The following is a 144,179-nucleotide window of genomic DNA, read 5'->3' as shown; positions in this document are numbered from 1 at the left end:
ACAAGAATAGACTGTCGAGTTTCACATGAAAGTTCTCTTTTTCTGGCCATTTTGAGAGTTTCATAGAACAAACAAATGTGATGTTCCAGATTCTCAACTAGCCCAAAGGAAGGTCAATTTTATAGCTTCTCAAATCAGCCAAACTGTTTTCAGCTGGGCTAACATACTTGTGCAAGGGTTTTCTAAACATCCATTAGCCTTCTTACACAGTCAGCAAACACAATGTACCATTAAAACACTGGAGTGGTGGTTGTTGGAAATGGGCCTCTATACACCTATGTAGATACTGCAATAAAAACAAGACATTTGCAGCTAGAATAGTCATTTACCACATTAACAATGTATAGAGTGTATTTCTGATTCATTTAATGTTAGCTTCATTGAAAAAAAATGTGCTCTTCTTTCAAAAATAATGAAATTTCTAAATGACCCCAAACTTTTAAACGGTAGTGTACATGCCTACTAGAGGCGGACACTTGGACATAGTAGACTGCATCTGGGTGTCAGCCTCCAGTAGACGCACGCACCCCAAAATGATGCGCGTTAGAGTGCATGTTTGCTCTGTCGGAATCATTATAGTCTATGGCCTCATCAGCGCATATGCCCAAATCCCGTTTTTTTTTTTCAGTGGGTTCGGACGTAAGCCCCGTGGGGGACACTGAACAGGTGCCTGAATGCAATGTTAAAATACCCCAAGTCATTGTATCACCAAGAAGTTGGAAACTGCCATCAAACGAAAAAGAAAATACACTATATGCAAAGCCCTTATTAGTCGAGCAAAACATAAAGGCATTCCTTGATGTGTCTTGATGGATATATAAGAATGTTTTACTTCCTTATTGTTGGCAAGGCATAACTGGCTCAGTAAGAAACATAGAAACCAAAGGATACAAACATTTTGGTAAGTTTACCAACACATTTAATAAATATTAAAGCACCACTCCAGCGGTTTTTTTTATTGCACTGCTGGAGTGGTGCTTTAAATGTAAGTCCCCTGCCTAATACTCACCTGCTGCCGCCTTCATTCTTTTCCAGCGTCGATCCCATTGGTCTCCAGTGCAAAGTGACCTGCTCACAGCTCCAGTGTTTCATGGAGCTGTACGGAGGTCACTTTACAATACATCTCTATGACAGCCTTGTTCTGACTCTCATAGACTTGCATTGAGAGCTTGTGACGTAACTTCTGACTTCCAGCCACTTTGAAGTTATGGGCACAAGATGGCACCGGAGCAGCGTCAGTAAAAGGTGAAGCCGCCGGATAGAGAGTATAATCAAAAAAATATAACCACTGTTGTCTTCTGCCTTTTCCAGTTCAGCTTCGGTGCTCTCCTACATCAACTTACCACAGTTGTGACCAGCCGGCTCGCACACTGTCTTCTGTGTGGACTGGAAGTAATTTTCTCAATGTTAGTCTATGAGACACAGAACAAGGCTCTCATAAGGTTACATTAAGAAAGGCTAATGGTCCACTGTATGACCCAGGAAGTCAGAGCTGCAGCCACATGATGCAGGAGAGCACTGAAAGCGGCAGAAGACAGAGTCCAGTAAGGATTTTAGTGCACACACTATACACATTACTGATGGCTAATGGAGGGGGCAATGACTAAGAAACGCTGGAGTGGACATTTAAGTTCCTTTTTTATCCCTGGGTGAGTAGAACTGAAAACAATAATCGGAACTAGGCAGAACTAAGAAAAATGAGGGAATTTCAGGAGAGAAATACCTGCAGACTGGCTCTCATTCATACTGCTCTTGGTTTGGAAACTGAATCGAGTGAAAAGTTCTCTCTAAATGTAATTTTAAAAAGCTGTGGGGATTTTTTTTTCAACATCAGGCTCTGTATTAAATAAAACCTGTCTGTGATGATAATGAGACTGCAGAAATCTTCTGTAAAGAACAGCCGTGATTCTCTAAATTTTTGTTTTTTGTTCTTTTTTAGGATAGTGATATAGAAGCCTACAATTTAAAAAAAGAAAAAAAAAAGTCAAATACATTTTATATGAAAACATGCTTTAAGCAATAGGTGATTTTCTGCTCACACATTCTCTTTAAAGCGCACCGATCAGCAGGATTGTGCTCCGTAAACTACATACACTGTCAGGTGGGCGCCGTTACACTGATTAAAATGATACCTTGGTTGATTAAATCCATCCTGTGGTTCTTGTGTAATATTTACTTTCAGTTTGGAGATAATGATATGCTCGTGCTTCGGGGCGGCCTGTGGGGGGTGCTCTGCTTACATATTCATCTGTATGCTCTTATGACAGCTCACTGTGCCTTCACTGACCTGCCTCCTATTTTACATAATGCATCTAGTAGTGCAGGGCTAGGTATAATAGGAGGCAGGTCCGTGAAGGCACAGTGAGCTGTCATAAGAGCATACAGATGAATATGTAAGCAGAGCACCAGATAGAGCACCCCCCACAGGCCACCCCAGAGCATGAGCATATCATTATCTCCAAACTGAAAGTAAAGATTACACAAGAACCACAGCACGGATTTCATCAACCAAGGTATCATATTAATTAGTGTAACGTCACCCACCTGACAGTGTATGTAGTTTACTGAGCACAATCCTGCTGACAGGTGCGCTTTAAAAATGGGTTAAATACTTTGTAACAATCCCTGAGCTCTCCTGATTCTGTGCTGCCTTGCTCAATTGCAGAGATCTTTGCATTTGGAGTACAGTATGTAAGATCTCTTCTTCTAGTGCAACCGGGCATTTCTTCAGAGTCTTCTCTGGGGGTGTAACACTTTACCCCTCCCTCCCAGACGCTGTCAATCACTACTTGACTGTCTGATTGCTAGATCAGCTGCCGGGCTGTGATTGATATCATGCCTTCTCCGCTGCTTGCTAAATACTAACAGCAAAAACTGAGGAAACGCCCAGGTGCACTACAAGCTGAGATTTCACATACTGCGCTATAAAATATACATGTTATATACATATATATACATAAACATATATATGTTAAGATCTCTGCAATGGAGCGACACAGCACAAAACGGAAAAAAGCGGCAGAAGCAGGAGAGCTCAGGGATTTTTATGATGTATTTAACTCAGTTTTATGAGAAAGTACCAGGTCCTCTTTAAGACAACTCTTAAAAGACAAAATAAGATTCCCATTCCATAGGATGCATTTCCCTTGTAGTATTGTCAGTAACATCATGTGATCACTGCATTTTGTTTTGCTTAACCCTAGAATGCATGACCATAAAAATCTACTTTTTCACATACCTGGGGCCTTTTAGGCCCGGGTGCAAATAACATGGAATAACTTAAACAAAAATGACAAACAACTATATACCTGAGGAATACCTAGTTTCAAAATTCTAACTAAAGTAATCTTGCAGAAAATAGAAAACAATTAACAGGGCGGGCCTGCGAGGCCCCAGGTATGCATTCTAGGGTTAAATGAGCCAAATCTTGGACAGCTGTCTGTGCCATGGTTTGCGGCACTTATTACTTTTCTCTCCTGTGAGCAAATTCTTACATCTTGACATGTGCCATGTTGGGTTATAATCGGGATTTGTTTCCTATTATATAACTGGGTGCTACATATGTTTTGAAGATAAAAGTTGTTGGCAAGTAAACTAAAGTATGATTGGCTGCGGTAGTTTGGACCTGGGCCCCCACCTGCATGTTGGTCAGATGTATGGGCCCTTGTAGCATTCTAGATCCTATACAGACATATATGTTGGCTACCGATGTAATGTCCCCCGTCCTGGCCCCTTCCAGTAATAATGTCCCCCAGCCTGGGGAAATTGGGTCTTATGTTGACATTTTCCCCCGTCCTGGCCCCTTTCTCTCCATGAGTAGTGTCTTCTGTAGCCAGCACAGGAGCTGGATGACGTCCCTGGCATGCCGACTTCTACTGCCGATCTCTGATTGGCTGACAGTATGTATGGCTGCGCAGGGAGCTGGAGAGTCTCTACATCACATCTCTCCTGACTGTGTGTCTGAGGACAGTGAGGTGACATTGGCGTGAGCAGACCGCTCCTGCACCCTCTGTGAGCGCGCTTCTTAGGCCACGGCCCCACTATCAGTATTTTTCTCAGGAGTGGGAGACAAAACCAGGAGTGGGTGATAAAATGCAGAATTGGTGACTTGTTTCTATTATACCTTTTCTCTGATTGTTCCTCACCTGGTTTTGGCTCCCACTCCTGAGAAAAATACTGACCGGATACTGATAGTGGGGCCGTGGAAGTACGCCCATTGCCGTAAAATCACGAGGGCAGGGTCCCCTCCCCCTCTGTACCAGGCTGTCATTTTCTTCCTTGTAATTTATCTTTGTATTTTATACGTAAACCCTTCTCACATATACAGCGTGCTGGAGGCAATGGTGCTCTATAAATAATAATTCCCAGGCTCTGCAGCAATATACAGAGACCCGGTCAGCACATCGCAGGAACATTGCGGAGTCACTGCAGGGAGAACAGGTGACTAGTTACCGGCGGCACTAGGACCGCGCGAGAGATACACTAGCCTTTGTTCCTATTGGGCTCCTGGATATACAATTGACCAATCCACAGTGAGGTACCTCATATCGAGGCGTGAGACGCAGGCGTGCTCCCATTGGCTATAGCCAGATGCAGGTGATGTGTTTCCGCTTCCTGTCCCTGGCTGCCGGAAACGACAGTCAGCAGCTGCACAGGAGCAGGTACGGTGCGGCTTGTGGTTACGTGTTATCCACGAGAAGCCCGGCGTAGCAGCCGCTTGGTCCTGTGCACATTGGCTTCATGCTGCCTGCAGTGTTCTCAGTCTTATCACAGAGCTGCGGGGTTGGAGTTGCGCTAGTGACGCGCTCCAGTGCCGGCAGACACCTGTTATGTAGTAGGTTACATGGGAGTGATTAGGCAGTGACTGGACTAGTGGTCTCCGGACTACAGATCCCAGCATTCCAGGCAGCCTCAGTAGCCAGTACTGGAGCATGTGCTGGGCGGTGCAGGGCCGAGTGCGGCTCGTGGGGCGGCTGCTGGATGATCCCACCAGTCTGCGAGTGACGGCGCCGATCAATGTTCTGATATATTGCCGGGACTTTCTTGTCTTGCTGAGATCTCTGCTTGCGGTCAGTGAGTTCCAGTCCTGGTTGTGCAGATCCCACACAGGTGCCTGGAAGGACTGGTGCGCCAGAGCTGGGCTTACTCCATTCATAAACCCCATTAGTATAGAAATGTATTACGAATGCTGCCGGCCAGAAGGGGTTTTCCATAAATGGCATTTCCATTTCCGCAGCATAGATGAGAACTGTCTGATTGCTAAGGGCCCTTCCGCTCATCAGCGCAGGGGTCCCTCCGCTCATCAGCACGGGAAGCCCCTCCAATCATTAGTCCATGAAAAATCGTAGGTGGCAGTCACGGTTTTCTTAAAAAAAACTTTATTTCATGTCCTTTAAAACATTGCAGCAGTGTGATCATGTGGATGCTGGACGGGCGACGGCCGTTTCGCGCTAGCTGCGCGTCCTGTGCAATGCCATCTTTTTCTATTTTTCATGGACTATGCTATTTGCACTTTTTTCATGGTGAGCACCCAAGTTCCCAGAGCCATAGTGTGGTCCACCTGTCCAAAGTAGGCTTAAGTGTGTCAGCGTGAAGTGTTTTCTGGTGCCAGCTTTTTGCCTTTTCTCCTCCAGTCATCGTATTCCCTTCAATCATTAGCACCGGGGTTGTCTTCCTCTTCAGCCTCCGTTGAGTGAAGTTTCATGGTCACATCTACACCCTTCATGACCCTGAAGCCACAGCTGAACACATGGGTGGCTGTTTCTGTTAGATCTCACAGACCTTGGAAGGTGCAGGGCTTGTGACCGCCATAGACGTCACTATAACTCTGGCACCAGGGTATTAATCTGGCATTCAGTGATTCTACCAATCCTGTACTTATCGATATTGTGCTAAAACATAATGTACAAGGGTCCCACCCTCATACTTTTACCATGACTGTGCAACCATCCAGATGTCTCCTCCCCAGCTCTCATTGTGACATTTCACTAGTGATTTACTGTTTTTGTTCTATTGCAGGTTTACAGCTGTAATGTGACACGAGCCCACCATGGCAGACCTGAGGAAGCCACACACAGATCCTGATAGGTAACTTCAGATAGTTTGTAAACTGTGTGGTGGTTGTTGCAGCTTCATTAGGTCTAATCTGGGTAAATCAGGGTCACCTCTGTATGTAATTTATATATGTACACGATGCATCAGAGGACTGTGATTAATGAATACATGAACTCCAATATTGCTGTAGACATTAAAAACATAATACAGTGTTTTTTGATCAAAGAGAACCAAAGCCATTCAACCATGTCAAGGTGACCTTTTAATATGGAAGGTCCCTAACCACGATAGGTCTTACATCTCCATGTGCCAAACCAGCCTCATGTGAATGGGAAGTGAAAGGAATCCAGGCATAGACCGCAACTAAAATCTTGTCAGGGAAGGATGTTTGGATAAGTGTGCTGAACCCTGGAGGGGGCCTCACCCCGTGATATGTACTACAAAAAAGAAAAAATATTGCCTGCTCACCTTTTAGTATCGAATTAATGTACATGTGCACAAATATGCTGTGTGGCCAATATACTAACATATACTTACACGATGCGTCAGCACACTGAGATTAATGCATACATAAACTTCAGTATTGCTGTAAGCGTTACAATCTGTATGTAGTATGACTGCTGTGGTTATGGACACAGACACCCTCATTCATCTGTGTTTTTGCCAGAATTATAGTGTAAAACACTTTGATAAGTCTCAAAAATTAGCGCAGCACAAAGTTGCACAATTGTTATTTTTTTTTTACTTTTGGCGTTTCCAGTACAATTTCCACAAAATGGGCGGAATGGGAGCACGATGCCTTTGATAGTCTTAATTCATGATGAGCTGTGGTGTCCTGTACCCCAGACATCTTACTTCAGTCACTGACTGGAGTGAGATCTGTGGCCAGGGGTACGCTTCTTTTCAGGCATGCTGGATTCATTAAGAGGCGTGCACCTATTGATAAATTCAGGAGTGTCTAACTCCAACGCACCCCCCTCATCCAGAGCGGCGGCGTTCACATCAGTCTGGATGAATTGGGGCCAGAATTCTAAGGTGTAGCTTCATATTCTAACTAAAGAATTGGCGGAATTGCTTTTTTGTTTTCTCACTATTTTACCCCCAATTGTTTTGTTTTCTCATTAATTTATTACATTTTAATGGTGATATGAATGGTGTGACAATTCTACAAAGACCCTACTGGGGCTACTTAACCCTTTAAAAGCTTAAATCACAGCACATTTTTTTGATCTCTTCATTGCTATGATACCAAGTTTGAAAACTTCCATCTTACCAACTCTTCCTTTTGTCTAGATTTATCTGCATTTATCCTGCTTACATCAATAGTAAGAAGACTATTGCTGAAGGAAGGAGGATACCAGTTGAAAAGGTCTGTACCTGCAGGGAACCATATATTAACTATAGATCTGTCCACTTAGGTTATATATGATTGTATATAATGTAGTGTAATCAGGTGACAGAGGTTGTAAAATCTCCTACTGTACTATTGGTGGACTTCACAGCAGATTTGCTGCATATGAGCTCCACGTGAATTTATCCTTAAGGTGCCTTGTGGTCATTCTTAGGGTAAGACATTTGCTCTTGAACTGTCTTTCTATCTATGCTCAAAATCATCCATCAATTTCTTCCTGATCGTGGGAACTGTTAACCATTTAGATGCTGCTGTCAGTCTGTGTAGCTGCATTTAAATGAAGCAGTTTCCAGTGCATGTGTGCACACAGTGTAACTTTGCAGCTTTGGGGTCCTGGGTTCAAATCGCACTAAGGACAACATGAAGGAGTTTGTATGTTCTCCCCATGTTTACATATGTTTCCTCTAGCTTCTCCGGTTTCCTCCCATACTCCATAGTGACTAGGTATTTAGATTGTGAGCCCCAATGTAAAGTGCTATGGAATACGATGGGGCTATATAAGTAAACATAATTAATTCATATCAAATTTAAGCCCCCCTTCTCCCTGTTCAAAGTAAAGGGGGAGGGGGGGACCTATTTGGTATCACTGCGTGGATAAGTCTGGTTTATGGAAACACAACATTGATTAACCCCTATGTTACACACTGTAACTCCAGAATTGTATTTTTGCAATGAAAAATGTCAACTCACCACTCAAAGCCCTCACTTGGCTCAAACAACAGAAAAATAAAAGCATTACAGGTGACCATAAAATGGTTACACAAAGTAAAAACATTATTTTTATACAAACTTGTAATTTTTTTCTATCTCTTCAATAGAAAAAAATGATGCAAGTTTGGTAACATTGTAATCCTACTGACTTGGAAAATCATGTCTACGGGTCATTTTTACTGCCGAATTGCATTTTTTTTTTTCAGTTTCATCTCGCTCAAAAAATTTTTCACCTGCTTTTCAGTAAATTATGTGACAAAATGAATGGTGTCATTCAATTCTGCAGCTTGTCCCCCCAGAAACAAGGTTTATACTTCTGTCAACAGGAAAGTAAAAAAGGAATGGTTCTTGGAAGAAGGAATGGAAAAAAAATAGGTGCAAAACTCCTTGGTTATTAAAGGTTTAATAAACAGCTTAATTTTTTTCCTTTTTGTTTTTTTTTTTTGTTTGTTTTGTTTTAGGCTGTACAGAACCCAACATGTGTGGAAATTGCAGAAATCTGTCGCGCCAACAAGTTAAATGTCGTTGTTGAGGTGATATGCGATTTTGTGGTGGTTAGGGTTTTTTTGTCTGTTTCAAGAGGAATTTTTCTTATCCAAATTTTCTTTTCTATATAGGGGGATAAGATGTACACACGCGAATGGAATCGGGACGCGCAGTACAGGGGCCGCGTGCGTGTGCAGCTGAGGAACGAGGATGGCTCGCCCTGCGTGGAGAAACTGCAGTCAAGTAATTCTGGCTTAGATTTTCATGCTAGTTCTGTGTTCTCCAAGTTTTCATTTACATGCAGTATAACCAGAGTAATTTCATTGCTAGAAGTGATGATCTCCTCGGGTCCAGATGCTGGAACCTCTTATTTGCTGATATTGCTGTGGGCTGCTGGTGTTTCTATATCACTGCAGGGAACATGCACTTTGCATCACTCAATGGATGACATAATCTGTAAGCCCCCTATTACCTATAATATGACATATGATCAGCTGCTATCTAAAGGGTGATGTAACTTATTGACTGAACTAATTTCTCCTTCCCCCATGACGGCACCACGGAGAGAGGGGGATCTGCCCTTCAAGGACAGGAAACCTACAGATAAAAGGGCGGTGCCTCTCTCCCGCATCAGTTGGTTTCCTGTCCTTGACGGGATCCTACAGTTCCAGAGGAGGCATACCTGCGGGGTGCCTGAAGATGGACGTCGTGGGATGCCGGGCCCGGCCAGTCCGATACAGGCAGCGGGGGACCCCCTGCCACGGCTGGTGTGGTGTCCTGATGCGCCACCGCTGGGGTCAGTGGGCCTTTAAGGTGTGCGGAGGGCGGTCCAGAGGAAGAGGACAGGGCCTGTCGAGGTCCGCCGAGGTGCTGTGCTTTACCCTCTTGGTTTCGGCAGGTGGGAGCACGGCGGCGTTCTTTTAGAAAAAAAGCAACTTCCGGGTCTCGCGCGCCGGGCGCCCAAGGATCGCCTGACGCCGCAAGGCATGACTTGGTAAACCAGTCTGCGCAAGCGCAGGCATCCTCCCGCAGGTGCGGGGGAGGAGGGGGCGCCGGTACACCACAGGCACTATGGGAGGGAGGAGCTGCTTATCTCCCAGTGCCTTAAAAGACAGAGGAGGAAGCCAGGAGCTGCTTATCAAAGCTCTGGTGCACTGTCAGTAAAAAAAAAAAAAAAAGAAAAGGAAAAATTAATTGTATATATTTGCAAATTAATTATACGCTATAGGGGGAAAAAAAAGAAAAGTATGAGTGAACAAGAGCTGCCTGAGGAGCATGAGCTGCATCCTCAGTCGCCACCACCACCGCCAACCCAACGAAAGAAGATGCTGGAAGAAACGGGGCACCAGGGTAACAGTAGAAGCGGGCGCTCCGGCAGATCGTCGCAGCGCAGCAAGGACTCCACCTCAGCATCCTCCAGGAGGACTCTGTCTACAAAGATGGCTCCACCTCCTGAACCTATACCCGCTCTTCCGTCTGGTTGGTATGTGAGCTTCATGAAAGTTCACCTTGTAACTAGGGGCCCTCGCTCTCTCTCTCTTTTTGTCTCTTATAGGGAAAAAAGAGCACAGGGAAAACAAAGAATAGGACCTGTGCACTATGCACGGAAGCCTTACCCACTATTTGGGATAAGAGACTGTGCAGCTCCTGCATTGAGCAAACTATATGCGAGGGAACCCCAAGATTTGCCTCTGAACTTAGAGACCTAATTAAATCGCAGGTCGAAAACACCATTAAATCTTTTCAGGGGGGTAAAAGGTTAAGGAAAACTAAAAACATATCCCCCGAGTCCGGATCTAGCAGTTCTGAGGATGGCGGAGACTCAGACACTTCCACCTCTTCCTCCTCTACAGATAGGAAAGCAGCTCCATCCTCCTCTATCGAGTAAACAGCATTATTAAGGCAGTCAGGTCTACCATGGGGTTAGCAGATCCCCGGCCCAAAAAATCTATCCAAGACGTAATGTTCAGTGTTCTAGAGCAAAAAAAGAGGAGCTCTTTTCCACTAAATGAACATGTTCACTCTCTGATCAAGAAAGAGTCGAAAAGACCGGTGAGGAAGGGCTTCCTTTCCCATAACCGAAAGTACCCGTTTGAGGATCCTGCATGTTCCTTTTGGGAAAAAGCGCCAAACCTGGATGTCGCCATAGCTAAAGCCTCAAAGAAATACTCCCTCCCATTTGAGGACATGGGCGTCTTAACAGACGCCATGGATAAAAAGGCAGACACCTTCCTAAAGGGTTCCTGGGAAGCCGCTGGGGGGGGGGGTAAAACCTGCAGTAGCTACCACATGTACGGCCAGATCATTAATGGTTTGGCTGGATCAGCTTGAAACACAACTGAGGCAGAAAACATCTAGAGGCACAATTCTTGAAACTATCCCGATAATGAAAGGGGCAGCGGCCTTCCTAGCTGACGCTTCGGCGGATTCCGTCAGATTAGGTGCTAGAGCGGCAGGGCTCGCTAACGTGCTAGACGAGCCCTCTGGCTCAAATGTTGGCCCGGGGATCTACAGACTAAATCTAGATTGTGCTCCATCCCCTGTAAGGGCGAGTTTCTATTTGGGCCCGCCCTTGATGACATCTTGGATAAAGCAGGGGACAATAAGAAGCGGTTCCCTATCCTGTCTAACACTGCTTACAGGAAACCTTTTCGGAGTAAGAGGTTTATCCGTAGAAAACCCCCTAAAGAGCAGGATAGGTGGGAAGACAGGAAAAGGAAGACAGGAAAAGGAAGACCAAAGGGTTCCTATTTAATAGACCCTCCAATGACAGCAGAAAGCCCCCCCAATGAAGATTTGCCCCGGGTGGGGGGAAGGCTATCAGGCTTTCTCCCAGCCTGGGAGCTAATATCCAACAGCTCATGGATTCTGAGCCTAATACAATCGGGCCTGAAACTCCAGTTCCTCAAATTCCCTCAGCAAAACTTTGTCATGACCCCCGAAAGGTCCTCAAACGAGGAGCAACTGGCCTTGGAGCAGGAAATACGGGGACTGGTAGGGAAGGCAGTCCTTCAGGAGGTCCTGGGGGGGGGGGGGGATGGGCTTCTATTCTCCATTATTCCTGAGAAAAAAAAAACAGATGGGGACGTACAGGACGATTGTGAATCTATAAAAAAGCTGAACAAACTTTTGAAGGTGGAAGCCTTCAAGATGGAAACAATAAAATCGTCAGTAGAAATGTTGTTTCCCGATTTGTTTCATGGCTGTCCTGGATTTAAAAGACGCTTATCACGTCCCGATACACAAAGACTACCGGAAATTCCTCAGAGTAGCAGTTCCTATGGGTGCAGTGGTCAAACACTATCAATATACGGCCCTCCCATTTGGCATCGCCATAGCCCCAAAGGTCTGGTCGTCCCATACCTAGACGACTTCCTGGTAATAGGCAGCTTCTTCCTAGACTGCAAATCCCATCTGGAAAAGGTCATGGATTCCTTGACTTGCTTAGGATGGCTTTTGAATCTGGAAAAGTCCAAAACTGAACCATGCCATTTACAGGAATACCTAGGCATCATGCTGGATTCAAAAAGACAGGAGTGTCGTCTCCCCTCAGAGAAAATCCACAAAATCATAGGCCAGATATCACGGGCAAAGTCCCACCCGTCCATGTCCCTTCGGAAAGCCATGTCCCTTCTAGGCTCCCTGACAGCATGTTTTCCGGCCGTCCAATGAGCTCAAATACATACCAGGACCCTGCAGTGGGAAATCCTAGAGGCAGAAAAATCCCTAAAAGGGCATTTAGAAGGGCAGTTAACGCTATCTGCAGTAACCACACTTTCCCTAGAGTGGTGGGGGAACATAAACAATCTAGCCCGGGGGATTCCTTGGACAATCCCGACACCGCAAATCCTGACCACAGATGCAAGTCCCGGGGGCTGGGGGGCTCACCTCAACAACCTGGTAGCTCAGGGGGTCTGGACAGAATGCCTAAAGCTAGTTTCATCAAACATGAAGGAGCTCCTAGCAGTAGAGCGGGCACTCCGGGAGTTCGTGCACACACTACAAGGACACCACGTGAGGGTCTATTCAGACAACAGAGTAGTAGTGGCGTACATAAACCACCAGGGGGGGTACAAGGTCCCATTCTCTAATGCAGGTGGCAAAGGTCATCTTTCGCTTAGCCGAGAGAAACTTACAATCCCTATCAGCCCTACACATAAAAGGGATAGAAAATCGCACCGCAGACTTTGAGTCGGACACAGCTAAAGCAAGGCGAATGGGAGTTAAGTCAGTCAGTCTTCCGGGAGATTGTACAAATGTGGGGTCGTCCCTCCATAGATCTGTTCGCCAATAATCGGAACAAGAAAACACACTCTTTTTGCTCCCTAGACCCCAAAGGGAGCCCCGTAGCCGTGGATGCCTTCACGATCCCGTGGAGTTACCCTCTAGCTTACGCTTTTCCTCCGACCGCTCTGATTCCAGCTGTTCTGAGGAAAATCAGGGAAGAGAAACTGAGGGTAATTTTGATAGCCCCCTTTTGGCCAAAGAGGGCATGGTTTTCATGGCTGAGGAGGTTGTCAATCTCCGATCCATGGGTTCTTCCGGAGCTTCCGGACCTTCTTTCTCAGGGACCTGTTCTCCATCCTCGGGCTTCAAGCTTACACTTGACAGCCTGGAATGTGAGAGGGCTCTTCTGAAGGACAAAGGTTTCTCCCCAAATCTTATCACAACACTTCTTCAAAGTAGAAAACCAGTGACCACCAAACTGTACGGGAAAACCTGGAAGAAATTCCTTTCAGTCTCAGGTTCCAGGTTGGGTAGGGAGGTTCCATTGACAGCTATCCTGGAATTCTTACAGAGGGGTTTGGAGCAGGGCCTGGCCACAAGTACCTTAAAAGTTCAAGTTGCGGACCTGGAAGCACTCTACAATTTTGACCTAGCTAGGGATAGATGGGTATCTAGGTTTATTAAAGCATCAGCTAGATCCTGACCCATCCCATCCCGAAATACTACACCCTGGGATTTATACTTGGTCCTTTCAGCTTTAACGGAGGCCCCCTTTGAACCTCTGTCGGAAACATCCCTAAAAATTCTGTCCTTCAAAACATCACTCTTGGTAGCTCTCACATCCGCACGTAGAGTTAGTGATATTCAGGCCCTATCGGCAGGCCCCCCTTCACTCAAATCTTGGAGGATAGGGTTACTCTGAAAACCGACCCTGCCTATCTACCAATAGTTGCGTCAAGATTTCACCAGGTCCCAGAAAATCACCCTCCCTTCTTTCTGCCCTAACCCTAGGAACACGAAAGAGAAGGTCTTGCATACACTAGACGTCAGAAGGTGCCTAATCCGATGCTTAGAGGCGACACAAGAGTGTAGGATAGGTCTATCTTTGTTTGCTTTCAGGGCCCTCGTAAGGGGAAGAAAGCTTCTAAGGGCACGCTGGCTAGATGGATAAGGGAGGCCATCACCCTATCGTACTCCTCATGTGGGGAAGCTGCCCCGGAGAAACTGAAGGCCCACTCAACAAGAGCGGTGGCAGCCTCCTGGGCGGAGAAGGCCGGTGCCACGATAGAGCAGATATGTAGAGCGGCAACCTGGTCTTCTCCCTCTACCTTCTTCAATCACTACCGGCTAGACTTTTCTTCTTCGGACCTTACTTTCAAGAGAAGGGTTCTGGAAGCTGTGGTCCCCCCCCCTAATGAGTCACTTCTCTGTAATTCTCTCTGTGGTGCCATCATGGGGGAAGGAGAAAGACCTAGTTACTTACCGGTAACGGGATTTCTCAGAGCCCATGACTGCATCGGTACATTCCCTCCCTTCACGTGTGGGTGCGCACACTTATTAGTTACTTGTTGTAGGCATGTGGTGTCTCTGACGAGGTCTTAATTTGTAAAATTTTGTGTTACTAACCTGGTGGTCCTCTCATGCTCTGTAAACAACTGATGCGGGAGAGAGGCACCGCCCTTTTATCTGTAGGTTTTCGGTCCTTGAAGGGCGGATCCCCCCTCTCCATGGTGCCGTCATGGGTTCTGAGAAATCCCGTTACCGGTAAGTAACTACGTCTTTTGACCTTAATGACCAGGCCAAATTTTAAAATCCTGGTCAGTGTCACTTTGAGGTAATACCTCTGGAACGCTTTAACAGAACCCAGTGATTCTGAGATTGTTTGTTTTTTCGTAATATAGTGTATTTAATGTTAGTAATAACATTTGGTTTGTCAGGGAAATATTTGTCAGGAAAATGTTCGTCCATATTTGCCAGACATAGATGTTCACCCCCCTCCCTTATTCTCCTTCTACTCAGCACAAAAGCCCCAATTAGCACAAGTCGAGAGGGAGGCCTTACACAAACAATGCCAGCCAAGAACTGTACAAGCTAACTAAAATGCAAATGTATGTCCTCTTAACACAGACCTGAGATAGATTGACACCTTCTCCCAGGCCAGAGTTGGGAGGAAAGAGGAAATGATTCATTAAGTTCAAAGGCGCTCAAAAACAATTCCCGGCCACCAGCCATAGCCAGGTCGACTCCGAAATGAAATATGAAATATTGTGAATTCCATACGTCCGACAGTAACGGGACCCATATGTTTAGTGACCAAATCAGGCCAGGAATGTATTTGTAGTTTTCCAGGGCTGTAAGCAAAATCAGGGAGCTGTAGCACAAAAACACTAGAATAGCAGACTGCAGCTATGCGATGTGTGGTCTCTAACTGAAGATAAAATTATAATAGAAAATATGATATCACTTTTGGGCTTCTGGGATCAACGCGCAATGATTTATCCCAAAAAACATGTTTTTAATACAAATCTGAAGGGTGGAGCCCAGCCTCTGTGATGTCATCACAGGGGGGGGTCTCTCCCTTCAGCATAAAATAGTTTGAGGCTAAAGCAGTGTTCTTTGCCAGGGAGTATATGTCTATCGTAGCGGAGGACCCTGTTCGATAACCGTAAATGGAGCGTCTCCCCTCCACCTATACTGAGTAGTCGCAGCGAACTTTATAGTGTTTCACCTTTTTATCCTGTTTATTTTATGTAAATGCTGATATAATTTTAATGTCCCCTTTGTAACATCCTTGTATATATTTTTTCTTAAACATTGCCTCCCTTTTGGATTAAATATAAAATTTAATAGTTCTGTTTCTTTTGTTCTGTAATCGTTCCCTTCCCCGAAGCAATATACGCTACCAAAACGCAAGGCGTCCGGCCAGGCCTGGATTATATTCCAAACTCGGCCAGTGGTGGCAGCGAATAAGAATAATTGGACTATCGTGAAGCTGACAGTGACCATACGGAGGGTGTAAACACTGATTCCAGGATTTGGAATCCAGTGCTGTGACGTCCATACGCTCACTGGTCGCTTACTGATACCTACGCAGCGAGTAGTCTGGATCGCGTGCTCGCGACTCCGGACGAAATACGGACAGTGTGACGGCACGGTGAGATATCGCGTGATCTCCCCGGTGTCATCCCTGTGTTGATATGACTTTCATTTATTTATGAAAATATAAAAAATTGGACACAAAATGTGAAAATTTTGCAATTTTCAAACTTTTTATTTTTATGCGCTTAAGTCAGAGAGGGGCTTTAACTGGTGCTCTGCTTATGTAATCCTATGTCTGCCTTCTGACAGGTCACTGTGCTTTTAGTGACCTGCATACTATTTTAAATACTGCTTGTGTAATTGTGTTCCAAACCTGAAATTTATGTGCACCAAAATGGCTCCCTGCGCACTCGCAGTAGCATCTCTTGGTTGCCGCAAGTGCGGCCGGCGGTGCCATATTGTTGCAGGCAATTTCTTTTTCCTCCAGCAAAATGGCGCCCGCGCTTGTCCAGTAGCATCTATCCCTTACCAATGAAAGAAATTTGCCTGCAGCAATATAGCACCGCTGGCCGCGCTTTCACAGTAGCATATTTCGGCAACCAAGAGATGTTACTGCACATGCGGGGGCCATTTTGGTACATATAAATTTCATGTGTGGCACACAAATTACACAGGCAGTATTTAAAACAGTAGGCAGGACACTGAAGGCACAGTGACCTGTCAGAAGGCAGAGATAGGCATACATAATGAGAGCACCAGCTTCAGCCCCTCCCTAAAGCCCGCCCCTGAGCACGAGCATTTCGTTATGGTCGACATAAAGATAAAGATTATAAAAGAACCATGCAACAGATTTAATCAACAAAGGTATCATTTTACTCATTTAGTGTAACAGCACCCTCCTAACATTGTATGTAGTTTACTAAGCACAATCCTGCTGACAGGTGCGCTTTAAAGTTGAAGAGTTTAGATCTAGTCAATGATATGTCAGCAGTTTACATGCCTGAGAAAGATTGCTCAAGATGCCCAAAGCTATATATTTTCCCCCAAAAGACCCAGTATCTCCTGGGCTCTGGTTCTAGTTTCACCCCAAATACTCTATCCATAAGATCCAATACTCTCTACCAAAAGGCTTTTATGGAAACACACTCCCACATAATGTGCATTAAATGACCATTCTCACTACCACTCCAAGAGCAATTTGCGTTTGGGCGACCACCTATTTTGAAAAGTAAGCTGGAAGCTCTGTACACCCTGTGGACAACATATATTTGTGATTCACAAGGAGATAACTTTGGGATTAGTTCAAGGATCACTTCATTGTTCCAAAAAATATCTCGCAGCTCTGATTACCGTTTTAGAGGTGCTGCGATTTTTAGTTTTGTATTAATAATTATTTATATAATCAACTATTTTTAATAAAAAATTAAACTCAATGTTTTAAGTGTTTTATTACATTTTTTTTTCAGCCACTGGGGGCTGCCATTTGCATTTGCTAGTGTGTCACGACAGTGACACACCTCAAATTTGTCAGTCCCTGGGCATAAGAGACTGCTGTCGCCGTCCGACCGCATCTCTTGTATTGTGGCTTCCTCATGATGTGACCTCAGTACGCCGTCTGGGCTGTCCAGGTCACAACTGTGGGAGAAGGCGGCCATTTTGTTGTAGCCCGCAGCTATGTTGCGACCTCCATTTTCCTGTCACCACCCACGGTACTCGGTGTGTGCAGTGACAGCGGGAGCCGGGGTGAGGTGAGTATCATTGGCGGTAATCACTAGCCTGGAATTAGTAGTACATTACCAGGCGGCTCATCACCAATGTGACCGCAGTGTTTAGAACAAAGCAGAGTAATTATCACCCTGCTGTGCCTTGATCACTGATACAGCTCTGCTATGGCACTGTAACGCCTCTAAAGGAGGTATACACTGCCATAGCTGAACTGCGTGTGTAATGCCATCATACGTGATACGCCCCAAAACAGTGGTGGACTATATGGACTACTATGGGGTGCATTATCCTATATGAATATAGGTGGAGAGGAGCAGTTCATAGGAGGCAGTAGCGGCGCTGGGGCTAACACATGTGTCTGCTATTAAAGATGAAAATGCACTGCTCCCCACGGCCATAATCCTGCCACCTCTATAAACTGAAGCCAGCACCAAGAGGTGGATGGGACTATGGCGTGGGGAGCAGTGCATATTCTTTTATTTTTTTTTTTTAATAGCTGGCACAGTGTTAGCCGCAGCGGCTGGGCGATCACGTGTGTCTGCTATTAAGCATAATGAATATTCGCTGCTCCCCAAGCCCATAGTCCCGGGTGTGGGAAGCTGTGTATATTCTGGTAGCTCACAAAAGAGGACACTGCGCTGCGAGAGAGCGCGGGAAGGTGAGCAGAATCGTTTTGGTTTTTTTGTGCGTGTGCGCCATGATGGGGGGCATATATACCAGGATAAGGGTCATATATATCTGGATGGGGATCATATGTACCAGAATAAGGGTCATATATATCCGGATGGGGATCATATGTACCAGGATAAGGGTCATGTATACCAGGATGGGGATCTCATGTACCAGGATAAGGGTCATGTATACCAGGATGGGGATCTCATGTACCAGGATAAGGGTCATGTATACCAGGATGGGGATCTCATGTACCAGGATAAGGGTCATGTATACCAGGATGGGGATCATATGTACCAGGATAAGGGTCATGTATACCAGGATGGGGATCATATGTACCAGGATAAGGGTCATGTATACCAGGATGGGGATCATATGTACCAGGATAAGGGTCATGTATACCAGGATGGGGATCTCATGTACCAGGATAAGGGTCATGTATACCAGGATGGGGATCTCATGTACCAGGATAAGGGTCATGTATACCAGGATGGGGATCTCATGTACCAGGCTAAGGGTCATGTATACCAGGATGGGGATCTCATGTACCAGGATAAGGGTCATGTATACCAGGATGGGGATCTCATGTACCAGGATAAGGGTCATGTATACCAGGATGGGGATCTCATGTACCAGGATAAGGGTCATGTATACCAGGATGGGGATCTCATGTACCAGGATAAGGGTCATGTATACCAGGATGGGGATCTCATGTACCAGGATAAGGGTCATGTATACCAGGATGGGGATCATATGTACCAGGATAAGGGTCATGTATACCAGGATGGTGGCCATATATACCAGGATAAGGGTCATGTATACCAGGATGGGGATCATATGTACCAGGATAAGGGTAGTATCCGCAAAATACTATATCTGTCGATTTATTATTTTTTTTTGGTCATTAAATCATTGAATACGTTTTGCATTCTGTTTTTCTCTTATTATTGAATTTAATGGAGTAAGAAAGCAAATGACCCGTATTCAGCCCCCAAACCCCAACTTCTTTGAGTGACTTTAAAGTTGTTTTCTAGGTTGTAGACAATTTCTGCCGTCACTACTTGTGACTGCCGATTACCAAATCGTGACTGTGCAATCTGCGCACTCAGCATCTTCCTGTATTCCCAGCACAAGTGGGTGGTGACGTGACCACAAGTATGTGACTTGCCTACTTGCAGTCATTTGCCGACTAGATTGTTATCCGCTTCTCTCACTGTTCTATACAGTGATGGCAGAATTTTGTCTATATAATGTATGTGTGTCCATCAAGTTCAACCTATAGCCTAAGATGTTGATCCAGGGGAAGGTAATCAGACTCGAGTGCCCATAACCTGTAATATTATTATATTTTTCAAGAAAGGCATCCAGACCCTTCTTGAACTTTTGTAGTGAAACAACCATTACAACATCCTGCAGCAGAGAGTTCCATAGTCTCACTGCTCTTACAGTAAAGAATCTGCATCTGTGATTATGATTAAACCTTCTTTCCTCTAGATGTAGAGGATGCTCCCTTGTCGTCATTGCAGGTCTAGGTGTAAAAAGATCATTATACAGATCTTTGTACTGTCCCCTCATATATTTGTGCGTTGTAATAAAATCGCCCCTAAGCCTTTGCTTTTCCAAACTGAGTGGCCTCATTATTGTATGTATATTTTGGCAGCACAATACAAGGTTTGTGTTGATTATTATTAGGCTTTCTGCTAATCAAAACCCAGGATCACTGAAGGAACCTGAGTGAATAGACATTTATTCGGGAGAATTCTCTTTTTTATATTTTCTTGTGGCTGTGAATTGATACAAACCTTTTTTTTCCCTCTTAGGGAAGGCGGTGATGCTTCGTGTGGCAGAAGATATCCCCAAACTAAAGACTAGGACACAGAAAACTGGAGGTGGGGACCAAACTGTCCAGGTGGGAGAAGGAGGAAAGAAAAGTAAGAAAAAGAAGAAGTGATGAAGATGAACCAGAAATTTGGTTGATCGGGCAGGTTACCAATCAGAATGAATGCATGAAGCATCTCCAGGCTCCCTCAGTAAATGACTTCTAGAAATGTCGTGACTCCAAACACCATACTGAAAGGTGAACAGTCCTTGCTGGATGCGTCCAAACACAAGGGAAGAATTTGTTTCTCAATGTTGTTACTTCAATTATTATCAATAAGAACTTGGATATTTCTATTTTTTTGTTTTGATTAGGTATTGTTGGTTTCGTTTTTATTTTAACCTATTAAAGCTCCAGCATCTAACGACTCAATATTCTGATCTGCTTTTTATTGCCTGCTCAGTGTCGGACAATACAAGGTTAGAATTAAACACTCATTTGTTTTAATAAGCTACACTAAAAATATGAATTCCTAATTTTTTTTCTTCTGATTTTGTCCATTTTAATTTATGGAAATCAACCCCTTCCTGACAAGATGTAATAGTACTACTTATTCAGTAAGGAGTGCCTACAAATGGACATGCTGTTACATCTTGGTGATCGCAGGAACTGGGCCCGGCCCAATCACAATGGGAGCTCGGGATACTTGACAGCTAAAGTCCAGCAGAAACAGCCAGCATCACCCCTGATTGCAATTCAGTAATTAAGAGAATATCAATATACACTGCTCAAAAAAATAAAGGGAACACTCAAATAACACATCCTAGATCTGAATGAATGAAATATTCTCATTGAATACTTTGTTCTGTACAAAGTTGAATGTGCTGACAACAAAATCACACAAAAATCATCAATGGAAATCAAATTTATTAACCAATGGAGGCCTGGATTTGGAGTCACCCCCAAAATTAAAGTGGAAAAACACACTACAGGCTGATGCAACTTTGATGTAATGTCCTTAAAACAAGTCAAAATGAGACTCAGTATTGTGTGTGGCCTCCACGTGCCTGTATGATCTCCCTACAACGCCTGGGCATGCTCCTGATGAGGTTGCGGATGGTCTCCTGTGGGATCTCCTCCCAGACCTGGACTAAAGCATCCGCCAACTCCTGGACAGTCTGTGGTGCAACGTGTCATTGGTGGATGGAGCGAGACATGATGTCCCAGATGTGCTCAATCGGATTCAGGTCTGGGGAACGGGCGGGCCAGTCCATAGCTTCAATGCCTTCATCTTGCAGGAACTGCTGACACACTCCAGCCACATGAGGTCTGGCATTATCCTGCATTAGGAGGAACCCCGGGCCAACCGCACAAGCATATGGTCTCACAAGGGGTCTGAGGATCTCATCTTGGTACCTAATGGCAGTCAGGCTACCTCTGGCGAGCACATGGAGGGCTGTGCGGCCCTCCAAAGAAATGCCACCCCACACCATTACTGACCCACTGCCAAACCAGTCATGCTGAAGGATATTGCAGGCAACAGATCGCTCTCCATAGCGTCTCCAGACTCTGTCATGTCTGTCACATGTGCTCAGTGTGAACCTGCTTTCATCTGTGAAGAGCACAGGACGCCAGTGGCGACTTTGCCAATCCTGGTGTTCTGTGGCAAATGCCAAGCGTCCTGCACGGTGTTGGGCTGTGAGCACAACCCCCATCTGTGGACGTCGGGCCCTCATACCACCCTCATGGAGTCTGTTTCTAACAGTTTGTGCAGACACACGCACATTTGTGTCCTGCTAGAGGTCATTTTGCAGGGCTCTAGCAGTGCTCCTCTTTGCACAAAGGCGGAGGTAGCGGTCCTGCTGCTGGGTTGTTGCCCTCCTACGGCCCCCCCACGTCTCCTGGTGTACTGGCCTGTCTCCTGGTTGCGCCTCCAGCCTCTGGACACTACGCTGACAGACACAGCAAACCTTCTTGCCACAGCTCGCATTGATGTGCCATCCTGGATGAGCTGCACTACCTGAGCAACTTCTGTGGGTTGTAGCGTCCGTCTCATGCTATCACGAGTGTGAAAGCACAACCAACATTCAAAAGTGACCACAACATCAGACAGAAAGCATTGGTACTGAGATGTGGTCTGTGGTCCCCACCTGCAGAACCACTCCTTTATTGAGGGTGTCTTGATAACTGCCAATAATTTCCATCTATTGTCTATTCCATTTGCACAACAGCATGTGAAATTGATTGTCAATCAGTGTTGCTTCCTAAGTGGACAGTTTGATTTCACAGAAGTTTGATTTACTTGGAGTTATATTCTGTTTAAGTGTTCCCTTTATTTTTTTGAGCAGTGTATATCGTCACAGTATTTAATCCCTAAAGTGAATACTGTTTAAAAAGATACACAATTGTTAGTACCCTTCTGCTAAAGTAATAAAAACACTGGTCACTGAAATAACTTGACGTTGAGAAAAGTAATTTTCTATTTAAATTTACTGAATATAAACTAATAAAATCTATCTGGAAAAGATTGAAAACAATTTGACTATAGGAACCTTAAACTAAACTGTGTCATGTAGTTAGCATCACCGGTGTCTACAAACTTGCAATCAGTTAGTCTGCCTATTTAGAGGGTGAAAAGTAGTCATTGTGCTTTTTGCTATCATGGTGTGTACCACACTGAACATGGATTAAAGAAACCACACTTTCCACTGCTTTCAAGAGATTACCTTTAAAATGTTTATCCATCATTTTCTTTTTAAAGGCTATAAAACCTTCTCTAAACAGCGGGATGTTCCTGTTACTACAGTTGCACATATTATTCTGAAGGTTTTAGAGCTATGGCTCAGTAGCCAGCTTCCCTGGATGTGGCCGCAAGAGGAAAATGGATGACAAGTTGAAGGAACGGATAATACGAATGGGAACAGAAGAGCCCATTACGACTTCCAAATAAATAAAAGGTGACTCAAGAACCAGGTACATCATGACAATGAATGGTTATGTCTGCTGCACGCATTTTGCAGATTTGGATGGACAACCCAACATAAATGCTCATCGTAGATCCAAAATGTTATATTACCTTAAAATGGTACCAATTGCAGCTTCAACTCATCCTGGAAAAAAACAAGTCTTTGACTACGCAAAAGAACCTGAGTTGTTTCAACAATACTGATAGCTCAAAGGCTCTGGCAAAGGAACATGCTCCAAACCCAAAATGGAGTAACTTGTGGGGGCTTTTGATGTTCTGCCTCCCTAGGAGCTCTGCAAATGGTGGCTGCAAACTATTCCAGGAATATCTGTGCTCGAAAACTCAAATAGTGCTTCTTCTTTCTGAGCCTTACTTTTGGCCAAACGGAAGTGTTTGACCACATCCGAGATATCGCTTTAAAACATAAGCCACATTTTTGTGCCAATTCTCCTGTAAACCCTTGTGTAAGTGAAAAATTATGGCTAAAGCAACATTTTGGTGGAAAACTGAATGTTTTAGTTTTGCTTCCCAATAAACTTTTAAGAAGCACTTGTAGGTATTGCAGCGTTTGGGAGAAATTGGTTAACAAATGTGGTCCATTTTCATCTATTACCCCTTGCGAAAATAAACCTGGGTCTCCCCATTCACTGTGTATTGTCTTATCCGTTCAACTCCTATTCACTTCAGTAAAAGCTGCAGTTCGCAACAATGGCCACTGGGAGTACGCCATAAATATCTGAGTTGGGACAACCTCCTTAAAGGAGTTAAAGGGAATCTGCCACGTCATAAAATCCTGTATTTCCTCCCAGGAGCTGCTGGCTTTGTACATGGAGCGGCTTCAGTCATCACACTATACAGTGCCAGGGAGCGATTACAGCTGCAGCCTATAGTGAGCGGTGACCCCTACAGCTAAAAGCCAGCAGCTCCTGCAAGGAAAAAAATATTTTGAAATTGAGCATGAAATAATACTCTGCTCTAACCGTGATTTATAGGGAAGCAGAGACCTCAGAAAATGCTTTTTGCTGAAAGTGTGAATACCGGAAGAAAATTTACTTCTTTTCGGTCAGTTAAGGCACTGGCATCAAGGGAAAAAAAAAACATTTCATACACAATTGGGACGTGTCTTACAATCTGCTCAGATTACTAATTGCTTCTCTTTGCACTCTACATTATTTATATATGCCATCAATTATTTGTAAGTAGCAGTAACGTCACGTGAGGATTTGCTCAGACTAGAATTTCCTGTTTACTTGTATTATTGGAAGTGTTCACACTATGCACAGCTGTATTTTCAGACAATCCTTAGCTTCTTCCCCTACAAATAACACTTGATACTCCAAAAGGGAAAACTTTTTTTTATTTTTAAAGTCAATGAAAGTTTGCATTAGTTCATTTAGATCGGAAGAATAATTATGGAGTGAAAAACAATCAGGCTGTTAACAGCCGCGTCCTACGCGTAGGTTCACACAAATATATTTTCATTCCTTATAAAAACAGACACAAACCAATGTTATTCACTGGGGCAGTGCAGAGGAGCAATTTTTTTTTATTTTCACTGACAATCTGCGGGTGAAAAATAAAGAAATCACAGCATGTGCTAGTTTCTTCGGTATCATATGAGACTCATCCATTCAAGCCTATGGGTGTGCAATAAATAAAAAAAATTGGATGCCATACAGAGCCACAGTATAGCATTTTTTTTTTTAAAGGATACATTGCAATTCTTTAACGTAGGAAATGAAATAATCTTGTAAAACAATAACTGCTGGAAAAAAAAATGTATTGCATCTAGATTTCACAGTGATGAAAAAAAAAAATCATCCAAATTTTTTGGATGACGCTCTGATGACACAGACTTGCTGCGGCTCTCCTGACCTGACAGCTTCATCTATTTCTATAAGGCTGTCACACTTGGGTCGCGAGACTCGCAGCCAGCCCGTGCATTAGTGGTATATGGAGGAGCCCTTAGGGTTCGCTCACACTGGCGAGTAACCAGCGTGTAACTCGGACGAGTGTTATCTGATGATTCATTGGAAAGCACTTGCTTCAATGTTATACTATGGAGCAGTGCCGACTAGCGTTTATTTTCTCATGCAGAGTCGGCATAAGAAAAATAAAAAATAAAATGCATGCTCCGGTTGGCAGCGTATATCGGATGGCATGCACTCATACTAATGGGTGTGTGCTATGTCATCCGAGTACAGTCCGATACAAGCAGACTCCTAGAATGGAGAAATTAAGTTCTCCATCTTCTCCGCACCTGTGATCCGGTTCTCGCATACGAGACAATCGGATAACAGTAAAATGACACGCTTGCAGCAGAGATTGAGCCGAGGGTCATATGCACAGAACATCCGATTCTCTCGCATGAGAAAATCTTCGGATGCTATACACTAGTCTGAGCGTACTCCGAGTGATTGGATGAAGGGCAAGTGCAAATTTGATAAGATTCATTGCAGAAATGTTTGCAGCTGAAAATCCATTTCTATATTCCTGCTGTGAATGGATTATTACATGCTCTATTCAAATGTGTTAATCAAATCTGACACCCCCAAAAGTGTGTATAGTCACTCATAAAATTCACATTTCCAATGCCTTCCTGACAGAATTAGACTGACCTGTACAATTACTTGGCATCAGATCTCTCATGTTACCATTGGAAAAGTTTCCAATGTCACTGGGATCTATTCACACTACATGGACTTAAATATTGGAATTGAATGTAAGACCCGAATTCACTGATTAAGAGATGTGTCCTATTACCACAGGTGTATATAATCCAGCCCCCATCCATGAAGTCTGCCCTTACTAACATTGTGAAATAACGGATCATTCATATTACAGGGCCATGCTAAAATTCAGTGATGCCACCATTGTAACAAGTCAGTTTGTGAAATTTATTGATTGATGGAGTGGTACATACAAGTGGCTTTTGTATTGCTGTGCATTATGTTCATGCTTTTTGGCATTTTTAAAGCACTTTTTCAGGTGCGTTCTAGACGAAATCCACCTGGAAAAAAGAAAGTCATCTGCAGTTCACACGTTGCATTTTCACTGCTTTTTATGCAAATTAAAAGCTGATTTTTACAGTATCAGAAAAAGCTATGAGATTTCAGAAATCTCATGCATACGCTTTTTTATCCTGACTGAATTGGAAAACTGCAGCATGTCACTTAATTCAGCGTGTTTTTTCAACCGTGGAAAGCAATGACTAAGTGCAAAAATACGTTGCCATCAGATTTCCAGCATTTTTACAAAAAAAAAAACGTAGGTACAGCAGGATGTGAAACCAATTTATTTTTGTGATTTTTTTCAAAGTTTAAACCATAATGTCTTGTTATGGATGTTATTAGTACAGTTCAATGAAATTAGTGATGTGTGGGAAATTGAACAATACCTAACCAACTCAATGCAGTGCCAATGTTAGGTTCACTATGCCCAACCAATTCTACTCCCCAAGCTGGTTTTACATTTGCAATTGTGTATTTTTTCATGAACTCATATGAACATTTTTGTTCAGAATAGTCACTATTTTTTCAGACAAACTTTTTCCACTAAATAATTTGATCAAATTGCTCTTTTTTCCTAAAATGTTTTATGGTTACACATGTTTTGCATTGGTGGCCTAACGCATATTGCTCACGCTTGCATGCTGAAAGCAAAGTTGAACTTTGGGATCCTGAAAAACGTAGCAAGAAAAGCAGCAAAAAAGCCAGCAAAACTTGCTTTTTTGTCTGCAGCTTTTTTATTGCCAAGAGATCAGGCTTTGACTACAGAAAAAAAACAACATGTTAACATAGCCTAATTAGGAACCACAGCTACGAAGCGGCAGACCATAAAATTATAGTATTATAATAAAGGATCCAGCTCAACGGATATAAAATCTTCGTCTGTATCGGTAAGGTTTTAAAAGCATCTTTACATCCAGAACTTAGTCCATTAGTGAAAACACCAACGTGTTTCTGGAGCACACAGCACCTTTGCCATCACATTGGCATTTTCGCTGATAGACTAAGTTCTGGATGTAAAGATGCTTTTATATCGTTACCAATAAAGACAGATTTTATATCCATGGAGCATCATAGCCTGGGGAAGAAATCAGATTGATTTTGAAATGCATAGCTGTCTTTTAATAAGTGTTCATTGTTTTTCTTCATCTTCTCATCCTTGTCTGGTCTTCACATAGTACATATAAAAGTCACCAACATTCTGCTGACTTAGTGATTGTAGAGCGCCAAACCTCCTCTGTCATTATCAGCACAAAAACACAGTTTCATGACATGGGTTTCCATATCTGAGCAGCTCCATACACACCTTACATCACCAGGGCAAAAATATTAAATGTGGGATGGAGTGGTGTATAACACGGGGCCACTGGACTCGAGCAGTGAAAACGTGTTCTGTCGGGTGACTAATCACACTCTCCATCCGGAAGTCTGATTGACAAGTCTGCATTTGGTGAATTTCAGGAGAATGTTACCAACTGATTGGTCCATCTATAATGTTTGGTGGATAACGGGTGATATGGGCTTGGTTCTTTTAGGGGTCAGCCTAGACGCCTTAATGCCAGTTAAGGAAATCTTAATGCTTCAGCATACCATGTTGGATAGTTGACTGCGTCTAACTTTTTGAGGGAAGGCAATTTTCTGTTCCCCATGATTGCAATTCAGTGCACAAAGCAAGCTCTACTGTATAAAGACATGATTAGATACAATCTATATAAAGATATGTAGACAAGCATTTGCGTGTCTGTGACTAGAAAAACCTACATGTATGACACACAAACTAGATTACTATAAAATGTAACATTTATTAATCAATAGAAAAAAAACGAGGAAAAAGCCCCTGGCGAAACGCGCGTCAGATTTGGTCACTCGGGTCAGTATCAGCTCTGTCATTTCATACATGTTCTATTGTTGTATACCATATCACTTGTTTATGCTGCATTATTATATATTCACCTTTGTGATCATCTTAACCAGCACTATGCACCTTACTGTATTTTCTACTTAAACACATGCAGTATATCCATGCTGTGGTTGGTATTTATGAATTGATCTTTTTGTATGCGAACTTTGTGATAGCTGCTGCTTACCCTTGTGACCTTCTTATTGTGTTACCTTTCCCTATTTTATCTCTCTGATGTGTCTTTTTTTTATTATATCTATTGATTAATAAATGTTACATTTTATAGTAATCTAGTTTGTGTGTCATACATGTAGGTTTTTTTTTTGTATAAAGACATAGTTGGGCAAGTTTGGTGTGGAAGAACTTAACTGGCAGTGTTTAGCCATGGCAACCATCGTTCACCTTTGGGATGAACTAGAATGCAGATTGCGAGCCAGGTCTCTCATCCGACATTAGTGCTGGACACCACAAATGTTTTTCTGGATGAATGGGTAACAATTCCAACAGACACTCAAAAATTTTGCAGAAGATTTGAAACTGTTATAGCTGCAAAAAAAAAGGGAAAACCTGTCCGATGCCATATTAATGCTTATAGATGTAGGTGTAATGTGTAGGCGTCAAATAATTAATACTTTTCTCTATAGTGCAACTTCCTGACTTGCTTTAGGATGGCTCTGCAGCTGAAGCAGTAAGCCATCAATGTGCACATCTCAATTATCAGCCACTAGTAATAATCCAGACTCATGATGACAGGAATAACAAATACAACCATTAGATAAGGGTGTTCAGTATGGCGACTGTTTATTCAGGTCCATTCAATGCGGGACAATACAATACATTAAAAGCCTTTCCCACACTGACTCATTTCTGAAGCTTTGGACACTTGATGACTTAAATAAAAACGCCGACCTCCTCTACAGACAACAGCAAAATAGTACAGCAATGTCAACATATTCTTGTCTTCATATCAAAAAAACAGGTTTTCAAGGCAACAATATTAATGCTCCTCAGCACCAGCGAGGTCTGGAACACAGAACACCCCATATGTGGTCAGCCATGTGCGCCAGACCCCTGGGCAGAGGAGAAGTACAAATGAGACCATTATCCCCAAATAATACCGAGGTGTTTAGAAGGGACTGAATCCATCCATATCTCTGGGATTAGGTGCTCTTCTTTTCATCACCCAGCAAATTCACTGTGGCCCGTTTAGCTAGAAGAAAAAAAGTGTTAGTCCATGCTGTATATTTTGTAAAGCAAGACATTTCTCCTATAGAGGAGTAAGAGTTTATCATGCAATGGTGTAAGGGGCACGAGACTGTCTACATTAGTAAGGCTCAACTGACACCATGCTGCACAATCAGCAGAAGAGCAGCGAACAAAAATACCTTCTTTGCCAAAGGTGTCTGCAGTCTCTGAAGCCTTGTCTTTAATGTCCTTCACCAGGCGGTCCATCTGTACCTCATGTTTCAGGAAGAAGGGGCGGATGATTTTCTTGTACAGCAGCTCAGCACCATTGGATGGGCTGGGAGCCATACACCACAAGAGGAATCCACACTGCAATACAGAAAGGAAATATTACATACTGAAGCCAGACTGGCACTCTGCCTCTTCTTGTAATGGGTTCATCATGCTGATCCTTGGGATGCATCATACCCACAGGGAACTTCTGCGTCCCTTGTAATGTGGCGGTCTGCATGCCATGTGCTGTTTGGCAATGACAGCGCTCTAAGAAGACAAGCCACAGGGACCATAACCTACATTACCCATTCTGTCTATATATACGAGACAACCTGTAAATACACAATACATCTAGGGGACAAATAGCAAAAAGCTATCATGTCCGCCTTATCCACCCGTGAGCAAGCTGTGAAAAACATGCATCTGGGTGTTTCACCTCCACAGGGTCTGTATGGGCACTTATGTTTAGCTCTTTGCATTACTGACTGCAGTGGTGATACGCAGAGCTGCTGAGATCGGTGATTTAGATAGCACAAGCCACTGGGCTCAGTGACTGGCAGTAGAGGTGATGTGAGCAGTCAACCTGACGTCTCTGCTGCAGCCGAAGCACAAATCACCGGAGCGGCTGAGCTCCGTGCGCGCTCCACATCACCGGAGCGGCTGAGCTCCGTGCGCGCTCCACATCACCGGGGCGGCTGAGCTCCGTGCGCGCTCCACATCACCGGGGCGGCTGAGCTCCGTGCGCGCTCCACATCACCGGGGCGGCTGAGCTCCGTGCGCGCTCCACATCACCGGGGCGGCTGAGCTCCGTGCGCGCTCCACATCACCGGGGCGGCTGAGCTCCGTGCGCGCTCCACATCACCGGGGCGGCTGAGCTCCGTGCGCGCTCCACATCACCGGGGCGGCTGAGCTCCGTGCGCGCTCCACATCACCGGGGCGGCTGAGCTCCGTGCGCGCTCCACATCACCAGGGCGGCTGAGCTCCGTGCGCGCTCCACATCACCAGGGCGGCTGAGCTCCGTGCGCGCTCCACATCACCGGGGCGGCTGAGCTCCGTGCGCGCTCCACATCACCGGGGCGGCTGAGCTCCGTGCGCGCTCCACATCACCAGGGCGGCTGAGCTCCGTGCGCGCTCCACATCACCAGGGCGGCTGAGCTCCGTGCGCGCTCCACATCACCAGGGCGGCTGAGCTCCGTGCGCGCTCCACATCACCAGGGCGCTGAGCTCCGTGCGCGCTCCACATCACCAGGGCGGCTGAGCTCCGTGCGCGCTCCACATCACCAGGGCGGGCTGAGCTCCGTGCGCGCTCCACATCACCAGGGCGGCTGAGCTCCGTGCGCGCTCCACATCACCAGGGCGGCTGAGCTCCGTGCGCGCTCCACATCACCAGGGCGGCTGAGCTCCGTGCGCGCTCCACATCACCAGGGCGGCTGAGCTCCGTGCGCGCTCCACATCACCAGGGCGGCTGAGCTCCGTGCGCGCTCCACATCACCAGGGCGGCTGAGCTCCGTGCGCGCTCCACATCACCAGGGCGGCTGAGCTCCGTGCGCGCTCCACATCACCAGGGCGGCTGAGCTCCGTGCGCGCTCCACATCACCAGGGCGGCTGAGCTCCGTGCGCGCTCCACATCACCAGGGCGGCTGAGCTCCGTGCGCGCTCCACATCACCAGGGCGGCTGAGCTCCGTGCGCGCTCCACATCACCAGGGCGGCTGAGCTCCGTGCGCGCTCCACATCACCAGGGCGGCTGAGCTCCGTGCGCGCTCCACATCACCAGGGCGGCTGAGCTCCGTGCGCGCTCCACATCACCAGGGCGGCTGAGCTCCGTGCGCGCTCCACATCACCAGGCGGCTGAGCTCCGTGCGCGCTCCACATCACCAGGGCGGCTGAGCTCCGTGCGCGCTCCACATCACCAGGCGGCTGAGCTCCGTGCGCGCTCCACATCACCAGGGCGGCTGAGCTCCGTGCGCGCTCCACATCACCAGGGCGGCTGAGCTCCGTGCGCGCTCCACATCACCAGGGCGGCTGAGCTCCGTGCGCGCTCCACATCACCAGGGCGGCTGAGCTCCGTGCGCGCTCCACATCACCAGGGCGGCTGAGCTCCAGATGCGCGCTCCACATCACCAGGGCGGCTGAGCTCCGTGCGCGCTCCACATCACCAGGGCGGCTGAGCTCCGTGCGCGCTCCACATCACCAGGGCGGCTGAGCTCCGTGCGCGCTCCACATCACCAGGGCGGCTGAGCTCCGTGCGCGCTCCACATCACCAGGGCGGCTGAGCTCCGTGCGCGCTCCACATCACCAGGGCGGCTGAGCTCCGTGCGCGCTCCACATCACCAGGGCGGCTGAGCTCCGTGCGCGCTCCACATCACCAGGGCGGCTGAGCTCCGTGCGCGCTCCACATCACCAGGGCGGCTGAGCTCCGTGCGCGCTCCACATCACCAGGGCGGCTGAGCTCCGTGCGCGCTCCACATCACCAGGGCGGCTGAGCTCCGTGCGCGCTCCACATCACCAGGGCGGCTGAGCTCCGTGCGCGCTCCACATCACCAGGGCGGCTGAGCTCCGTGCGCGCTCCACATCACCAGGGCGGCTGAGCTCCGTGCGCGCTCCACATCACCAGGGCGGCTGAGCTCCGTGCGCGCTCCACATCACCAGGGCGGCTGAGCTCCGTGCGCGCTCCACATCACCAGGCGGCTGAGCTCCGTGCGCGCTCCACATCACCAGGGCGGCTGAGCTCCGTGCGCGCTCCACATCACCAGGGCGGCTGAGCTCCGTGCGCGCTCCACATCACCAGGGCGCTGAGCTCCGTGCGCGCTCCACATCACCAGGGCGGCTGAGCTCCAGTGCGCGCTCCACATCACCAGGGCGGCTGAGCTCAGTGCGCGCTCCACATCACCAGGGCGGCTGAGCTCAGTGCGCGCTCCACATCACCAGGGCGGCTGAGCTCCGTGCGCGCTCCACATCACCAGGGAGGCTGAGCTCCGTGCGCGCTCCACATCACCAGGGAGGCTGAGCTCCGTGCGCGCTCCACATCACCAGGGAGGCTGAGCTCCGTGCGCGCTCCACATCACCAGGGAGGCTGAGCTCCGTGCGCGCTCCACATCACCAGGGAGGCTGAGCTCCGTGCGCGCTCCACATCACCAGGGAGGCTGAGCTCCGTGCGCGCTCCACATCACCAGGGAGGCTGAGCTCCGTGCGCGCTCCACATCACCAGGGAGGCTGAGCTCAGTGCGCGCATCCACATCACCAGGGCGGCTGAGCTCAGTGCGCGCTCCACATCACCAGGGCGGCTGAGCTCAGTGCGCGCTCCACATCACCAGGGCGGCTGAGCTCAGTGCGCGCTCCACATCACCAGGGCGGCTGAGCTCAGTGCGCGCTCCACATCACCAGGGAGGCTGAGCTCCGTGCGCGCTCCACATCACCAGGGAGGCTGAGCTCCGTGCGCGCTCCACATCACCAGGGAGGCTGAGCTCCGTGCGCGCTCCACATCACCAGGGAGGCTGAGCTCCGTGCGCGCTCCACATCACCAGGGAGGCTGAGCTCCGTGCGCGCTCCACATCACCAGGGAGGCTGAGCTCCGTGCGCGCTCCACATCACCAGGGAGGCTGAGCTCCGTGCGCGCTCCACATCACCAGGGAGGCTGAGCTCCGTGCGCGCTCCACATCACCAGGGAGGCTGAGCTCCGTGCGCGCTCCACATCACCAGGGAGGCTGAGCTCCGTGCGCGCTCCACATCACCAGGGAGGCTGAGCTCCGTGCGCGCTCCACATCACCAGGGAGGCTGAGCTCCGTGCGCGCTCCACATCACCAGGGAGGCTGAGCTCCGTGCGCGCTCCACATCACCAGGGAGGCTGAGCTCCGTGCGCGCTCCACATCACCAGGGCGGCTGAGCTCCGTGCGCGCTCCACATCACCAGGGCGGCTGAGCTCCGTGCGCGCTCCACATCACCAGGGCGGCTGAGCTCAGTGCGCGCTCCACATCACCAGGGCGGCTGAGCTCAGTGCGCGCTCCACATCACCAGGGAGGCTGAGCTCCGTGCGCGCTCCACCTCACCAGGGAGGCTGAGCTCCGTGCGCGCTCCACATCACCAGGGAGGCTGAGCTCCGTGCGCGCTCCACATCACCAGGGAGGCTGAGCTCCGTGCGCGCTCCACATCACCAGGGCGGCTGAGCTCCGTGCGCGCTCCACATCACCAGAGCGGCTGAGCTCAGTGCGCGCTCCACATCACCAGAGCGGCTGAGCTCAGTGCGCGCTCCACATCACCAGAGCGGCTGAGCTCAGTGCGCACTCTACATCACCAGGGCCGCTGAGCTCAGTGATTAGCTACAAGCTGTCGAACTGACATCACCAGTGCAGCCAAAACAGAGGAGCAGCGGTCATTGGACACACGGAGGGTGGGCAGAGTATTATCGTATTTTGTGATTTTTACATGAAAGCTATCATTTGCAGAACACTTTGGCACATTCCCTCTAAAGAAAAATATCACTAGAGTATTTAGGAGTGCATATAAAAAAAATTGGAAAAGTTAAAGAGGCATTGCAGCATTTTTTTTTCTTAGCAGATATACTTACTGATCATTCATAATTCTATCCTTCAGTTATTTCTATACATCCCCCTTCATTGTAAGAAGTTGGGTCATGTGATCTGAAGTCTAACAACCAGTCCAGTAAATGCGCTAATTTGAAGGCAGGGATGTATAGGATACAGGGAGAGACTCTGCTGTATATACACACATCACATGGGATACAGCCAGACTCTGTGGAAATATTTCTCACAGGATATGGAAAAAATGTATACATCAGTTGACAGCAGCACTAGGTCACTGATCTATCAATTGCTGCTGTTAGAAAGGAGCAAGGGCAATATGATGATAATAATAATAATAATAATAATAATAATATTGGATCATAGGTAAATAAATTGAACCATATAAGAAGGGTGAAGAAAGAATCAAGACGGCAGGTAACCCAAATGTGCCACTGAAACAGGTGTACACAAGACAAGCACGAAACCCTCTAATTAATCTTTCAGAAGTATGCTTCACTATAATACATTAAAATACACTGCTCAAAAAAATAAAGGGAACACTTAAACAGAATATAACTCCAAGTAAATCAAACTTCTGTGAAATGAAACTGTCCACTTAGGAAGCAACACTGATTGACAATCAATTTCACATGCTGTTGTGCAAATGGAATAGACAATAGATGGAAATTATTGGCAATTATTAAGACACCCTCAATAAAGGAGTGGTTCTGTAGGTGGGGACCACAGACCACATCTCAGTACCAATGCTTTCTGAGATGTGGTCTGTACCAATGCTTTCAGTACCAATGCTTTCTTAGCATGAGAAGGACTCTACAACCCACAGAAGTTGCTCAGGTAGTGCAGCTCATCCAGGATGGCACATCAATGCGAGCTGTGGCATGAAGGTTTGCTGTGTCTCTCAACGTAGTGTCCAGAGGCTGGAGGCGCTACCAGGAGACAGGCCAGTACACCAAGAGATGTGGAGGGGGCCGTAGGAGGGCAACAACCCAGCAGCAGGACAGTTACCTCCTCCTTTGTACAAGGAGGAACAGGAGGAGCACTGCCAGAGCCCTGCAAAATGACCTCCAGCAGGCCACAAATGTGCATGTGTCTGCACAAACGGTTAGAAACCGACTCCATGAGGGTGGTACGAGGGCCAGACGTCCACAGATGGGGGTTGTGCTCACAGCTTAACACCGTGCAGGACGCTTGGCAGTTGCCACAGAACACCAGGATTGGCAAAGTCGCCACTGGCGCCCTGTGATCATCACAGATGAAAGCAGGTTCACACTGAGCACATGTGACAGACGTGACAGAGTCTGGAGACACCGTGGAGAGCGATCTGCTGCCTGCAACATCCTTCAGCATGACTGGTTTGGCAGTGGGTCAGTAATGGTGTGGGGTGGCATTTCTTTGGAGGGCTGCACAGCCCTCCATCTGCTCACCAGAGGTAGCCTGACTGCCATTAGGTACCGAGATGAGATAGTCAGACCCCTTGTGAGACCATATGCTGGTGCGGTTGGCCCTGGGTTCCTCCTAATGCAGACAATGCCAGACCTCATGTGGCTGGAGTGTGTCAGCAGTTCCTGCAAGATGAAGGCATTGAAGCTATGGACTGGCCCGCCTGTTCCCCAGACCTGAATCCGATTGAGCACATCTGGGATATCATGTCTCGCTCCATCAAACAACGTCACGTTGCACCACAGACTGTCCAGGAGTTGGCGGATGCTTTAGTCCAGGTCTGGGAGGAGATCCCACAGGAGACCATCCGCAACCTCATAAGGAGCATGCCCAGGCGTTGTAGGGAGGTCATACAGGCCCGTGGAGGCCACACACAATACTGAGCCTCATTTTTACTTGTTTTAAGGACATTACATCAAAGTTGGATCAGCCTGTAGTGTGTTTTTCCACTTTAATTTTGGGGGGGTGACTCCAAATCCAGGCCTCCATTGGTTAATAAATTTAATTTCCATTGATGATTTTTGTGTGATTTTGTTGTCAGCACATTGAACTTTGTACAGAGCAAAGTATTCAATGAGAATATTTCATTCATTCAGATCTAGGATGTGTTATTTGAGTGTTCCCTTTATTGTTTTGAGCAGTGTATATAGAATATATACATTTCTTTACACATATATACATACACACTGGAGTGCTGCAGAACTGATTTAATGAGCCATTCGCAGTTTCACTGTACCGTCCGTGTGTACTTACACGTGCATGGCTTAATCTTTGAGACAAGCATATGCTACTGGCAGGATCAACCAGGTAGCCCACCAACACGACTGGACCGCGCGGTTAAAAAGATAACACCTATTAAGTTATCTCTTGACCAGAATATAGTACCAAAAGGGAGAGATTTGTATCCAGAATATAATCTGTATTTGTAGTTAGCACACATTTCCAAAAGAGTAGCCAGAGAAAGAGCTCTTAATGAAAATATACATTTATTATTCTATAAGTAGAAGAACCATAAAAAGTTACATTACATTAAGGCTGTGTGCTCACGATGCGTTTTTTAAGAGTTTCCGCAGCGGCAAAAACGCTGCAGAAACGCTTAAAAAACGCATGGTAGAAGGCCTGCCATGTTCCCCAATGATAATCCGCATGTGCTGTGCACATGCTGTTGAAATTTCCACTGCGGATTATCATTGCGGAAAAAAACGCAGCACTACCAATTATTTTGCGGAAGTGCTGCGTTTTCGCCGCCATTGACTTGCATTAGAACGCATGGATTACGCATCACTGGATATGTAGATGCGCATTCCATGCGTTCCAATGTGCGGATGGTACCCGGGTCTGGAGGAGAGGAGACTCTCCTCCGGACCCGGGTACCATAGAAACTGTAAAAAAAAAAAAAAAAAAAAAAGAATAAAATAAAAAGTAAATATGATACTTACCTTCTGACGTCCCCCGATGCGCTCGTTCCTCCCATGCCGGCAAATCGCAATGGACTGAAGGACCTGCGCTGACGTCATAGTCATGTGACTGGTCAAGCGATGCGGACGTCGGCAGGTTCTTCAGTGCAGTGTACCGCGATCTGCCGGCAGTCAGCACCGAGTGAAGCAAGACTCCGGGGGCCATCGGAAGGCAAGTATAGATTTATTTTTTATTTTTTTACATTCTCCCGGGTCACACTATATAAATCTATGCCGGTTGCATGGATTTATATAGTGTGACCAAGTTGTCAAGCACTTTCCAAGTGATGCTAAAATCGCTTGGAAATCGCTTGACAACCCGCATGCGGAAATGCATGTGAAGAACGCTTCACATCTGCTTGTCCCTGGCAGGAAAAACGCATGTACAATCCGCATGTACAATACGCATGTACAATCCGCATGTACAATCCGCATGCGTTTTTTTCTGCCAGGGAGATGCAGAAACGCTGAGGAAAAATCTGGAGCATTTCCGCATCGTGGGCACATAGCCTAATGGTGGCTAGTGTGAGAAGCACGACCAGGTTAGGCGGATGAAAAAAAACAAGTGGAGGAGACCATATCCCCCATGGAAGAAACACTGCAACATTCGCAAATGAGTATATATAACACCACCAGTATTTATCTAAAAAAAGATTGCGAGAAGAGTGGTAATCTGATAATCAGATATTATCTCATTCAGGTCACTTTGGCCATATACTATAGTATGGTCAGGCTATAATATCATTTATATAGGGTGAACCTAAGTTTATAGCAGAGCCTGCAAGTAAGCAGGCACATATATTCTGCTGATCAATGTCTGCAACTAGGTCCATTTAAGTAGCCAGGATGGAAACCATTCAAAGCGAGCAATCAGTGAAAAGTTATCATATGGTGCATGTTCGATGCATGTCCCAAAACCACATAGCGCGATTTATGAACAGCACTAGAGTTATCAGCTCCCTCCTGGCAGAGCCTGCACACCGCATACAACATGTCTCAAGGTAAAATGTTATTGTCATATTTATGACATTAAGAGCTCTTTCTCTGGCTACTCTTTTGGAAATGTGTGCTAACTACAAATACAGATGATATTCTGGATACAAATCTCTCCCTTTTGGTACTATACCAGGTTAAAAAGAGTCTTTTAACTCATTTTATTTCCACAGCTCCTGAGTATTCTTTTTGTTCCACTATACGGCCTTTTTTTATCTAGTGCTCACAGGATAATAATGCAGAGTAGCCTAAAGACACACCCCAGAGGATCCTGTGAGTAGCACCCCCTTCATTAAGACCATAAAAATAAACACTAAATAAACAGGCCCAAATCCTTGGAAACATTTGGCGGATTTTATAAAAATAAACAAAAAAAACACACTTGAATAAAACTGAATAGTAAGGGGAGCAGGAGGAATAAAATAAGAGCAGAAAATTGCAACTTTTGACCTGGTAACAAGTCTTCCAAGTACTCTGTTTTATGTAAAAACACCATCAGTGTGTGAAGAGTGTGGGGGGTTCTGATGGCAGCTACAATTCCCCTTCAGTATGGGCGACAACTGGTCTAGCTGCTTTGTTCAGAGAACTAGAATTTCATAAGGAGAATATGGACTTATCGTACATCCTAGACACACACTGGTTACATTTTCGAGATCTTGGGAATGGGCCGAACGCCTTCCAGGGTCTCGATCCATTCTAGCAACCCAGAATAGGGAGATATGTTGAATGGCTAGTAGAAGCCAGATAGCAAATCTGCGTTTGGTCTCCACACATAGCAGGGCCAGTTCCATTGGCGCCAAAACTGCCTCATTAACGACAGTCTATTAAGGACTTATGAACCATCTTAGGTTTTGGAGTTTTTAGCTGCTAGATGCGAGGGGAGGGGAGGAGAGTGACCCCAAGGGGATAAGTGCACGTGTAACGCTGTTGGTCTTTTTTTTCTGCCAAGGGAGGTCGCGCCGTGCAGTGTGTTGGAAGAAACAGGAAATAGCTGGCCCCCACACCTCCCATGTGGTTGCCAGCATCCAACGGCCGAACGTCAAGCCTTTCATCTGACTGATAATTGAATTATATTCTGCATACCTTGTACTACCACATCTAACCATTGTATATGTATAACCATCGTGTATATAGTGTATTGTCTAGTGTGCCCTTAAGGCGATTAAATATATACTTTAACCATGGGCAACTCTTATCTCGATCCACCAACCCACATGTCCATGATTTCGGTTTAACTTCTATGCTACCAGCGCTGGTTTCTGGCCCAATATAATCCAGTTAACGGACCGGGCTTATATCTAACGAGGAACTGGTGGCAGTCCTACCAGGCTGACAAAGTTTCACTGGTGCTAGTGAAAGTGGCTTCTCAGCCTGTCTGGGTTGTGAGCTAGTGCGGTGCCACGTCAGCAACTGCGTGGGCCACATCTTCTCACTCCCTGTGCCTCCCTGGTCCTGTGTGGACAGGGGGTGTCTGTGTCAAACTGTGCCAAGCTGACCTTATGTGTCCCCAGGTGGTGCGAAACGTCACGTTAGTGCAAGTGAGAACATACCACATGATACCGCTGACGTAATACTGACGTCAGGCGGGGTGGTGAGGTCCGGGTTCGTCACAGAATGTATATGGGGTCCTCCTAACATGGGCCAGAACAGATAGTTGTTCTTTATAAATGGCTCCTGTTCTCGTCCAATCATGCCATTTTTTTTTTATTACAAGGTAATTTGACTGAATGGCCGCCATGTAAATGTACGGTGCCTGGTTGCTCGCGGTTTCCTCTGGCAGGATCAGCTTTATGCCGGGGTTGCAGCCGGACAAGGGTTAATCAGCTCATCAATCTGGGAAGGAGGCATTCTGTTTGAGACAACCATTTCAATATTTTTTTTCCTTTATTTAACAGAAAAACTAAACCTTTAAAAAACGAAGAATCACTGCAGAATATGAGGTATGTAAATAATGAGACAAACTGATCTAAAGCAAGACTGGTTTCTGAGCCATGAGGGCACACCCAGCTGCTGGCTCACTAGGTTTACAATACATACATACATATTTACTGAAGGCTATGGGTGTGAGTGCCGTTTGTGGTCACAAAAGATTCCTGATGGAGCCACAAGTCCATATTTTAATAAAGTTACATTATCAAAATCTCAGGAGAAAAACGAGAAGCTCAATGCAGTCTCAGGGGTATGTAAAAAACTACACATAATGATATATTTACTGTATGAAAACAACTCTGTGTGGAAGGTAAATGGGCGGTAGTATTGGTGAGCCTGCCTTAGTCTCCACTGTAGACAGAAGTGGGGGAAAAAAGGTTTCTGCTGTGGGAGAGATAAAATCAGAAAAAAACTGTATGCACTCAATCATTCCAATTACACCACAGTACTCAGTAACGTCACATATAAGTTTTTCTTCTATTCTAAAATTGCCATTGTAATTTATCCAAAATAGCAAAAAATAAAAAAGGTTTAAACTACTTAAAACAAATCAGGCCCTAGAGTCATCTCTTAAATAAAGAACAGAACTGTGGTGGCACAGCTCAGATTCAGCAATGCATTTATTTGTATAAAAGGCAAAAAGGGAGACCTTGTAACTAGTCATGTCAAAAAATGCTATAAGCCTGCAGATATGGGGTTAATCTGCAGGTTGCTAGTGTTCTGAAGCAGTGTAGCTGCCGCACTGAAAGCCCGGCTACCAGGAGGAAATTAACTTTATTCCTCCTGGCAGCCTCCAGCTTTCAGTCAGGGGCGCGGCTGCAGCCATCACGCAGTACATAGCGAGTGGTGGCTGTGATCACACCCCGGCACTGACTGACTGCTGACTCAGCAGTGCATCAGTATAGAGTTAGGTGTCAGTCACTGCCAGAGTGTGATCACAATCACCACTCACCATGTACTGAGCAGTTACTGGACCGCGCCTTCATGACTAAACAATAAAGTTAATTTCCTCCTGGCAGCCTGGCTCTCAGTACGGCGGCTGAACACCATTAGAACACTATTAACCTGCTGAATAACCTCATATCAGGTTCCTTTTAAATATCTGATCTAAATTTACATTACATTTACTGTGTGAAACAAAAAAAATAAAATTATAAAACATAATATTACATTAACCCACCTTGATCATATAATAGAAGGGAAACCAGGACAGGAAGATATCAGAGAAAAACTCAATGATGCTGAATATTCCATACACCACCCAGTATGTCAGCCACTGGGTGTCATCATCCTTGCTGGGACTTTCAATTGCTTTGATTCTAGAGGGAAAATACAAGCCGTGGTTACAGGAGACATCTACAGATAATGCTGGCAGCTTACAGAGCCATGTACGGTAAGAAAAGATTTCACTCTGTGTCAGGATTATTACACTTCTATTGTTCCCAGAAATAACACCTACCATTTACCATTCTGCAGCTTTTGATACATTTTGCAAAATACCAAAAAGGAGAGGATTTCAGTTCTGCCTTCTTTCTAAATGTGAGGAGAAAATTACTTATGCATTTTTATATGCTCCGGTATACGGTGTGCACCCCATAAGTGAAAATAGCAAAATGGGAGCCAATCAGCCACTAGATCTATTTTCTGGAACCAGGTTATATTTCCTGTAGCTCCAATGTAGTCTTTCTAAAGATTATTCCCATCTTCCTGGAAGGAGAATGGCTGGATACTGTTTGTAAAAACAACATTCTAATTTATTTAATAAAAGGTCACAGATTGTCAAAAAATGTTGCAGATTGCCAAAACTATTTTTAATGTCACATTAAGTATTTACAAGCTCTTCTCTACAGAGCTTGTAAGCACTGCACTGAGGCTCTTCCGGTTGCATTCTTAAAGGGAACTTGGTACCATGTTATAGAGCAGGGGGAGCTGAGCAGACTGATATAAAGCTTAGTGAGAAAGGATTCAATAAAACATGTGATTTAATCCTCTGCTATTTCTGTGATTTTCGGTCAGGTCGGCGGTCCTATCAGCATTCTTGTATAAGAGTGGGTACAGAGAAAGCGATCAGTCACTGACAGGACTGCCCACCTGACCGAAAATATCAAAAATAGAGGATTAAATTACAGGTTTTACCCGATTTTTTTCTCACTAAACTTTATATCAGTCTGCTCGGCTCCTCTGCTCTATAACATGGCGTCAGCAGATTAGACTGCATTTTCATAGTAAGAGGTTCCCTTTAACTACTTTTCCCAGACATTCATTGCTACTGCATTCCTCCTATGCTGCAGAGCTACCTAACATAGAAACAATATAAGTGCACAGTTCAGGCCAGCAACGCAGCAATGCTGCTGGTCCAAACTGTCAAACAGGAGCCATTCAGAAGCCAAGAAAAATATATTTTGTCCTACGCGCTCTCTTTTCATTAGGGTGGCCAAGAGAAGTCACATGATCCATTTCAGGTCAGCTGTATATGCAAACTGCCTCTTTGGAGAGGAAGAGAACATGAATAGCGCCACCTATTGGAAGTAGCAATCCTAAAAGTCAATGTCGACCCTTTAACGAGCCTTGCCATATGACTTAGGATAAAAGCCAAGCCAGAATCTGGTTTGGCTTTTATCCTAAGTCATATGGCAAGGCTCATTAAAGGGTAGATAGTGACTTTTAGGATCCAGTAGGTGGTGCTAGAGTTCTAGTACTCTTCCTCTCTAAAAGAGGCTATTTGCATATTTGATTTCCCAGAGGAGTATGCATGCCATTACCCACTAGGAGAGACCTTACCCCTTAGATCAGCTGTATGACATAGAAATTCAGGAGGGTGAAAAAGCCAATGATTGTTCACCTTTTATCCAGCATGAAGAGCAACACTTCCTGCTAACATTTATACTTTTTTGTTTAATGCTGCCATATGGTGATGTAAATTAGATCAGATGTGTAATTCACATTGCTGTCAAAGGTATTTCTATTCCTTGTATATTGTAATACATAAATAAAATTGAATGTGATTTAACAACAATTAAATATATATCACATGGCAGCATTTTATATCAACCCTTATGAAATCTGAAGTGCAAGTTAGATGTCCGGGTATGTAAATGGCCAGCAGGAGCTTGAAATGTACACTACGACAGCAAAATTACTAGCAGATTCTCCTGCAGCCTGATCAGACTCCAAAGCAGCTGCACATCAGCAAATTTTGCTCCAAAAATGATTTTTCCCCCACACTGCCGGCCATGGTGGTCGCCATCTGGAGCCCTGAGATGTCAGGTAATATCAGGTTTTAACACCAGAAAAGTTTAGATGCTAAAACCTACTTTGATTATATCTTCTGTCCAAATGTGTAATGTTTTCAGAAATAAAGTTATCCATCATATAAATTACAGCAATTTCTAACATACTGAAAACACGCCATCTATTAATAAAAGCACTTCACCTGTGGGGACCCCTTTATGTTCTTATGTATCTAACCGGATAATCCTAGGTGACATTTACAGGTTCAGACCGTTGGGTTTTTAACTTTAATGGATATTAAATTTGATGACATTAATAGTCATGTGATCAAAGCAGTAGTCTGTGCGCTGTACAGGGGTGTAGTGTCCTCAATGGCAGATCAAACAGCACTTGGGCTATTAGAACAAATTGTTACCACAGTTAATGAAATTGAGATTAGCAGCTAGCATTGCCCCAGGCGAACACTTCCAGCCATAAAAAGGATGAATATGGTATGCTCTGGAGCAACACCATGTCTTGTATTACAATGCACCCAGATATAGAAGATAAAACCGTTGTGATTGAAGCCCTCATTCACAATTTAGCATTCTATGCCGAAACAATGCAAAAACAGAATTTAAAAAGGGACAGTGTAGTTTGAGAAATCCATCTTATATAATAGGGCATTCTGAGGCAACAGAAAGGAGCCTCTCGTTTCGGAGTCTCCTCCACCAATAAGCTGTAGTGAAGAGAGGCTACAAATGTCCATCGCACAGGAGGACCCGGCCAGTCCGCACTTCAGGAAAACGGATAGTTTCCTAATAAATTCCTCTGCAGATTACAGCAGCAGGGCTCCCATCACCTTCTTTTAGGGGGGTGCTTCTAATGAATACAGATTGCCCAAAGAGAACAATCCTTAACCCTTTCACTGCCAATAACGTATCCAAAGAGTCATCTATGGTTTATTATTTTATGGTGACTATGTGAACATATGGGTGTGTAGTATAGATATAGGATTAGGTAATAAATGGCAAGAAAGAATTCTGCATTTCTTAGACATTTATTTTTTGGGGGAATTTATTTGCTTGGGTCAGGATTTTAGCTGCAAATATTAGTTTGTATGCATTTCTTGCAAACTCTCATGCAATTTTGCATCATAATTTAAAAGCGCCAATGAGTGTTAACGTTTCATTCAGACAGCGATAACGTCAATGTGTCTGAGGTCCATGTGCACAGCAGACAGCACATTGATATTCAAGAGATTCTCTATTCTTATTATATTAACGACCTATTCTTGGGATAGGACATTAGTAACAGATTGGTGGGGTCCAACAATCTGCTCCCCCAGCGATCAGCTATCATTAGTTCTAGCAAAACATGGACAAAGACAGCTCCGCTCAAAGTGCCCACACTCACTGCAGCAAAAGAAACCTACTTATCTCGCATATCTTCTGTGTCCCACAATCCTAAACAGCTATTCAACACGTTCAATTCTCTCCTATGTCAACCAGCATCTTCTCCCTCTCCTCTCACCTCAGCTGAAGACTGATAACATCAGAGAAATCTTAGGCCTACAGTCCCCACAACCCCTCCCCATACCTACTCAGCCCTCCTCTTCCAAAACCAGCTTCTCCACCAATTTGGAAGATCAACTTTTGTCTCTACTCTCCAGATCATATCTGACCACCTGTGCACTTGACCCAATCCTGTCCCACCTCATCCCAAACCTCACCAGAGTCTTCATCCCATCCCAGTCTTCAAACATGCCTTGATCACACCCATCCTCTGTATCCAGCCATCACTTCTCCCCTATGCCTCAAAACTACTGGAACAAGTTCATCTTGAACTGCCCTCCCACCTCTCCTGCTACCTCTTTAACCGCTTACAATCTGACTTCCAACCGCATCATTCCACTGAAACTGCCCTGACCAAAGTCACCAATGAACTATTAATTGCCAAATCCAAGCAACACTACTCTGTCCTTCTCCTCCTGGAGCAGTCCTCTTCCTTCGACACAGTGGACCATTCCCTCATCTCTTAGCATCATAGACTTGGCCTGTTCTTAGATCTCTACATAGCTAACAGACTGGACATTCAGCATCTCCCACTCACACACCACGTCCTTCTCCTCCTCATCTCACCCCCTAACAGTTGGTGTCCCCAAGGTTCAGTTCTCGGACCCATGCTATTCTCCATCTACACCTTCGGCCTAGGACAGCTCATAAGAGTTCCATGGCTTTCAGTATCATCTCTATGCTGGTGACAAAGATCTACATGTTTGTCCGCTATTTCATCCTTGTTCCCTGCTAAGATTTCTAAAATTTAACATGGACAAAACAGAAATCTTCATCTCCCCCACCCCCCCCCCCAATCTTACTCAACCCACATCCGTGATCCATGGACCAGCTGTGGTTTTACAGACCCGAATTCAGCCGCCTCATACGCATATATACGAGGCTGTCAAGACTCAATACCAGTCCATGAATGCCGGTCACATGGATGTGTAAATCTGGCCGGACCATAATGAGAACAAGCACGCGGAACCAAAAACGTCTGCAATTTGTGAACATGACTGCTTGGATTTCAACAACGGTTGTCTGTGCCTGGAATAAAGCACTCGGTGGCATTTAGTCCTAACAGTAAAGGTTTCAATAAAGGGAGTTATATCCCATCAGTATATCTGAAAAGTTACAGTATCAAATGGAGCATTTCACCATTGGTTTTCTCTCATTAGGAATTCAATGTTTAAAGAACCCGCGCTTTCCTCCATATTAACACTTATACTTATCCCCTGTGCTTGTGCCGTTCCCACGGTGTCAGCACTCGCTCTCCCCGAGGCTCCCGTGCTGTTGTTGTGACACGTGACCCTGGCGCCCAATCAGCGCTGGAGTCTCTGTCTTCGCCTCCTGTCGAATTGAACACGAAGAGCAAGTCAGATCAGCCACAGCCTGGACTTCCTCTTCATGTTCGATTTGTCCGAAGGCAGAGACCAGGGCTGTGGAGTCGGTAAGCCAAACCTCCGACTCCTCAATTTCCACGACTCCTACTCCATAGCACGGCCTCACTACTGAGCGTGTACATAAAGTGCAGCACAGATTCATCTCAACTAAAAGCCCAGACCCTTAGATCAGGAACAGAACAGACATTTATAGGACATTTCATAACTTTCCTAAATTCTTATGAAAACATTTACAGCACATTCTGCATTGTACTACTGTACCCAATTTATTTTAGATTTTAGGAGTTGCAGTCGATCCATTTTATACAGACTCCAACTCCATGACTTAGACCCCACAGCCCTGGCAGAGACAGTGATGCCAGTGCTGATGTGACACGTGACTCCGGCACCCAAACAATCGCACGAGTGATTCGGGAACGCGAGTGCTGGAACGGCACCAGCACGGGAGGAGATTATAGGCTTTTTAATTTATCAGGGCCAACCATTTAGATCAAGAAGGGGTTGTCAGAGTAGTGGACAGCCCCTTTAATTCAGAGACCCTCTGAAACTCTATAGGCTTTATTGTGGCTCTATACAAAACTAAGTTGAAATGTGCTTGTATGCATAAGATCATACAATATACATGACAGAGGTTGAAAAACTGGTTTAGGAACTACAAAAGTTATAGTCACCTCAAGAGAAAAGGAAAATCTACACCTTTAAACCCTGATTATCTTATGGCAGGTCTGTCCTCCAATTAGAGAGTTGACCATGATGTAACAATGCAGGAGGCAGATGTTCACGGCAGCATATACAGTGAAGGAAATTATTTGATCCCTTGCTGTGTTCGTAAGTTTGCCCACTGACAAAGACATGAACAGTCTATAAATTTAAGGGTAGGTGAATGTTAACATTGAGTGAGAATATCCCCAAAAAAATAAATAAATAAATATCATGAAAATCACATTGTATAAATTAGATAATTTTTTTTGCATTTTGCAGTGAGAAATAAGGATTCTATCCCTCTGGCAAACAACACTTAATACTTGGTGGCAAAACCCTTGTTGACAAGCACAGCAGGCAGACGTTTTTTTTTGTAGTTGATGATGAGGTTTGCGCACATGTCAGGAGGAATTTTGGTCCACTCCTCTTTGCAGATAATCTATAAATAATTTAGATTTTGAGGCCGTCGCTTGGCAACTCGGAGCTTCAACTCCCTCCATAAGTTTTCTATGGTATTAAGGTCTGGAGACTGGCTAGGCCACTCCATGACCTTAATGTGCTTCTTTTAGAGGCACTCCTTTGTTGCCTTGGCTGTATGTTTTGGGTCATTGTCTTGCTGGAAGACCCAGCCACAACCAATTTATAAATGTCCTGGCGGAGGGAAGAAGGTTGTCACTCAGGATTTTACAGTACATGGCTCCATCCATTCTCCCACTGATGCGGTGAAGTAGTCCTGTGCCCTTAGCAGAGAAACACACTCAAAACATAATGTTTCCACCTCCATGCTTGACAGTGGGGATGGTGTTCTTTGGGTTATAGACAGCATTTCTCTTCCTCCAAACAGCTCAATTTTTGTCTCATCTGACCACAGCACCTTCTCCCAATAACTCACAGAATCATCCAGGTGTTCATTGGCAAACTTCAGACGGGCCTGCACATGTGCCTTCTTGAGCAGGGGGACCTTGCAGGCACTGCAGGATTTTAAACCTTTAAGGCGTAATGTGTTACCAATGGTTTTCTTGGTGACTGTGGTCCCAGCTGCCTTGAGATCATTAACAAGTTCCCCCCGTGTAGTTTTAGGCTTATTTCTCACCTTCCTCATGATCAAGGATACCCTACGAGGTGAGATTTTGCATGGTGCCCCAGATCGATGTCGATTGACAGTCATTTTGTATTTCTTCCATTTTCTTACTATTGCACTAACAGTTGTCTCCTTCTCACCCAGCGTCTTAATTATGGTTTTGTAGCCCATTCCAGCTTTGTGCAGGTCTATAATCTTGGCCCTGACATCCTTAGAAAGCTCTTTGGTCTTGCTCATGTTGTAGAGGTTAGAGTCGGACTGATTAATTGAGTCTGTGGACAGGAGTCTTTTATACTGGTAACTACGTAAGACAGCTGTCTTAAATGCAGGTAAATAGTTGATTAGGAGCGTCTAATTGGTCTGTAGGAGCCAGAACTCAATGGTTTGTAGGGGATCAAATACTTATTTCACACTGCAAAATGCAAATAAATTTATCTAATTTATACAATGTGATTTTCTTGATTTTTTGGGGGGATATTCTCTCTTTCAATGTTAAAATTAGCCTACCCTTAAAATTATAGACTGTTCATGTCTTTGTCAGTGGGCAAACTTACAAAAACAGCAAGGGATCAAATAATTATTTCCTTCATTGTATGTCAGGACTATGGGGGAAGCTCAGTGACTCACATGCACACTCAATGTACACAGATCACGGGGCAATTACTACTTTAGTGAGTGTGGAGTGTTAAAAAAAAAAAAAAGAACTGCCCACAATATGACTCAGAAAACAGCCAGCCTGGAATAACGTGTTGAACTAGGCTGTATTTTCTGCAGATTACAAAACATGACTGGCGGCAGTATTTCATAACTTACTTCCCTGTAAGTCATTAAAATTCTGTTTTTTCTGTAACACCAATCTCACGAAGGAACATCAGCCGCATATAATGAATTAAAAAAAAAACACTGAAACCTACAAAATGTTAGATATGGCATTTACAATTTGAATAGGTATCCATAACCCATGATGTTTTCCACATTTTTTCACATCACCCCCACAAAACAAAATGTATTTTATTGGGATTTTATGTGATATACCAACACAAAGTAGCAAGTATTTGTGAAATGTAGAGGAAATGATACATGGTTTTCTAATTATTTAAAAAATATAAATCTGAAAATTGTGACATGCATTTGTATTCAGCCCCCTGTAGTTGAATAAGCCTAAATAAAATCCTGAGTGATCAATTGCCTCCAGAAGTCACATAATTAGTAAATTGAGTACACCTGTGTGTAATTTATTCTCAGTATAACTTCAGCTATTCTGTGAAGGCCTCAGAGGTTGGTTTGAGAACATTAGGGATCAAACAGCATCATGCAAACCAATGAACACACCAGACAGGCCAGGGATAAAGTTGTGGAGATGAGTAAAGCAGGGTTAGGTTATAAAAAAAAAATAAAAATAGCCCAAGTTTTGAACATCTCATGGGGAGGCACTGTTCAATCCATCATCCAAAATGGAAGGAGTATGGCACAACTGTAAACCTACCAAGACATGGCTGTCCACCTAAACAGACATCCCAAGCAAGGAGAGCACTAGAAGCAGCCAAGAGGCCCACAGTCACTCTGGAGGAGCTACTGAGATCCACAGCGCAGGAGGGAGAATCTGTCCACAGGACAACTATTAGTCATATACTCCACAAATCTGGCCTTTATGTAAGAGTGGCAAAAAGAAAATAATTTTTGAAAACAAGCCATAAGAACTCCTATTTGCAGTTTGCAAAAAGCCATATAGGGGGAAGCAGCTAAAATGTGTAAGATGGTGCTCTGGTCAAATAAGACCAAAGTAGTACTTTTGGGGCTAAATGAAAAACACTGTGGTGGATAACTAACACTGCAGATCACCCTGAAAACACCATCAAACATGGTGGTGGCAGCATCATGCTATGGGGATGCTATTCTTCAGCACGGACAGAGAGCTGGTCAGAGTTGATAGGAAGATGGATGGAGCTAAATATAGGGCAATCCTGGAGGTAAACGTGTTAGAGGCTGCAAAAGACTTGAGACTGGAACGTAGGTTCAGCTTTTAAAAGGACAATGACCCTAAACCTACAGCCGGAGCTACAATGGAAGGTTTAGATCAAAGCTTATTCATGTGTGTGAACAGTCCAGTCACAGTCCAGACCTAAATCCTACTGAGAATCTGTAGTAAGACTTCACAGACGTCTACATCCTAGGTCACTGAGTTAGAGCGAGTCTGCAAATAAAAATGAGCAAAAATGTCATCTATAGATATGCAAAGCTGGGAGAGACAGACTCCAAACAACTTGCAGCAGTACCTGCAGTGAAAGTTGGTGCTACAAAGTACTGACTCAGGGGGGCTGAATACAAATGCACAAAACAATTGTCAGATTTATATTTTTAAAATATTTGGAAAACCATATATTATTTCCTTTACACTTCACAAATACTTGCTATATAGTGTTAGTGTATCACATAAAATCCATTTAAGTCTGTGGGTGTAATGTGAAAAAAAGTTCACGGGGTATGAATACTTTTTCGAGGCACTGTATTTCACTATTACTAGCTACATGCAGGAAAGACCTGTTACTTCTTTGTTCCAAGTCTTTATATAGTGTACATGAAGTGGCATAGAAATACTGAGGGCTTTTACAGTTTGTGGCCAATTATACATAGAAATCAAAGAAAACGGAAATTGCAAAAAAAAATAAATAATGTCCTCATTTCAGGAAGTGACAGATCTTATGCCAGAGTCCTGAGGTCAGTAACGGCAGATCATCTCTATGTATTAGTATGCCAGCAGACTCTGAAGGCAGCATCTATCTACACTATAGAGCAGGGATGTCACACTCAGATACACGGGGGAAAAAAAAGCTTGGACAAAGTTAAAGGCCAACTTGATATTTATTAAAAATAATGTCTACAATTGATGAAGTTTTTCCTTGTCAAACATAACAATGAACCTTTTCATATGGAAACAAACTTAAAGGGGTTGTCCACGAACAAAGTACATTTTAATTACCGTATATACTGGAGTATAAGCAGACCCGAATATAAGCCAAGGTACCTAATTTTACCACAAAAAACTGGAAAACTTATTGACTCAAGTATAAGCCAAGGGTGGGAAATGCAGCAGCTACTGGTAAATTTCCTCAATCCTGGGATGCATGGCACCCCTCATCCCCAATCCTGGGATGCATGGCACCCCTCATCCCCAATCCTGGGATGCATGGCACCCCTCATCCCCAATCCTGGGATGCATGGCACCCCTCATCCCCAATCCTGGGATGCATGGCACCCCTCATCCCCAATCCTGGGATGCATGGCACCCCTCATCCCCAATCCCATGGGAGTGGAGAAGGGTGAATATTCATTGGCTTTTAGCAGCGGGCACATGTGGTAGCTGAGGCGGCAGCTACTGCGTGTGCCCCGCTCCTCCGCCACAACCCCCCCACTATACACCACCGGACTATGTATATACTTGAGTACATACCCTAGTATAAGCCGAGGGAGGCTTTTTCAGCCTAAAAAATGGGCTGAAAAAGTTGGCTTATACTCAAGTATATACGGTAATAGATCATAGAATAAAATATTGGAATAATATAATATCTTATGTAAGAGGGGATTTACCAAAGTACCCTACGTTATTTATATGCACTATTATTTTTACTTATTTACTTACAGCAAGGTATATGTTCATTTTGTTTGTCTTGGGTTTTGTCTGTTTAATGACTAGTGTGAACATGCTCCTATTTTGCATGCATACCAACTGATATTCCAGTTAATTTTTTTGGTTATGTAAGAGCAGTAATAAGCATATGGCCTAATTTAAAGAAATAAAAAACAGGATAAAAAAAGATAATAAAGTATGATACTTCCACAGTACCCTCCACATACACACAGTATAATGACCCTATTGTACGCCCCACAGTGCTCCATACAGTATAATGTGTCCCAACACAGTGCTCCATACAGAATAATGGGCACCACATAGTGCTCCATACAGAATAGTGGCCCCATATAGTGCTCTGTACAATATAATGGCCCCACAGTGCTTCATACAGTATAGTCAATGACAAGCCTACAACCTGCAGTAACCATCGCTCCACCATACCGCTGAATGACCAGCCCAACCCTCACCTACTGTACCCTCACCCATCCCTTGTAGGTTGTTAGCCCTCACGGGTAGGGTCCTCTCTCCTCCTGTACCAGTTGCCGTTGCATTTTTGTAATTGTTTTTGCTATATATACACACACACCCTTTTTCACATGTAAAGCGCCATGGAATAAATGGTGCTATAATAATAAATAACAATGGTAATAATATAGTGGCCCCACACAGCACCTCCATACAGTATAATGGGCCCCACACAGCACCTCCATACAGTATAATGGGCCCCACACAGCACCTCCATACAGTATAATGGGCCCCACACAGAGCTCCATACAGTATAATGGGCCCCACACAGAGCTCCATACAGTATAATGGGCCCCACACAGAGCTCCATACAGTATAATGGGCCCCACACAGAGCTCCATACAGTATAATGGGCCCCACACAGAGCTCCATACAGTATAATGGGCCCCACACAGAGCTCCATACAGTATAATGGCCCCCACATAGCGCTCCATACAGTATAATGGCCCCCACATAGTGCTCCATACAGTATAGTGACCCCATATAGTGCTCCATACAGCGGAGCGTCATCATGCCGGCTGCGCTGAGACATCAGACGCAGAGGGAATGAATCCAGGTTGTTGATACAGTTGAAAGTGCAATAGCCGGGCAGGCGACTAGTCAGGCATCACGGGCCAGATACACTCACCCTGCAGGCCAGAGTTTGACATATGTGTTTTAAAAGAACTCATTATGACAGCGGCATTATTAGCGATATGGAAACATACATAAATAAGTGTTCAGTTCACGTAGTGTATCGGACAAACTGCTTTTTATGCACATCAAAGGAATTTTTTATTTATTTTTTTTTTTTTTTAGGGGCCTCTTTTGACCATGTAGTTTACACAGTGTCTGGGGTGACCGATCCCTTTAACGCTGCCATACACCATAGATAGCGGTTGGCTGATACCTATACCTTCTGCCCTCCCCACACATATGACTGCTTGGCTTGTTCGAGTGCATGTATTCTTAGGAAGAGGATAAGTTGCTGCCAGATACATCTGGCGGATGCTTATCTCCCTCAAGATCAAAAGGATTGGCCATTTTGAAATCCAATATTCATACATTTATTACCCATCCTCTCTAGGGAGACAACTGCAGGGAAAGGCAGGTGATGCCCCTCTGCTCTGTTGAATAATGGAGGATTCGTAAGAAGGGTAAAGGACAGGACTGGACAAAACATGGGCCACAGCCATCATGTTAGGGGTTGACTCTTAATGAACTTATTCAACATGGGTAAAAATAAAAATTCAGTGCAATAGATAATAAACCTGGCTTTTCCAATCAAATACACTACACAGCTCTCCTTCATTAGCTGTGTCTAAATCTGAGAAGCTCTATAGTATAAAGGGGTTTTCACATGAACAAAAGTTAATTTTAGTCAATATATCTTGGAATAATAATTTCCACAATTGGATGTGTTTAAATAAAATGTTCCTGTGCTGAGATAATCTTATACATGTGCCCCTGCTGTGTACTGTGTAATGGCTGTGTCTGACCGTGCAGGAACACGGTCTGATCATACCACATCTCCTGGGCAGGGGAGGAAGCAAAAGAGTATACAGACATTACAGCAGGGGATCGCAGCTGATTCTGTGAAGTAAAACATTGCTTAAAAACAGGCAGTGAAATGTGTTGATTCACAAAAAGAATCAGCTGTGATCCCGTGCTGTAATGTCTGTATACTCACAATATCTCCACCTTAAGGGTGTGGCTGGAGGAGTTAAATATCCAGCTACTGAGGTTTTTTTTGGGTTGTCTGTTTGGAGACCAGTAAGTGTCCTGTGTAGAACTTCAGGGAGAGCTGAAGTTTGTGATAACCTGAGCGGCGAACCCTGCATGCATAAGGACTGTGCTTTACTTTATCTTTACTTTTACCGTTATGCCAGCAAGGCCGTGTTTTTGTTGTTGAACCTGCAGTGCTTTATGCCATATTAAATAAACCTGCAGACGAAAAACATTCCTGTGTCTACCTCTGGAAGCAGCCGAGTGAGTCAATCTACCACACTCTACTGACAAACAGACAATACATTTAATGGATCTTCTCACGAGTCTGTTTTTTTTGCAGTCTGCACAAAAAAGAAAAAAATAAGAATTTGAAGACCAAATTTGCCTGAACAGCACATAGACGCCATCTGTGGTGCATACATGTACTGTCCATGATTCTCTGACTGGAAGGGTACTAGAAGAAGCAACATTGTTTTACTTTTGACAAATAAAACCCCAATCACAAACATGTGGAAAAGGCCAAATGTGGAGAGCTGTGTCAGGTGCCACAATAGGAACAGCTGAGACCTAGCAATAATCACATATAATGTACCAAATGCTTGGATAAATAACCAAGTCCACATTGCTCTGTACACAGCACTATCTGGACTTTGTCTGTCCAAAATCTCTAATCTAGACAATATTGAAGTAATGAACACCTTTTATTACATCCATTCATACAATTACAGTACATTTACTCACATATGTATAAAAAAAAAAAAAAATAAAACTGTACGTCAGCAAGTGCAATAAAATCCAGTACAGGAGATGGAAACTAAAAATGTGAAACACAAGGAAGGATGCGGGTTGTAAAAAAGTAGTTTAAAGCAAATCGAATATATCGTGTGACAAAAGCAGAAGTTGAGCAGACAATAGAAGGACCTCGGTACAATCCCGTACCTGCCCCGACAGATGGAGGATTAAATGACAGAACAGACTCAGCATTGTGCCGTATGCAAACACTCGGCCTCAGGACACCGACATTCCTGCCTCCAAAACCACACATCGGGCAGATACAAAGAGCAGACTTATAGCTAGGGAAATAGCTGCTACAATTATTTATATTTTTTTGTATTGCTCTTAAAAGGGACCATGTCAGCAGGTTTTTGCTATGTAATCTAAACAGCAGCATCAAAGTAGGGACAGAGACCCTGATTCCTGCGGTGTATCACTTAGTTACTGACAGCAGCAGTTATGATAGTCACAGTTTTCTCTGCAGATCTAGCAGACCTCAGTTGTTGAGCATTGTAGAACCCCGTCCACACCACAGCTATCTATGTACATTGTATAGTGACAAAGCTGCCAATCAGTGGTGTGAGCGTGGTTAGACTAGCACCCATACAGCTAGTTCTCCTGTAGCGATAGTCTCCTGCTGATAAAACACTGATTGTATTGAAATAGCAGAACACAGCCCAGTATGTGACACATCGCTGCCATCAGGGTCTATGCTCTTACATTATGCTGCTCTCAGATTATATAGCAAAAACCTGCTGATAGACTCCTTTTAAGGACAGCCGTTCATGAGAATGAAATACCCGATTACATGCTGCATCCTTGAGGGCTTTGCTAGTTTTATGGGAAGTACAGACAGAAGGTGTGCCTGTGCCTCTGTTTCTGTAATCCTAATAAAGGCTGGTATTCCTATTTCAGTATGTAAAAGTTTACTGAACATAAATAAAAAAAGAAGTGACAATCTACATTGGATGACGTAGGAAGCTACGAGCAGGATAGTAGAGAAAGCCTGTATACTGTACACAGATAGCATTCGTACTCTTATGTGACCTCAAGAAATTACACAACCTGAGATTCAGGTTCTGTTTCTCAATCTCCTGCCCACTAATGTAGTCTGTCTGAATTCCTTGTGCTATTTGATACGTCTGAATGTTACAATGTGTCAGCTCTTTCTGCCATGTTGTATATCACAAAACTTCTTAGCTGTAAAAATGTATGTAATAATTAAAAGATGACAATGGAAACACAAACGTCACCCCCATATAATAATATATATTGATGTACAGTCATGGCCAAAAGTATTGAGAATGAGACAAATAGTAATTTTTCCAAAGTTTACTGCTTCATTTTTTGTAATGGCAATTTGCATATACTCCTGAATGTCAAAGAGTGATCAGCTTAACAGCAATTACTGTACTTGCAAAGTCAATATTTGCCCAGAAAATGAACTTTAACCCCCAAAACACATTTCAACATCATTGCAGTCCTGCCTTAAAAGGAGCAGCTAACATCGTTTTAGTGATTGATCCATTAACACTGGTGTGGGTGTTGATGAGGACAGGGCTGGCGATCATTCAGTCATGATTAAGTAAGAATGACATCACTGGACACTTTAAAAGGAGGCTGGTTCTTGGTATCATTGTTTCTCTTCAGTTAACCATGGTTATCTCTAAAGAAACACGTGCAGCCATCATTGCACTGCACAAAAATGGCCTAACAGGGAAGAGTATCGCAGCTACAAAGATTGCACCTCAGTCAACAATCTATCGCATCATCAAGAACTTCAAGGAGAGAGCTTCCATTGTTGTCAAAAAGGCTCCAGGGCGCCCAAGAAAGACGAGCAAGCGCCAGGACCGTATCTTAAAACTGTTTCAGCTGCGGGATCGGACTACCAGCAGTGCTGAGCTTGCTCAGGAATGGCAGCAGGCTGGTGTGAGTGCTTCTGCATGCACTGTGAGGAGGAGACTCTTTGAGCAAGGGCTGGTTTCAAGGAGGGCAGCAAAGAAGCCATTTCTCTCCAGAAAAAACATCAGGGACCGACTGATATTCTGCAAAAGGTACAGGGAGTGGACTGCTGAGGACTGGGGCAAAGTCATTTTCTCTGATGAATCCCCTTTTCAATTGTTTGGGACATCTGGAAAACAGCTTATTCGGAGAAGAAGAGGTGAGCGCTACCACCAGTCTTGTCTCATGCCAACTGTAAAGCATCCTGAAACCATTCATGTGTGGGGTTGCTTCTCAGCCAAGGGAATCGGCTCACTCACAGTCTTGCCTAAAAACACAGCCATGAATAAAGAATGGTACCAGAATGTCCTCCAAGAGCAACTTCTCCCAACCGTCCAAGAGCAGTTTGGCGCCCAACAATGCCTTTTCCAGCATGATGGAGCACCTTGCCATAAAGCAAATGTGATAACTAAATGGCTCATGGAACAAAACATAGAGATTTTGGGTCCATGGCCTGGAAACTCCCCAGATCTTAATCCCATTGAGAACTTGTGGTCAATCATCAAGAGACGAATGGACAAACAAAAACCAACAAATTCTGGCAAAATGCAAGCATTGATTATGCAAGAATGGACTGCTATCAGTCAGGATTTGGTCCAAAAGTTGATTTAGAGCATGCCAGGGAGAATTGCAGAGGTCTTGAAGAAGAAGGGGCAACACTGCAAATATTGACTTGCTGCATTAACTCATTCTAACTGTCAATATAACCTATTGGTACTCATAATATGATTGCAATTATATTTCTGTATGTGATATAAACATCAGACAAACACTAATAAAAACCAGAGGCCAGCAGATCATGTGAAAATATAATTTTGGTGTCATTCTCAAAACTTTTGGCCATGACTGTAGAATGGTGTTGAAAACGTAAACTAAGAAAACGCTCAATGATTTGCATTACATGCAGATAACCTAGTTATGACACATACTAACAGACACTTACGAGATGTAGGCTGGATAGGCAAATCCAATCAAGTTGCAAAGCAGAGACGCCCCATAACCGAACACCAAGTACACTGCCAAGATGCCAATGATTGCTGTTCGGGAAATCAGAAAACAAATGAAGCATTAATATCAGCGGATATACAGAGTCTGTGCAGAACAAAGGCTTTCTATCACATATTCGGCAAGAAAAATTATCATTTACTCAACTTTTCCATTCCTTGTGGTGCCTCGATGTGTGTGAGAGCTGCATGAAATCACTTCAATCTGGAAAGTTTATGGTATTCTCTCAATGCTTCTGATTAACACCAGGGCACAACCCAAAGGCTAGGAAACTTTTCTGTACTGCGACATTCAATGCTACAGACATATGGAAGCTTTACTGTGAAAACTCTGTTCCGCTGCTTACCTGCTGCAAGGAACCGGATCATCTTCCAGGGTGTTTGGCTGCAGCTTCCTATAGTGCACGTCAATGCTCCCGCTGCCAAGTCTGCCTCCTTCTCTCCCTCCTACACATGCAAATGGCACACATTCCCATACAGCTTCAGCTGTCGCTGTGCGATTACTACATGGCCACTCTCATTTTACACAAGCAGCAGGATTTTATACCAGGACTGATCAGTATACATTAAAAAGGGAGCAGCATCGTATAGCACAAGCGAAAAGAACACCACTTACATAAAAGCTATACAGCTTCCAGGAAGCGTTACTTCTAAAGAAGTTCATTTTAGGAGTTTCACAATACCAACAAAACTAGGAGTATACAGGAAAGCGGCCTAGCCTATGAAGCCAATGGGGAAATTTAATTATGTAATCAACCCCATCTCCAATATATCCCTAGACACAAAAATGGTCATCCATGGGGGTAACAACTGACTATTCCAGATCTACTTAAAAAAGAAAAAGAAAAAAAGGAGAGATTGCATATTGCATCTTCAGGGCTGATGCACATGATGCTACATGGCAGCGCATGGCCTATGGCCATAGTGTATGGCTGTACAGGCTTCATCCAGCGCCATGTATTTGGAGATTTTCTCCTTTGCCTCTAGTGCAGAATGTCAGTACTTTATCCTCAGTCGCATAGCTGGATGGAGAATCATTTGGATATGATGCAATAAAGTTGACATGTCCCGTCATTTTTATCTATCCAAAGGGGTTGTCAGTCTGAAAAAAATATTTGTCCTGATAAAGCCAAGCCAATAATTTGTAGCTTCTTACTGGAGGGCTCTGACCACTATAAAAGTATCGGGCTGACCAATGTCCCAATCCTGCTACTAGTATAGCTGAACCAATATACTTAGAGATGTAGCCTGTAGAAAACCTCTGCCCATGCGAGATCACAATGATTATATAACAAAGAAGTAAAAATTGCAAGATGATCTAACTGAACATAGGTGGATAATGACAGAGCCACAAGGGTGCTTTAACATTGTGATCTTGCCACGTTCAGATGTCCCGTTGGAGCTTGTACCCGAACCCCGCGAAAAACAGGTTCCGGCGTATGTGTAGGCGGGGCCACTGACTCAGGGTGCTCCGATGTGCAGCATTTTCAGGCGTATATAACTACTAGAGGCGGACACTCAGACACAGTCTACTACTACCCCAGTGGAAGCCTCACAAGGCTAGAGAGTGTGAACAGCAGGCATGTTGCCTATATGCTATACTCGCACAACCTGACATTCAAGTTCTGTTTCTCCATCGCCTTCCCTCTAATATAGTGTCTGCCTGTTATGTGGGATGTGATGTCGTCTCCAGCTAATGGAGGCGTATGCAGCAGTCTACATGTTTATGAGTGGGAGAAGGGAAGAAATAAAATGTATGAGGTGCAACGTTTATTTCTACATTAGGCTGTGTGCCCACGTAGCGTTTTTCAAGCGTTTATGCTGCGGAATTTCCGCAGCGGAAACGCTTGTAAAACGCTAGGTAATCCGCACCCCATGGTCCCCAAAGGGATTCCGCATGTTCTATGCACATGCTGCGGATTTTTCCGCAGCGTTTATGCTGCGTACAAAAATCCGCAGCATGTCATTTAATTTTGCGGAAGTGCAGCGGAACTCCCGCCATTGACTTGCATTGAGACGCACAGAAACCGCGACTGTACATTTTTACAAGCGGCTTCTATGCGTCTCTATGTGCGGATGGTACCCAGTTCTGGAGGAGAGGAGACTCTCATCCAGACCTGGGTACCATTGTACCTGTAAAAAAAGAATAAAATAACAAATAAAGTTTATACTCACCTGTCCGGCGGCTTCTCTCTGAATGCCAGCAGCGCTGAAGGACCTTCGGTGACGTCACAGTCATGTGACCGCAAGCCCTTCACCGCTCTGTCTCGCGATATGCCGGCAGCCGGGAACCAGACAGGAAGCAGCGCTGCAGCCACGCCGGGGCCTCGGGGGTGAGTATAGCTTTATTTGTTTTCATTTTTACGGTTCACACTGTATAAATCCATGCTGTTTGCATGGATTTATATAGTGTGACCTAGTTGTCAAGCACTTTCCAAGTGATGCTATCGCCTGGAAAGTGCTTGTCAATCTGCATGCGGAAACGCATGTGAACCCGCATGTGGATCCGCATGTATTCTGCAGGAAAAACGCATGAACAATCTGCATGCGTTTTTTTCTGCCAGGGAGATGCAGAAATGCTGCAGAAATTTTCTGCTTCATTTCTGCATCGTGGGCACATAGCCTCAAACAGATGTTCACAGCAGCGTGAGGTCTGAATAGGGCTGTGTGCACACAAACATCTTTAAACTCAGATGAATCTGCAGAGTTTTTCTAGCAGAAGACTCTTCAGGAAACACTAGCGTTTGGGGGTTTTTTTCCCCTGAAAGTTCTGGCTGCCGTGAGTCGATTTTACGGTCATTATGTGGCAATGTTTTGTTTTTTTTACTCCACTGAATAATGAAGAAATCGCTATTTAAGCAGAAAAAATGATGAAGTGCTTCAAAAAATGTCCGGGCGTCTTTTGAGCTCTCTCATTGACTTGTTATGTAAAGTATATAGCGTCTTCAAGGCTGATAATATCAGAAGAATGCCAGGTCACTTCTTTTGGCGTTTTTACAAATTTTGAATGTTAAAATAGGTGTGAAAGCCTGAACATATCCACAGGTTACATTTTTTTTGTGTACAAGAGAAATAGTTTGTTTGTTTTTTTAAAGAAAAGGCCCATTGTTCATCAATTTGCTAAATTTGATTCTCATCAATTTTTGATCACTTTTCCATTTATTTATTTTTTTTTTTAACCATCATAGGCTTTTTTATTTCTTAGATGCAAAGAAAAAAAAACCCAAGCTTTTGTTACTGTGTGCTGTCCATTTCTAGATTTTTGAACATTGTGGAAATTTTGAATGGTTTTTCTCTGTTTTTTTGGTGCTTGGGAATTTAACATTTATGCTTTTAGTTTGTGAATACTGGTATTTCTTCATAAATTGTTTCTATGTCTTTGGCACTTCCTTATAAAGCTACAGTTAGGCCCATATATATTTGGACAGAGACAACATTTTTCTAATTTTGGTTCTAGACATTACCACAATGAATTTTAAACAAAACAATTCAGATGCAGTTGAAGTTCAGACTTTCAGCTTTCATTTGAGGGTATCCACATTAAAATTGGATGAAGGGTTTAGGAGTTTCAGCTCCTTAACATGTGCCACCCTGTTTTTAAAGGGACCAAAAGTAATTGGACAATTGACTCCAAGACCATTTCATGGACAGGTGTGGGCAATCCCTTCGTTATGTCATTCTCAATTAAGCAAATAAAAGGCCTGGAATTGATTTGAGGTGTGGTGCTTGCATTTGGAAGGTTTTGGTGTGAAGTAAACATGCGGTCAAAGGAGCTCTCCATGCAGGTGAAACAAGCCATCCTTAAGCTGCAAAAACAGAAAAAAAGCATCCGAAAAATTGCTACAATATTAGGAGTGGCAAAATCTACAGTTTTGTACATCCTGAGAAAGAAAGAAAGCACTGGTGAACTCATCAATGCAAAAAGACCTGGGCGCCCACGGAAGACAACAGTGGTGGATGATCGCAGAATAATCTCCATGGTGAAGAGAAACCCCTTCACAACAGCCAACCAAGTGAAAAACACTCTCCAGGAGGTAGGCGTATCAATATCCAAATCTACCATAAAGAGAAGACTGCATGAAAGTAAATACAGAGGGTTCACTGCACGGTGCAAGTCTCTCATAAGCATCAAGAATAAAAAGGCTAGACTGGACTTTGTTAAAAAAACATCTAAAAAGCCAGCACAGTTCTGGAAGAACATTCTTTGGACAGATGAAACCAAGATCAACCTCTACCAGAATGATGGAAAGAGAAAAGTATGGCGAAGGTATGGTACAGCTCATGATCCAAAGCATACCACATCATCTGTAAAACACGGCGGAGGCAGTGTGATGGCTTGGGCATGCATGGCTGCCAGTGGCACTGGGTCACTAGTGTTTATTGATGATGTGACACAGGACAGAAGCAGCCGAATGAATTCTGATGTATTCAGAGCCATACTGTGTGCTCAGATCCAGCCAAATGCAGCCAAACTGATTGGTCGTCGTTTCATACTGCCGATGGACAGTGACCCAAAACATAAAGCCAAAGCAACCCAGGAGTTTATTAAAGCAAAGAAGTGGAATATTCTTGAATGGCCAAGTCAGTCACCTGATCTCAACCCAATTGAGCATGCATTTCACTTGTTAAAGACTAAACTTCAGACAGAAAGGCCCACAAACAGCAACTGAAAACCACCGCAGTGAAGGCCTGGCAGAGCATCAAAAAGGAGGAAACACAGCGTCTGGTGATGTCCATGAGTTAAAGACTTCAGGCAGTCATTGCCAACAAAGGGTTTTCAACCAAGTACTAAAAATGAACATTTTATTTACAATTATTTAATCTGTCCAATTACTTTTGGTCCCTTTAAAAACAGGGTGGCTCATGTTAAGGAGCTGAAACTCCTAAACCCTTCATCCAATTTTAATGTGGATACCCTCAAATGAAAGCTGAAAGTCTGAACTTCAACTGCATCTGAATTGTTTTGTTTAACCCCTTAAGCCCCGCGGGTGGTTTGCACGTTAATGACCGGGCCAATTTTTACAATTCTGACCACTGTCACTTTATGAGGTAATTACTCTCGAACGCTTCAACGGATCCCCCTGATTCTGAGATTGTTTTTTCGTGACATATTGTACTTCATGATTGTGGAAAAATTTCTTCGATATCACTTGCGTTTATTTGTGAAAAAAACGGAAATTTGGCGAAAATTTTGAAAATTTTGCAATTTTCAAAATTTGAATTTTTAAGCCCTGAAATCAGAGCGATATGTCACACAAAAGAGTTAATAAATAACATTTCCCACATGTCTACTTTACATCAGCACAATTTTGGAACCAAAATTTTTTTTTGTTAGGGAGCTATAAGGGTTAAAAGTTGACCAGCGATTTCTCATTTTTCCAACAAAATTTACAAAACCATTTTTTTAGGGACCACATCACATTTGAAGTCACTTTGAGAGGTCTTTATGACAGAAAATACCCAAAAGTGACACCATTCTAAAAACTGCACCCCTCAAGGTGCTCAAAACCACATTCAAGAACTTTATTAACCCTTAAGGTGCTTCACAGGAATTTTTTGAATGTGGAAGAAAAAAATTAACATTTAACTTTTTTCACAAAAATGTTAATTTAGACCCAATTTTTTTTATTTTCACAGGGGTAACAAGAAAAAATGGACCCCAAAATTTGTTGTGCAATTTCCCCTGGGCACGCAGATACCCAATATTTGGGGAAAAAATACTGTTTGGGCGCACGGCAGGGCTCGGAAGGGAAGGAGCGCTATTTGACTTTTTGATTGTAAAATTTGCTTGAATAATTAGCGGACGCCATGTTGTGTTTGGAGAGCCCATGTGTGCCCAAACTTTGGAGCTCCCCCACAAGTGACCCCATTTTGGAAACTAGACCCCCCAAGGCACCTTTCTAGATGCATAGTGAGCACTTGGAACCCCCAGGTGCTTCACAAATTGATTCGTAACAATGAAAAAGTGAAAAAAAAAAACACTTTTTCATTTTTATGAATCAATTTGTGAAGCACCTGAGTGTTCCAAGTGCTCACAATGCATCTAGATAGGTGCCTTGGGGGGTCTAGTTTCCAAAATGGGGTCACTTGTGGGGGAGCTCCAATGTTTGGGCACACAGCGGCTCTCCAAACGCAACATGGTGTCGCTAACAATTTGAGCCGATTTTCCGTTAAATTTGTTAGAGGACACCATGTTGCATTTAGAGAGTCCCTGTGTGCCCAAACATTGGAGCTCCCCCACAAGTGACCCCATTTTGGAAACTAGACCCCCCAAGGCACCTATCTAGATGCATAGTGAGCACTTGGAACCCCCAGGTGCTTCACAAATTGATTCGTAACAATGAAAAAGTGAAAAAAAAAACACTTTTTCATTTGTATGAATCAATTTGTGAAGCACCTGAGGGTTCCAAGTGCTCACTATGCATCTAGATAGGTGCCTTGGGTGGTCTAGTTTCCAAAATGGGGTCACTTGTGGGGGAGCTCCAATATTTGGGCACACAGCGGCTCTCTAAATGCAACATGGTGTCCGCTAACAAATTTAACGCAAAATTGGCTCAAATTGTTAGCGACACCATGTTGCGTTTGGAGAGCTGCTGTGTGCCCAAACATTGGAGCTCCCCCACAAGTGACCCCATTTTGGAAACTAGACCCCCCAAGGCACCTATCTAGATGCATAGTGAGCACTTGGAACCCCCAGGTGCTTCACAAATTGATTCGTAACAATGAAAAAGTGAAAAAAAAAAACACTTTTTCATTTTTATGAATCAATTTGTGAAGCACCTGAGTGTTCCAAGTGCTCACAATGCATCTAGATAGGTGCCTTGGGGGGTCTAGTTTCCAAAATGGGGTCACTTGTGGGGGAGCTCCAATGTTTGGGCACACAGCGGCTCTCCAAACGCAACATGGTGTCGCTAACAATTTGAGCCGATTTTCCGTTAAATTTGTTAGAGGACACCATGTTGCATTTAGAGAGTCCCTGTGTGCCCAAACATTGGAGCTCCCCCACAAGTGACCCCATTTTGGAAACTAGACCCCCCAAGGCACCTATCTAGATGCATAGTGAGCACTTGGAACCCCCAGGTGCTTCACAAATTGATTCGTAACAATGAAAAAGTGAAAAAAAAAACACTTTTTCATTTGTATGAATCAATTTGTGAAGCACCTGAGGGTTCCAAGTGCTCACTATGCATCTAGATAGGTGCCTTGGGTGGTCTAGTTTCCAAAATGGGGTCACTTGTGGGGGAGCTCCAATATTTGGGCACACAGCGGCTCTCTAAATGCAACATGGTGTCCGCTAACAAATTTAACGCAAAATTGGCTCAAATTGTTAGCGACACCATGTTGCGTTTGGAGAGCTGCTGTGTGCCCAAACATTGGAGCTCCCCCACAAGTGACCCCATTTTGGAAACTAGACCCCCCAAGGCACCTATCTAGATGCATAGTGAGCACTTGGAACCCCCAGGTGCTTCACAAATTGATTCGTAACAATGAAAAAGTGAAAAAAAAAACACTTTTTCATTTTTATGAATCAATTTGTGAAGCACCTGGGGGTTCCAAGTGCTCACTATGCATCTAGATAGGTGCCTTGGGGGGTCTAGTTTCCAAAATGGGGTCACTTGTGGAGGAGCTCCAATGTTTGGGCACACAAGGACTCTCCAAATGCAACATGATATCCGCTAACAATTTGAGCCGACAATTTGTTAGCGGATATCATGTTGCATTTGGAGAGTCCCTGTGTGCTCAAACATTGGAGCTCCCCCACAAGTGACCCCATTTTGGAAACTAGACCCCCCAAGGCACCTATCTAGATTCATAGTGAGCACTTGGAACCCCAGGTGCTTCACAAATTGATTCATAAAAATGAAAAAGTGTTTTTTTTTTCACTTTTTCATTTTTACGAATCAATTTGTGAAGCACCTGGGGGTTCCAAGTGCTCACTATGCATCTAGAAAGGTGCCTTGGGGGGTCTAGTTTCCAAAATGGGGTCACTTGTGGGGGAGCTCCAAAGTTTGGGCACAGAGGGGCTCTCCAAACGCAATGTGGTGTCCGCTAACAATTTGAGCCGATTTTCCATTCAATTTGTTAGCGGATACCATGTTGCATTTAGAGAGTCCCTGTGTGCCCAAACATTGGAGCTCCCCCACAAGTGACCCCATTTTGGAAACTAGACCCCCCAAGGCACCTATCTAGATTCATAGTGAGCACTTGGAACCCCAGGTGCTTCACAAATTGATTCATAAAAATGAAAAAGTGTTTTATTTTCACTTTTTCATTTTTACGAATCAATTTGTGAAGCACCTGGGGGTTCTAAGTGCTCACTATGCATCTAGATAGGTGCCTTGGGGGGTCTAGTTTCCAAAATGGGGTCACTTGTGGGGGAGCTCCAATGTTTGGACACACAGGGGCTCTCCAAACGCAACATGGCGTCCGCTAACAATTTGAGCCGATTTTCCATTCAATTTGTTAGCGGACACCATGTCGCGTTTGGAGAGCCCGTGATGTGCCTAAACAGTGGAGCTCCCCCACAAGTGTCCCCATTTTGGAAACTATACCCCTCAAAGATTTTATTAAGGTGTATAGTGAACATTTTGAACCCAGAGGTACGGCACATTATTTGTTTACATTAGGTCATCATATTGAATAAGTTTTCATTATTCTTGAGCGCAAGTGCTCGCTACTTGAGTTTGCATCGGGTACTCAGGTATGCACCATGTACAGCGTGTGCTCGAGTGACATGCTCGAGTCCCTGCTCCGCATGTTTCACGGTTATTAGACATCCAAAAAAAAACATGCGGGGATCGCTCGTGCATGGCAGGCAATCCCCGTAAAGTTTTTTGGCCGCGAAGCATATGGGGCAGAGACTCGAGCATGTCACTCAAATACCCACGATACTAAATGCATACCAGAGCACCCGATGCAAACTCAAGTAGCGAGCACTTGCTCTCAACACTAGTCGCCATATCGTCATCTTTTTTTCTTACTTTTGAAAAAAATCCCAACCCCAGCCCTAACCCTAGCACAACCCTAGCCCCAGCACAACCCTAGCCCCAGCACAACCCTAGCCCCAGCACAACCCTAGCCCCAGCACAACCCTAGCCCCAAACCCAGCCCTAACCCTAGCCCAATCCTAACTCAAGAGTTTATTTTTGACGCCGTTCCTTGTGCGGTATAAGTGATTAGACGACTTTATTCTTCGGGTCGGTGTGATTACAGCAATGCCAGAATCATATGGGGTTTTTATGACTGACAGCTGTCACACACTAAAAGACGCATTTTTTGTAAAATCTAGTTTTTGCATCGCCATATTTTGAGAGCTATAATTTTTCCAAATTTTGGCAGACAGTCATGTGACGGCTCGTTTTTTGCGGGATGACTTGACGTTGTTATTGGTGCCATTTTCAGGCACGTGACATTTTTTGATCGCTTTCTATTCCGATTTTTGGGAGGCAGAATAAACAAAAACCAACAATTCAGGAATTGTTTTTTTTTTTTTTTTTTATTCTGTTCCGCGTGTGGTAAAATTGATGAGGCAGCTTTACTCTTCGGGTCAGTACGTTTACAGCGGTACCACATTTGTATAATTTTTCTATGTTTTGGCGCTTATACACAATAAAAGCTATTTTATAGAAAAAAATATTTTTTAGTATCGCTTTATTCTGAGAGCTATAACTTTTTTATTTTTCGGCTGATGGAGCTATATGGCGGCTTGTTTTTTGCGGGACGAGATGACGTTTTCAGCGGTATCATTTTTATTTATATGCGTCTTTTTGATCGCGTGTTATTCCACTTTTTGTTTGGCGGTATGGTGATAAAGCATTGTTTTTTGCTTGGTTTTTTTTTTTTTTTTTTTACCGTGTTCACTGAAGGGGTTAACTAGTGGGACAGTTTTATAGGTCAGGTTGTTCCGGACGCGGCGATACCAAATATGTGTACTTTTATTGTTTTTTTTTTATTTTTTTTATAATAATATTTATTGATGGGTACATTATATTTTTATTTTTGGTGTATTATTTTTTTTATTTTTTTATAATATTTTTGCACATTTTTTTTTTTTTTTTTTTTCCACTTTCACACAGTTTATACACTTTATTACTTTGTCCCACTCTGGGACTTTCACTTTTTTTTTTCTGATCGCCTGCATGGCACAGGAATGGAGCACCATCCCTATGCCATGAAGGCTGTCAGAAGTGCACAGTGTGAAGATTGCTTGGAGATGCACTGCGCATGTCCAAGCAATCTTCCTGCTCTCTGGTGACCCGGATGTTGTCATGACGACATCGGGTCGTCATGGCAACACCCGGGAAGCCTTTGCAGACTGCGCTGGAAGCCGGAAGAGGAGGTGAGTATCGGCGATCACCTCCCCTTGCCCCCGCAATGCCGCGATCGACTTCGATCGACTTCGATCGCAGCATCGCGGGGGTTAATGTGCTGGGAGCGGTGCGTGACCGCTCCCTGCACATAGTACCGGGTGTCAGCTGTGACAATCAGCTGACACCCGGCGGCGATCGCGCCCGCACAGCCTGTGTGCGCGCGCGATCGCCATGACGTACTAATACGGGTCTGGCTCTTAAGTCCCAGGGCACAGACGCGTATTAGTACGTCAGATGTTATTAAGGGGTTAAAATTCATTGTGGTAATGTCTAGAACCAAAATTAGAAAAATGTTGTCTCTGTCCAAATATATATGGACCTAACTGTAATTTCTATATAATGGGTACACATTATGTCTATGAAATTCACAGATAACATGTATGAGAAATAGGGATGTTTTAATAAGATTTATAAGCTGTTTAGTGCAGGGAGTAGTTTACAATCTAGGAGTATATATGGGTGCGAATCTATAATTGCCCTTCTGGCATTACTATGCCCTGTGCTACCTGATCAGGCACCAGCCAGCACATGGATGTATGGGTGTGAGGAGATATTGAAATACAATTAAAGAGAAATCCTCTGCCCACTTTCATCATCCTCCTGACTCGGCCCATATCATTGGCGCTGCTGGGTTACAACACAGTAGAGAAGAAAATATTAGTAAAATGTTGTGTCCTCATTTTCTCTACTGTGATTTGTTACTCAAATCAGGCGCTGTGCAGGGTTTAATGTCAAGGGTTAACCATGACGAATAGGAGAGCAGATTAGCCATTTACTTCCTCCATGTGGGAGCCTGTACAAAGAGGCTTTTGAAGTCATACAGCAGCCTTGTAGTGCAACTCCTCAGTCACACTTGCATATTGGTTAGTAAGTGATTGCCAAAACCAAGAGAGGAACAGAAACGCTGTGAAAAATAGCTATAAAAGGTAAAGGTTTCTGTGCGTTTTGGACTCAATCTGGTTTTGGCTTACAAAATCTGATGCAACACGCAGCGCTATACATGTGTGTCAAACTCAAACAGATGGACAAAATTAAAAACTTGGACAAAGTCGCAAGCCAACCAGTATACAGAATAATGGGCCCCACACAGAATAATGGGCCCCACACAGTCCCCCCACGCAGAATAATGGGCCCCAAACAGTCCGCCCACGCAGAATAAAGGGCCCCACACAGTCCGCCCACGCAGAATAAAGGGCCCCACACAGTCCGCCCACGCAGAATAATGGGCCCCACACAGTCCGCCCACGCAGAATAATGGGCCCCACACAGTCCCCCCACGCAGAATAATGGGCCCCACACAGTCCCCCCACGCAGAATAATGGGCCCCACACAGTCCCCCACACAGAATAATGGGCCCCACATCGGGGTGATGGTTCTGGTATTGTGGACCAAACAAAACCACCCTGTGGGCCAGATTTGGCATGTATGAAGTAAAGGGACAGGAACAGCCCACACCAGAACCTCTGTAGAGAAAGAAGGGGATCACCATGGTCTCCACGAAGATGAGGATACAACATGGTCACTTTTATCAGTTTTTAGGCAGGGAAAGTGTAACTGCGTTTTTCAGAAATTACCGGTCAGGGAGAAATCCACTGGTGACCAGCTTTAGGACCCCACCACACATGTCAGGTAGCCGGACACTGGGATTGTGATACTGGAGGAACAGGTTATAGAGTAGTACTCTGATGAGAACATTTCTGGGGAACTTTTTTCTCCACTGATGCTTAGTGATGGATTAGTTGAAAACTAATGGAAAAATGGATGTGTTCAGTTTTTCATCCATTTTTCTTGGATTCCCATAGACTTGATTGGCCGAGTCTGCGCTGAGGACAACTGGACATGTGATGAGTTTAACAGGGTGGACACATGGACCTGTTAGGAAAATGGATATATGAATGCCACATCATCCAGCCAGGCTGCAGCCCAGTCGGGTGTATACATCTCATTGTGCGAGCACCGCTCTAGTTTATTGACAGGTCTCTCCTATGTGTATTAGGCTGGTGTGGGGAGAAGTTGGCTGGGACGGCACTGGATTAGTCTCGTCTCTCCCTATAGTCACCTGCAGGATCATCAATGTTTTGGCGTTTCAGAGAAGAATATACCCTGCTGTGACGGTGCTGCCAGGTTCTGATTCAGGGGGGTGAGGGGTTACACCAAGAAATCATCTAGAAGACGGATCCCCTGCCCAGCATCGCACTTCCAACTGTATTGGCATCCTGGATCATTCCCCCTCTGCATCTGATGTCTCAGCGCAGCGGACGTGATGACATCATTACAACGCGCCTGCTGTACTGAGGTGTGCAGAGGATCAGACACCATGAAGAGACCGGAGCAGCAGGGGAACTGGGAGAGGTTGTTTTTTTAATGTGGGGCCTATTATACTGTACGGAGGACTATGTGAGGCCTATTATTCTGTATGGATCTTTATGTGAGGCCTGTATACTGCATGAAGCACTATGTGGGCCCATTATACTTAATGGAGCACTATGTGGGGCCATCATATTGTATGGAAGGCAATGCAGAGTCCTATTATACTGTGTGTGGAGGGTACTGGGGAGGAATTCACTGTGGGGGTGTCTTACTGTGCTTGGGGGGGGAACTTGTTAGCATCATACTTTATTATTCAAGGTTGTTTATCCTTTGTTATTACATATTTAAATTAGGCCATTTAGCCATATGCTTTTTACTGCTCTTACAGAACATATTATTCCAATATTTTATTCTAAGATCTATTAATTAAAATGTCCTTTGTTCGTGGGACAGTCTGTTTGTTTCCACATGAAAAGATTCATTGGTATACTTGATAATGAAAAAACGTCCTCAATTGTAGACATTATTTTAATAAATATTAAGGTTGGCCCGCGACTTTGTCCAAGCTTTTAATTTTGGCCCAATGTGTATTTCAAAGAAAAAAGTTAGCTCACCCAGTCGGAGACCGCATGCAAGGATCAGTGGTGCCATGTGGAAGTAAATCAATTAGAAGTATCCAGCGCAGGCGTATCCGATAAAAAAAACAACTTTTATTCATCCATATAAAATCCAAGAGGCCAGAAGCATAGAAAAATCACAACAAGCAAATGAATTTCGGAAAGTAATCCTTAATCATTGCAATGATACAATTATTAAGGATTACTATCCGAAACGCGTTTGCTGCTGAAATGAACCCCTCCTGTCTGTCATGGTTGTGATTTTTCTATGCTTCAAGCCTCTTGGATTTTATATGAATTAATAAAAGTTTTTTTATTGAATACTTCTGCGCTGGATATATCTCCTAATTGATTTATTTCTGTGTATTTCAGTTTGACATCCCTGATATGGAGGCTTGGATTTAAAAAGGGCAAGACAAAAATTAAAAACAAAAAAATAAATCTATAAACGTTTTGCAGGAAATTGCTATTTTTCAGCGGCTGCCACACAGCACTGTGTATGTTTGAAGGAGCCACCATACTTCGTACATCACGCCATGGAGAGCGTTGGCTGTGAAAAGTCACTTTGAAGGGGCCCATTCATTGCCTGGCGAGAGCGCTGCCATATGTCAGCTGCCAGCCGACGACCACATGGATCATAGCAGGTGTTACACTGCTACTCCCTCCCACTGTACAGTCAGATAGAGGCAGCAGCACCTGGCAGGTAGAGATCAGCCGCCCATACAGTCACCTGTACACCACCTATAATGCTGGCTCTTATCACTGGGACGGATGGCAGACATGACACATCAGATAGGACAGCAGTCTGTGATCGTACCTGTAACATCAGACATTTTCCTACAAATGTCTCACACCCATGGGTGCAGGATCCCACACAGTTTGCCAAGCACTCCTTGTGTTGTCAGCATTTGTCGCACAATGGTCGTGCCTCCTGCGATAACACAAATGTCTCATCACACAGGACTGACCACTGAACTGCGACATTTCCCTCCAGACCCGGGAGCCCCGTGTACAAAGGCGGTGACAGCAGAGAGCAGCAGCGCTCCCCCAGCACCAGGCTGCCTGCCCTGCTCCTTTGTATGCGGCGCTCACACATGGGGCGGCAGATGCCAGCGGGGCACGGCTCACCCAGGGCTATGTAGCGCCGGTTCACCCCGGTCTTTGCCTCGATCTTCTCCAGCAGGTCGGTGCACACATTCTTGTGGCTGAGGAACTTCTCGAAGCCGTCCTTCAGTGCTGTAGGCATGCCGAGTCCGGGCCGTGCGATGGCTGATGTGTGACACCCGCAGCAGAGCTCGGCCTGAAGATGGAGGAGGGAGGAGCCGCGGGCGGAGCTCAGCACGGACATCATTTCTCGTCAGCATTTAGGCCAAGTCCTGGAGACAGGAGCCGTCAGCTGGCAGCCCGCCCTGCTCTGCCCTCCCCTGCCTGCTGCGCCCTGCTCTGCCCTCCCCTGCCTGCTGCGCCCTGCTCTCCCCGCACTGCAGCCACACCCAGGGCTCACTGCAGGCGGCCATTGTGTGCGGGACTGGTCTCTGCACTGTAGTACCAGGAGCAGCCAATCAGATGATGGCTTACTTATCTAAGACAGGTTCAAATGATAATAGCAAGGACATGATTGGTGGACAGGGCAATGAATGCTGATGTGTTCATTGTAAATAGAGAGCCCTGAGGAGAGCCCTTCATGACTTTTTTTAGCTTGTCCTTCAGAGAGCTACATCATATTATTATTATTATTATTATTATTAACCCTTTAAGAATCATGACTTTTTGCAGTTCTGACATTTCTTTTTTTTCTTTCTTATCGACATTTAACGTTTGGCTTTAACAATTTGATACTTGACTTTTATGGACACAATGACACCAAATATGTTTTTCTTTTCATGTTTTCACATCTTTATAGTAGAATGTGAAAAAGGTGGGTGATTTAATATTTTATGTTTTTATTTATTTTTTTTATATTCTTTTAAAACTATTTTTGCTTTATTTTTTAGTCTCTAGGGGACTTGAATCTGTGATCACTTTATCACTTATAGCATAATACTAGTATATTGCAGTATCTACAGTAGCTGTGGTCTCCTATGAAGCACAGCTCCTAGCTAAGCTTCACAGGAGGACTAAGATGGCAGTCACGGGGGCATTCAGCAGCCCCCAGCTTCCATAATAACCCATTGGCTCCCCACGATCGTGTCACCATGCACTGGAATCATGGCATATAAATGCCACTGTGTTTGATAGCAGCAGCATATGAATGGTTAACTGCGGTATTTAAATGGTTAACCGCAGTGATCGCTGCACGCTCTAGTTACCATATCTGCCGTGAATGAAGCAGGCTTAGCTCCTGCTCCATAAAACCCACAGCGGCCTATGATGAAAATGTACATAAACGCCTATTTTTTAAGTATTCGTATCTTTTATTGACACCATTTTGTGCACATATATTGATTCAATTTTATGGACTATTTCTGGGAGGGATTAAAAAAATGAAATTCTTCAAATTTTTATTTTTTAGTGTGTTCACCAAGTGCCATTTTAACTTTATTCATGGGCAGTACCATGATGGCAATACCAAAAGTTATATAGTTATTTATGTTTTGCTACTTTCGTCTCATAAAATCACATAAAATAACTTTTTCGTGTTGCAGTATGCTGGGGGCCATAACTTTTTTGTTGTTGACATATCTGAGGTGTGTGAGGGCTTGTTTTTTGCATGGCGAGCTGTCGCTTTTTATTGGTGACGTTTGGGGTACATCTTTCTGTGAGGTGACTATCGGACCAAAGTAGGGCATGCTATGGTTTTTTTTGTATACTGACCAATGGTCATTGTGGAAAACCATGCTTCTCTTGTGGATAGTTCATCTATATGAGATCAGTTGTGATCTGAGCTCAGCCTCTGCACGAGCGCAAGCACGGAGAAATGTACAGGTGCATCTCATTAAATTAGAATATCATCAAAAAGTTAATTTATTTCAATTCTTCAATACAAAAAGTGAAACTCATATATTATATAGAGTCATTACAAACAGAGTGATCTATTTCAAGTGTTTATTTCAGTTAATGTTGATGATTTTGGCTTGCAGCCAATGAAAACAAAAGTCATTATCTCACTAAATTAAAATAATTAACAAAAAACACCTGAAAAGGCTTCCTAAGCGTTTAAAAAGGTCCCTTAGGCTAAGTTCACACGATGCGTATTTCATGCGTTTCCGCGGCGTTTTTGCAGTTGCGTAAACGCCGCGGAAACGCATGAAAAACGCATGGTAGAAGGGAAGCAATGTTCCCCAATGGAAATCCGCATGTGCTGTGCCCATGATGCGGATTTTTCCGCAGCGTCAACGCTGCGGTCAAAAATCCGCAGCATGTCAATTAATTTTGCGGAAACGCGGTGATTTCGCCGCCATTGACTTGCATTAGAACGCGCCAATTCCGCAAGACAGCATTTGTACTTGCGTTATTGGCGCGTTCTAATATGCGGATGGTACCCGAGTGTGGAGGAGAGGAGAGTCTCATCCACACCCAGGTACCATTAAAAAAGCTGTAAAAAAAAGAATAAAATAAAAAATAAATGTATTCTTACCATCTGTCGGCCCGCGCAGCGCTCCCGCTTGGTTCCCGGCACTTGCAGTGAGTTGTAGGACCTGCGGTGACGTCAGAGTCATGTGACGGGTCACGTGACGCTGACGTCGGCAGGTCTTTCAATTCAAAGTTGCCGGCAGCCGGGAACTTTGTAAAGCAGGACAGCGCGGGCCATCAGAGGTAAGTATATACACTCTCTCGGGTCACACTATATAAATCCATGCTGTTTGCATGGATTTATATAGTGTGACCTAGTTGTCAAGCACTTTCCAGGTGATGCTAAAATCGCCTGGAAAGCGCTTGTCAATCTGCATGCGGAAACGCATGTCAATCTGCATGTGGATCCGCATGTATTCTGCAGGAAAAACGCATGCACAATCTGCATGCGTTTTTTCTGCCAGGGAGATGCAGAAATTTTCTGCTTCATTTCTGCATCGTGTGCACATACCCTTAGTCTGTTTCAGTAGACTCCAGAATCATGGGAAAGACTGCTGACTTGACAAAAGGCAGTCATTGACACACTCCACAAGGACCCAGCGTTCCAATTTTCATTTGGAAATCAAGGTCCCCGAGTCTGGAGGAAGAGTGGAGAGGCCACAATCCAAGCTGCTTGAGGTCTAGTGTGAAGTTTCCACAATCAGTGATGGTTTGGGAGCCATGTCATCTGCTGGTGTAGGTCCACTGTGTTTTATCAAAACCAAAGTCAGCGCAGCCGTCTACCAGGACATTTTGGAGCACTTCATGCTTCCCTCTGCCGACAAGCTTTTTGGAGATGGGAATTTCATTCTCCAGCAGGACTTGGCACCTGTCCACACTGCCAAAAGTACCAATACCTGGTTTAAAAACAACAGTATCGCTGTGCTTGATTGGCCAGCAAACTCACCTGACCTTAACCCCATAGAGAATCAAACCTGGGCTTCCATAACACCTCAGCAGTGCCACAGGCTGATCACCTCCATGCCACGCCGCATTAATGCAGTAATTGATGCAAATGGAGGCCCGACCAAGTATTGAGTGCATTTACTGAACATACATTTCGGATGTTAAAAACATTTTTCAAGCTGTTGTTATAAAGTATTCTAATTTACTGAGATAGTGATTTTTGTGTTTTCATTGGCTGTAAGCCATAATCATCAACATTAACAGAAATAAACACTTGAAATAGATCACTCTGTTTGTAATGACTCTATATAATATGAGTTTCACTTTTTGTACTGAAAAACTGAAATTAATTAACTTTTTGATGATATTCTAATTTAGTGAGATGCACCTGTATGTGTATGTGCTCAGTGCGAAGTCTATGAACACATACACTGCTCTGTGCGCTCTCATGCAGGAGTGACCGGTGTAGGTCTCAGAACCTGGACCCCAACTGTCTGCAGGGTGTTTTAGCATATTAAAGGGAACCTGTCATGTCCCCAAATGCTATTTTCATACAGGTATAGAGGCAATCTGGAGGTTAATAGCGTTACACTACTGTCCATCTGCCTTAGTGAAAGCTCAGCTACCTGAGCAAAATTATCTTTATACACACTCATACAGAGACTGTTGATAATTGGGTCACTACGCCAACTGGACTCCAAAACCGAAAATGAGCAGGGATTTCAAGACTGGACATTTTCATAGTGACAGGTTATCTTTAAATTATTAAAAGTACCGTAATATGAAGTACAAGATACATTACCTTTATTACAACTTGGAGAGTAGTTTTTTAATAGAAGAGGCATTACAGATATACAAGTGTTCCCTGCATATCTGATTTTACTCAGGAAGCCTGTGTAGAATAATCTCTGCTTATAAGAACACTTTGAAGTCATATTGTTTGCACTGTGTGCAAATGTTGACTTCTGCATAATGCCAATATCCGCATCTGTGTGCCTTTGTTCACCGGTTCCATAGACCAGACTTCTAGTGTTACCTCTATCAGTTGTCTTGGCTGCTGACCTACATACAGCTCTGCTCATTCTAAAGCACATGTTCTTCATGTCATAACATTTTGCACTTTATTGTTTGAAATTTCTTTTCAATGATTTTGACATAGTTGTCCCTTTAAAGGGGCAGTCTAGTGATAAATAGAGCATCCAGTTGGAGTTATTTATAAGTAATTGCTTTGCAAGTGCAAAGCATCGGGTTGTCAGCAATTTGTAAATTCCTGGACTGTGTAAAAATAGAGCGCTGTTTCCAACCGTTTGCTGAAGACATTAGATGCATCTGTGATTTTTGTATAACGCTAGAGCAGCAGCCCCCAACCTTTCATACTTTGAGAGCCACATTCAACTCTGAGAGAAGGTCGTAAACCACATCCAGGTCCAACCCACGCTGTAGTGATAATCAGAGTACGCCATTTGTAAGGGGTGTGGACTGAACTGTCTCCTTCCTATCCCTGAAGACACCAGTCGCGTTAGTTGAATAGTGACGCTTCTTTTATATATATATAAATGTGTGTCATGTGATATGTTCTTGTGTGATGTATTATGACATAGAGTGTGATAAGTGTTAAAGTGTAATATGCATAATGTATAGTAATGCAGGATGTGATAGAGAATGGTATAACATAAATAGTGTTAGTATAGTGTGTAGTGTAAGGAAGTTCTGCCCAGCGACAGACAGCAGGGTCAGAAGTAGGTAAGTGTTGGGACTAGCCCAAGGATGCGGAACCGCTGAGCGAGTAGAGAAAATCTTGCTAATCAGGACTGTGGACTAAAAGCCGGGTTGTGGCGACGTAGAGACAAAACAGATAAGCTGCAGAGTACTGGAATAGCCTACAGAGGAAGGATACAGTAGTAATGAAAAGGCTTCTTAATGGGAAGGAAACGTGTTTAAGACTGTATAACCGCCATCCCTTGTACATAACTTTTATCAAGTTCAGTAAAGTCCCCATTTTTAAACGGAAGTCTCCCTGTGAAATTCGTGGTCCTGGTCAGCCAAAACCATCAGCTAAAGGTGGCCTGCACGGGCACAAGGCCCATACAACAGTAACACCAACACCCAGCCAGAACCCACTATTTCATGTAGCGCGGCAGGGTGTGACAGGAGAAGACCAGTGTCTCGTCCGCAGCTACTGCCCCACCACGCGCTACACATTATCAGTATTTTCATTAACAGTGAAAGCTTCCCCACAGAAAGCACACTGAGAACTTGTGCCCATATAGGCAGAATAATTGCATCCAGGAGTTCACACTTTACCCTAATTTGGTACTCTTGTATCAAGCACACCCTCCACAATATGACATCCAGTTTCAAGCTCCCTTCTAACAGGATCGTCCGATCTTCAACTTACTATATTTATTTCTCTCCCCCTTCCACCCTTCAGCTATTTGCACATTCGGATCTTTTCTTCTGTTTTGGGCTATTCATAAAATTCACCATCTGGAGACCTTCTTCTTTTCAGAGCTGTTTGCTAGACCAGGTGCTATTGCACCAAGCTGGTAGTCAGCAGCGAGCCACACAGCACTGGTCCACGAGCCACAGGTTGGGGGCCCCTGAGCTAGAGGATCAAATAAATACTAACAGTGTCTTTATATCACTATTCTACAGAACATGTATTCTAAATGTCTATGAAGCGCTGTGGAAATGAATGGTGCTATTTAAGTGAGATAAATAAATAGTATGGCTGCAGAATTACATATGGTTTGTTTGTAGTCTGTGGTGATCCATGTGAGCTCTAGGCATAAAACTATTTACTGTATTTTTCAGATTATAAGACGCACTTTTTCCCCCAAAATTTGAGAGGAAAATGGGGGTGCGTCTTATAATCCGAAGGTAGCTTACCGAACGCGGGGGCAGCTGTGGAGCCCGGTCACAGGAGGCAGGATCGCACTTCAGGAGGCCGGCGGCAGCAGGAGTGGGGCGATGCTGCAGGCCATGGGCTCTCATAAGATGTGGGTGCCAGTGAGCGGAGTCCCCTTTCCCATTGATTTCCCTGCAGTGGGCTTCGAGAAATGGCTGCCGGAAGTGGCTCATGCACAGAATGAGATCTCGGGAGACCAAAGAGAGCTTAAATTGAAAGTCTGAGAAGTACAGCCGTGAAAAAAACATTATCAAAGTATAAAAATGCTAAACTACTGCCTCATTGGTGCTCATCACAAGTAAAGTATGAAGGGACCAGATCAGTTATATGGTTCCACAAAGATTTACTGAGTCACAGATGACAGTCTCCTGTATGCATTGTTGATAAGTGATCTAAAACTGGTAGCTGTTAAGTGAACAGAATTCATTGGCTTTGATCTCCGCTCACCTTTCTCCCAGCACCGCGAGGGACTGAGCCGTGCTAGAATGCGCAACTCAGTGTCTCTGCTCGATGTCAGGCTGAATGCTAGCATCATGCCACCAGCCAGGAGATGGCTTTCACAGGAGTAGTATCTTAATGACAGGCATGGGGGTCTTCAGCAGACCCTTGGTTGTCATGATAACCCATCAGTGCCCTGCGATCACGTCATTGGCACGCTGATGGGAGCGTGGAAGCACTCGAGCCCCACCAACGCATGTAAATCACAGAGATTGATAGCGGGATTCAGCAGGTTAGCAGCCACAGGCAGAGCACCGCTCCACCCACGGCTGTTAAATGCACATGACAGCTGATTAAATCAGCTGCCATCTGCGGAGAAAAATGCGGGCTCAGCGTTGGAGCCTGCATCAAAGTCAGGGACACGACATATGATGTAAATAGACTGTGACAGAGTCACTTGTATGATTTATGAGGGGAGGTATGTGTCGCACAGGTTGCTAGCCTGTGTGAACTGAAACCAATGGACTTTCTGCCAGCATGTTATATGTTGATGGGTTAACTCACTTAAAGGACGTGGTTTCTCAGAATTGCCGGGGCATACCCAGGTGGTAGAACATGATGTGCTAACAGAGCCGCATATAAGGGTGAACCTGAAGCCATACAGGATTCCTGAAGCACGCCGGGAGGTGATCTCGGCCGAGGTAAAGAGGACGTTAGACCTCGGTGTGATAGAGGAGTCAAAGGGTGGATGGTCGAGCCCCATCGTCCCTCGTGCCAAAACCCACCGGAGAGTGGAAGTTTTGTAATGATTACCACCGGCTGAATGAGGTGTCCAAGTGTGACGCGTATCCGATGCCCTGCGTCGATGAACTCATCGAGAGCCTTGGACCGGCGAGGTACATCACCATCTTCTACAATTGTTTGCACACATTTAGGCTAAGTGCCCACGTTGCGGAACTGAAGCATATTTTTTACGCTTCTCCCTGGCGGGAAAATCGCATGCGGATTTTACATGCGGTTTTCCCGCCAGGTAGAAGCGTTTGTGAGGCGTCTTTGCAGCGTCTTTGCATGCATTTCCGCATGCGGGTTATCAAGCACTTCTCCAAGTGATTTAAGCATCACTTGGAAAAGTGCTTGACAACTTGTTCACACTATATAAATCCATGCAACCGGCATGGATTTATATAGTGTGATCAAGTAATAGTTAAAAAAAAAAAAGAATCAGAATGGTAAAAAATAAAAAAATAAAGTTTATACTCACCTACCGATGCATTCTCTGCCCCGTCCGGAGTCTTGAGCGGCTCACGCTGTTGTGTGCAGGACCTGCGGTGACGTCATTGAGTCATGTGATGGGTCACATGACTCAATGACGTGGCAGGTCCTTCAGACAACAGCGCGACGGCTGGAAAACACCGGGAAGACATCAGAAGATAAGTATAAACTTTATTTTTTCTTTTTTTTACAGGTTCTTTGGTACCCAGGTCTGGATGAGAGTCTCCTCTCATCCAGACTTGGGTACCATCCGCACGTTGATTCCGCATGCGGAAACGCAAAATTAATGAACATGCTGCGGATTTTTGACCGCAGCATATACGCTGCGGAAAAATCCGCAGCATGGGTATTGACATTGCGGAATGCCATTGGGGACCATGGGGTACGGATATACATGCGTTTTACAAGCGTTTACGCTGCGGAAATTCTGCAGCATATACGCTTGTAATACGCAACGCAGCCTAATTACAAAAGTTTCTGCAACTAAAACGATCATGTTTTATTTACATAAATGGGCTTGTTTCAGCTGGAGTGCAGGTATACGTCCCAAATATAATAGGAAATAAAAATAATAAAGGCGAAAGCTCTACAAAAGCTTCATAATAACAATAGGAAATAGGTAACCAATGCAGTATTCAGGAAAGACTTTATTGTACAAAACAAATATAAAGCTTGAGTTTTTCCAAAGGTTTGCCAAGAATACATATTTTAGTGGGAGTTTTATATATCAATGAAAAGGTATTTTTGACATTTTTGTATATTTCATAGAATTTCTCTAAAAAAGGATCCAAAACCGATTTGGATTGTTAAAAAATAAAAATATTAGGGTTTCTCACTATGATTATAACATCACTAAAAAGTATCTTATTATTGATATTGTGGGCGTCTCATTCTCTGTAACATGGATTTACAAACAGTTCCTTCTCTTACACCAACCACTGAATGCATGTCAACGCTTTGGCCCTATTGGGCACTTACCCCTTACTGCAAATGCATTAGATGTCACCTCTGGTATCCTCACTTATCTGGTGAATGGCGGTCCACCAGTCCCCCACCACCACACTGCATTCTCCATATATTTTCAGTGGAGATATAACTACACATATACACACCTCCTCATAACATTTTATGGAGAGTGTGGCTGGAAATTTGTGAACAAGGGTCAGATAATAACTGCATGTAGCAACACAGTAAATCAGATATAGAATGTCTATTAGGCAACAAGGCTTACAAATACATCTGGACTGAGGCCTTACCTCCTCCTCATTCTAATTGGAACTGCATTACTACTGCTACTCTTCCCATTAGGCGATCTTTAGAGAAAACCTTAACCCTCACACCCACTACCTCAGCATTAGCTCCTATATCCTCCATCCCCTACTTTTTAGACCCTAACTACTCGGATGTACCGTATTTTTCAGACTATAAGACACACCGGACCATAAGACGCACCTAGGTTTTAGAGTAGGAAAATAGAAAAATAAAATGTAAGCAAAAAATGTGATCATGATGCTCTGTTAAGGGGGAGGGGGTCTGCTGCTGACACTGTTATAGGGGTAATGTCCCCCAATTCTGTTAATATCCCCCATCCTGGTATATATGGCCCCCTCCTTCCTGTTATACGTGCCCCTCATCCCCATCCTGATATGCATGGCACCCCAATCCACCATCCCCGTATGCATGGCCCCCTCATCCATCTTCCTGGTATGTACGGCACCCTTCATCCTGTTATGTATGGCCCCCCTCACACCCATCCTGGTATGTATGGCACCTTTATCCATCTTCCTGGTAGGTATGGCACCTTCATCCCTCTTCCTGGTATGTATGGTACTCTTCATTCCTGTATGTATGGCCCCCCTCATCCCCGTATGTATGGCCCTCTTCATCCTTGTATGTATAGCCCCCCTCATCCTTCATCCCTGTATGTATGGCCCCCTTCATCCCTGTATGTATGGCCCCCCTCATGCCTCATCCCTGTATGTATGGCCCCCTCATGCCTCATCCAAGTATGCATGGTCTCCCTCATCCTTGTATGCATGGCCCCCCTCATCCTTGTATGCATGTCCCCCCTCATCCCGGTATGTATGGCCCCCCTCATTCCGGTATGTATGGCCCCCCTCATCCTTGTATACATGGCCCCCTTCATCCCTGTATGTATGGCCCCCTCATCCTGGTATGCTTGGCACCCCCTGATCCCCGTCACACTGCACAGAAAAAAAATAAACAATCATACTCACCTCCTCTCTCCAGCGCTGTGCTCAGCTCTGTGCCAGAATAGTCACTGCTCCCACACCTATGGGAGTGGTGAATATTCATGGCCTCTAATAGCGGGCACACTGGCAGGAGGAGCCGCGCTGCGGCTACAGCGTGCGCGATATTAGGGAGAATGAATGGTCACTGCTCCCCACGCACGCAGTCCCGTCGCGGGGAGCAGTGACTTTTCCGGCACAGAGCTGGACACAGCGCTGGAGGAGAGAGGAGGTGAGTATGAAAGTTTATTTTTTTTCTGTGCAGCGTGATGGGGATCAGGGGGTGCCATACATACCGGGATGAGGGGGGCCATACATACAGGGATGAAGGGTGCCATACATACCAGGAGCCGCGCTGCGGGCACAGTGTGCCGGTTATTAAGGAAAAATAATATTCCCATGGGCATGGAGAGCAGTGAATATTCATTTTCTTTAGTAGCGGGCACAGTGTAGGCTGCAGCAGGCAGCTGCTGCCTCCGGTGCACCGCTACTCCGCCACTGTTGCTTCCCCCACATCCCCCACCACCCACAGCCACAGTATTTATGTATATCGGACTATAAGGCGCACCCACCACTTTCCTCCAAAATTTTGGAGTAAAAAAGTGCTTCTTATAGTCTGAAAAATACGGTATATAATTTATGGTCATCCCTGCCCAATTATAACATTTCCCAATATTTAACCAATAAAGTCCCCATGATAGACTCCTGGCCAGATGAATCCACATGCCGTCCTTGCAACTCCCTACAACGTAAACCATACCTCCCATATTTTGAGCATTTTAAAACGAATTTCCCTACCCCTAGAGAAAGGACCTGGCTTGATCTACTCTCCAAGTTACCCTTCCCGGTTTCTAGAGGAATTTCAAAAATATACAATCACTTAATGTCCCCCAAGACAATATTCCTTATATCCTGGGAAAGGGAACTAAACATCTCCTTATCTGATTCTAATGTGAAGTCCATTCTGACTAAAGGCCCCGTCACACATAGCGACGCTACAGCGATCCCGACAACGATACGACCTGTCAGGGATCGTTGCTGCGTCGCTATGTGATCGCTGGTGAGCTGTCAAACAGGCAGGCTCACCAGCAATCAGGGGAGCAGCGACATCATGGAAAGAATCTTTCCACTATGTCCTGCTCCTGGTTACCAGCCTGCTGAAGCAGGAGCAGGCTGGTAACCATGATAAACAGCACGTTACTAGGGGCACACGTGCCCCTAGTAACCCGCAGTTTATCATGGTTACCACTCTGCTACAGTGAGCGTGAGGTTACCGCTCACCGTAGCAGAGTGGTAACCATGATAAACAGTGGGTTACTAGGTGCGCGTGTGCCCCTAGTAACCCGATGTTTATCATGGTTACCAGCCTGATCGCTGGTCCCTCTGGTCACACACAGCGATATGTGCTGACCAGCGGGAGGGCAAAGACCAAAAAATGGTCCAGGACATTTTGCAGCGATCAGCGACCTTACAGCAGGGGCCTGGTCGCTGCAAAGTGTCACACATAGCGACATCGCTGGTGAGGTCGCTGTTGCGTCACCAAAACCGTGACTCGGCAGCGATCTTGCTAGCGATCTCGCTATGTGAAACGGGGGCTTAACTCACATGGCTCACTCTAGTGTAACTCACATGGCTTTCCAGATGCATTTATTGCAAGAAAAATCATATAAAATATTGTCCCGCTCGTGCAGAATCTCTGAGTTATTACACCATTTGAGTTTAATAGACTCTAATTTATGCTGGAGATGCAATTACTTCAGAGGTTTGCTCTCACATATTTTCTGCTTCTGTACTACATATAACAATTCTGGAAGGAGGTTGAGCTGATTTTAAGAGAACTAAAACTTATTAAATATACCTTGACCCCTGCAGAAGTCTTACTATCTTACCCTTGTAAAAACTACAATCCTAAAACACATGATCTCTTAGCACTAATCTGATTCCTCTGTGCAAGAAACAAACAATACCCTTAGGGTATGTGCCCACGATGCGCAAATGAAGCGGAAATTTGCGCTTCATTACCGCATGTCCTTTTCCCAGAAAAACGCATGCAGAATTTGGCATGCATTTTTCGCGCGTAATTCGCTCGTTTTGCACATGCGGAATGGCCTTGCATATTCTACTGCATTGTAGATGGCAATTCCGCATGCGTAAACGCACAAAGAATTGACATGCTGTGGAATTTTCCGCACATCAAAAACGCTGCGGAAAATTCCGCAGCATGGGCATTACAATTGCGGAATGCCATAGGGGACCATGGCAGAAGCCTAACATGCGTATTTCATGCGTTTACGCTGCGGAAATTTCCACACAAAATACGCATGAATTACGCATCGTGGGCACATACCCTAACCCACTCTGAATGGATAGAGAAAATTCACACAATACGCCAACTAGAAGAACTATCTAGCTGGGAATCTCATATACTAGATAATGACTTAATTAATATTCCTAAGTATTATGTTGTTACCTGTATTTTAATGACCTTGATTGTATCTACATGTTTAATACTCTGTATAATTTGGTCATTATTATGTAAGGTGTTTTTTGTTCAATAAATAAAGAATTATTTAAAAAAAAAAATAACTGCATGTAGCTGTAGAGTGCCCCCAGCATCAGTCTTACTGGTGGTGGGTCTGTAGTCGCTGGACCTGGAGATGTGATGTCACAATCTACATGGAATTGTGATGTGATCATCTACTCGATGACATCACAATGGGAATAAAAAGTCTATATAAAAACTGAGCGCAGAGCCAGGGCTGTCATTTGTGTGACTTCCTATTGGATACACACAGCTTCAGAAATACAAAGAAAGAAATAGACGCCATCATGAGGATTCATGGATGTCGTCATTTTGGCCATGGGCTTATGGCCAAGACTCTCTTCTCCAGTAAGTCAATTGGCTTCAGTCTTGTGACCCGAATCAATAAATTCTATCGCAGGTGGAGAACACCGATGAGGAATTCCTTCCTGGCCACGAAATCTGCCACCATTACACAGGTCAGGAGCTTCAGGTCGGCTACTATGAAAAGATATAAAGATCACATCATCAGCCAAGACAGTAGTGAGAAGAGCCCCACCTACATAGGTGATACTGACTCCACTTCCAACATTGCAGACAGTGGAGAGGATCGTGCTGATCCAGTATGTGCACAAGGTGCACACAAGAGGCTGCCACAGACAAGACCCCGGGACGGTCTAAAAAGAAAAGCACCAACATCCGAGGACAGTCAGCCCGGGACATTACCACCAGCCAAGAAAATTGCTACAGAAACTGATCTATTTAGAGAAGTAATCCCGGAGCTGGAGACCCCACAAGTGGAGATGCCTGATATCAGGAATAAGGAGGACAAGATGTCTCCAGAGCTCTTATCAAACCTGAGGAGCAAAGGACAGGCAGGCATGCTGGTTGACGACATCATCAGCATGGCCCAAGAGCTGCTGCAGAATCAGTTTGAGGATTTTGATGGCCTGCAGCCCCCCACTGTTCTTATAGTGCCAGGGTACGGCATACTGGGGGATGCCGTACAAATCCACTATGATGAGGAGAGGGTGCACTGGCTGACAACTTGCTTAAAAAATGGCCAAATCTTGGTGGCCGACAGCCTCAGCTCCAGAGATCTTTCTCCATCCATCTGTCAGCATATTAACAACATATACAGTGCAATGGTTGAAGAGCCCCTGAACCATTTGAGTTTTCTCAATGTGGATCAACAGAGGAACCGCTATGACTGTGGCGTATTCGCTATAGCGTTTGCCTACGAGTTTCTGGCAGATGGCGGTGAACCCTCTAATATCCTGCCTGCAAAATGGCAGGCTCAGGGATTTCCCAAAAAGGTCAGAAAGTGACTCCATGTCTATAAACGGCATGTAGATGTAGCGTCAGCGTCTCTGCCTCCTGGCCGACAGAGACGTCAATCCCCTCACCGCCGCGGTCCCGGTCTGGCGTCCTCCGGCTCTCCCACTGCAACCGCCAGGGGTGCGCGCACCGCGCGCAGATGCCTGGGCCCTGTACTTAGGGCACGCGCGCTCTCTCCCTCTTAAAGGGGCCGCACGTGCCGTCCTAATGGCTGGAGGACTGCCCCTTTTATAAGGCACCTCCTCCAAAATGGAGGTGCCTGTGCAATGTTGAAGTTTGTGTGCTAACACTCTCTCCAGCCCTCAGGTCCCAGTGCTATCCGCCAGCCTGTCTTTCAGCATTGCCTGCCAATATGCCATGCCCGCCAGCCTATTAGCCGTGCCTGCCAATCAGCCTGCCAGCCGAGCCTGTCCGTCAGTCAGCTCTGTCCGCCTGCCTACCAGCCGTTCACATCTGTCTGCCCATCTATCGTGCCAGTCCGCTTCGGCTATCAGCCCCGTGGGAGTCGCCTGCTCTCACATGAGGTCGGTCCCAGAGTGGCACCTGGTTCACCTTCCCGGTCCCTCCTTGGTTCACGGAGTCGAATAAGCCGCCGTGCAGCCAGGGTCAGTCTGGGTAGGCACTTAGTTACGCTCCTCTGGTCCCTCCTTGCACCACAGCACAGTGGTTCCACCATCCTGACCCGTAACAGTTTGTACAGGCCATGGAATCTGGTGGCTCCCAGGCTCCTTCATTCTCAGACCTGTACCAAGAGGTCTCCCGCCAGAGATCTCAACAGGATACTATCCTCTCCTATCTGCGGACTGTCAACTCCCGCTTGGACGCGCTGTCCACCCCGACTATGTCCATCTCTAACCAAGCGGAATCCGCTTCGGCGGCACCTCAACCCAGTAGCGTTGTGACACCCGGCTTAGGACCCCTGCTATCTGCTCAACCGCGTTTTGGCGGTGATCCCGCTCTATGTCGGGGCTTCCTCAACCAGTGCACGCTGCACTTGGAGCTCTTGGCCCATCAATGCGCTTCTGACCGGGCTAAAGTGGCATTTATCATGTCCCATCTCACCGGAGAGGCATTGGCATGGCTCAACCCCCTATGGGAGAGAGGGGATCCCCTGGTGTCGAATCTTCAGGCTTTCCTTGCGGCCTTCCGCAGGGTTTTTGATTAACTCGGCCGCACATCCTCGACTGCCTCCTCTCTTCTTCGTCTACGTCAAGGGAGTCTCACTGTGGGCCAGTACACGCTGCGGTTTTGGACACTCGCGTCTGAACTAACCTGGAATAACGAGGCCCTGGTGTCTACCTTTTGGGAGGGCCTTTCTGGACGGATCAAGGACGAACTAGCCGGTCGTGACATACCCTCTTCCCTGGACAACTTGGTGTCTTTGGCCACACGGATCGACCTCCGGTTCCAGGAGGTGATCCGCGAGAAGAATTCTCCTCGCCTTGCACCAACCTTCCAAAGGCCAGTCTCCCTATAGGCCTCTATCTCAGCGTCTACTCCTGAAGCTATGCAGGTAGACCAGGTTAAGATGGGCAAGTCTCGCCAGTAGGTCCGTCGCATTGAGGGCAGTTCAGAACACCTAATCCGCTCTTGTCCAGAGAGACCGGGAAACTCCAGTGCCTAGGATCGCTTGGAGAGGTCATCCTGGGCAAAAATTCTTCCTCTCCATCCCTGACTTTGTCGGTATCGATAACCTACGGGAAGATACACTTCTTTGAGACTCTCCTCCAACAGGCCCTTGTGGAACGGTTTCAGATCCCTACTCAATGTCTTTCTGATCCGTTATCAGTCTCCTCCGTGGATGGGAAGCTTCTGTCTGATTCCATCTTGTTCATAACCGAGCCTGTAGTTCTTCAGGTGGGAATACTACAATGCTACAGTAGGAGAAAATCTCCTTCTATGTGCTGTCTGGCCTCTCTCATCCTTTGCTGCTAGGACTGCCTTGGCTACAGAGACACAAGCCAATCTTGAATTGGAGCTCGGGTGAGGTGCTCCGCTGGGGACAGGAGTGTCATAAGACCTGCTTGGTTCCTATCCATCCTGCTCGACCTCCGTCCACTCCAGCTAACCTACCTGGCTTGCCGGCACCTTACTTGTCACATGCGGATGTCTTCGACAAGAAGGAGGCCGTATGACTGTCCCATCGACCTCATCCCTGGTGCTTCACCTCCTCGTGGTCGAATTTACCCCCTGTCACTGGCTGAGACCGTTGCCATGTCTGAGTACATTGAAGAGAATCTTGCTAGGGGATTTATCCAGAAATCTACCTCTCCGGCTGGAGCAGGATTCTTCTTTGTCAAGAAAAAGGACGGCTCTCTTCACCCATGTATCGACTATAGGGGTCTAAATCAGATTACGGTCAAAAATAAGTATCCCCGGCCTCTCATCTCGGAGTTGTTTGACCGCCTAAAAGGCACAAAGATCTTCACTAAACTCGATCTTTGTGGCGCGTACTAACTGATCCAGATTCGCCAGGGAGACGAGTGGAAGACGGCATTCAACACGCGAGATGGCCACTACGAGTACCGCGTGATGCCCTTCGGACTCTGCAACGCGCCAGCTGTCTTCCAGGAGCTGGTGAACGACATCTTCCGAGATCTCCTATACTCATGCGTGGTAGTGTACCTGGACGATATCTTGGTATTCTCCCCTAATTTGCCTTCTCATCGGAGAGACGTTTGACAGGTATTGCAGAGGCTCAGGAAGAGTCGTCTGTATGCCATGTTCAAGAAATGCGTCTTTGAACAGACTTCTCTTCCAATTCTGGGATACATAATCTCGAAGACCGGACTTAGGATGGATCCCGAAAAAGTGTCTGCTGTCCTAAAATGGCCCCGGCCTGAGGGGCTGAAGGCTATTCAGTGGTTTCTGGGATTCGTGAATTATTACCGCCTCTTCATTCCTCATTTCTCTTCCCGGACTGCTCCCATCTCTGCCCTGACCCGCAAAGGGGCTAATCTCAAGGAATGGACTCCAGAGGCGGAAAGTGCCTTTGTGTCCTTGAAGCAAGCTTTCTCTTCTGCTCCGGTGCTACATCATCCTGACTGTAACAAACAGTTTTTCCTGGAGGTTGATGCCTCTTCCTCAGTGGCCGGAGCAGTACTCACTCAGAAATCCTCGTCCGGGCGAATGGTGACCTGCGGCTTTTTTTCTAAGTTCTTCTCCCCTTTCGAGCGCAATTACTCCATTGAAGATCGGGAGCTGCTTGCAATCAAATTAGCACTGGAGGAGTGGTGGTTCTAACTAGAAGTGGCTCTGCAGTTATCTACACAGACCATAAAAATCTTGCCTACTTGCAGTCTACTCAAAGACTAAATCCTCGTCAGGCCAGATAGTCTCTATTCTTTGCTCACTTCAACTTCACTCTTCATTATCACCCGGCAGACAAGAATATTAAGGCTGACGCACTCTCCCTCTCATTCCTGTCTCCCGATCAAGAGGAGGAGCCTTTACACATCATTGACCCCTCCAGAATAATGACTGTTGCCCCGTTGGATCTGTCTCATCTTCCTCCTGGTAAGACCTTTGGGGCGGCTCCGGATAGGAGGAGGGTCTTACTCTGGGGTCATTCGTCCAAACTGGCTGGACATGCCGGTCAAAGGAAGACGCTTCTGTTAATTTCCCGACATTATTGGTGGCCGACTCTGCACAAGGATGTTGCGGATTTTGTCTTCGCTTGCTCTTCCTGTGCCCGTAATAAGACATCTAGGCAACTTCCGACTGGTCGACTTCTTCCTCTACCCGTGCCTTCTGCTCCCTGGCAACACATCGCTATGGATTTCATCACGGATATTCCTGTATCGGTTGGCTGTACTGTCATATGGGTGGTCGCTGACCGCTTCTCCAAGATGGCTCACTTCATTCCCCTGCCAGGTCTTCCCTCTGCTCCTGTGCTGGCTAAAGACTTCATCCGTCACATCTTCCATTTCCACGGCCTACCTCTTCATATTGTCTCGGATAGAGGAGTTCAGTTTACTTCACGCTTTTGGAGAGCCATGTGCAAGCTGCTGGATGTCGCATTGGATTTCTCTTCGGCCTATCATCCTCAGTCCAATGCCAGGTGGAACGTATCAATCAGGTTCTCACTAGTTTCCTTCGGCACTTTGTCAGCGCTCATCATAGCGATTGGGTAGAACTTCTGCATTGGGCCGAGTTTTCTTACAACAACCATGTGAGTGAGTCCTCAGCCAAGTCTCTGCTCTTTGGTATACGGTCAGCATCCCAATATTTTGTTTCCTGTTTCTACTTCTGTGGACAATCCGGCTGCGGAGTCTCTCCTCAGAGACTTTTCAGTCATTTGGGAAGACACTAAATCTGCGCTGCTACAGTCCTCGGAGCTGATGAAGAAGCATGCTGATAAGAGACGTCTGGGCGTGTTTAGCTGCTGAAGGAGAAGGCTAGGAGCTCCCTGGGTCCAACTCTCAATTTCAGCAATTAAAACAAGTTTCTCGGATCCATCCACCATTCTAACATCTCAGGTGACAACCCAGGATCGGAAGGCATCCCACGGAGAGCCTCCAAGAGCAGCGGTACCGATTTCTGAGGTCGGGCCTACCTGGATCCCTGAAGCCGTTGTCTTTCCTGCTGGGTAGTACCGGAGCGCGCCCAGGAGGGTGCCGGCAGTCCTGACTGGGGAAGTCACACGGAGGCTCTGAGGATCGCTTGGGGCTCGGCTCCCTCCTTCCGCAAAGGACAAGAGACGGTGACTGGAGAGAAGCGCTGCGACTGCTGAGTCGCTGTCCGGTAAGATCCGGAGCGAAGGTAGGGGTAGACTCTGACGCTCAGCCCCACGCCGTGCGCCGCAGAGTCCCAAACCCACACTCATACGGGGGCCCGTGCTGGTGGTTCCCCCACAGACACTGAGACGCACACAGGCCACAGAGGAGAGGACATCGGAGCTGCTGGCGGTCGTGGAGGCTTGCCCTCTGAGCCGCATCTGCCGCCTGAGGGGGTTTCCCGCCACAGAAGCGCCCGCCATCTTGGGGAGAGTGAAACCCGAGGAGAAGCTGGTTATTAGCATCACAGACTCTGACAGAGGCCACAATAAATCCACACTGGGCAATCCAATAGAACCGGGTCCTATATGTGGCATCACCCTTCCACTATAAAACCTCTATAGACACATAGATACTGCTCTATAGGTGGGAAAAAAAGCAAGCCTGTGCACATGAAAATCCTGCAGTGGGCTCCTTTTCTCCATTTCCTAATATACTGAAGCTCTTTAATATCACCATCGCAGAGTCTCTGGCGGCATCTTGTATGCAAAATAACACCATAACCAGTCTTAACCCGGTACTGCATCCAAGATTTATTACTGCTTCCTTCTAATACCCAGCCACGGTGTGGCATAAAATCTATAAATGGACAATAGGCAGCTTGCTCTGATGACCATGAAATAAGAACAACCTGCAAAATATGAATCTGTAAGTCTTCCGGTTCAGGAGCCGACCATGTGAATTCTAATTAACCGCTTATGTTCTCCCCTATGGTTTCCCATTTAACCATCTGATCCCCACATTCAGAACCCTCAAGGTCTTTGTTGTCGTCACCTAGCTGAAGTCTATCTTTAAATACCAACTTTTGTGTTTATGGACCACTACCTCCTTCGTAGTGGGCAAAAGCAGCCCACTTCTTCTCGCCATATTGACATTTCTAATCATACCAAGATGGCCTCAATTCTTGATCAAGAGAAACAACTCTCCCAAATAGATGGTGACGAGGAGGCATGCCACTCCCTTAGACCACTCCGCACCTCTTCGGTAAGGAAAGGGGACACACAAATGGACCCATCGGAACTGGCAGCTGAGGTTACGGCTAAATTGCTACCGGAAATTAAATCTATCATTCAATCTACACTTAATTCTGCCCTGATGGACTTACAGGTTAGGCAAGATGAACAAGCCGAACAGTTGACTGATTTATAATCGCGGGTATCGACCATTGAGGATGACTCAAAGGAGGACCAAGAAAAAGTGACATCTATTGCTCGTGAAAAAATGATCCTGAGAGACCGTATTGATGACCCGGAGAATAGCTCCCGGCGGAGCAACTTGTGTCTGGTGGGACTAACGGAATCATATCCCCAAAGTGTACTGAAACCACTATGTGAAAACGATATCCCAAAGGCTCTAAAATTACCTGAGGGCAGAAAGGTGGAAAGAGTACACAGGATTGGCCCCCCACCCTCAACATCCACGAATCTGGACACATCCAGACTTAGACAGGTCATCATGAAATTCCTGGATTTTAATGATAAAGCAGACGTTATACGAGCTTATAAACAACTCAATCACCGTTGGTCATTCAGGGTCATAAAATTTTGCTCTTTGAGGATTACTCCATTGAGGTGACCAGTAAACGCAAAGCATTTAGCTCCATCTGCACTAGACTCCATAAAGAAAAGGTCCGCTTTCAACTCCGCTACCCAGCTACGCTACGATTGAAAGACTCAAATGGCTCTTTTCGTGAATTCATATCACCGGACAAAGCCAAAACTTTTGTCAATAACCGGCTGTGCCCAGGGGTTAGCCCGGATCGGACCCCTCAAGATGGCAACAAGGCTTCATGTCCAAGAACCTCAGAGAGATTCGGAAGCCGAACAGGTAAAGGAGAACGGAGACCTAACAAAAACGTGACAAAAAAAAGTTAATTATTCAGGAAATTATCCTCTCTACACATGGGACGCCTCGATCTGAGTGGCCAATTGGAAATTGCTGCTCCCGCCCTTCCCTCTCTCTCTTTGGACTCCTAATACAGTAAATGACAAGTTTTACTAATTGGGGGAGGAAGGGTAGAACTGGGAGCAAATGAGGGGGAAAAAAGCAAAAAAAATGAAAATAACAAAACGGGAGATTTTATTTGAAAATCTTATACACATGGTCGGGCAGAAGTGAAGCCCAGGGGAAAGGTTCTCCTAGCGAGCTGGGACGAAATGCCTCATCTCCAGCTAGGACTAATATGGTCTACTGTTTTGAATGTTTGTTGTTCAATTTTGGTATATAATGTTGAGAATGATTTCCGTTTCTTTATTCCAGTTGAATGCCATTACTGCCATCATTATTTTACAAATAACCCACCAATTCGATTTAACCATATTACTTCTATTTATGTATATTGAGTCATGGAACGTTAAGGGCTTGAGAGCTCCCCAAAAACGTATGAAAATCCTCAGACATCTAAAACGCCTAAAACCCGAAATAGCCCTCCTTCAGGAAACACATCTTCTAGAGACAGATTTCCCTCGGATGAAGAAGTTATGGGTGGGCGCCGTTTATGGTTCCTCTTCAGTGAATAGAAAGGCTGGGGTCCTAATTCTTATCAACAAACACTTCTCACACCAGATTATCAGCCAACAAATAGATAGTGAGGGTAGATTGGTTCACTTAACAATATCTACGCCCTGCGGAGTTTTATCCATTTATAATGTATATTCACCTAATGTAGGAAATAAATCCTTTTTAAAACAGTTGGGAACTAGACTTTTGCTAGACCCCAACTCCAATAAAATAGTAGGGGGTGACTTCAATTCAATAGTGTCGGTACATGAAGACAGGAAAAATACTACAGGCATCATACAGTCAACAACTACACATGACAAGATGCTATCACCTCTCATGTCCACATGTCACTTAGTCGACTCGTGGAGGTTACTTAATCCTAGCAATAGAGAATTTACGCATTTCTCACTCGCCAATGATTCATGGTCTCGAATCGATTATATGTTTGTCTCCCCTTCCCTGTTGGCTAAATTGATCTCTGTACACATAGACAATATCGCTATTTTGGACCATGCTCCAGTAATTCTGGAACTATCACAGTCTTTTCCCAGAGGCACAGATTTTCTATGGAGATTTCCCAATTACTTCTATAAAGATGACTCTTTTACCTTCTCCCTCAAATTATGGTGGCAAGAATTTATTTCAGACAACGCGGATCACCAACATGACCCAATATTACTGTGGGAGTCAGCCAAGGAGGTGCTCAGGGGGAAAATTTTGGCGTATACATTTTCCCACAAAAAAAAAGTTATAAAGAGATATGGGGAACTCTATACTGACTTAAAAGAAGCCTACACCAAATTCTTGCTTGACCCATCCATCATAAATAAAAAACACTGGTCGCAAAAACAAGTGGAATTCAATCAATACGCAGACTTGATGGAAAAAATTCACTTATCCAAATTTGAAGCTTATTTTTATAGATTCGGAAATAATTCGGGGCGGATGTTGGCTAATTTAGCTAAGGGGATGAGAAAACCACAGGGAATTTTTCAATTAAAAAGTACCAACGGGCAAATCCACTCCAACCCTAAAACAATAAACGAGATATTAGGTTCTTTCTATAAAGACCGCTACAAAAATTCAAATCAAACTCCTTCCTCCTCAATAACAATTTTAGATGATGTTAAGCTACTCATCTTCTCAGAGGAACAAAAAGCTATTTTAAACAAATCTATTTCTTTGGAAGAGGTCACGAATACAATTAAGAACCTAAAACCGAACAAAGCACCCGGCCCAGACGATTACACGAATGAATTTTTCAAATCTCTGAGAGAGGAAATTTCCCCATTATTGGAATCAATTTTTAATAAATAAATATCTCAAGGCGACTCCATTCTTCCTTCTGCAAACACAGCGTATATTAAATTACTACTAAAACCAGATAAAGACCCACTATCCCCCAGCTCATTCAGACCAATCTCTCTCATTAATACTGATATTAAGATCATATCTAAAATAATGGCCGACAGACTGGCCTTCATCTTGCCCCATTTCATTTCTCCTGTCCAGGCGGGCTTTGTAAAAAGTCGCTCGGCCACTCTAAATATCAGAAAAGTATTACTGGTACTAGATAAAATCCACTCCTTACCAGATTTAAAGGGCTCCCCAGCGATTGTTTCCTTGGATGCGGAAAAAGCTTTTGATAATATAAATTGGGAGTGGCTATATATGGTCTTAACAAAAATGTCCCTAGCAGGCCCCTTCTTTAACTACATTTGTAATCTATATTCATCTCCAAGGGCTCAGGTTTTCTTGTCCACGACATTGCCCCTTGAGAAAGGAACGAGGCAGGGTTGTCCGTTGTCCACCCTCCTCTTCAACTTAGCTCTGGAGCCCTTAGTCTGCATTTTGTCTGACCCAAGCACTTTCACAGGCATTCAGTTTACTAGGAAATCAATTCAGGCTGCTTTCTTTGCTGACGATGTCATTTTATTTATGTCTGACCCCACCCAACATCTACCTACACTGTGTGCAGAATTATTAGACAAATGAGTATTTTGATCACATGATACTTTTTATACATGTTGTCCTACTCCAAGCTGCATAGGCTTGAGAGCCAACTACCAATTAAGTAAATCTGGTAATGTGCATCTCTGTAATGAGGAGGGGTGTTGACTAATGACATCAACACCCTATCAAAAAGCACAAGGTGTGCGATACTCAGGGATATGGCCAAGGTAAGGAAGGCTGAAAAACGACCACCTTTGAACTAGAAACATAAGATAAAATGTCAAGAATGGGCCAAGAAATATCTTAAGACTGATTTTTCAAAGGTTTTATGGACTGATGAAATGAGAGTGACTCTTGATGGGCCAGATGGATGGGCTAGAGGCTGGATCAGTAAAGGGCAGAGAGCTCCACTCCGACTCAGACGCCAGCAAGGTAGAGGTGGGGTACTGGTATGGGCTGGTATCATCAAAGATGAACTTGTGGGACCTTTTTGGGTTGAGGATGGAGTGAAGCTCAACTCCCAGACCTACTGCCAGTTTCTGGAAGACAACTTCTTCAAGCAGTGGTACAGGAAGAAGTCGGTATCGTTCAAGAAAAACATGATTTTCATGCAGGACAATGCTCCATCACATGCATCCAACTACTCCACAGCGTGGCTGGCCAGTTAAGGTCTAAAAGAAGAAAAAATAATGACATGGCCCCCTTGTTCACCTGATCTGAACCCCATAGAGAACCTGTGGTTCATTATAAAATGTGAAATCTACAAGGAGGGAAAACAGTACACCTCTCGGAACATTGTCTGGGAGGCTGTGGTGGCTGCTGCATGCAGTGTTGATCGAAAACAGATCAAGCAACTGACAGAATCTATGGATGGAAGGCTGTTGAGTGTAATCATAAAGAAAGGTGGCTATATTGATCTCTAATTTTTTTGGTTTTTGTTTTTGCATGTCAGAAATGTTTATTTCTAAATTTTGTGCACTGATATTGGTTTACCTGGTGAAAATAAACAAGTGAGATGGGATTATATTTGGTTTTTATTAAGTTGCCTAATAATTCTGCACAGTAATAGTTACCTGCACAAACAGATATCCTCCTAAGATAGCCAAATCTAAGAAAAAAACACTCCAACTTCCAAAAATATTAAGCTTGGATATTTATGAGTAGTGTTGAGCATTCCGATACTGAAATATCGGGTATCGGCCGATATTCGCGGTATCGGAATTCCGATACTTAATTCCGATACTTTTGCAATATCGTATACCGGAATCGGAAGTTCCCATAATGCAGTGAGCCAGTTTCATTTTATTCAGCCAATGAGGATCCTAAGAAGTGTGGGCACATCCTGTTAGGCATGTAGGCATCTTAACTAATGGCATGGCTGTGATTGGCTGCTGAAATGATGTCATGATGCACTATAAGAGCCGCCACCGCCATTTTCAGCTCACTCTGCTGTGAATTCAGTTAGGAATAGGACCTGTTGTTCTGAGGGACAGTTTTAGCTACCTATTTGGTCTATTCTGCTTTACCCAAGCTACTTTATAAATCTCTGTGCCTTGCAGCGCTAGTGCACAGTTCTCTGTGCTGTTCACCGCTTTCTGCAAGGTCTGTGTGTGTGAGTGCTGCTCACCCTGTAGTGTGTGCTTCAACCACGTCTGGTTGTAGTGCACTCAGTGTGTGTCACTGCCTCATACATTGTCCTTTTTTGCCAATTCATAATTTTTCCTGATATCTCCTATTAGTGTGGTGGTGCCATCCGTATTCAGCTAAATTGGTTCCAAACACACTATATAGGAGTAGATAGAGAAATTTTTTTTGTCTTGCAGCGCTAGTGCACTGTGCTCTGCATCTGTACTGTTCACCGCTGTCTGCAAGGTCTGTGTGTGTGAGTGCAGCACGCCCTGTAGTGTGTACTTCAGCCACGTCTGGTTGTAGTGCACTCAGTGTGTGTCACTGCCTCATACATTGTCCTTTTTTGCCAATTCATAATTTTTCCTGATATCTCCTATTAGTGTGGTGGTTCCATCCGTATTCAGCTAAATTGGTTCCAAACACACTATATAGGAGTAGATAGAGATTTTTTTTTTTGTCTTGCAGCGCTAGTGCACAGTGCTCTGCATCTGCACTGTTCACCGCTGTCTGCAAGGTCTGTGTGTGTGAGTGCAGCTCACCCTGTAGTGTGTGCTTCAGCCACGTCTGGTTGTAGTGCACTCAGTGTGTGTCACTGCATCATACATTGTCCTTTTTTGCCAATTCATAATTTATCTTGATTTCTCCTATTAGTGTGGTGGTTCCATCCGTATTCAGCTACATTGGTTCCAAACACACTATATAGGAGTAGTTAGAGGAGCCTTTCTGCAGCATTGTGCCCTGCAGCCCCAGCCAGATTAGTATTAGCCTATTTTTTGTAGCCTCATCTATTGCATTGTAGGTTACCTTCCTACATTGTAATAGCTACAAAAAGTTTGTGATACTATCGGTATTACATCTTTGGGCACATCCAGTGTCTTTTTGTGACAAAAAAACCTAAATAAAGTTCACCAAACACTCCACTTTACAGTTGTGTAGGCCACATTAGCTCATATTAAAGTCTAGTCCACACTTTATAAAAATTAGTGTTTCTTATACCTGTTAGCAGCTGTTCAGGAATAAGCACACTAAGCCCTTAGTACTTTTCTGCCTATCTTTATCAGTCTACCAAGATGAAGAAGGCAGGGAGTAAGGCATGTGGTTGTCGTCGTGGGCGTGGAGTTTCTGCAGGGAGAGGACGTGAGGATTCTGTGCCTGCAGGGAGAGGACGTGGGGATTCTGTGCCTGCTGCGGGCACCAGTGACTCAGCATCCCCCAGTTTTACCAGGGAACAGTCCTTTATGCGCAGCTTTGTAGGAGCTAGCCGTACCCCACTGCTGCGGGAGGACCAAATTGAAGCCGTTGTCGGATGGATGGCAGCTAACGCATCGACTTCAATTAGTTCCAGATCCTCTCAGGTCCTGAGCACTGAAGAGCACCCATCTGTCTCTTCACCACCTGCCAAATTGCCCAGGCAGTCAGAGAGCCCTGGACAGGAGCCATCTCTACTTCTGTTCTCTGAATCTCTTGGCTTGGAAAGAGGGGGCCAGCCAAGCAGAATTTGAGAATTTGAAGAAGAGGTAGTATGCAGTGATGCGCAACCGTTTTGTCTCTCTGAATCTGAAGAGGCGGGTGGGCCAGTGCCTATGGTCAGCAGCACACCTCAGTACGCATCTGATGATGAGACTCAGGTGCCACTTTCTGGTGTGTACTGTGCTGTCGAGACTACCCAGGAGAAGCAGTTGTTTGAAGAGGGTGGTGTAGATGATGAGGTCCTTGACCCATCATGGTGTGAGGGACAGGAAGGTGGTGGGAGCAGCTCTGAGGAAGAGATTCCCCGAACCGCCCAAAAAGGAGGGAGAGGGAGGGGGCAGACTTGGTTGCCTGTAGCCTCCACTTCGGCACCCATTAGGAGCATGGCTCTTCCAAAATCCAAAGCGGGCGCTCCCAAGACTTGCAGTGCCTGTCCTTTTTTGACACAGTTGCAGATGACATTTGGTTTGTCAAATGCAAGCTGTGTAATCAGAAGGTGAAAAGAGGGAAAAGTGTCAGCAACCTCAATACCACAAATATGTGGAAACATGTGCGGACCAAGCACGTGGTGGAGTTACAAAAACACACTGAAGACCTAGGCCAACCTACAGCGCCACCTACCACCTCTTCAGCTCGTGTTGTAGCCTCTTCCTCCAGCTCACACACAGCTGGTTTGGCTTCCTCACAGGATCGCCATGGAAGAATCTTTGGCACTGTTGTACAGAGACACAGTGTAATTCCACCCACAGCACCACTTTCCCAGTCATCCTCACACTCCCAGGCCAGTCTACAGCCATCGTTAGCACAGGCATGGGAGAAAAGGCGCCCATACTCGGCAAACCACCCCCGAGCACAGGCTCTCAATGCTGGCATTGCTAAACTACTGGCCCTTGAAATGCTATCATTCAGGCTGGTGGAGACTGACACCTTCCGTAACTTTATGGCATTGGCAGTCCCACAATACAACGTGCCCAGCCGCTTTTATTTCAGCAGGCAAGCCGTCCCTGCCCTGCAACATCATGTGGAGGGAAAAATTAAACATGCGCTACAAAACGCCGTCAGTAGCAAGGTCCACCTGACCACCGATGCGTGGACCATTGGGTAAATGTTGTGGAGCCGGGTACAGATCTTGAGAGTGGCGCTGTACGTGTTCTGCCAACTCCAAGGATTGCAGGAATCCAGTCTGTACACATTGACTCCTCCTCATACTCCAGTTCCTCTGAATCAGCGCTGCAGGAGCCGTCACGGTCTACCTCCACATCGACCCGTGAACGGTTACCTGTTATGATGACCGATATGAGCACAGCCGTGGCCAAACGTCAACAGGCCGTATTAAAATTAATTTCTTTGGGGAATCGAAGCCACACAGCGCAGGAGCTCTGGAATGCCATCAAGCAGCAGAGCGACGTGTGGTTTGTGCCAGCGAATCTCCAGCCAGGCATGGTAGTGTGTGACAATGGCCGAAATCTGGTGGCAGCTCTGGGCCTAGGCAACCTCACTCACATCACATGTCTGGCACATGTGCTCAACTTGGTCGTGCAGAGTTTTTTGAGGGACTATCCGGATCTTGATGCACTGCTTCACAAGGTCCGCATAGAGTGCGCTCACTTGCGGCGTTCCAGCAACGCAAGATCACGCATTGCAGCTCTGCAGCGCCGATTACATCTTCCAGAACATCGCATCATATGTGACCTACCCACCAGGTGGAATGCAACGTTACATATGTTGGAGAGGTTGTGTGAGCAGCAGGCAGCAGTAATGGAGTACCAGCTGCAGCAGGCGCAAACAAGTCGCAGTGCGCGCCGTTCACACTTCACCACCACTGAGTGGGCCTCTATGAAGGACATTTGCCACGTTTTGCGTGCCTTCGATTATTCCACGCGGATGGCGAGTGCAGATGATGCACTAGTCAGCATGACTATCCCCCTTATCTGCCTGCTTGAAAAAACACTGCAAGCACTAAGGGACGAGGTTTTGGAAGAGGTGGAGGATGAGGAATCACAAATGCCATCTGCTTCTCTGCAGTCTGCGCAACGTGGTTCCTCACAAAGGCCTAGGCAGGGGACACTTTGTGAGGAGGATGAGGAGGAGTCAATGGATGAGGAAGACATCAGTCCAGAGGAGGGAGGTACACAATGCTCTAGTAGTCAGTATCTAGAGCGAGGGTGGGGTGATGCAGAGCAGGCAGAGATCACGCCTCAAGCAGGGGACAGTGTTTCTTGGCCAGTTGGCAGTCTGCAGCACATGGTTGATTTCATGCTGCAATGCCTGAGAAATGACCGCCGCATCGCCCACATTCTCTAAACGGCTGATTATTGGGTGTCCACCCTCCTAGATCCTCGCTACCGGGACAACTTACAAAGCCTCATAACACCGTTGAACCGGGAGCGTAAAATGCGGGAGTACCAAGACGCACTGGTGCATTCCATCATGTTCTCCATTCCAACCGAGAGCAGTGTTGCTAGTGCTTTACAAAGCAGCTCAGTGTGTCGAGGCAGTGGAGGAAGCTCTGCACAAAGAGGGAGCAGAAGCAGCGCCTCAGCACAAGGCAAGACCAGTATGGCCGAAATGTGGCAAAGTTTTGTGTCCCCGCCGCCACAAATGTCTACACCATCACAGACGGCTCCAGTCAGCAGGAGGCAATATTTCCGTCAGATGGTGACAGACTACATGTCTTGCCCTCTTAGTGTACTCCCAGACGGCTCTTCTCCCTTCAAGTTTTGGGTCTGTAAGCTGGATACATGGCCAGAGCTTAGTCAGTATGCATTGGAGGTGCTAGCTTGCCCTGCTGCTAGTGTATTATTGGAACGCGTCTTTAGTGCCGCAGGTGGTGTACTAACAGACCGTCGCATGCGACTATCCTCCGATAACGTTGACCGGCTTACTTTTCTCAAAATGAACAAGGCCTGGATCTCTCATGAATTTGCCAGTCCTCTTCCAGAATAAATAATTGGTTGGCAACAGTATCCAGGTCTCCTGTTGTGTTCATGTTTCTACCACCTGAACTGTAATCCCTGAGCTCCAACACCGCCAGTTGGCGCTCGGAAGTGCCGTCTGCACAGTCAATACTTGCTGCCGAGTTATTGTGGTTCAGTAACGTCAGCTGTTCCCCTGCTGTGCGGACGGCAATTTCTCCTGCTCTGTCCACATTCTCACCACTACAGATTTTAAAGTTGCTCCAATTACACCTCTGGCTCCTCTGTTTTTAGTATTTACCCTGGGCTCCAATACCGCTAGTTGCTGCTCAGAAGTGCCGTCTGCACAGTCAACGCTTGCTCCAGTGTTATTGGGGTTCAGTAACGTCAGCTGTTCCCCAGCTGTGTGTCCGGCAAATTCTCCTGCTTTGTCCACATCCACTGTACTACTGATTTAAAACTTACTCCAATTACACCTCTGGCTCCTCTGTTTTCAGTATTATCCCTGAGCTCCAACACCGCCAGTTGGCGCTCGGAAGTGCCGTCTGCACAGTCAACACTTGCTGCCGTGTTATTGGGGTTCAGTAACGTCAGCTGTTCCCCTGCTGTGCGGACGGCAATTTCTCCTGCTCTGTCCACATTCTCACCACTACAGATTTTAAAGTTGCTCCAATTACACCTCTGGCTCCTCTGTTTTCAGTATTATCCCTGAGCTCCAACACCGCCATTTGGCGCTCGGAAGTGCCGTCTGCACAGTCAACACTTGCTGCCGTGTTATTGGGGTTCAGTAACGTCAGCTGTTCCCCAGCTGTGTGTCCGGCAAATTCTCCTGCTTTGTCCACATCCACTGTACTACTGATTTAAAACTTGCTCCAATTACACCTCTGGCTCCTCTGTTTTCAGTATTATCCCTGAGCTCCAACACTGCCAGTTGGCGCTCGGAAGTGCCGTCTGCACAGTCAACACTTGCTGCCATGTTATTGGGGTTCAGTAACGTCAGCTGTTCCCCAGCTGTGTGTCCGGCAAATTCTCCTGCTTTGTCCACATCCACTGTACTACTGAATTATAACTTGCTCCAATTACACCTCTGGTTCCTCTGTTTTTAGTATTTACCCTGGGCTCCAATACCGCTAGTTGCTGCTCAGAAGTGCCGTCTGCACAGTCAACGCTTGCTCCAGTGTTATTGGGGTTCAGTAACGTCAGCTGTTTCCTGCTGTGCGGACGGCAATTTCTCCTGCTCTGTCCACATTCTCACCACTACAGATTTTAAAGTTGCTCCAATTACATCTCTGGCTCCTCTGTTTTCAGTATTATCCCTGAGCTCCAACACCGCCAGTTGGCGCTCGGAAGTGCCGTCTGCACAGTCAACACTTGCTGCCGTGTTATTGGGGTTCAGTAACGTCAGCTGTTCCCCTGCTGTGCGGACGGCAATTTCTCCTGCTCTGTCCACATTCTCACAACTACAGATTTTAAAGTTGCTCCAATTACACCTCTGGCTCCTCTGTTTTCAGTATTATCCCTGAGCTCCAACACCGCCAGTTGGCGCTCAAAAGTGCCGTCTGCACAGTCAACACTTGCTGCCGTGTTATTGGGGTTCAGTAACGTCAGCTGTTCCCCTGCTGTGCGGACGGCAATTTCTCCTGCTCTGTCCACATTCTCACCACTACAGATTTTAAAGTGCTCCAATTACACCTCTGGCTCCTCTGTTTTCAGTATTATCCCTGAGCTTCAACACAGCCAGTTGGCGCTCGGAAGTGCCGGCTGCACAGTCAACACTTGCTGTCGTGTTATTGGGGTTCAGTAACGTCAGCTGTTTCCCAGCTGTGCGGACGGCAATTTCTCCTGCTCTGTCCACATTCTCACCACTACAGATTTTAAAGTTGCTCCAATTACACCTCTGGCTCCTCTGTTTTTAGTATTATCCCTGAGCTCCAACACCGCCAGTTGGCGCTCGGAAGTGCCGTCTGCACAGTCAACACTTGCTGCCGGGTTATTGGGGTTCAGTAACGTCAGCTGTTCCCCAGCTGTGTGTCCGTCAAATTCTCCTGCTTTGTCCACATCCACTGTACTACTGATTTAAAACTTGCTCCAATTACACCTCTGGCTCCTCTGTTTTTAGTATTTACCCTGGGTTCCAGCACTGCCAGCTGTTTCCTAGCAGTGTCTTTGGCACGGGTACTCCCTCCTGCCCAGCCTGCTTCCAGCACGCCAGCTGTTTCCGGGTAGTGTCAACGTCACTTTGCCTCCAATGCGTTGTCCTGTCGTGTTGCGGTCGGGTTTGCCGACTCTATGGTGCCTGCAGTTTAGGTGACTCCTATGTGGGCTGCGGGATCTGGCAATAAAGGCTGGTTCCATAGTGCCAATAGGACAAGCACCCCCTGTAGGACTGTGGGTTTTGGTAACTGCGGCCGGCTCGCGGCCTTGAAATTTTTTTTACATGGGTACCTTCTGCTACCCATCCGGGTTCCAGTACCGTCAGCTGGTTCTCGGCAGTGCCTTTGGATTAGGTGCCTCCTTCTCGGTATCCAAGTTCCACCAACGTCTGCTGGTCCTTGGTAGTGCTTTCTGGCACAGGTACCTCCTGCTTAGTAACCGAGTTCCAGTACCATCAGCTGGTCTTCGGTAGTTCCATTGGCTCTTGTACCTTCTGCTACCCATCCGGGTTCCAGTACCGTCAGCTGCATTTCCAAGTTCAAGCTTTTGGAAGTGGTTCTTGGTAATCACTCTGGATCTCCCTGACGAGGACCCTGAAGACGAGGACCCTGAAGACCAACCCGAAGAAGACGAGGACCCCGAAGACGACGACCCTGAAGACGAGGACCCTGAAGACCACCCCGAAGAAGACGAGGACCCTGAAGACCACCCCGAAGAAGACGAGGACCCCGAAGACGAGGACCCCGAAGACGAGGACCCCGAAGACGACGACCCTGAAGACGAGGACCCCGAAGACGACGACTCTGAAGACCACCCCGAAGAAGACCAAGAAGATGACCCTGAAGAAGTTGACCAAGAGGACAAAGAAGAGAAGACAACCACCAAGATACAGAAGTACAAGAAGCTGCAGAACAAAAAGCGGAAGAACATTAAGCATAAGACTAAAAATCAGAGCAAAAGATAATATCTAAATTATAAGCAGAAGATGACTAAGCAGTGTATGGGGGTGAGTCCGTTCCTCCTCGTGGTGCCCCTGGAAAAGACCTGCTGCTGCAGGCCAAACTGAACGCGGACAAATCCTGTTGTAAATCTTTTGTGACGGGCCGAACGAAAGGTGTAATGTTCAAACTTTTATAGATAGCAACTACAGGAATGCCTGTCACAAATAAGAATATGATGAAGAAGAAGAATATGAAGAAGATGAAGAAGTAGAATATGAAGAAGATTAATAGTTGAATAAGAAGAATATGAAGAATGTAAAAAAAAAGAATAATGCGAAGAAGGTGAAAAAGAAGAAGTTGATGAAAAAGATGCTGATGCTGAGGATGATGAAGGAGAAAGTATGGGAGAAGTAAAAAAGAAGGTGAAGAGCATGGAAGTAGTGAAACATAAATATCTGACAAAATATAAAAATACTTAACATAGTCAATATTTCTGTAACTCAGAACGTCTTAAAAAAAATATTAATTCCTGCTATTCCATTTGAATGGGCTAAACCTCTATGCCTTTATTGTCTCCCCCACCTCCCCCAATACATTCTACATTATTCTTAGTTGTTTTCCTTCATGTAGAATTAACCTACAAGGAAAGAAAGGGTTTATTTTCATTCCATTATTTCTGTCCCATTGACTTGCATTGGTTTCCGGTATCGGAATCGGTGATATGCGATACTTTTTGGGTATCGGTCCGATCCAATCCGATCCGATATTTCCCGATATCGGAAGGTATCGCTCAACACTATTTATGAGTCTTTTGGGTTGAATGAGAACATAGTTGTTGATCAATAATAAAAATAATCCTCTAAAATACAACTTGCCTAATAATTCTGCACACAGGTTTAAAATCAATGTTAAAAAATTTGAAATACTCCCATTAACCGAAAAGGGAACAAAACTCTGCCCAGATGGATCTTTAAATGGTATGTCACTAGCACCCTCACATATCACCTACCTGGGAATTAAAATAGGTCGTTTGCCTTCATCTATATACACATTAAACTACCCCCCTCTTATAAAAAAAAAACATTAATCAATTAAAGTCATGGCATGATTTACCCCTATCTTTTATGGGTAGGACACATTTGGTAAAAATGATCAGTACAGCCAGGATTATGTATCAACTACAAACCTAAGCATTACTCCTGAAACACACGGACGTAACTACACTCAATAGAGCCTTCAGTCACTTTATTTGGAAAGGAAAACGTCCCAGGATTAGTATGAGCAAACTTATGGCTTCCAAAGACGATGGAGGCATTAATTTCCCAAGCATCAGAAATTACAATCTTGCTTGCCTTTTCCAGTATATAATAGACTGGTTCCATAAGAGACATACATATTCTGACTACACGTTGGAAGCAGATTATGCATACTCCCTTCTTTTGGTTGCCCTCCTTCACTCTCGATTCACCTCCCTTCCCTTGGCAGTTAAAAAGTCAACAATCCTTAGGGACACTATTTCCTCATGAAAGGCAGTCGATTTCAAAGCATCTCCCGATATGGCAAAACCCAGAATTCCCCCAGGGTAATGAAAATAAACTATTTCTGAAATGGCGACAAGCTGGTGTAGACAACGTATCTCATCTTCTTCATTCAACTGAGCAGAGATGGATGACAAGTACCGAGTGTTTAGACAGATACAATCTACCTCCCCAACATTATTTCCAATCTGAACAAATCAAACTATCCATTAGGGCCAATTTAAAAGATGTGACCTTTGAGGTCTCCTAAAATATCTTGGATGTCATTCTGTTGTCTCCAATGGGTACCCCTTCAATTTCTGTCCTTTATTCTGTAATGAGATCCAATCTATTAGGAGTTCACCCAGATACTTTCTTCAAATATTGGAGACAACAGTTGGAGGATGTGGAAATCTCTGATAAGATCAGGTCAGGCTGGAATTTAATAAGAAAACACATTATAAATGAAGCATGGAGAGAAACGCAATCTAAAATCATACATGGCGCCATCTATGCATTTAACATACCTAAAAAAAGATCCGCTTTCAAACAGGCTAACAGCTTGCCCTAAATGCCACCTTCCACTCTCCGACCTCATGCACGGCCCATAGTCATGTTCGGCTTCAGTTTCATATCAGCTATGACCGACACCATATGGGGCCCGGGTTATACTCTTTCCTCTTATCTAGCCTTGTTACATTTTTGGAACAACACAGAAAACCCTGAGGGGAAGAGGGGAAACCCTCTGAAATTGCTCCACACCTTACTTATCCTGGCAAAAAACAATTACTTAAATATTGGCTAGGACCCAACACACCCCCCACCATTGAAGAGTTAACAGCTCAAATGAAACATTTTATGGGAATAGAGCAACAAGACGCCCTTAGCAATAAGGAAACGCAAGCTGGCAAATTTCTTCCGAAATGGAAACAGTTTATTGTAAGTTGCTGCTCATTAAATGAAAAAAAGAAAATGGTGGAACCCTTCACTTCCACAGCGTGGTACATTCTGGAAGATCTTGGGGATAGCCTAGGTCCATTACCCTGGATTTAGGGGGGGGGGGGGGGGTGGAGAGTGGAATGGAGGGATCATAATACTAAGGTCTACAATACTAACATAGGTGGTCTAATCTAACAAGATGGCTTCAATAAATCAGAGTATCAACTGGATTGCATGTTAATTAAACTGATGTAAGTTACATTGTTATTAAGTTCTTATATTATATTGTTTTGCTTTGCCAATCAAATGTGTAAGAACTATCTCTTTATATTCTGTCTGCGAACAGGTATCTGATTATCACCTTAATTTGGTATGTTTTGTTTCTTTTTGAAAAAGTTAATTAAAATTATATATTAAAAAAAAAATAGAGACGTCTGGATCCGCCTCTGTTTCATCCAGGAGACAAGTTCTGGCTTTTCTCCAAATATGTCCGTCTCAAGATACCATCATAGAAGTTGGGCCCGCGGTTCATCGGTCCTTTCAAGATTCTGAGCCAAATAAATCCAGTGGCGTACAAGCTGAAACTTCCTGCCTCCTTACAGATCCCCAATTCCTTTTATGTGTCTCTCCTCAAGTCTGTTGTCCTTAATCCTTTCTCTGATGATCCAGGTACCACTCCAGCTCCAGTCTCCGCTGAGGACGTCTTTGAGGTAGAGAACGTTTTGGCCATCAAGAGGGTAAGAGGAAAGACTTTCTTTCTTGCGGATTGGAAGGGGTTTGGTCCTGAGGAGAGGTCTTGGGAGCCCAGGGAGAACATTCATGCTCCTCGTCTTCTAGAAAAATTTCTTGCGGGCTTAAAGAAGAGGGGGCGTAAAGGGGGGGTACTATAGCGTCGGCGTCTCTGCCTCCTGCCCGGCAGAGACACCGATTCCCTCACCGCCATGGTCCCGGTCCGGCGTCCTCTGGCTCCCTTGCTGCATCCGCCCGGGGTGCGCGCACCTCGTGCAGATCCCCAGGCACTGTACTTAGGGCACGCGCGCTCCCTCCCTCTTAAAGGGGCCGCGCGCGCCATCCTAAAGAGTCCCCAGCCAATGGCCGGAGGACTGCCCCTATATAAGACACCTCTTCCAAAATGGAGGTGCCTTTGCAATGTTTAAGTTTGTGTGCTAACACTCTCTCCAGCCCTCAGGTCCTAGTGCTGTCCGCCAGCCTGTCTTTCAGCCGTGCCCGCCAGCCTGTCATCCGTGCCCGCCAGTCTGCCTATCTTGCAGTGCCCGCAAGCCTGTCTATTATACGTGCCTGCCAATCAGCCTGCCAGCCGAGCCTGTCCATCAGCTCCGTCCGCCTGCCTACCAGCCGTGCACATCTGTCTGCCCATCTGTCGTGCCAGTCCGCTTCGGCTATCATTCCCAGTGGGAGTCGCCTGTTCTCACACGAGATTGGTCCCAGAATGGCACCTGATTCACCTTCCCGGTCCCTCCTTGGTTCACGGAGTCGACTAAGCCGCCGTGTAGCCAGGGTTGGTCCAGGTAGGCACTTAGTTATGCCTCTCTGGTCCCTCCTTGCACCACGGCACAGTGGTTCCACCATCCGGACCCGTAACAGTAGAGTCTATGACAGTGCAAGAGATCGCCCCGACCTTCAACTGGACATGACCTGGGACCCACAGACGAGTCTGAAAAAGTGAGTAACCATGAACTTTCCATAATAGCCTCAATATAGTGTATGTATAAATATGATGGGGGGATGTGCTGCCATTATTGGGAGTGTCTGATCTTCACTGATTTCCCTTCTTGTTTCAGAAAAAGCAAGAAGTGGGTAAATTCAGACGTCAAACGTAGGACTTGATATGGTTCGCATCGAATGCCCTTATCAAACCCTAAATCACATAAGTTCTTTGTTACAGGGTTAAAAAAACATCTTCGACTTTTACACTCTTTTGATCAAAATAGTGTCAACCAAGTACCTGATGTTATTTACGTGTACTATTACCATTTATTTGCTTACTGCAGTGTATTTGCACATTTTTTATTATCCTAAGTTATGGTTGTGATGTCACAATCTACATGGAACTTTGATGACACCATCTCCTTGATGACATCACAATGAATATGAAAGAAGGGGGCATGCTGCCATTTTGGGGGTATCTAATCTTCATTGTTTTTACTTCTTGTTTCAGAAAGAGTACAAAGTGAGGAAATCAGGCTATCACATGCAGGCCCAGAGATGGATCAAATCGGATTCCCTCATCAAACCCTAAATCACGTGAATGAAGATGGGGTATGGCTGGAAGTGATGACTATGACAAGTCCATGATGTGGTAGCCGCCATGTTAGGAGAAGATGAGCCGCACTTCAGTGCGAGGCAGATTCCGGGCTCGGTATCTGTTCTCATTACTTTCTGCAGTCAGATGTAATCACAGAATAAGTGAACGTTCTGCTGCATCCACCCCGATCTACAGCACATGCTGCCATGATCCAGCACTGCCCACGGGAAGGGCAGCCCGTCAGCCATGGTTTCCTAGAGGTTTCCTCCACTGGGGGTTTTTCCTCTCCTGAGCGCTGACGGATGACTCTCCAAGAGTCCAGGGCTCATTATCATCATCATCATCAGGGCTGCATGACTATTGTCCCACATGACTGCTGGGAACTTCTACATGTGATATCTTGTATGAAACTAATAAAGGACACTGCTCTTCTCCTGGTTCTCATCCTACCTATCTGACCGCTCTTTCAGTGTATCGTTTCACTTCTTCCCCCTCTCACTATTGGGGTTCCTCAGGGTTCAGTCCTTGGCCCTCTTCTCTCTGTACATGGCTCCAAATGGACAGACCATCAGCAAATTTGGCTTTCATCCCCTGGCCTTACCCCCACTGTACTACAGAACACCAGTGACTGTCTGGCCGAAGTTTCCAACATCATGTCCGCTCTCTATCTGAAACTCAACCTTTCCAAAACTGAACTGCTTCTGCTCCTGCCGTCTACTCACCTCCCTAAATCCGACATCTCCCTCTCTGTGTGTGGCACCACAATAACGCCAAGCCAGCAGGCGCGCTGTTTGGGCATTGTGTTTGACACCAATCTTTCCTTCACCTTCCAAATACAATCTCTTGCCCGCTCTTGTCGCTTGCACCTGAAGAATATCTCTAGAATCCGTCCCTTTCTTACCTTGGAAATAACAAAAACCCTCACTGTTGCCCTGATCCACTCCCGTCTTGACTACTGTAACTCTCTATTAATTGGCCTCCCCCTCACTCGACTTTTCCCTCTCCAGTCCATCCAGGGTTATCTATCTGGCTAATCGTTACTCAGATGCCTCCGCTCTGTGCCAATCATTGCACTCTCTGCCTATACATTATAGGATCCAATTTAAATTGCTTGTTCTCACCCACAAAGCTCTCCACAACGTGGCACCCCCCTACATCTCCTACCTCATTTCTGTTTATCGGCCTACCCGTTCTCTACGCTCTGCAAGCCACTTTCGACTAACATCCGCACTAATCCGTACCTCCCACTCCCGGCTCCAAGACTTCTCCTGAGCTGCGCCTATTCTTTGGAATGCTCTACCCCAAGAAATTAGGATGAATCACAACTTACACAATTTTAGGCGCTCCCTAAAAACACACCTGTTTAGGGAGGCCTTTCACGTTCCCTAATCGAACTCTACCGCACCGAAAAGCACTACAAATACTGGCTGGTGACGAGCTCATGCAGCCTTTATCTATCCCTCAAGATGGCTAGACCATCATTGTAAATAAGCCACTGTACTATGTGTCACCCCCAGATTGTAAGCTCTTACGAGCAGGGTCGTCATTATTTTTGCTCTTATTACTGTATTATCTTTAGCTATGTTACTTATGACTGTTGTATATGAACCTCTGAATTGTAAAGCGCTGCGGAATATTTTGGCGCTATATAAATAAAGATTATTATTATTATTATCCTCTGAATATATCGGTACAGCAGGCGCGTTTTGATGATGTCATCACGCCTGCTGCGCTGAGATGTCAGATGCAGAGGGGGAATGATGGGAGAGGGAGCATCAGCTGACGCTCCCTCCTCCATCATGGCTGTCAACTGTAAAGGCATCTAGGATGCCGATATAGCAGAAAGTGCGATGCCAGGCGAGGGACCTGCCCGGCGTTGCAGGCCAAATATACTTTGGAGATCTGCCCGGCATAGCAGGTCAAATATACCCACCTTCCAGGCCAGATTTGGCCCGTGGGCCAGAGTTTTACATATGTGCTGTAGAGAAAATAAAAAGCACCAAAACCGCACAGCTCAGCAGCGTCTTTAGATGCAGAGTTGGCACAGTTTTCATGAAATCACATAAACTTTGCTTGGACAGTTAAACACTGCATTTACGCTACATGGGAACACGGTCTAAATGTTCATGCTAGTGGATGTGATTTTTTTTTTTTCAAACATCATTTTTATTAGGATTTTCAGAAAAAAAAAACATATAAAGACATATGAACAAATGCCAAAATGAACATTAATCAGGAGCCCGTACGCAGATCAGGCACAATGTATAATCAATAAATTGTGATTAGCTGGCACAACAAATTAACAAAGATTAAGTATTAACAACTTACAGTCATCATTTGTCAACAAAATGAATTAAGTAAATGTAAATAATTCGTACTGATTATCTCCCATGTTTTAGTTTACGCTTAATAGTCCTAAGTTGTTATCTAGATCCTCTAGAATATACCATTCTGAAGAAGTAAATGGTTCGACAAATTTGTTTTTTTCAGTCAGAGAGCAACACGTTACAATAAACTGTCTCCATTTTGACAAAAATTTGCCAGCCTGTTGTTCCTTGTTACTGAGGGCATCTAGTTGTTCTACTCCCATAAAGTGTTTCAATTGGATTATCAGCTCTGCTATGGGGGGAATGTTAGGGTCTATCCAATGTTTGAGTATTTTTTTTTTTGCCAGGAAGAGTAGAGTATGGAGCAGTTTTGGGCGGCTTTTTGTTATTTTGTATGGATTCTCTGGGTTACTCCAATAATGTAGTAGGGCTAAGTATGGAGAGAGGGTATACTCTGGACCCCATATAGTATTCATCAAATCTGAAACCTGATCCCAATATACTGTTTAATCGGTGCAGGACCATAGGCCGTGCATAAGGTCAGAGTATGGATGATGACACTTAGGGCATGTAATTAGTCTTTTTGATAATGGATCTTTTTTCGGTAAATTAAAGGTGTAGATGGCCCCATGTATTATTTTATATTGAGTTTCTCTCCATGTTTCATTTATAATGTATTTTCTAAATACCTTCCAGCCTAATCTGATATTAGTGGGAATTTCAGCGTCTTCCAATTGTTGCTTCCAATATTTAAAGAAAATGTCAGGGTGTATCTTTAACAAATTAGATTTCATAACCGAATAAAGACTAGATATTGAGGGGGTGCCCGTTGGGGATAGTAGAATGACGTCCAATTCATTTTGGGAGGTCTCGAAAGTAACATCCCTTAAGTTTGACATAACGGAAAGTCTGATTTGCTCATATTGAAAGCCATGATGGAGAGGTAGACCATACTTATCCATACACTCTGGGTATGTCAACCATCTCTGATCGGTTGGGTGGAGGAGATGAGATATGTTATCTATACCTGCTTGCTGCCATTTAAAAAATAATTTGTTTTCAATGCCCTGTGGAAATTCCGGATTCCGCCAAAGTGGCAGGTGCTTAGAAATTCTGAAAGAAAGGCCATATTTCTTCCTAACCGCTTTCCAAGCGGAAATGGTGTCTTTAAAAGTTACTGATTTTTTGATTTCTAGGGGTAGGGAAGTATAGCGAGAGTGTAGAAGTGCAGTTAAATTGAAGGGGTATGCATAGTCTGATTCCAAAGAGTAATCAGAGTATGTATGTCTTTTGTGGAGCGAAAGAGGCAGGCAAGGTTATAGTTCCTGATGCTTGGAAAATTGATGCCACCATCGTCTTTGGATGACATAAGTTTGTCTAGATTAATCCTAGGACGTTTTCCCTTCCAGATAAAATGACTGAAGGCCCTATTGAGTGTAGTTACATCAGAGTGTTTCAGTAGCAATGGTAGAGTTTGGAGTTGATACATAATTTTAGAAGTACTGATCATCCTGACCAAATGTGTCCTGCCTAAAAAAGACAAGGGCAAATCCTGCCATGACTTCAATTGATTAGTGATTTTTTTTTATGAGGGGGAGATAATTTAACGTGTACAAAGAGGATGGCAAGTGAACTATTTTGATGCCCAAATAGGTGATATGCGAGAGAGCTATAGTAATATCGTTAAAAGATCCTTTTGGGTAAAGTTTTATTCCTTTTTCAGTTAATGGTAATAATTCACATTTTTAGCATTTATTTTAAACCCAGAGTAAGTACCAAAGTTTTAAAGTAAATCCAATACTAGAGGTAAATGCAGGATGGGATCAGACATAAACAGAATGATATCGTCTGCAAAAAATGCCGCCTGAATTCATTACTTATTAAATTGGATGCCTGAGAAAGTTTTAGGGTCCGATAGAATACGAACTAAGGGTTCTAGTGCTAGGTTAAAAAGTAGGGGGGACAAAGGACACCCTTGTCTCATTCCCTTCTCAAGAGGGAAGGGAGTGGATAGAAAACCCGGGGTATATACCCAAGCTTTTGGAGACATATATCAATTGCATATATAATTAAAGAAGGGGCCCGACAACGACATCTTAGGTAAGACCTTATACAACCAATCCCAACTAATGTTATCAAAGGCCTTTTCGGCGTCTAGGGAGACAATCGCCGGGGAACCTTTTAAATTAGGTGTAGAGTGGATTTTATCTAGCGCCAACAGTACTCTCCTAATATTTAGCGTGGCTGAGCAACCTTTGACAAAACCTGCTTGTACAGGGGATATAAGATAAGGTAAAATAGAGGCCAGTCTGTCAGCCATTATTGTAGACAATAGCTTAATGTCGATATTTATGAGGGAAATTGGTCTGTATGAATTGGGGGATAATGGGTCTTTGGTTTTAGTAATAATTTGACGTAAGCCATATTTGCGGAAGGGAAAATGGGATCGCCATTAGTTATTTTGTTAAAGATCGAAACTAATAACGGGGAAACCTCTTCCCTTAAGGATTTAAAGAAATCAGAAGTGTATCCATCAAGTACAGGGGCTTTGTTTGGTTTCAAATTTCTAATTGTATTAATAATCTCTTCCAATGAAATAGGTTTATTTAATATCGATTTGTGTTCTTCTAAAAATAAAGGTAATTTGACCCTATCTAAGAGTGTATCGGAAAGTGGTAAGGCTTATTTTGGATTTTTATATAAGTCCTTATAAAATGAGCCTAGGATCTCATTAATTGATTTAGGATTCGTGTGAATTACCCCGTTGATATTTCTTAGTTGGAAAATTCCCTGTGGCTTTTTCAGTCCTCTTTCTAAATTGGCCATCATCCTCCCTGATTTGTTGCCAAACCTATAAAAATATGCTTCTGTTTGGGATAAGTGGAACATTTCTCTCATATCTGCGTATTGGTTGAATTCAGACTGTTTTTGGAACCAAAGTGTTTTATTTAAAGGGGAAGGGTCAAGAAGAAATGTAGTGTAGACTTGCTTCAGTTCAGAGGATAGTTCACTATATCTTCTCATAACTTTTTTTTTGTGAGAAAACGTATACACCAAAATTTTCCCTCTAAGTACCGTCTTAGCTGATTCCCATAGTAATGTGGGATCGTTTTGGTGTGCCGAGTTGTCCGACAAGAATTCCTGCCACCATAATTTGAGAGAGGAAATAAATGAATCGTCTTTGCAAAAATAATCTGGAATTCTCCATAAGAAATCAGAGCCCCGAGGGAATTTCTTCGATAGTTTCAAATTTACTGGAGCATGGTCTGAAATAACAATATTATCAATGTGTACAGTTATCAATTTAGCCAACAGAGAAGGAGAGACAAGAATATAATCGATTCGAGACCAAGAGTCGTTGGCGTGTGAGAAATGCGTGAATTCACTATTACTAGGGTTCAGGAACCTCCACGAGTCGATTAATTGGCAGGTAGACATAAGAGGTGCTAGCACTTTGTCATGCGAGGTTATTGATTGTGGAGTACCAGCAGTGTTTTTCCTATCCTCGTGTACTGAAACCACCGAATTAAAATCTCCACCTACTATTTTGTTGGGATTGGAGTCGAGCAAAAGTCTAGTCTCCAATTGTTTGAAAAAGGATTTGTTTCCTATATTAGGGACATATACATTATATATAGAGAAGGTTCCACAAGATGTGGTTAATGTTCATTGTACCAATCTTCCCTCTCCATCCTGTTGTTGGCTTATGATCTGGTGTATAAATTGTTTATTGATAAGGATTAAGACCCCAGCTTTTCTATCCACGGACGATGAGCCATAGACACCACCCACCCAGAATTTTTTCATACGGGGGAAATCTGCCTCCGGTAAATGTGTTTCCTGTAGGAGGGCTATGTCGGGCTTTAAACGTTTTAAATGTCTAAGGACTTTCATTCATTTTTGGGGATACCTCAAACCTTTAACATTCCATGACATGATAAACATATTCAGGGACTGTAAGAATAAACATGACTGGTGAAATACATACAAGACAATGATGACATGCAACTGGATTGTACAATAAGGAACAATGCTCAAACATGTGTAACAAATTTAAATAACAATAAACCAAAATTTTAGAAAACTGACCTAGCAAGAGCGTAGACACTTTGTATCTGCTCGCAAGGAGAAAACTTTCCCCTGGGCTTCACTTCTGCCCGACCATGTATGTAACATTACAAATTACAATTTACCCCCTTTTACTATGTTGTTTTTCATCAACATTTTTCTTCCATTTTGATCCCTTATTGATTCCATTTTCCCCTCCCACCACACTTATGGAAAATAATAACTTTAGTCAAAGTTTTAAAAGTCTGAGAGGGGAGACGGTTGGAAGCAATTGCCTCCATAATACCTTTACTCTGGAGTCTCCAGGTGTATGAAAGAAGAAACTCACTGAATCAACGGTTGTTATAGCTCTGGCCTCCTTTGTCTCCTCGCCTCGTAGATCCCTTAGGGGACCGTGAGCAAGAAGGAGTATCCTCTTGGTGGATCTGTTCAGGGCTGTCTCTTGGGCCCAGGAGACTGCTGACAAAAGTATCTGCTTTAACCGGTGAAGTAAATTCCCGGAAAGAGCCATCTGTGTCCTTCAAGCGTAGAGTAGCTGGGTAGCGGAGTTGAAAGCAAATTTTTTCTTTGTGCAGTTTGGTGCATATAGAGTTGAAGGACTTCCTTTTCCTGGTTACTTCGATGGAGTAGTCTTCGAAAAGCAAGATTTTATGGCCTTCAATGATCAATGGGTGGTTTAGTTGTTTGTATGCTCGGGTAATGTCCGCTTTATCATTGAAGTCCAGAAATTTCATGATGACCTGCCTTTGCCTGATTGTACTCTGGGCCCCAGAGATAGCAGGTGGAGAACCGATTCTGTGAACCCTTTCCACCTTTTTACCTTCAGGTAGTTTTAGGGCTTTTGGGACTTCATTTTCGCATAGGGGTTTCAGGGTGTTCTGAAGATACAATTCAGGTAGACCCACGGTCATCTATACGGTCTCTCAAAATTATGTTTTCACGAACGATAGCAGATATTTTGGAATGGTCCTCTTTTGAATCATCCTCGATGTGCGATATTCGTGATTCTAATTCGGTAAGCTGTTCGGTTTGTTCATCCTGTCTGGTTTGTAGATCCAGGAAGGCAGTGTTTAGTGTGGATTGTATTATGGTTTTGATTTCGGGTATTAGCCTAGTAGTGATCTCAGCCGCTAGTTCTGAAGGGTCCATTTGTGTCTCCCCTTTCCTTGAAGTAGAATTGCGGGGCATTTTGGGGGGTTGACCCAAATCCTCTCCACCCTCAGATTGGGCGGGATGTTCCTCTTGGTCAAAAGTAGGAGCCATATTATGAAGATTGGAGAAGTCAGAGTGGTTGGAAAAGGTAGATTGTTTTTGCCCGCTACGGAGAAGGTAGTGGTCCATATAGGCCAATGATATTGTTTGAAGATGGCCTTCAGCTGTATGAAAGTTTCGAAGAATCGCTGAGCTGCAGGAATCAAGAATCAGGAGCCCGGAGTAGATGTACAGGGAGGGTGAACATGAACGCTTAATCAGAGCTCACATGGTCGGCGCCTGAACCGGAAGACTCACAGATTCATAGTTCGTAGACTGTAGCTACTACATGATAAGAAATGGAGAAATCACCAGAGCAGATTATCTATTGACCAGTGATAGACTGAATATGTGGGGCCAAGGTTGGTTATTAAATGGGCATGGAGAGTTGGATGATATCACAAGAGTAGTGAGTAGTGTTGAGCGATACCTTCCGATATCAGGAAATATCGTATCGGATTGGATCGGGCCGATACCCAAAAAGTATCGGATATCGCCGATTCCGATACCGAAAAACCAATGCAAGTCAATGGGACACAAATATCGGAATGAAAATAAACCCTTTCTTTCCTTGTAGGTTAATTCTACATGAAGTAAAACAACTAAGAATAATGTAGAATGACATGAAAAGCCGGCAATTCATCAGCGGCATACACCGGTACCCGACAATTTACAACAAAAAGAATAGAGCTTCACACATAGATTAGATAGATAGAAACATGTCAGTCACATATATATGAAGTACAGTGACAGTGTTGCTTACTGTACTTGTCATTTAGTGTAAAGGATTTATTAAAAAAAATATTAGTGTTTTCGTGCACCGTCTCTTTAAAAAAGTCGGCCGGCAATTCAGCAGCGGTACCCGACAATTTATAACAGACAGAATAGAGCTTCACACATAGATTAGATAGATAGAAACATGTCAGTCACATATATAAGAAGTACAGTGACAGTGTTGCTTACAGAACTTGTCATTTAGTGTAAAGGATTTATTAAAAAAAATATTAGTGTTTTCGTGCACCGTCTCTTTAAAAAAGCCGGCCGGCAATTGAGCATCTGTACCCGACAGTTTATAACAGACAGAATAGAGCTTCACACATAGATTAGATAGATAGAAACATGTCAGTCACATATATATGAAGTACAGTGACAGTGTTGCTTACTGTACTTGTCATTTAGTGTAAAGGATATATTAAAAAAAATATTAGTGTTTTCGTGCACCGTCTCTTTAAAAAAGCCGGCCGGCAATTCAGCAGCGGTACCCGACAATTTATAACAGAAAGAATAGAGCTTCACACATAGATTAGATAGATAGAAACATGTCAGTCACATATATATGAAGTACAGTGACAGTGTTGCTTACTGTACTTGTCATTTAGTGTAAAGGATTTATTTAAAAAAATAATAGTGTTTTCATGCACCGTCTCTTTAAGAAAGCCGGCCTTCAATTCAGCATCTGTACCCGACAATTTAGAATAGAAAGAATAGAGAATCACACATAGATTAGATAGATAGAAACATGTCAGTCACATATATATGAAGTACAGTGACAGTGTTGATTACTGTACTTGTCATTTAGTGTTAAAATAAAGGATTTATTTAAAAAAAAATTGGCGTGGGGTTCCCCTTAATTTTAGGCTCTAGCGGAGGTTAAGCAGACTGCTGGGGCAAATGTTTGAAGCCTGGGAAGGGGGTAATACCCACGGAGCTTCCCAGGCTACTAATATCAGCCCCCAGCTGAATACCTAGCCTTTACTAGCTATTAAAATGGGGGAACCCCCCCAAAAAAATAACGTGGGGTCCCCCCTAATTTAATAGCTAGCACAGGCTAGGCAGACAGCTGGGGGCTGATATTAATAGCCCAGGAAGGGTGCCATGAATATTGGCCCCCTCCCAGGCTAGAAACACCAGCCGTCAGCCGCCCCAGAAATGGCGCATCCATAGGATGCGCCAATTCTGGCACTTAGCCTCGCTCTTCCACGCTGCCCTGGTGCGGTGGCAGGGGGTAATAGGGTTGGGGTTGATGTCAGCTTATAATGCCAGCTGACATCAAGCCCAGGTTAGTAATGGAGAGGCGTCTATAAGACACCCCCATTACTAACCCCATAGTCAAAGTTAAAAGAAAACACAAACACCCAGAGTAAAGTCCTTTAATTGAAATAAAGACACAATTCTTTATTGTTCTAAATTAAACCATACTTACCATCACGCCCATTCCAGCTGAAGCCAACGATCTCCTGCAATAAAGGAAAAATAATAAAGCAACCTCATCCTTACCTTTCCATGGTTCCCAGGACAGCTTCAGCTCTGCTACATCGAGATGACAGGCTGGACCACAGCAGAAAGCTGCCATCCAGCCTGTCATCCCGCAGACACTGAGAAGCGCAGGCATGCTTGCGCTCCTCAGTGTCTCTCTGTGACGTCATCCAGATGAGCCGAGTTCATGTCCAATGAACTCAGCTCACCTCATGCACGTCACTGACAGCGTGAGAAAATTCTCACGCTGAAGTGCTGAGTGCAGGAGAATTTTCCCACGCTGTCAGTGACGTACATGAGGTGAGCTGAGTTCATTGGACATGACCTCGGCTCATCTGGATGCCGTCACAGCCAGACACTGAGGAGTGGAAGTATGCCTGCGCTTCTCAGTGTCTGCGGGATGACAGGATGGATGGCAGCGTTCTGCTGCGGTCCAGCCTGTCATCTCGATGTAGCAGAGCTGATGTGTCGTGGGAGCCATGGAAAGGTAAGGATGATGTTGCTTTATTATTTTACTTTTATTGCAGGAGATCGTTGGCTTCAGCTGGAATGGGCGTGGTGGTAAGTATGGTTTAATTTAGAACAATAAAGAATTGTGTGTTTATTTCAATTAAAGGACTTTTTTCTGGGTGTTGTGTTTTTTTAAATACTTTACTAGAAATTCATGGTGGTCATGTCTAATATTGGCGTGACCCCATGAATTTTGGGCTTAGGGCCAGCTGATAATGCCAAGCTGGCCTTAACCCCTTTATTACCCAGTGAGCCACCGCACCAGGGCCCTGGATGAGTTGGGTACAGCGCCAGAAGATGGCGCTTCTATGAACGCGCCATTTTCTGGGGCGGCTGCGGACTGCAATTTGCAGCGGGGGTGGCCCAGAAAGCTTGGGTCTCCCTGCGCTGCGGATTCCAGCCCCCAGCTGCCTAGTTGTATCTGGCTGGGCACAAAAATAGGGCGAAGCCCCACGCATTTTTTTTTAAATTATTTCATGAAATTCATGGAATAATTAAGAAAAAAAGGGCTTCCCTATATTGTTGTGTCCAACCAGGTACAAATAGGCAGCTGGTGGTTGGGGGCAGCCCATTCCTGCCTGCTGTACCTGGCTGGACACAAATATAGTGCGAAGCCCCACGTCAATTTTTTTAAAATTATTTCATGAAATAATTTTTTTAAAAAAGGGCTTCCCTATATTGTGGTGTCTGGCCAGGTACAAATAGGCAGCTGGTGGTTGGGGGCAGCCTGTTCCTGCCTGCTGTACCTGGCTGGACACAAATATAGGGCGAAGCCCCACGTCAATTTTTTTTTAATTATTTCATGAAATAATTTTTTTAAAAAAGGGCTTCCCTATATTGTTGTGTCCGGCCAGGTACAAATAGGCAGCTGGTGGTTGGGGGCAGCCTGTTCCTGCCTGCTGTACCTGGCTGGACACAAATATAGGGCGAAGCCCCACGTCAATTTTTTTTTAATTATTTCATGAAATAATTTTTTTAAAAAAGGGCTTCCCTATATTGTTGTGTCCGGCCAGGTACAAATAGGCAGCTGGTGGTTGGGGGCAGCCTGTTCCTGCCTGCTGTACCTGGCTGGTCACAAATATAGGGCGAAGCCCCACGTCAATTTTTTTTAAAATAAATCCTTTATTTTAACACTAAATGACATTTGAGGAGTTAATAAAGATGCAGTCCCTAAATTATTATTTATTTTTTAATTAATTTTTCCCAAAACTTTTGACGTGGGCTTCGCCATATTTTTGTATGCCAGCCAGGTACAGCATCCAGCTTCTATGAACGCGCCATTTTCCGGGGTGGCTGCGGACTGCAATTTTCAGCGGGGGGGGGGCAGAAAGCTTGGGCCTCCCTGCGCTGCAGATTCCATCCCCCAGCTGCCTAGTTGTACCTGGCTGGACACAAAAATAGGGAGAAGCTTCACGTATTTTTTTTTTTAAATTATTTCATGAAATTCATGAAATAATTAAGAAAAAAAGGGCTTCCCTATATTGTTGTGTCCAACCAGGTACAAATAGGCAGATGGTGGTTGGGGGCAGCCCGTTCCTGCCTGCTGTACCTGGCTGGACACAAATATAGTGCGAAGCCCCACGTCAATTTTTTTTAAATCATTTCAGGAAATTCATGAAATAATTAAAAAAAATTGACGTGGGGCTTCGCCCTATATTTGTGTCCAGTCAGGTACAGCAGGCAGGAACGGGCTGCCCCCAACCACCAGCTGCCTATTTGTACCTAGCCGGACACAACAATATAGGGAAGCCCTTTTTTTCTTAATTATTCCATGAATTTCATGAATTTAAAAAAAAAAAACGTGGAGCTTCGCCCTATTTTTGTGTCCAGCCAGGTACAACTAGGCAGCTGGGGGCTGGAATCTGCAGCGCAGGGAGGCCCAAGCTTTCTGGGCCCCACCCGCTGCAAATTGCAGTCCGCAGCCGCCCCGGAAAATGGCGCGTTCATAGAAGCGCCATCTTCTGGCGCTGTACCCAACTCATCCAGGGCCCTGGTGCGGTGGCTCACTGGGTAATAAAGGGGTTAAGGCCAGCTTGGCACTATCAGCTGGCCCTAAGCCCGAAATTCATGGGGTCACGCCAATATTAGACATGACCACCATGAATTTCTAGTAAAGTATTTAAAAAAAACACAAACACCCAGAAAAAAGTCCTTTAATTGAAATAAACACACAATTCTTTATTGTTCTAAATTAAACCATACTTACCATCACGCCCATTCCAGCTGAAGCCAACGATCTCCTGCAATAAAAGAAAAATAATAAAGCAACCTCATCCTTACCTTTCCATGGCTCCCACGACGGCTCCAGCTCTGCTACATCGAGATGACAGGCTGGACCGCAGCAGAACGCTGCCATCCAGCCTGTCATCCCGCAGACACTGAGAAGCGCAGGCATACTTCCATACTTCCATTTAAATAGCAGGATCAGGCTGATGGGAACTACTGCTCCCATCGAGCTGATCCTGCTGGCAGGAGTGGACGGGGGACAGACATAGGCCGATGGGAGTAGTAGTGTCACATCGGCCTATGTCTGCCTGCACGCACACACCTGCACAGACACCGCACACACCCGCACACATCGCACAGACACCGCGCACACCCGCACACACACCCCGCACACACAACCCGCACACACACTAATCATGACGGGTCTGGGAGGTGAGGCTGACCTGTGCGGCCGTGGGAAAGTTCATGTGAGTTCATGCAGTCAAGCATGAACTCACATGAACCCTCTGAGGGCAACGCGGCGACTTCAAATGAACAGCTGATCGGCATCACCTCAGCTGTTCATTTGAAATAACCGGCAGGAAAGCGCAGCACAGAACGGGAAAGCCGGCGGTGAAGTCTTTTCACTGCTGGCTTCCCCGCCCGGGTCCTTCACTCCCCGCTCCTTGGTGCTGCGCTCCCCGCCCGGTCCTAACTTACGATCGGGATGGGAGGTGGCGAGGGGAGCGGAGGATCGGGGTGGGAGGCTGCGGGGAAGCAGTATGGGGCTGTGTGATTGTTTAAAAGCCGGCGGCTTTTTACCGCGCGCCGGCTTTTAAACAATCAGGAGAATTCTCCCCCGCTGGGATGGCATTCTGATGACAGGCTGGATCGCGCTGCCATCCAACTTGTCATCCTTCACAGACACTGCAGAGCGCAGGCATTATGGGAACTTCCGATTCCGGTATCCGATATTGTAAAAGTATCGGAATTAAGTATCGGAATTCCGATACCGCGAATATCGGCCGATACCCGATATTACAGTATCGGAATGCTCAACACTAGTAGTGAGTGAACAGTAATTGTAATAGATTGAGACTGCAATGTCCTTGTGGTCCCCAAGATGGCGCTTGAAGTGAATAGTGAAAAGTAGTTGTTATATTACAAATGTCCACTAGATGGAGTTTAGATGTAAAATTAGGAATTGCTTTTCTAATAAAGATGAATCCCCTTTTTTTTTCCTTTTTCTTATAAGTTGCTCCTCTTATTCCTTGTTAATAAGGACAAAAGGTTCAACTTGTGGATTTTATATGTCAAAAGAGAATTTTGTCCTTTACTGTGAATCAGTGGAAAAACAAGTGATTTTCTACGGGGTTAGAGATCTGTGGCTCTCAGTAGGTGTTAGATAAAAATGCTGAGGGAGGGAGAAGTGTTTATCTTATTTTGAATAGATTTAGTAGAGATGTAGTCAGTTTGAAGCTCCTGCTTCAGTGTCTCCACATGAGAAGCGCAGGTTCAGCAAGATGGCAGCTGTTCCCGTGGCGGGAAAGCCCCCGACGGCAGGGACAGGACGGCCGAAGCGGCTCCAGCAGGATTCTCCACGTCACGGGCCCAGCGCCCCTCAAGACCACCGCGACACCCTCCACAGAGGACCGTGGTCACGCCAGCAGCAGCGCAACAGGCGGTGAGCAGAGTCCAGGCCGGTAAGTTCTTTGCGAATGTGTGTGACTGCGACTGGCCCTTCACTCTGCCGCACCAGTACCTGGATCTCCGTAGTTGCCGGTCTATGCTTCTACGCCTCCGTCTTAGTCCGCAGCCGCAGCAGCAGGTCCGGACCCCCGCAGTTCGCCGCAAGCGCTCCTCCATCGTCACAGCAGGGCACACCGCAGCTCTCACAGGGAGGAGAGGCTGCGGCTTCGGGCCTTCAGGTAGGCCCGGGTTCACCGGGTAGTGAGGCGGCCTCCCCTATGCACCGGACTGCAACCGAGGGGTCCAGGGATCTCTACTATGTCCCTGAGATTGGGAAGAAAAAAGCCTTTAAATGGGCTAAATTCAACCTAATTCAAGGAGCTTCTATGAAGTACGACTCTCTCCCTCAGCAGCAGGCCACGCTCCCCCGTGGATGTGATTTTATGAAAACTCTGTCCTCAGTGCTTATAAATATGCTGCTGAACGCTGACATTTTGGTGCATTTTTTCTCTATAAGCTTCTATGTGGATCCTGCAAAATCTGCAAGGGAAAAAGAATGCGGGGTCCGCCATTTTAAAATGGGGGATACATGGTAGCACAGACCCCTTTAGTGTTATTAATATGACATTTTATCTTCTACATGCTTTAACAGTTGTTCTCCAGTTATTTATAGGTTGAGTTATTTTGAGTAAGCTGTGCTGAAAGCATGATCAGGTTGGAACCAGTTTTTGAGCAGTTAATCTGAGGTGATTTTTTCAAGGTTTGTGATTGGTGGACTCAAAAAAGTGCGGGAATTTACAGGAGTATTTATTAATAGATTCAGTCACTAACTGGCATTCGCCGTCGGATCAAGACTGAAGACACCCTTTTATGGAACTGTCATGATGTTTTAATTAGAGGGATAAGCGCCCAGCTTTTGTTGGTGGATTTGGTCATGGTTGGTTATGGTTATAAATTAATTTAATTGTATTACATGGATTTATTATACAGTTATATGAAAAAGTTTGGGCACCCCTATTAATCTTAAGCTTAATGTTTTATAAAAATTGGTGTTTCTGCAACAGCTATTTCAGTTTGATATATGTAATAACTGTTGGACACAGTAATGTTTCTGCCTTGAAATGAGGTTTATTGTACTAACAGAAAATGTGCAATCTGCATTCAAAGAAAATTTGACAGGTGCATAAGTATGGGCACCTCACCAGAAAAGTGACATTAATATTTAGTAGATCTTCCTTTTGCAAAAATAACAGCATCTAGTCGCTTCCAGTAGCTTTTAATGAGTTCCTGGATCCTGGATGAAGGTATTTTTGACCATTCCGCTTTACAAAACAATTCCAGTTCAGTTCAGTTTGATGGTCGCCGAGCATGGACAGCCCTCTTCAAATGATCCCACAGATGTTCAATGATATTCAGGTCTGGGGACTGGGATGGCCATTCCAGAACATTGTAATTGTTCCTCTGCATGAATGCCTGAGTAGATTTGGAGCGGTGTTTTGGATCATTGTCTTGCTGAAAGATCCATCCCCTGTGTAACTTCAACTTTATCACTGATTCTTGAACATTATTGTCAAGAATCTGCTGATACTGAGTGGAATCCATGCGTCCCTCAACTTTAACAAGATTGCTGGTGCCAGCATTGGCCACACAGCCCCAAAGAAAGATGGAACCTCCACCAAATTTTACTGTGGGTAGCAAGTGTTTTTCTTGGAATGCTGTGTTTTTTTGCCACCATGTGTTAGGCATCAGTCTGGATTTGAAATTGGTCCAGGACCTTCTGTTGTCTCCCATTTTGGTCCAGCCAGGGCTAATGCTGCTCAGCATCATCATCAGCCCCAATGCCTAGCTGGTCCGCGAGCACTGTTTATCTCCCAGGTAGTTGTGCCTAACAATGTTAAGCCTGGGTTGCGGAGAGAGACAGTGCTTGCGGAGTCTAAGTCCAGAGTTTGCCGTACTGAGCATGTCCGTGACCTGGCGGATCATGATTGGTGGTTTTGCACTCACCTGACCCGGTGACCTGGCACCGCCTGATTGGTCCACGGGTAACGTCACCAATGGCGCATCGGTGGGCAGGGCTTAGTCTTTAAAAGGCCCGCCCACAAACATGGCGACGCGCTCAGATCATTTAAGCTGGTTGTTTGTTGTGTGCACGCTTAAACTCTTTGGCTCCTCTAAGAGCCATAGCTTTTGCAGGCAGGTAGCTTGAGCCATATAGAGCAGGTCTGCTCAGTCCGGTAGCACGCCGGCTGAGTGCACGAATTCCCGGCGGGTATCACACCCTCATACTAGCTCCGTCTCCTATAGCGTAGCGCCTGTACCGAAGACAGGGCTACTGCTTCTTCTCCGGTCACACGTCTCCCTGTGGTTCTTGGAGATTGTGTGAACCGCTTTAGCGCCATTCCCCATAGCGTAGCGCTTGTATCAAAGACAGGGCTACTGCTTCTCCCACGGTCGCACGTCTCCCTGCGGTTCTTGGAGATTGTGCGAACCGTCTTACCCTTCCGTGTGCATTATCACGAAGGGCTAAGATAGTTGATAGGTGCGTCGCCGGTCGCTCTCCCTCCGTGCAGTTAACGGAGATAGAGCGTATCGCCTTACCCAGTCCAGTGTGCTGTTAACACGGACGGGTTATCAGTTTAGTTGTCGCTTTCCTTTCCACCCGGAAAGTGTTCGGCAGCAGTCCATTAGGCTGCATTGAGGACCCCGGGGTCGGTTGCGTTCCATTAAAATAAAGTTGTCTGCAACCGCCCTCCTAACAGTATCTGAGCGCCAGGGTCTTGCCGAACATGGCCGACAGCAACTGCAGCGTTACGTACAGCAACTGGAGACCAGACTTAGAACTCTGGAACAAACTGCTCCGGTCGCTGATATCACTGCAGTAGCTTCCCAGGCGGTTACTCTAGCAGCCAATATTATTAACTCGGCTGCGGTGAATACTGCAACCACTGCAAGTGCTTCATTACCCCGGTTTGCTCTCCCGGAGAAATTTTCTGGGGATAGTAGATTCTGCAGGGGTTTTATTAATGTATGCTCCATTCATTTGGAGATGATGGAGGCACGGTTCCCCTCCGAAAGAGCCAAAGTGGGATATATCATCTCATTGCTTTCTCACAGGGCTCTGGAGTGGGCTACTCCTCTATGGGAGCGGAACTACCCGGTGGTAGTAAATTCGGGTCTCTTCCTTAAGACCCTAAAAAGTGTTTTCCTGGGTCCTCAGGTCACGCATGATACGGCTCTTAAGCTCCTTGCGTTGGTCCAGGGTTCGGCCACCACCAGTCACTATGCCGTCCAGTTCAGAACCTTAGCGGCTGAACTGGATTGGTCTGAGTGGTCGCTTATCCCGGTGTTCTGGAAGGGTCTGGCTGGGCATATTAAAGATGCTTTATCTACTAGAGAGATTCCAACCTCCCTGGAGGAGTTAATATCTCTCGCTGACCGTATAGACTTGCGTCATGCAGAACACAGGTTAGAGCTAGAGGTTGGCAGTCCCCAGTATCTGTTGGCACCAGCCGTCTTTAGATCCAAATCCAAGACCTCCGACCCGGAGCCTGAGGCTATGGATGTATCCTGGACTGAGTCTAGTCCCTCTCGTTCCCGTCCTGCACATCTCTTGGAGCACCCCGTAAATAAGGGTTCCAAGCAGTCGGTAAAACGAATAGGTCTTACCACCGTTGGAGGAGGTGTATTAAAGCCCGGGGCTTCTTCCTCCAAATTTTCACATAATGTGACATTGTCCCTTGGTAAATCTACAGTTACTGCCAAGGCGTGGATGGACTCTGGTGCTGATGACAATTTTTTATCATCTACATTTGCCCAGAGGCATGCCATCCCTATTGAGTTACTCTCCAGACCAATGAACATTAGTGTTGTCAATGGTTCACTCCTGGACGCGCAAATCACCCATCAGTCGATTCCCCTCACCATGTCATTTCCTCAGGGCCACCGGGAGGTCATCTCATTTCTTATTATTCCCGGTGGGTTAGACGAAGTGTTATTGGGTCTCCCCTGGCTACGTTGTCATTCTCCACACATTGACTGGAATACGGGGAGAATTTCTTCCTGGAGTGAGAATTGTGCGTCTCAGTGTATGGTCAAAGTCACCCAGATGGTAGTATCTGATTCCTCTACCGTTGTGGCATCCGGTACAGATTCTTTGTCTGTCCCCAGGACCCGGGTTTTGTCAGATTATGTAGTAAAAAACTCTCAGGAAAAGAGGGTGGCTGCAGTGCCCTCTAACCCGGTTCCGTCAGGGAAGACGTTTGTTTCCCCTAATCTACAGAATATGGTGCTCTCCTGGCTCATGCCCCTAAGAACGGAGCCCACCTTGGGGTCAAACGTACCACTAAGTCTCTTCAACGGTCCTATTGGTGGCCCCGATGGCGCCAGGACGTCAAGGACTTTGTAAACGCGTGTCCCGTCTGCGCGAGAGATAAATCTTTCTGCCAGGGACCAGCGGGTCCTGTCCCTCTGTCACCCGTGAAGGATCCCACACATGGAGAACCGATTGTCACTCCTTGCCATCTTGCTTCCCACGTTAAAAAAGTGTACCCTGTACACCGGAGGGGTCACAGTTCTGTGAATCCTTCCTGTGACCCGGTGGACCACATTCTTGCCCCCCGGCTCATGGAGGAGAATGAGCGTCAAGTGGAGAAATGCTCACTTGCTATGAGCGCTGACCACTAGGTGGCGCTCATAGCAATTGAGACATGACAACCACAGGCGTCTGCTGCAGACCCTGAGTTGTCATGCCCACCCATTGGTGACCCGCGATCACGTGACGGGGTCACTGATGGGCGGGGCTTAGGACTCCCGGAAGCGCAAATTAAATGCCACTGTCAGAGATTTAACATGTTAACAGCAGCGGGTGGATTGCGATTCCAATAATCAGCTGACATGTGCTCGCTTCAGTGCGGGCTCACCGCCGGAGCCCCTGCTGAACCGGCCTTCCCGACCTGGTGCGTACTATTACTGACCAGGTCGGAAAGGGGTTAAGGAACATCCTTTCCAGGGTAAAGACTTGTGTATAAGGTAAAATAAATAACCAAAAACAAAAATACTCCTCCACACCTTGGGCTATGTTCACAAGTAGCATTTTTCATGCGTTTTTGCACGTTTGTATTGCTTTCAACCGTGACAAATGCATTCACCGGGAAATGTCATTTTAACATTTTACAACCTTATCTGGCCATGTGCTGTGTGACACATGCATACAGTGCTGAAAAGACAAGGGATCAGCATGGGGAAGACCCCTGGAAGCATCTCTGACCCCCAGGTCACTGTCTAAAAGTGTGCCCATCAGAAGTGATCCTTGCCGCATCAGAAGATGCAGACTTGCAACTATCCCCGTGCAAGTCCTTGTCCCAGGGCAGTGTTCAATTGTACCTCCCCCATTCCTTGCATTGCAAGCGAAAATATGCAGCCAACCACCCACCCACCCGCAGGCTGCAATACCATACTGCTAGCTTTCACTTGAAATGGGGCCTTTTAGTTTGGAGGAGGCCGAAGCTGGCCACTACCTCATGGCCGCTTCGGCAGCGAGGTATCCATACTCTGTCCCCAGCCGCCTGGCGGCCGGGTGTCCACGCTTGGTCCCCAGCCGCCAGGTGGCGGCTAGGTGTCCATACTCGGTCCCCAGCCGCCCTGATTTCTCCTGTCACCTTCCCCCACACTTTTTTTAGCCTGGCCTGCTTTAGGGCAGCATTGGATGAGCCCACCAGAGAACCAGACTCCTCCGGTGGGCCCTGGCTTCTCCATCAGGGAAGTTGAGAGTGCCTAGGTGAGGAGCATGATGATGATGATGATAGAAGTTAGCATCTGCTTTGTTTTCTTGGAATGCAAGCGCATGTATGTAGTAGCGGCTAGGCCTGAGGTGGTCCGCGTTTTGGCTCATATCCTACCTCCTCCGAGGATTGCTGGATGTTTTCCTGCTACTATCCCAGTTCTATGACTCCCGTTAAAACAAAGCTTCAGGTGATAAATGATGGATGAGGTGGTGGCAAAAGAGAAAGAGCAGGAGGAACAGGGACCATTAACATCAATATCAGGCCAGTCAACCAGATATGTCTTGTAGGATATGTTTCTGTAACAAAAGGAGCGGTTCGGCTACACAGTTATAGGGCATACAGTGAGTGCAATGGCTACCAAAAATTTCGAGCCACTCCAATGCCCCTTGGAAATGACATGGAGGTCAGAGGGCGTGAACTAAACCTTTTTTTTCGATTTATAGCAACTGGGTCTCCCGTGCACTGTTGGCCCAAGCAGTGAATGGAAGGCTTTCCAAAAATTATGAGGAACTGCAATGCCCCTTACAAGAGCCATGTGTGGCACCCCAGGGGTCTGGTCACCACAGTAATAGAGATATTACGTCGGAGAGCAAGTGGGAGGTTTCCTGGTCAGGATCCCTTAAACATGCAACATCCTCCTGCCCCAGTCCTGGGAGGGGAGAATTCTGCCCTTATAAACTGGATCTGGGGCGGGGTTGAGTGAGTCAGAGAACAGTCAGAGTCAGAGTGAGAGCAAGGGAAAGTAACAGCAAGGAGCTCTGTAGGAGCTAGGAGCTAAAGACCAGGGGCTGGAAGCTGAGCAGAGCTCGCCCTGGCAGAAGACAATAGGAACCGGACACAGGAGTCCGAAGCTGTGAGGACTTATATATCCAGCAGCAGAAACCAGCCGGCAGGGGATTTCAGGTCCTCTGGCCATAGAAGCCCGGAGGCTCAGTCACAAGCAAGGGACCAGCACCGCCGTCATGGAGCGGAGGCTAACAGAAGGCCCCAAGTCACCAGCCATACGGGTGAGCACTACACGGTACACTCAGGGACGTGGGCTACTTCTACCCGCTTACAGCAAGGTAGCCAGGAAGAGTGCAGACAGACGGGGAGGCCTACAACTGCACCTGGCCAGGGGAACTCCTGCTTGCTCACAGACTGACCAGGCCTCTTATGCTAGCCCGTACTCCCGGGAGGGTCTACCTTATAATCATCAGTAAAGACCCTGAACTGCACTGCAAAGACTCTGAGTCGTTCCTGCTGCGCTCGTGCACCATCACCCCCATCATCCACACTCACTGCCCTGAGGCTATACTCCTCCCGAGGGGAGTTATCCCATTCTATGCTGCGCACACAACACCAGCCTCAGCGGTCTGCCTCGCAGCGGTGGTACTCCCTGACCGCAATCCACGGGTGGCGCAGTCGGACAATTAACCTCAAAACCTAAGAAGGACTGCCACTGGTTTGACCAGCCTGAGCCACGGGACCGGGTCACCGCCACGGAGACTACAGACCCCAGAGACCCGGCACCGGGTATCCCACACACGTGTACACACGGCCCAGGGGGCGCGTCACATGCAGTACAGCATATTACAAACATAAGTCCCATTATTGGGGAGTGGGTGTCCCATAGTATTTGCTTATGCCTTGCAAGCAAAAGCTGCCAAAAATTAGGACGGAGCAACTTGCAATGCCCCTTACAAGAGCCATGCAGTACAGCATATTACAAACATAAGTTCCATTATTGGGGAGTGGGTCTCCCATAGTATTTGCTTATGCTTTCCCAGCAAAAGCTGCCAAAAATTAGGACGGAGCAACTTGCAATGCCCCTTACAAGAGCCATGCAGTACAGCATATTACAAACATAAGTCCCATTATTGGGGAGTGGGTCTCCCATAGTATTTGCTTATGCTTTCCCAGCAAAAGCTGCCAAAAATTAGGACGGAGGAACTTGCAATGCTGGCACCCTGGTGGTATAGTGGTGGTGGAGGCTGAGGATAAGGAGAAGAAGATTAAACAGCCGAAACGAGGAAGCGTATACCCATGTGTGGGTGTGAAGCAGTGCATGTGAATACACCTCCCGAAATAACACAGTGGATTTGACTTTATGTTACTCTGCTGTCATTTGGTGGTGATGAGAAGTCTGGCCCAATCCAGCCCTTGTTCATTTTGATAAGGGTCAGCTTGTCAGCATTGTCAGTTGACAGGCGAGTGCGCTTATCAATTATAATTCCCCCAGCGGCACTAAAAACACGCTCCGATAACACGCTAGCGGCAGGGCAGGCCAGGACCTCCAAGGCGTACAGAGCGAGTTCATTCCAAGTGTCCAGCTTGGATACCCAATAATTAAAAGGCACAGAGGAATCACGGAGGACGCTGGTACGATCGGCAAGGTACTCCCTCACCATCTTTTGAAGCTTTCCACTCCTTGTGAGAGTACCCCGCGCCTCAGGGCCTGTAAGCTGGGCGGGTGTCAGAAAACTGTCCCAGAACGTTGACAGTGTTCCCCTGCCTCTGCTGGATTGAAGTTGCATCTCTCTCGCCTGTACGCCTTGGTTGGGCAACGAACTGTGACCTCTGCCGCTAGCGTGTTCAGATGGGAATTTTTTTAAGAGTTCTGCAGCAAGGGCCTTCTGGTATTGCCCCATTTTTGTAGACCTCTCCACCTCAGGAATAAGAGAGTGAAAGTTCTCCTTGTAGCGGGGGTCTACAAGTGTCACCAACCAGTAATGACTCTCACCCAACATTTTGACAACGCGAGGGTCACGGTTAAGGCAGCGTAACATAAAGTCAGCCATGCGTGCCAGACTGGTAACGGGCAAGATTTCCGTGTCCTCACCAAGATGACGACTGACCATGCTCTCCTCCTCCTCTTCCTCCTCCCCCCTGTCCTCAGGCCACCCACGCTGAACCGACGGTATGACACTTATACAGGTACTACCGTCTGCAACGCATGATAGCTGCTCCTGTTCTTCCTCCTCCTCCTCCTCCTCTCCCTCATTGTCCCCCAATGCACATTGGGATGAGATGAGGCTGGGCTGTGTGTAATCGCCCGCTACGGCTTCTTGATCCATCTCATCATACTCTGGCTGCAATGCCTCCTCTTTAATTCTCTGCAGAGAGCGTTGCAAAAGACAGACAAGTGGGATGCTGACACTAATGATGGCGTCATCGCCACTCACCATCTTGGTGGCCTCCTCAAAGTTTGTCAGGATGGTACATATGTCAGACATCCAGGTCCACTCCTGAGGTCTTATGTGTGGAGTCTGACCTGAATATCGACGGCCTTGTTGCAGCTGGTACTCCACAACTGCTCTCTTCTGCTCACAAATCCTTTGCAACATGTGGAGGGTAGAGTTCCAACATGTGGGGACATCACACACCAGTCGGTGTGCCGGAAGCTGCAAACGCTGCTGCAACACAGCAAGGGCGGCGGAAGCTGTAGCCGACTTGCGAAAATGAGCTGACAGGCGGCGTACTTTCACGAGCACATCTGGCAACTCGGGGTACGATTTAAGAAACCGCTGAACCACGAGGTTAAGCACATGAGCCAGGCATGGTACGTGTGTGATCTCACCTCTCCTCAGAGCCGCCACCAAGTTAAGGCCATTGTCACACACGACCATGCCGGGATGTAGGTTCAGCGGTCTCAGCCACAGATCTGCCTGCTCTTTCACAGCTGTCCACAACTCACAAGCAGTGTGAGGTTTATCACCTAAGCTTATGAGTTTCAGCACAGCCTGTTGCCGCTTGGCGGAGGCAGTACTGCAATGCTTCCAGCTTGTAACTGATGTGGTGATATCTGAGATGGAGTCTGAACATGAGGAGGAGGAGGAGGAGGAGGATGCGCAGGAGCTGTACACTGTGGGGGCAACTCTGACTGACATAGGGCCCGCAATCCTCGGTGTGGGGAGGATGTGTTCCATCCCAAGGTCCGACTGGGTCCCGGCTTCCACTATGTTTACCCAGTGTGCCGTCAGAGAGATGTACCGTCCCTGGCCACAAGCACTTGTCCACGTGTCCGTTGTCAGGTGGACTCTCCCAGTAACTGTGTTGTTGAGGGCACGTCAGATGCTTTGGGACACGTGCTTGTGTAGTGCGGGGATGGCACACCGGGCAAAATAGTGTCGGCTGGGGACCGAGTACCGAGGGACGGCCACCGCCATAAGATTGCGGAAGGATTCCGTCTCCACCAGCCTAAAAGGCAGCATTTCCAATGCAAGCAGTCGTGAAATGTGCGAATTTAGGACTGTGGCCTGTGGGGCGTTAGCTGCGAATTTCCGCTTTTGTTCAAAGGTCTGGGATATGGACAATTGAACGCTGCGGTGGGACGTGGACGTTGGCGTTGATGCTGTTTCTTGAGAAACTGCCATAACAAGTGAAGACTGAGAGGAGGGGGCATCTTTACATGCAGTATGGACAGGGGATTGCCTTGCACACACAACAGGGGGTTCTATTGCACGCACAGCAGTGGAAGAAGCAGTGGTGACACCCTCTGACACTGGTCGTGGACCCTGCACATGGCAGCAAAGTCGGGTGCTTTGCTGCCATGTGCCTGATCATGCTGGTGGTGGTCAGGCTGGTAGTTTTGTCACCCTTGCTGATGCTGGCATGGCAGGTGGAACATATGGCCTTTTGGGGTTATCAGCAGAGTCTTTAAAAAAATTCCAGACTCTGGAAGACCTACCGCTTGTACTGGCAACGTCCCTCGTGTTGGTGTTACGGGGAACGGTTGCCTGCCTTCTGTCTGCGGCCACCACACTGCTTCTTCCTGCCTGTTGGGGTACTCTGCCTCCCTCCCCCTGTGTGCTGCTGGCCTCACTCTGCATGTCCTCCTTCCACGTTGGGTCAGTTACTAGATCATCCACCACCTCCTCCTCTTCCACTTGCGCACCACGATCCTCCTCCTCACTTCCTGGCAATTATGTCTCGTCATCGTCCACCTCTTGTGACAGATTGCCAACGTCGACTTCCTGTGGCCGTAGCTGTTCAAATATTTGGGCATCGCAACATGGGATCTCCTCTTCCACCACTTCAAGCGTATCAAGCGAGGGGCCCAAATATGGAAATGGACCAGTGAACAGCTCTTCAGAGTGTCCAAGTGTGGGATCACTTGCTGTCTGACGACACTCGGCATGGTGGGAGGAAGGAGCATCAGGGTGAGGAGGAGTATGCGGTTTAGACTCACGGCTACTAAGAGTTGACCGTGTGGAAGACAGACCGGAGGTGGTGGTGCCCAGATAACTGGAAGTATTGTCTGCTATCCAATTAATAACCTGTTCACACTGATCAGTTCGCAATACTGGTGTTGTTCTGTGCTTCCCTAGTAATTCGGTCAAGAAGTGGGAGCGAGAAGATGTGGCTGTTGGTTGTGGCACATTTTCACCTTGGCCACGGCCCCGTCCTCTGCACGAACCATCACCAGAACGTCCACTTCCACGTCCCTTGCCACGCGCCTTGCCCATTGTAAATGAAGTAAAATAGCTTACACTTGCACTATCAATGGAAAAAGGGTAATAAAGAGTAGATTAGAACCGTGGAAGAGGAAAACCACAGTTATTGTTTACTGGGGTATACCACACTTTTTTAAATAGAGATATTTGCGGCTGAACAGTGAGCGACACACTCAAACTGCTTTTTTTTTAGATACCAAAGGCCCAAAACTGGATAGTACAGCGATTTGACCCGTGGAACTGCGAAACCACACTGGGCTGTCGGGCCTACACAAGACTATTTTCAACAGATATATTTTTGTGTCACAACAGTCAGGAGACACTACTGTTTTTCTTTACGGAAAAAACTACCAAAACCTGAATAATAGAGATTTTTTACCGTGGGATGGCAAAACCACAGTTATTGTTTACTGGGGTATACCACACTTTTTTAAATAGAGATATTTGCGGCTGAACAGTGAGCGACACACTCAAACTGCTTTTTTTTTAGATACCAAAGGCCCAAAACTGGATAGTACAGCGATTTGACCCGTGGAACTGCGAAACCACACTGGGATGTCGGGCCTACACAAGACTATTTTCAACAGATATATTTTTGTGTCACAACAGTCAGGAGACACTACTGTTTTTCTTTACGGAGAAAACTACCAAAACCTGAATAATAGAGATTTTTTTACCGTGGGATGGCAAAACCACAGTTATTGTTTACTGGGGTATACCACACTTTTTTAAATAGAGATATTTGCGGCTGAACAGTGAGCGACACACTCAAACTGTTTTTTTTAGATACAAATGGCCCAAAAGTGGATAATACAGAGGTTTGAACCGTGAAACTGCAAAGCCACACTTGTATTTCTCGGGCCTACACCAGACTATTTTCAACAGATATATTTGAGTCTGAACAATCAGGAGACACTATTTATTTTTTACGGCAAAAAATGCCAAAAGCAGGATAATAGAGATGTTTTACCGTGGAACAGCAAAACCACAGTTATAATTTACTGGTGTATACCAGACTTTTTTGAATATATATATATTTGCGGCTGAACAGTGAGCGACACACTCAAACTGTTTTTTTTAGATACAAATGGCCCAAAAGTGGATAATACAGAGGTTTGAACCGTGGAACTGCAAAACCACACTTGTATTTCTCGGGCCTACACCAGACTATTTTCAACAGATATATTTGTGTCTGAACAATCAGGAGACACTATTTATTTTTTACGGCAAAAAATGCCAAAAGCAGGATAATAGAGATTTTTTACTGTGGAACAGCAAAACCACAGTTATAATTTACTGGTGTATACCAGGCTTTTTAAAATATATATATATTTGCGGCTGAACAGTGAGCGACACACTCAAACTGTTTTTTTTAGATACAAATGGCCCAAAAGTGGATAATACAGAGGTTTGAACCGTGAAACTGCAAAGCCACACTTGTATTTCTCGGGCCTACACCAGACTATTTTCAACAGATATATTTGAGTCTGAACAATCAGGAGACACTATTTATTTTTTACGGCAAAAAATGCCAAAAGCAGGATAATAGAGATGTTTTACCGTGGAACAGCAAAACCACAGTTATAATTTACTGGTGTATACCAGACTTTTTTGAATATATATATATTTGCGGCTGAACAGTGAGCGACACACTCAAACTGTTTTTTTTAGATACAATTGGCCCAAAAGTGGATAATACAGAGGTTTGAACCGTGGAACTGCAAAACCACACTTGTATTTCTCGGGCCTACACCAGACTATTTTCAACAGATATATTTGTGTCTGAACAATCAGGAGACACTATTTATTTTTTACGGCAAAAAATGCCAAAAGCAGGATAATAGAGATGTTTTACCGTGGAACAGCAAAACCACAGTTATAATTTACTGGTGTATACCAGACTTTTTTGAATATATATATATTTGCGGCTGAACAGTGAGCGACACACTCAAACTGTTTTTTTTAGATACAAATGGCCCAAAAGTGGATAATACAGAGGTTTGTACCGTGGAACTGCAAAACCACACTTGTATTTCTCGGGCCTACACCAGACTATTTTCAACAGATATATTTGTGTCTGAAAAATCAGGGAGACACTATTATTTTTTTTTTTTACAGCAAAAAATGCAAAAAGCAGGATAATAGAGATTTTTTACTGTGGAACAGCAAAAGCACACTTCTGTCTCTCTGGCCTACACCAGACTATTTTCAACAGATATATTTGTGTCTGAAAAATCAGGGAGACACTATTATTTTTTTTTTTTACAGCAAAAAATGCAAAAAGCAGGATAATAGAGATTTTTTACCGTGGAACAGCAAAAGCAGACTTCTGTCTCTCTGTCCTACACCAGACTATGTTCAACAGATATATTTGTGTCTGAAAAATCAGGGAGACACTATTATTATTTTTAGACAGCAAACAATGCCAAAAACAGGATAATAGAGATGTTTTACCGTGGAACATCAAAACCACAGTAATAATTTACTGGTGTATACCAGACTTTTTTAAATATATACAGTACAGACCAAAAGTTTGGACACACCTTCTCATTTAAAGATTTTTCTGTATTTTCATGACTTTGAAAATTGTACATTCACACTGAAGGCATCAAAACTATGAATTAACACATGTGGAATTATATACTTAACAAAAAAGTGTGAAACAACTGAAAATATGTCTTATATTCTAGGTTCTTCAAAGTAGCCACCTTTTGCTTTGATGACTGCTTTGCACACTCTTGGCATTCTCTTGATGAGCTTCAAGAGGTAGTCACCGGAAATAGTTTTCACTTCACAGGTGTGCCCTGTCAGCTTTAATAAGTGGGATTTCTTGCCTTATAAATGGGGTTGGGACCATCAGTTGTGTTGTGCAGAAATCAGGTGGATACACAGCTGATAGTCCTACTGAATAGACTGTTAGCTGCTTTTTTCTTGCCATAATACAAATTCTAAGTAAAGAAAAACGAGTGGCCATCATTACTTTAAGAAATGAAGGTCAGTCAGTCTGAAAAATTGGGAAAACTTTGAAAGTGTCCCCAAGTGCAGTTCCAAAAACCATCAAGCGCTACAAAGAAACTGGCTCACATGAGGACCGCCCCAGGAAAGGAAGACCAAGAGTCACCTCTGCTTCTGAGGATAAGTTTATCCGAGTCACCAGCCTCAGAAATCGCAGGTTAACAGCAGCTCAGATTAGAGACCAGGTCAATGCCACACAGAGTTCTAGCAGCAGACACATCTCTACAACAACTGTTAAGATGAGACTTTGTGCAGCAGGCCTTCATGGTAAAATAGCTGCTAGGAAACCACTGCTAAGGTCGGCAACAAGCAGAAGAGACTTGTTTGGGCTCAAGAACACAAGGAATGGACATTAGACCAGTGGAAATCTGTGCTTTGGTCTGATGAGTCCAAATTTGAGATCTTTGGTTCCAACCACCGTGGCTTTGTGCGAAGCAGAAAAGGTGAACGGATGGACTCTACATGCCTGGTTCCCACCGTGAAGCATGGAGGAGGAGGTGTGATGGTGTGGGGGTGCTTTGCTGGTGACACTGTTGGGGATTTATTCAAAATTGAAGGCATACTGAACCAGCATGGCTACCACAGCATCTTGCAGCAGCATGCTATTTCATCTGGTTTGCGTTTAGTTGGACCATCATTTATTTTTCAACAGGACAATGACCCCAAACACACCTCCAGGCTGTGTAAGTGCTATTTGACCAAGAGGGAGAGTGATGGGGTGCTACGCCAGATGACCTGGCCTCCACAGTCACCAGACCTGAACCCAATCGAGATGGTTTGGGGTGAGCTGGACCGCAGAGTGAAGGCTAAATGACCAACAAGTGCTAAGCATCTCTGGGAACTCCTTCAAGATTGTTGGAATACCATTTCCGGTGACTACCTCTTGAAGCTCATCAAGAGAATGCCAAGAGTGTGCAAAGCAGTCATCAAAGCAAAAGGTGGCTACTTTGAAGAACCTAGAATATAAGACATATTTTCAGTTGTTTCACACTTTTTTGTTAAGTATATAATTCCACATGTGTTAATTCATAGTTTTGATACCTTCAGTGTGAATGTACAATTTTCGTAGGCATGAAAATACAGAGTAATCTTTAAATGAGAAGGTGTGTCCAAACTTTTGGTCTGTACTGTATATTTGCGGCTGAACAGTGAGCGACACACTCAAGCTGGTTTTTTTAGATACAAATGGCCCATAGAACTGCAAAACCACACTTCTATTTCTCTGACCTACACCAGACTATTTTCAACAGATATATTTGTGTCTGAAAAATCAGAGGCACACTTTTTTTTTTTTTTGGGGGGGGGACACCAAAAGGTTAATAAGATGGGTATTTGTACATTGTGAAGGAGGAAAAAAAAAAGAGGATTTAGATAAAAAAAAAGGATTTTTCCTGGCCCCCAGGACCTGGAGCTAAGTCCAGCAATTTCAGCAACAGGAGCAGCACACAGAACTGTAATGCAGCGTTTGCTGGTATAACCACTGCGTCTCCTATACAGCCTGCCTGCCTGCCTGATATACCTGGGATGGATATTAGTCCTGAGGACTGTTTGTTTGATCTGGCAGCCTTTACAGACCCTACACTAACTATTTTGCAGGATATATCTCTCCCTAAATCAGCAGCGCTGTCCCTACACTGTCTGATCCGGAGCGACTGTGTCCAAGATGGCGGCGCCCGGTTTTAAATACTCGAGGTGACGCTGTGCGGCCAGCCAATCACTGTAATGCCCACAAACAACATGGCTGTGGCATTGCAGTGACTGGCTGGCAAACCCTGCATGTTCATTGGCTCTGTAAAGAGCGCCAAACATGCAGGGCGGAGACCCGAGCTCCCGCCCGAGTAACCCGGAAATGCTCGGTGCTCGCCGAACATCCCGAGTAGCGTGATGCTCGGGCGAGTACCGAGCAGTGTCGAGCATGTTCGCTCAACACTATTTATAACGTTAAGTTGTGAAAAGGAAAAATCACATTTTTCTCACAAAAATGTTCTTTTATACCCAATATTTTTGTCTTCACAAGGGTAACAGGAGAAATTGTGTGTCACCCTACCTGGATGCCACAAGTGTAATAAAGCTGTGTCTGAGAGCAAGGGGGAGGTTCTCTGGTCAGGGGAACATTAGCATGCAATGCCTCCTGTCTCAGGCCAGTAGGGGGAGCAGGCTGCCCCTATAAAAGCTGGTACTGAGGGCAGGGTTAGGGAGAACTGGATTGCCTGTCTCAGCTCTGAGACGTGTCCCAGAGTGGAGCAGGGACAGAAAGTTGCATTGTAACCTAAGAGGAAGTGTGGCAGGAGGAGAGCCACCAGCCAGAGACAAGAGGCGAAGAGAGCCTGTCTTGGCAGAGAAAAGACTTAATTTTACCAGACTTTGGTGTCTGAGGCTGGAAGGATTCCACATCCCCCAGCAGAGAACCAGTCCGCAAGGGACTGTACATTCCTTGGCCTAAGAAGCCTGGAGGCCCTGCCACAACCGAAGGGACCAGTAAAGCCGTACAAGGCTGGGAGCAGAAAGGAACCCACGTCGCAGGCCATACAGGCGAGAAAGCACGGAAGCTCGGAAACGTGGGCTGTTATCCTATCAGGAGGAGATAGTCAGAAGGAGCGCAGAAAGCACGGTAGGCCTACACCCTCACCCTGACCAGGGCCAATTTCCCCGTTGCTCTCAGACATCCAGGTCCCCTCCTAGCTGGGACTGTTTGTGGGTCAGTTTACCTGTTTAGTAAAGACCCTGGACTGCAACCTGTTGTCTGTGTGCTCCTTGCTCCTCCAGCACTACCATCACTCCCACCATCCACTATACTGCCCTGGGGCCGCACTCTTCCCGTGGGGAGTCACACTACCATAGCTGCACACCTCATCAGCCCCAGCGGTCTGCATGCAGCGGCGGTTCCTAATAACCGCAATCCACGGGTGGCGTAGTCGGACATAATCAATATAACGGACTACCACTGGCCTGACCACCCTGAGCCACGGAACCGGGTTGCCACTACTACTCCCATCGTTCCCTATTGCCCGGATCCGAGTGCCCCAAGGCCCAGGGGGCGAGTCAGCTTTGGCGTAGTCGGCAGGATTTCGTGCCCGCAACCACCGGGTACTGCGTGCCTGAAAAAGACTTTTGTAACTTACTTGTGGAGTCGTTTCCCGCCATCCGGAGCCGATTCCCGCCATCAGACGCCATCTTGGACCGTTTTCCGCCGTCTTCTGCCGTCTTCCCGCCATCCGCAGCTGTTTCCCGCCATCGGACGCCATCTTCAGGACGCCGCGTGGGAAGAAGAGGGGCGTGGACGTCAAAACCGCGCGAGATCCGAAGCTCCGCCCCACGCTCCGACGCTGCGCAAGGTCCTGGAAGGGAGAGAGAGCGACGCTGACGTCATCAGGACGCGACGCCAGGTCCTCGTCCATAGCAGCAGCAGCGGAGCCGCGGCCTACAGAAGAGGATCGTCGGAAGGTAGGCCACGCTTAACTAGGGGGGAGGAAGATGTCGGACACAGAGGAGCCCACTACCACCAACGCAGCTGCAGCAGCGGTGATGCCCTTTTCCCTGCCTTACATCCCTGGAGCGGCCTGGCTGCCCAAATACTCAGGGGAGCCCCATGCCCTAACTGACTTCAAGGAAAGGCTATACAGTTTGTTCCACGTTTACCCCTTGACAGAGGAACAGAAGGTCAGCATATTAACAGGGCAGTTAACTGGCGCAGCCCAAAGGGAGGTAAAATCATGGCCCACTGAGGAGAAAAGGACTGTGAAGGGTATTCTGGCCTGACTGCGGGGTACCTTTGACACACGTACCTCCGCTGAGATTAAAATGAGGTTCTATGGATGTAAGCAGCGGGCACAGGACAGCATCAGAGACTATGCCCTAAATCTGCAGGAAGCCTTGAGGGCTATTCAACAAACTGACCCTGGCAGTGTGCAGGAAACGGATAAACTGCTAACAGAACAATTTATAGAGGGTCTGCTGTCTAGCGCCCACAGGGCCCAACTGCGCCTCATGTTCTTTCAGAACCCCGACCTGACCTTTGCCCAATTTAAGGACAGGGCCATAAGGGTGCTCCGTGAATCTGCAACCAGTGGCGCTATAAACCCCCGGCGCCCTGCTATTACCTACCACCAGTAGGCGGCGCCCTCCTCTATGGACTCCGTGGAGGCTGATGCACAGGCCCTGAACCAAGCCCCGTCGAAAGACCTGCACCACCAAGTCCAGGAGCTGACCAGGAGCGTCGCGGCGTTGACCAGGACCGTCCAAGCGTTGCAAGTGGACCCGTCAAGACCCATCGAGCTGGCTTCAAGTCCGGAGGATGTCCCGTGGCATCGACAGAGGAGGAAACTGTCGTCCCGAGGGAGGCCCACAGACTGCTACGCAGAGGATGGACAGCCCATTTGCCGTCGATGCAACCAGCCCGGACACATTTCCAGGTACTGTAATTTAAACGGGTCCAACCTGGGGCAGAGGGCCAACCCCCAGGCATAAGATCACCAGGCCCTTACAATTGGCGTAATAAGTACGTTGGGGGGCGCCCGGTTTTACCCGTGGTGCTGGACGGTATCCCCATGAGCGCCTTGCTGGATACTGGGTCGCAAGTAACCACAATCCCTTATGTACTTTTTAAGCAGTATTGGACTGATGCTGATATCACACGGTATCCAGACAGTAACTTGAGCATCATCGCCAGTAATGGCTTACCCGTGCCGCAGATGGGGTTCAAGTAGATGACCATTAAAATTGGTAAAGTTGAACTGCTGGCACAGGGAGTGATTATTATGGACATTGACCGTCATGAAAGTCACCCTAAAATAACTGTGGGTACTAACATAATTGAAAATTGTCTTTCAGAGGTAATTGTAATTCTACAACAGGTGGCGGTGAATGCTAGTTCCAGCCAACAGAGAGTCCTCAACAAGGAGATAAAAGCCCTGATGAGACGGCAGCAGGTAGAACTGTCTGGTGGTGAGATCGGTAGCGTAAGACTGAGTGACCCATTCCCCATTTCCATGCCTCCCAAAAGTGAAATGATGATCTGGTGTCGGACTGCAATCGGGTTGAGAGGTAGAGACTACCAAGCCATGGTAGAACCCGTGTACTCAGACAGCAGGCCCACCATTTTGACAGCCCGGGGGGTGGTTGATGTCCGTCATGGGAGGGTGCCCGTCCGCATCCTCAACATTGGGGAGAGGGAAGTACACTTACCCAGGTACGCTACACTCGCCAAACTGTTTGTCGTCGAACACAAAGCTATCAGGGCTGTGGAACCCTTGCCTCCATCTCCACAGGCGGAGGGTAATGGCTCCCAGAAACAAAAGGAGGACTGGTGCCAGAAACTCCATGTGGGTGCTGACTCCACTCCCCTGCACCAAAAACAAGAGTCTACCGGGTGGTACAGGAGTACGAGAGAGTCTTTAGTAAGCACCCGCTAGACTTCGGCAGAGTAAAGGGGATAGAACACCACATCCCCACCGGGAGCCACCCACCAATAAAAGAGAGGCACAGACCTGTACCCCCTGCACATTATCAGAACGCAAAGGGCATGCTAAGAGAGATGAAAGAAGCTGGGGTTATTAGAGACAGCTGTAGCCCCTGGGCAGCCCCTTTGGTTCTGGTCAAAAAGAAAGACGGCACCATGAGAATGTGCGTGGACTATAGACGAATCAACCGTATCACTCACAAAGACGCATATCCGCTGCCTAGAATAGAAGAGTCTTTAGCCGCACTAAAATCTGCTAACTTCTTTTCTACTTTGGACCTTACTAGCGGGTACTGGCAGGTTCCTGTGGCAGAGGCTGACAAGGAGAAGACCGCCTTCACCACCCCGATGGGACTGAGCGAATTCAACTGCATGCCTTTCGTGCTCTGCAACGCACCAGGGACCTTCCAGCGGCTGATGGAATGCTGTCTAGGGCACCGAAACTTCGAGACGGTCCTCCTTTACCTGGACGACGTGATCGTCTGTTCGAAAACCTACGAGGACCATCTAAAGCACCTGGCCGAGGTGTTCGAAGCCCTGGCAGGTTATGGCCTGAAGGTGAAACCATCGAAGTGTCACCTGCTGAAACCAAAGGTCCAGTACCTAGGGCACGTGGTAAGCGTGGAAGGAGTGGCCCCCGACCCTGACAAGGTCACAGCAATCAAGAGCTGGCCAAGCCCCCTCGAACATCAAAGAGGTGAGACAGTTTCTCGGGTTGGTAGGTTACTACCGAAGGTTCATCCCCGGGTTCAACAAGATGGCAGCTCCTATGCAGGACCTCCTGATCGGACAGTCCAAGTCCAGAAGTCAAAAGCCACCCTTCAAGTGGGATAAACCGGAAGAGGAGTCCTTCCGCCATCTAAAGATGGCCCTCACAGGGGACGAGATCCTGGCCTACCCTGATTATGGCCAGCCTTTCATTCTCCACACAGATGCCAGTAATGTGGGACTGGGAGCCGTACTGTCCCAAAACCAACAGGGCAGAGAACGGGTGATCGCGTACGCCAGCCGGAAGCTGAGGCCCACTGAGAGGAACCCGGAGAATTACAGCTCCTTCAAGCTAGAATTCTTGGCGGTGGTGTGGCCCGTGACGGAACGCTTCAAGCATTACCTGGCCTCCGCAAAGTTCACCGTGTACACGGACAACAACCCGTTGACACACCTGGACAATGCAAGACTGGGTGCCCTGGAACAGCGGTGGATGGCCCGT

The 144,179-nt window shown here is 45.6% G+C and overlaps 2 protein-coding genes across 3 annotated transcripts; one reads left to right on the top strand and one right to left on the bottom strand.

Moving 5' to 3' along the window:
- The first annotated feature begins 4,555 nt into the window (after positions 1 to 4,555).
- SRP19 (signal recognition particle 19) lies at positions 4,556 to 20,576 on the top strand. Of its 2 annotated transcripts, XM_073677296.1 has the most exons (6): positions 4,559 to 4,661; positions 6,019 to 6,087; positions 7,348 to 7,423; positions 8,638 to 8,709; positions 8,794 to 8,905; positions 20,146 to 20,576. In XM_073677296.1, exons 2-6 carry the CDS (start codon positions 6,050 to 6,052, stop codon positions 20,274 to 20,276), a joined length of 429 nt encoding a protein of 142 aa, XP_073533397.1. In that variant the 5' UTR covers positions 4,559 to 4,661; positions 6,019 to 6,049; the 3' UTR covers positions 20,277 to 20,576. The 2 variants fall into 2 exon arrangements, with proteins under 2 accessions (XP_073533405.1, XP_073533397.1); XM_073677304.1 differs by lacking the exon at positions 8,638 to 8,709 and having other exon boundaries at positions 4,556 to 4,661.
- An 8,217-nt stretch (positions 20,577 to 28,793) lies between these two features.
- On the bottom strand, positions 28,794 to 72,097 carry REEP5 (receptor accessory protein 5). The gene is made up of 5 exons (XM_073677283.1): positions 71,856 to 72,097; positions 57,370 to 57,463; positions 41,017 to 41,155; positions 29,403 to 29,571; positions 28,794 to 29,227 (listed from the first exon to the last, which is right to left on the bottom strand). Exons 1-5 carry the CDS (start codon positions 72,076 to 72,078, stop codon positions 29,178 to 29,180), a joined length of 675 nt encoding a protein of 224 aa, XP_073533384.1. The 5' UTR covers positions 72,079 to 72,097; the 3' UTR covers positions 28,794 to 29,177.
- Positions 72,098 to 144,179: the final 72,082 nt, after the last annotated feature.

This window comes from Phyllobates terribilis, unplaced genomic scaffold (assembly GCF_046119375.1).
Source record: "Phyllobates terribilis strain yellow unplaced genomic scaffold, ASM4611937v1 Scaffold_1__5_contigs__length_1240528914, whole genome shotgun sequence".
Classification (NCBI taxonomy): Eukaryota; Metazoa; Chordata; class Amphibia; order Anura; family Dendrobatidae; genus Phyllobates; species Phyllobates terribilis.
Note: the sequence above shows the minus strand (reverse complement) of the source record. Positions and strands in the feature narration are given on the sequence as shown.

Excerpts from the sequence above, each read along its gene's own strand:
- SRP19 (XM_073677296.1), top strand. The coding sequence starts at position 6,050 with ATGGCAGACCTGAGGAAGCCACACACAGATCCTGATAG. Across the intron at positions 7,424-8,637 it reads GGAGGATACCAGTTGAAAAG|GCTGTACAGAACCCAACATG; the intron begins GTCTGTACCTGC and ends GTTTTGTTTTAG. Across the intron at positions 8,906-20,145 it reads CGTGGAGAAACTGCAGTCAA|GGAAGGCGGTGATGCTTCGT; the intron begins GTAATTCTGGCT and ends TTTCCCTCTTAG.
- REEP5 (XM_073677283.1), bottom strand. The coding sequence starts at position 72,078 with ATGATGTCCGTGCTGAGCTCCGCCCGCGGCTCCTCCCTCCTCCATCTT. Across the intron at positions 41,156-57,369 it reads GCCTATCCAGCCTACATCTC|AATCAAAGCAATTGAAAGTC; the intron begins GTAAGTGTCTGT and ends TTTTCCCTCTAG. Across the intron at positions 29,572-41,016 it reads CCTTCTATTATATGATCAAG|TGTGGATTCCTCTTGTGGTG; the intron begins GTGGGTTAATGT and ends TCTGTATTGCAG.